The sequence below is a fragment of the Tasmannia lanceolata genome, unplaced genomic scaffold (assembly GCF_043159265.1).
Source record: "Tasmannia lanceolata isolate RefF3 unplaced genomic scaffold, GAP_Taslan_0.1 ptg000012l, whole genome shotgun sequence".
Lineage (NCBI taxonomy): Eukaryota > Viridiplantae > Streptophyta > Magnoliopsida > Canellales > Winteraceae > Tasmannia > Tasmannia lanceolata.
In genome coordinates, this window is record NW_027518689.1 from 12,895,596 (window position 1) to 13,039,774 (window position 144,179).

At 39.5% G+C, this 144,179-nt stretch overlaps 2 protein-coding genes and 1 long non-coding RNA gene across 4 annotated transcripts; all 3 read right to left on the reverse strand.

Moving 5' to 3' along the window:
- Positions 1–35,624: 35,624 nt before the first annotated feature.
- LOC143887631 (RNA-directed DNA methylation 4-like) lies at positions 35,625–98,052 on the reverse strand. 2 transcript variants are annotated; one of them, XM_077391743.1, is made up of 11 exons: positions 97,953–98,052; positions 97,326–97,448; positions 97,128–97,208; positions 94,632–94,720; positions 92,441–92,512; positions 64,904–64,945; positions 62,017–62,174; positions 61,656–61,774; positions 36,440–36,518; positions 36,263–36,333; positions 35,625–36,150 (listed from the first exon to the last, which is right to left on the reverse strand). In XM_077391743.1, the coding sequence occupies exons 2-11, from the start codon at positions 97,429–97,431 to the stop codon at positions 36,005–36,007; spliced, it is 963 nt and encodes a 320-aa protein (XP_077247858.1). In that variant the 5' UTR covers positions 97,432–97,448; positions 97,953–98,052; the 3' UTR covers positions 35,625–36,004. The 2 variants fall into 2 exon arrangements, with proteins under 2 accessions (XP_077247858.1, XP_077247857.1); XM_077391742.1 differs by having other exon boundaries at positions 92,441–92,515.
- On the reverse strand, positions 71,799–73,835 carry LOC143887633 (uncharacterized). The gene is made up of 3 exons (XR_013254313.1): positions 73,755–73,835; positions 72,593–72,647; positions 71,799–72,058 (listed from the first exon to the last, which is right to left on the reverse strand). It is a non-coding gene; the product is annotated as an uncharacterized LOC143887633 (long non-coding RNA).
- A 34,340-nt stretch (positions 98,053–132,392) lies between the features above and the next one.
- Positions 132,393–132,827, reverse strand: LOC143888559 (uncharacterized). The gene has a single exon (XM_077393007.1). The coding sequence runs from the start codon at positions 132,825–132,827 to the stop codon at positions 132,393–132,395; it is 435 nt and encodes a 144-aa protein (XP_077249122.1).
- Between the last annotated feature and the right edge of the window lie 11,352 nt (positions 132,828–144,179).

Genomic DNA, 144,179 nt, shown 5'->3' on the forward strand with positions numbered 1-144,179 from the left:
TTGAAACATTGCCTAACTCTATAAGAATGCGGTTTTACTAACTTTGGAGAAATTTGGATTAAAATCATTTTAAATGGGAATTCTATCGTTAGAATCCAGGGGCACCAGATAGGTGCATAATTAAAACAAGGGATGCACACACTGAACATCATATGTTATCATATTGTTTATTCTTTACTTTTTTTATTATTTTTCATTATTCTTGGCTCTACGAAAATAGATACAGTGCGTACCAGACTGGGAGTTCATTACCCTGACGGGACTGTTGTATCTATTTTCAAGCTATGCGCCGGTGCTGCAGCCGTAGACATTGGGCGTACTTTTGTCTACAGCAGCCGATGAGCAATGAAGCATACTATGTATAACATGGGGCGTACTTGTGTTATACATGTTAAGTATGTTTCATACGCATAGTACCCGATAGATTGAGTCCGGAGCCCTACTTTGTTTTATATATTATGTATATACTTACTGACCTAGTGAAATCCAACTAAGAAGTACCCGTGTTTATATAAGTATATTGCATTCGTATAGGATCGAACATGTGTTGCTCACACATGTAGAGCCTAGAGTTGGGAGCTTTGTCGCATTTGTAGACTAGGGTAGCTCATTTTATATGGCTACAACACAGTCCTAGCACACTCATCAGTCTGTCTTGAGTCGAGATTTTCTTGACTCGGCTAGATTAGAATTAGGGCTGGTGCCCCTGGTTAGGATTTGTGTGTATGTGTATATACCTGTATATACTGATTATGCATATTAGGGTTCTCCTCTTAGTTAGAGTTCCTTATTCATTTCAATTGGTTATATCCATTCTTTATTTAGATCTTGATCTAGTCAGTGGCTTTTGATTGCCATTACCTTGGCCATGTTTAGTCCTTGATCTGTTGATTATAGGATTTGACCCATTGTTGTATGATCTCACCCTTGGTCAGTCCTTCAGTTGATCCCCTTTCTCTGGTAACCGTTATTCATATACCTTTGGTTGAGTTGTGGGAATCATTTATAGCGTCGTCAGGCTGCCGGATTTTGTCCAAAATATTTTGAGCATGACCGCTATCTTTTAGAGTTAGTTGAACCATGAGTTTACCTTACCTTGACTTTCTTGTCTAGTGGTTATGCTGCCGAATTTTTCAGAATATTTTGAGCATAACCGCTATCCTTTAGAGTTAGTTAAACCATGAGTTTGCCTTACCTTGACTTTCTTGTTTAGTCGTTATGCTGCCGAATTTTTCGCAACATATTTTGAGCATAACGGCTACTCTTTAGAGTCGGTTCACTTAGTCTGGGCCTTGACCTCCTCGTATAGCCGTTATGCTACTGGATTTTATCCAAAAATATGTTAAGCATGATTGCTATCCTTTGAAGTCAGTCTACCTTGTCTTGGTTCCCATGTATAGTTTGGATTAGCTTGAAGCCCACTTTTAGTGGAAACTTCTGATTTGATCAGTTATATTTAGGCCCTTTCAGTTTCACTTGGTTAGTGGCCTGTACATATTGTTCTCGTGGTCACAATTCATTTGTTACCCTTTGATTATATATCTATTCTTTTGTTGTGTCATAGATTCAAATTATGTATCTTTTCTTCATTAGGGAATGTGTTTATCTGTCTACCTGTTATGTCTTAGATCTGGTTGATGGCTTGTCCGTTGTCCCTATGACCATGATCTATCATTTTGATCCTCTTGATCGCACAGTTGATGATATTCATCGCCAGATTTGGATCCGGTTTGCGACCTACTTTTGTCATTTTATGGCCGTGGTTTATTGTCTGATCTCTTGATTATCTCTCATCTTTGATGAAAAATTCAATGTCCCAGATTGTATCCTTCTAATATATTTGATTGTCAAGTTTATTCTTATTGTTTACATAAAGGTTATCTTCCTTCCCTTATCATCTTGTTCTATCTGAGTGTCAGGTCTGATCATGGCGAACAATTTGTTAGACAAGTGGATAGCCGAGACTATTAAATCTTTTCCGCTAAGGTGTGAAGAAAGGAGTATCACTGAGCGTTTCATCGTTTCATTTACTCATCTGAATAGTCGCGGTATAAATTGGAAGTTTCTTCAAGCAGCTGCTGGATGTTGGGATCCTATTTTCCATGTCTTTCGATTTGGGTCTTTTCAACTATGTCCTATATTTGAAGATTGGTGTGCCTTGTTAGAGCTCCCTTCTGAGGGACATTGGATCCGACCTTCAAGCGTAACTCCCCTCATGATCTTTTTTGCAAACTTTTTGAAAATAAGATCGTGAAAACTCTGCCATGCTTAACTGAGAAAAATGTGCAATTTCAAACCCTCATTAAAATTTTTTCTAAAAACGTCGATCCTACTGACTCCCACTTTCAAGAGTGTCGACGTAATGCCTTAGTATTTGCTGTCTTTGCACGTCATGTCCTTCGCAGAGACTCTAGTGCTGCCCCTTTCACTTTGTTGACAATAATAGATCAGATAAATGAGGGGAGAAATCATGTCCCTACGATGCTAGCTGAAACCTTTTATGGGTTAGACTTTACCGCTAGTAAAAAGGTGCAGGATAACTTTTTCGGATGTGCCAAGCTGTTATATGTGTGGCTATGTGAGAAACTCACTATCCTTCAGCCACAAAACCGCATTGAGTACACCCTTAAGAGTTTTCATTCCTGGAAGGTAAAGATTAAGCAACCTCAGCTTAATGAATGGCACCATTGGTTGCATACCATAGGGGAAAACCAAATTCGTTGGGTGAGTCAATCATGTCTACAAATTATCACCAGTACTTGCCCATACTCATTTGTTTATCTTATGGGCTTAGAAAAATCATCTTTCTATGCACCTTTGTGTTTCCATTCTCAGATTATTGGAATCTTGTGTCCTCCTAAGGTTATCACACGACCTTGTTGTAAAGACCTTACTCCTGATCTCATTGCATCCATAGTAGCTGCTTGGAGAGACAAAATCACAGAGAGGAGATCTGCTTTCATGTCTAAGCTTCGGAAGGGAGGAGTATTTGGAGAGCATGCAAACTGAAGAGCTCGAATTGGTGAACCATGAAGATCTTTGGCTCAAGATTGTCATTTCTTTTATTGTTTTCATTTGTTTTACTTGAATATAATCAGAGTAAAAAATTGTAAATCTGATTTCATTATAGATGAAAATTTAAAGAAAAATTTTTACTTGATACATGTTATAGACAGTCAGTAATTCAGGGTTCATCATTTTTCATGCAACCAATTGCTGGCTTTGTAACCTGTCAATATGATCAATACAAAGGATGTTTGTTTTTCTTTTCTCTCTATTGGTGCAAACTATCTTATTTCATTTGTCAAATCATTTAATCTAGTTTGTTAACTTCCAATCAGGATTCTGAAAGATAGCAACCATCGCTCCCAAAAAGGACTCCCAAGCTAAACCTATCTGGTCTAGACCTACCTCAGTGTCTAGACTTGTTCGTCATTTTGATTCTCCTGTGTCATCTACTATACATTTACCTTCTTCACTGGAGTCTTCAAATTCCTTTGAAGTAAATCAAATGGCCGATCCAACTGACCTTCTGTTGAGCATGCAAGAGATGATGAAGAATCTCACTCGGAACATGGCTGTGATGAAAGAAGAAATGGCATGTATGAAGACCCAGATAAGTGATAAGACTTCCACCTCTAGACCTGTACTTCAGCCTACTCGTGCTACATCTCCGGAAGCGCGTAGACCTGCTATCTCGCCCTTTGAGGTCGATCTAGATGATGACCAATATGCTGCAGAATATTGTGATCCAAGGGTTGATAGAGAAAAAGAGAAGTTTGAAAAATTTGAAAAAGAAATGTCTGAGAAGTTTAGCAAGATGGCCCAAGAGATGGAGCAAATGAAGGTACAGGGGCCAAAGAAATTTGATGTCTCTGAATAATACTGTCTTCGACAGTATCTTTGCCACCTAACTTCAAAGCTCCTGATTATGATAAATATGACGGAACCGGGTGTCCGCGTAACCACATGAAGTGGTTTATCATTCTCTCGCAGCAGTACGGTCTGAGCCGTGAACAGATGGCCCAGTTATTTCCAATCTCTCTGACTGGAATCGCCAAGAAGTGGTTCTTGAGGCTAAAGCCCGAGGAAGTGAGAACCTTGGAAGACATTTCTGAGAAACTGATAGAGCAGTTCTTGATGGAAGAAGGCATTGAGGTCACGAAGAGAGACCTTAAACAGCTGAAGCAAGGTCCTCAGGAGACCTTTACTTTCTTTATCAAGCGTTGGAGACGCAAATCTGCTCAGCTGAACCAGAGAATGTCTGAAGCAGAACAGATAAAGCTGGTTCTGAAAAGTTTGTCTCCTCAGTACTTTCATTTTCTTGCTCCTCAGCATTATCCGAGTTTTGACCACTTGATCAAGACTGGTACTCAGACAGAAGATGCTATAGCAAAAGGCTTGAGAGCCAAGGTTTCTTCTGAAATCCGAGAGGGTAAAAGACCTATGGTCCAGCCCAAAGAAATTCATGCTGTCAGTTACACCAGGCCTATGGCCAGAGTTGTTACAGAAGCTGCCAAGGCACCAAGGAGAGGTACCGTTGACAGAAAATTTGATCCTCTTCCATATCCTATAATAATGATATTCAAGAGGCTTATAAAAGATAGGAAGATCCGGCTCCCGGATATCAAACCTCCACCCAATCCTTTACCCGCCTTCTGGAAGATGGACCAATACTGTGAATATCACAGAGGTCATGGGCACCTGACTGAAAATTATTTGGCCTTGACGCATGCCATTCAAAATATGATTGACAAAGACGAGTTGGCAGTGGAGAGACCAAACGTCACTCAGGACCCACTTCCCAACCATCATGCCATGCCTCCTCCTACTACCAATGCAATTTTTGCTAGTGAGCCTCTGCTTGATCCATCAACCCTTATTTGTGCCATTACCACAGAAAAAACCTATGTCATGAAATTTGATGATAGGGAGCTGGAAAAGGCAGAAAGGAAAGAGTGTTACGTGATTTCCTTCAATGATGATGAATTTGCTGAGTCATCTTCTTCTCAGTCTTGTGTATTTCAGACTGGCAGTGCCAGAGATACAAGGAAAACTCTGTACGTCCTAAGGGCTGAGGATTTTGAAGAAAAAGATGGTAAAGAGCCATATGTTGTCCGGATAGAGGAGGACGAACTGTTGTTACTAGATGACCATTGTGATGAGATGCGTCATATGACCCGAGGCAGGCGTGTCTTCAAACCTCAGGAATTATGTGTAGAAAATCCTGCAGAGGTTGCAAGGAATGCAGAGAATCCGAGGCAGAACAAGGTCAGCGTAGATGAAGAAGAAGAGAGCTTGTTGAGACAGCTGAAGAAGACTCAGGCCAATATCTCAGTATGGGGCTTACTCATGGCCTCATCCAAGCACAGAAAGTTAGTTCTTCGAGAGCTTAACTCTGCACAAGTCTCTGTAGACACTACTCCTGATGAGTTGGTGAGTTTGGTCGCTATGACCAAAGTGTCTAAGACTTTATCTTTCACTGATGATGATTTGCCTTCTGAGGGCCGAGACCACACGAAATCTCTGAAGATCACAGTTGTTTGTAACAAGAAGAGAGTACCAGAGGTGTTGGTTGACAACGGCTCTGCTCTGAATGTTTGCCCGTTGAGTACTGCGACAACCCTTGGATTTGGTCCTGCGGACTTCATCCCATCTGAACAGGGTATTCTGGCGTACGATGGCACTCGCCGAGATGTGATCGGAACTCTGGTCACTGAAATACAGATCGGAGGAGAAGACTTTGAAATAGAGTTCCAGGTTCTGGACATTAAAGCTTCGTTTCTGCTATTGCTTGGCCGCCCTTGGTTGCACAAGTTTGGGATTGTTCCATCCTCTCTTCATCAAAAGTTGAAGTTTCTTCACAAAAACGGAGTGATAATTGTAAAAGGGGACCCAGACCTTGTAATAGGGCTGATTACTCAGGATCTGAATGTGGAGAAGACTGAGGATATTAGTTTGACTGGATTTTCATTAGAGGTGACTGCCATCACCTTTAAGGAAGCTATGAATGAGGAAATTTGTTTCCTGACCGGTACAAACTCAAATGTCGTCAGGATGATTCGCCGACAGGGATATATGCCAGGTGCAGGGCTGGGTAAATACCATCAGGGTTTGACCGAGTTCCCTGAGTTCGAATCCTTCAACGGTCTATTTGGGCTGGGGTACAAGCCCTCAAAGAAAGAGGTTAAAGAGATGAAACAGTTGATGCGGAAATGGGCTGAATGTCGCCGCAGGGGGTTGGAATTACCAATGGCGCCGATTAATTTGACAATGAACGGCCGATTCCGACAAGAGGGCGCAGATGTCCCTTTCTGTGGCTTTGCCGAAACTTGGTTGGACTGGAGTTCAGGACAGAGGTTGCCAGGTTTCAAAATTTTCTTCGATCTTGAATTAGAAAAAAAGCAGACGGGTGTGCAGATCGCAGAAGTTGAGTCAGAAGCTGATTGGACAGAACATATAGAGCCAAGCCTGCTGAATTCAATGTTTCTTGAAGATTTGCAGACTATTGCTGTGATTAATCAGAGGGCCTCGATTTTGAACCCTACTCACTTAATCACCCCGGCAGAAGAACCATTGACTAACTAGACCTTTCAGGTCATACCTCAGGTTACTTTCCTATATAGTCATGTCCCTTCAAAAGAGTCGGTTGTCCGTAAGTATGCGTCAGTCTCTGAGTCTGATTCGGAGTCTGTTTATTCTAACAATTCTTTTGATGCAGGTACTATAAAGGTTGAGTCTCCTAAAGTCGATGGTGATTCCCCTTCTTCCAGCGGGATTCATTCGGATGCTGAATCAGATATTCCTTCAATGCATAGTTCAAAGTCAATTGACACAGATGTCCATATATCTGTTGAGTCTGTAAATTTGTTTCAAGAGTCTCTTGTAAAGCCCGATATGGGTAATTCATCATTTGATGTACTTGATTCAACATTCAATGAAATAAAAGATTCTTCTGTGTACATTCATGTCTCTACTTTTATTTCTAATGTTTCTACTTCAGAATCTGATAATCTTAATAATAATAATCAAGACTCCCCCTCTGATGAGGATGCCGACGACACTCCCCCTGAAATCAAATACATGATTCAACAGGATGAGAGTCGCCGAGCAAAACCACTCGAAGAGGAAATTGAAACTGTGAATATAGGTGACGAAACCTTGATTCGGGAGATTCAAATTGGCAAAATTTTATCTCCTGAAGAACGCGAGGAATTAATCGCCTTACTTAAAGAATTCAAGGAAGTTTTTGCTTGGTCATATGATGACATGCCAGGATTAAGCGAAGTTTTTTGTTCAGCATCGCTTACCCTTAATCCCTAGTATTAAGCCAAACAAGCAAAAGCTCTGAAAACTCAAAACTGAATGGGAGTTGAAAGTTTACGAAGAAGTAAAGAAGCTGTTAGAAGTAAAATTCATTCAAGTGGTTGAATACCCAGAATGGCTTGCGAACATTGTACCGGTGCCCAAAAAGGACGGAAAAGTTCGAATGTGTGTCGATTTTCGAGACCTAAACAAGGCAAGTCCTAAGGATGACTTTCCTCTTCCGAACATTGATCTCTTGGTAGATAATACAGCTGGTCATGTTCTTCTATCTTTTATGGATGGATTCTCAGGCTACAATCAGATTAAGATGGCGCCAGATGACATGATGAAGACAACGTTCATTACTCAGTGGGGTACTTACTGCTACAGGGTGATGCCGTTTGGTCTGAAAAATGCTGGTGCTACGTATCAGAGGACTGCTACAACTCTTTTACATGATATGATCCATAAAGAGGTCGAAGTATATGTCGATGACATGATTGTAAAAGGCAAGACTCGGCCTGAGCACATTGTCTCCCTGAGAAAGTTCTTTGAGCGAATTAGGAAATATCAGCTTCGCCTAAACCCGAGTAAGTGCGTCTTTGGTGTTACATCAGGAAAGCTCTTAGGGTTTATGGTCAGCGAAAGAGGGATCGAAGTGGACCCTCAAAAGATCAAGGCGATTCAAGAAATGCAGCCGCCGAAGACAGAAAGGCAGATCCGAGGTTTCCTTGGCAAAGTTCAGTATCTGAGACGGTTCATATCACATCTGATGATAACATGTGAACCCATTTTCAAGCTTCTGAAGAAGAATTCCTCGAAGAAATGGAATGAAGAGTGTCAGGAGGCTTTTGAAAAGGTTAAGCAGTGTCTATCCTTGCCCCCTGTTCTATCGCCTGTCATTCCAGGCCAGCCGTTGTTGTTGTACTTGTCTATCACAGATACAGCGATGGGTTGCATGCTTGCTCAGCAAGATTCAGAGTCTAAAAGGGAGAAGCCCATTTACTACATCAGTAAGAAGATGCTAGAGTACGAGTTAAAGTACACCGTTTTGGAGAAAACATGTTTAGCATTAGTTTGGGCTACCCAGAGGCTTAGACATTATTTGCTTTCAAGCAAGATCCTTTTGCTTTCACGGATGGATCCGCTAAAATACTTGTTTGAGAAACCCGCTCTTACAGGAAGAACTGCAAGGTGGTTGTTATTATTGTCTGAGTTTGACATCACCTATGTCACTCAGAAATCAATTAAAGGGCGTGTCGTTGCTGAACAGTTGGCTGATTCACCCGTTGAAGAGAATGCTTTTCTGAAGGCAGAATTTCCTGACGAAGAGATCATGGATATTGAAGAAGAAGCTTCGAGTACTAAGTGACTTATGTACTTTGATGGAGTTGTAAACAGTCGAGGACAAGGAGTAGGAGCTGTGCTTATATCCCCTCGGAAGGAGTATATTCCTGTCTCTATCAAGTTGCAGTTTGAGTGCACCAACAATATGGCTGAGTATGAAGCTTGCATCGCCGGGTTAGAGGCAGCCTTAGCTTTGGAGATTTAAGATATTGATGTGTTTGGGGATTCTATCTTGATCATTTGCCAGATTAATGGGCAATGGAAAACTCGAGAAGATAAATTAATCCCTTATAACACTTATTTGGAATCTCTGGTCAGAAAATTTAAGAACATCACATTCACTCACTTGTCAAGGACCAGAAATCATTTTGCTGACGCTTTGGCTACTTTGACCTCGATGTTAGATATTTCTGTATCAATGGAGGTTCAGCCGCTAGTTGTTAGACTTCAGTGTGCCCCTTCGCATGTGAATGCAATAGAGATTTTAGCCAGGTGTCCAGATGGGAAGCCTTGGTACACAGATATCAGAAATCTTATTGCTGGTAAAGGGCATTCTCCAGAAGCTTCAAGCAAAGAGAGGAAGACTCTTCAGAAGTTGGCTGCCAACTTTATTATTTGTGGAGAAGAGCTGTACAGAAGGTCATTTAATGGCATACAGCTTATTTGTGTTGATGAAGACAAAGCCGCAGAGCTTATTGAGCAGACTCATGAGGGAGTTTGTGGACCTCATATGAATGGTAAGATGTTGTCAAGAAAGATTTTGAGACTTGGATTCTATTGGCCCACATGGAAGCAGACTGCTTCGCATTTGTGAAGAAATGCCATAAATGTCAAGTCTATGCAAATCTTATTCACGTTCCTCCTTCGGAGTTGCACTCTATGACTTCTCCATTGCCGTTTTCAGTATGGGAATTGATATAATTGGGAAGGTTTATCCGAGGTCTTCAAGCGGGCATGAGTACATTCTGGTCGCAATTGACTATTTTACGAAATGGATTAAAGCCGCTTCGTATGCTTCCATTACTTCGAACACAGTTGCGAAGTTCATCAGTGCCAATATTATTTGCAGATATGAAGTGCCTCATGAGCTGATTTCAGATAATGGGTCGCATTTCAAGAAAGAGGTGTTACGCCTGTGTGAAGAATTTAAAATAAGACATCACAAGTCATCTCCTTACAGACCTCAAACAAACGGGGCTGTAGAGGCGGCAAACAAAAATATCAAAGTCATTATTAGTAAGATGACTGAGACTTATAAGGATTGGTCGAATAAGCTTCCATATGCCTTATGGGCTTATAGGACATCAATCAGACCTTCAACAGGTGTAACTCCGTATTCTACGGAATGGAAGCAGTTCTCCCTGTTGAGCTAAGAATCCCCTCTTTGAGAGTGATGATGGAAGCTGATCTACCAGAGTCTGCTTGGGCTAGATCAAGGTACGATGAGCTGCAGATGATAGATGAGAAGAGGTTGAGAGCCTTGTACCATATTCAGGGATATCAGAGGCGAATTGAGAGAGCTTTCAACAAGAAAGTTCGAGTCCGAGATTTGAAGCTTGGAGAACTTGTTTTGAAGTCCTACAGGGCGCCGGTGTTTGATCCGAGAGGTAAATTCAGGCCGAACTGGTCTCGTCCTTACATCGTTGATGAAGTCCTGCCTGGAAAAGCCGTAAGACTCCTCAATGAAAATGGAGAAAAATTAAATGAACCTACAAACCTGGATCAGTTAAAAAAGTATTATGCTTAAGTATACCAGGAGGCCGTCTTTGATCGACCTGAGCTTTGAGCCAACAACCTAAATGTGTTAATCCGTTTTGCGAACCCTTTGGGCCTATAAAACAATTTGTTTCTTTGATTAACCCAAACTAGGGGCATTTTTTTTATATATATAAAAAAAAGAAAAGTAGTTTGAACTACATTATGACCTGATCTCTTTTTAAGGGTACGTAGGTAGCCTGTTCAATTCAGGTTCGGTCATGTCTTTTGCAAGTCCAAATGAGGCGAACTACGCAAACCTGATTCCCATTTTCTTCAGGGATACGTAGGTAGTCTGGAGGGTCCAGATTCGGTCCAATTACATGCAAACACATTAGGGTTTAGCCTTTTTCGAACCTAAGCCTACCTGAAAGTCCTTCTGGTGTATTTAGGCCCAAGTTTGTAGAGAAACAGAAAAATAAAGAAAATGATGGAGTCTTAGACCCGCTAAGCTGAAAACCCGAAAGGGCAGTTTAGGCAAAAATCAGGGCATTGAGCCTGCTGGATGGAAAATATGCAAGGGCAGACAGTCCAGGCAAAAATTAAGGCATGTGGTCCGCTAAATCGAAAACCCAAAAGGCGATTTGGTCATGGCATGACTTGATGAAGGACAATGCTTTTTGAAAGCCGGTTGAACTTTCATTTTCTCTTTGGCTCCTCTTTAATGTCTGAGTAAGTGCCATCAGAGCTTCTTTCGTTACTCTTTGAGTTAGGTAGATTGAAAGTAAGCAATCTGAAGGGATAATAACCATAACATAGATCTTGAAAAGAGGTTGAAACATCTTTAAACATGGTATTTAAAAGACTCTAAGAGTGGTAGAGCTTTAACCATTTTAAAATATTTATCAGTTTAAGAAGCAGATTCAGTCTCTTTCAGAGTCTTGTTTAAAAACTCGTCAAAGTCTTTGGTCATTGTCCATCAAAGTCGGTCTGTTGTCGAGTCAAAGTCAATTTTCAGAGTCCTGTTTAGTCAGTATTCCTCCCAAAGCCGGGGTGATAAAGACTCAGAGATTCAGAGAAGCGGCGAATTTGTGGTTCCTGTGGATAATGTAAAGCAGAGAAGTGTTCAGATGTCGACAAGCTTTCAGCTCAGCTCCGGTATCAACAAATGGCAGAGATGAGAAAATTTTGAGTAGAACAAGTTTCTTGTACCTGTGAAAAGCCTTGTAAACCCAAGTGTTTATCAGAAAAATTTGTTGTAATCTCAAATGTTCAGTAATAAAAGCCTTTGGCCCATTCCCTTTTTGTTGCTCTCTAATGAATTTTGTCATGGAAGTAATCATACTAGGGGCATCTTTATAAAATATCTTTATAAAATAGAGACTAGAGAAGTTCGAACACTCTTTGTATTGAGCTTTTTAGTCAGGTTGTTCTCCTTTGGAGTTGAATTTCTTTGAAAAATCTTTATCTCAGCGGAGTTTAAAATTCACTCCAGAGATTTTCAAATTTTAGTCGAATGCTTTGCATCTTTTTTTTTTAAAGGGGTTGGCACTCTAAAATTCATTCAAGTTACTTGAGTCCGGTCTTTGACCAAAGTCATGCTTTTCAATCACTCTTTGTGAAGAAATGACTGGTACTTTAATGAAATCATTAAGAGTTGATCTCTTCTTTCAGTCATTATGAGTTTCTTAGTTTCCTGTTGTTTTGAAAGTTTTTAATAAAGATAGAAATGGGCAGATTCCGTATTCCATGGTCTAGACTTTTCTTTCTCTGTTTTGAAGGTTTTAATAGGATAAGAAATTGCCGGATTTAGTGTTGCACTATCTGGTTATTTTTTGATCTTCGCTTTGAAAGGGGTTTTTAATAAAGAGAATTCATCAAACCTGTGTTACACGGTTTGATCTTTTTCTTCGTTCATTTTAAAAGGTTTTTTTAATGGAAGTTACTGAACCTGTGTTACACGGTTTGGTCTTTTTGAAAGGTTTTTAAGAAAAATGAAAGTTACCGAACCTGTGTTACACGGTTTGGTCTTTTCGAAAGGTTTTTAACAAAAATGGAAATTACCAAACCTGTGTTACACGGTTTGGTCTTCTTAAAAGATTTTAATAATGGAAGTTACCGAACCTGTGTTACACGGTTTGGGCTTTTTGAACGGTTTTTAACAAAAATGGAAATTACCGAACCTGTGTTACACGGTTTAGTCTTCTTTTTGGAAGATTTTAACAGAGATGGAAATCACCGAACCTGTGTTACACGGTTTGGTCCCTTTGAAAGATTTTAACAGAGTTGGAAATTATCAAACCTGCGTTACGCGGTTTGTTCTTTTTGAAAGGTTTTTAACAGAAATGTAAATTACCAAACCTGCGTTACACGGTTTGGTCTTTTTGAAAGATTTTTGACAGAAATGGAAATTACCAAACCTGTGTTACACGGTTTGGTCTTTTTGAAAGGTTTTTAACAGAAATATAAATTACCGAACCTGTGTTACACGGTTTGGTCTCTTTTTGAAAGATTTTAATAGAGTTGGAAATTATCAAACTTGCGCTACGCGGTTTGATCTCTTTTTGAAAGATTTTAGCAGAATGGGAAATTATCAAACCTGTGTTACACGGTTTGGTCCTTTTGAAAGATTTTCAATGGAGGAACTCGCTGAACCTGTGTTACACGGTTCGAAATTTTCTTCGATCATTTTGAGGGTTGCAGTAAGGAAAATATTTATGATCCAGCGTTACGCAGATTGGTCTTTCCTTCCTTCGCCCGGGTATTTAGTACCCTGATGATTAGTAGCGCAATGTCACGTAGCGACTTGCCTAATCATCGTTCCGCAATGTGCAGCTTCCTAACGAGTTAGGAGTTATGTGTATCTGCGAAGATGTTTGTATGAGATTGTTTAGCAGGACATACGAATTTGGGTTTATGTGGAACTGTTTAACAGAACCGTGTGACCCGGAGTGATTCGCTACCTTGAAAAAGATGAGTAAGAGTTACTCGGATAGTTAAATAGATTTATTTTCAGCAATGATCTGTATATCTATCGTTAGGCTTGAGACTTAGTTTCGCCTCGGTATTAGATGTTTGAGTTTGGCTCAAATATTCGAGTACCCTAATAATTGGTCAAGTTTTAGACTGATCCACATGATATATATAAAAAAAAACTCTTTGAGTGTTTGGTTTTGAATTTGTTTTAGACGAGTTTCAATACAATGGTCTTTGGCCTATTTTGCAAGTTTCTAAAAAGGAAAAACTCTTTGAGTGTTTAGATTGATGCTTGTCTTGGACAAGTCACAATGTGGTTTCTAAAAAAATTTTAAAAAAATGAAAACTCTTTGAGTGATTGGAATGATTTGTTTGTTTGGTTGGTTGGTGCTCTTTGAGCAATTGTTATGTTTACTTTGGCTTAGCCTGATAAAAAAAAAATGTGTTGTGTGTTTGTGTTTTTATAATCGTTCGTTCATCTTTGTTAACTAGTTTAGATAGTTGAGTCGTGAGCGTTAGAGAGAGGCTATCTCTTTGAGATGTCTTAGTTGCCGAGTTAAGAGTCGGTGAGAGGCTATCTCCCTATTGTTAGTAGAGTTTTACCCTTATGAATGCCGTTCTTAGAACCAAAAATTCAAAAAAAAATTGGCTTTGCTTTCGGGTCAGTCAAAATGTGTCGTCTGTTCAGCTTTGCCATTTGTGTGACAAGTACGCTCTGCCAAAGAGGGGCATCTGTAGACATCCCATTTTGACCAGACCCAGGTACGCTATGTTTGTACGAAGCCTCGTCAAATCAGTGAGCTGAGGTCCCCAAATTGAACCCTAGGGTAGCATGAGGTCTCCCATAGGTCTCCGTAAAATTTCATCGAGATCCGAGCGCATCTGCTCGGTGAACGAACCAGGGCAGTGTGCGTAGTATGAATCCAAGAGGGGGATGATTTATCCTGCAGCGGGCCAACCCAAACAATAACAAGACAAATTGACGGGCGCGCCAATCAGATTTTATGTGCCCACCAGTATGGTAGTGCCGATATCGCAGCTAATTTTAAAGTATAAAATCACGAAGAACAGAGGAGGTTTTTGGAGGATTTTCGCTAGAAATTTTTGAGAGGGAGGGAGAGAGAACCCAGATTCCAAACCCTAACCTTAGCTTTTCATTTTTTTCTCCGATTACCTCTCTTTTCCGACCGTTTCTCCGGCTATATCTCCGGCAAACCTCCGGCCGAGCTCCGATTTCCTTCTTCTTCTTCTTCTTCCAACTTCCTCCACCTTCACCATTATCTCTCCCACCTTCGAATCCGTCTGTGAAAAAAGAGATCTCAGATCTAAGATCTCAGATCTGAGAAGAGAGAGAGATTTTCATTTTCTCAACAGAGAGAGAGAGCGAGAGAAACCGTATTCCGGTAATCTTTTCCGGCTAGACACCACCTCCGGCGAACCTCCAATTCTCACAGAGAGAGGGAGAAATAGATCTGAGAAGGGAAAAACCTACATTTCTTCTAACCCTAACCTTAGATCTCATCGATCTACACTTTCTTTGATCGGTATTTTCTTCATCTTCGACCTTGAAACCCTAGAATCTTCATTTTCCAGATTTGAAACCCTAGCTCAAACTCCAAAACTTTAGATCCAGAGAGATAGAGTCTTGATTCATCATTTTACAATGTTAAATCCATAGATCTGGGCATTTACCTTGCAGATTTGCCAAACCTCTATAAGATTCAACCTTCCTCATCACAGATCTATGCATTTTCATTAGAGATCAAAATTCTTTTAGTCAAATTGTTTATTTTCAAAGAAGAAAGAAGCGAAAGAATTAGATCTGAAGGAACTCAGCTCAATCCTTTGCCATTTCAAAGATTCTCAGAAAATCAGAGTCATCTGATCTAATCATTCGTCATTTTCGATCGGAGATCGCCATATTCAGTATAAAATTCTAACGGATTTGAGGTATTTTCGTCATTTAATCTGTCAGAATTCATGAAATTTTTTGTATATTGTATTGATTTGATTCTTTTTGATTTGTGGATGTCTAGAACTTCCATTCTCTTTGAGATTGTTTTTTATTTTTATTTTTTATGATTCCTAAATTTTGATATGAATCAGAGTTTATATTTTAGTCTTCGCATGTAAATTAGAGTACACAATATTAGTTAATTCATTTTGATAATAGCAGCCCTCATATATTTTAGGAATTTTATCACTGGTCTCTTGGCTAAGGATTGCATATAAAAGTAGCTAGGAATCAACCACTCCACATTTATTCTCTTCGTTTCTTTCAGCATATGCATTTGTTGATTAAAATTGTGTACAAGCTAATTGCCAAAGAAAATGTCATTCTCTGAATGTTTTTAAGCTCAGAAATTTGAAAGTTTTGTGTCATTTGGAAGTGCTCTTCATCAGTCATTATATATGCGTTGATTCATACTGAAACTCAAGCCAAGTTGGAAGCTGTCATAGCAGCATTACCTCCATTACGAAAGGGGAATTTCTGTCACAAACAAGAGAAAATTCTAGATTCTAATGGGATATTAAGATTAAGGATAGGTTTTTGAAAAGGTTCTTTGATATAGCATAATGTTTTCCAAAAGGGCTGCAACCTCTGTAATGCTCTAACCTGACAGCAGCCACTGATTGGCCTTAATGGATTTGATTCTTCTCTCTGGTTTGTACTGCCACCTTGAGCCAAGAGTGTTTGGAGCTACCACACACAGTTCTGCTGCCTTTAGAAAATATGAGCTCTTAAAGTTTCTCCATGGGATAATAATGCTATTCAATGCTTCCTTCCATTTTTCTTGTTGGGAATTAACATCAACGAAACCATTTAATATACAATCTGAGATCAATAGTCACAACTTGAAATAAAAACCAATGGTTTATTTTTTTATTGCGCCATGCTGAAGTTATGGTAGTTCATCTTCATTATGATGTCATAGTTTATTTCCATTGTACCTGAAATGAAAGCTAATGTAATTTAGTGTCATTGTGCTGAATTGAAAGCTCTTACAGGTCATGTTCATTGTGAGCTCTTGTACGTCATTTACATTGTGCTAATTTGAGAGCTTTTGTGGCTCATTTTTGTGTGTTGAACTGTTAGTTGGAAATGGTTATGTTACTTCACAATCTGTATGTTCTACTAGTATTTCTTTTCTAGAATCATTTAGAAGTTGATGGCATTACCAGTTTATTTGTCTTAGATTTATTTAAAATGACATAATTGTGTAAAATCTTCTGGTGTACGAAAGAGTAGTAGCTTGCAATGTGGAAAATTTGTACAAGATCAGTCATCTCATAGTCATACACAGAATTTAGATGCCTGTTTCCTTTACCCTGAATCTGGATAGATTTTTTTATTATATACTTGGTTGGTATTTGGAAATAACTGTGTTAATGGCATACAAATAAATAGTTTTCCAGCTTGTGATCATGACGTAGTTTTTCAATTCTCATTTTATTTCTCAAAGAATCAATGCAGTCACTGATGTATATCATCAGTCATATTAACCTAGCATGTTCACTTTAATTTGAGATTTCTCATTTCAAAATTCTGAACACTTGATGAGTCGGCTCATTTTTTTATATATATAGTCATAGCAATTATCAGGGAGCTATGAAAGTATTGATGATTACATTATTCATAACAGGAAATAACTTGAGATAGTACTGTTGATAGATCACCATGTTATTCATATTCATCAAGAATTATTCATATACAGGAACTATGGATATATTTCAGTTATGTGCATGCCTTGTTATTTCAGCTAAGGAAGCATTTTTTGTTCAAAGAAGATTATTATAGTATTGTAGAGTAATGTGGGAAACTTGAAATTTGTGTTCAATTATGCTTGTTTGATAAGTAAAGAGCTTCTAAGTATCTTTTGGTCTAGAACAGGGTAAACATTAAAATAATTCCTTGACATCCTTGTGTTCATACATATTGTGAAGCATTTAGCTGGAATTAGGGCTGCTCGAAGGATGATTGTTTAATCCTTTAGATGATTAATTGAATGCTATGCATATTTGACTTGCTAGATCAAATCTGTCCCATTTGAGCGCTGGTTTAAGCACAAATTCTGTCCCTGTTTTAAGCACAAACCTGCCCCATTTATGCACTCAAATCTGCCCCGTGTGGTCCCAAGTTTTTGTCCATGAAATCTGCCCCTGTTTTGGCACAAATTGTGCACACAAATCTGCCCCATTTGAGCACTGGTTTAAGCACAATTCTGTCCCTGTTTTAAGCACAAACCTGCCCCATTTATGCACTCAAATCTGTCCCGTTTGGTCCCAAGTTTTTGTCCATGAAACCTGCGCCATTTAAGCACAAATCTGTCCCATTTGAGCACAGGTTCATGCGCACAAACCTGTCCCTGTTTGGCACAGGTTTTAACTTGTTTTCTGTACAAATTTCTGCTCATGATTTTGTCCCTGTTTTGCACATGTTCCGACCATAATTCAACCCTGTTTTCTATATTAACAAGTCTACCTACTTACTTGTAGTTTAATCTATAAGGTTTAAGTGATTAGAAAATCAAAGTGTTGAATACATCAGATATGTATGGCTGTGATAACTGTTACTTTGATGATCACTTGACTAGTGTGGTGTTATGTTTTGGTTGAGATCTTTCATTTGTTATTGTTAGGATTCTTTATTAAGACTGGGTTGAGGCAATACATGTTAATGAGCTTTGTTCATGAAGAATAGAAGCAAGAGATAGCTGAGTGATCAAATCCTTTTGCATTTAGTCTTTTGGTTTATTCCTCATTTCAGTTTTCATACCATTGATATTAGAGATAATAGGATTATTGTCATTCATGTCATTAACATTTCTACTATCATCCTTAAGATTGTATGGGTAGGCTCTTTTTGTCCTAATGGCAGTACACATACACACTGTGCTGCCCAATTGATAGGTGTCATATTTACTGTCCATCAATGCATAACTGTTGTCCCACTGGTTATGTATTCACATTTGTGATTTTTACTAGATTCGAAAGCACATCACTGCTATCCTATAAGTTTGTCAGCTCTATTGTTGTCTTTTTAGTTGGATTAAAAAGTACACAGCCACTGTTCTGCAATGCATAGCTGCTGTCCTATAGGTTGTCAGCTCTATTGTTGTCATTTTAGTTGGATTAAAAAGTACATGACTGTTGTCCTGCACTGCATAGCTGTTGTCTTATATGATCATTTGCTTTACCGTTATGGCATAATTGCTGTTCATCATTGTATAATTGTTGTCCTACAGGTTATTGCTTTATAAATATGATTTTGGGTGAATAAAGATGCATAACTACTGTCTATTATTGCATAGCATCTGTCCTGCAGATTTCTACACTCAATAGCGGATTAATATGTATATTATTCTGGCTTATTTGTCAAAGTGTTACCATTAGTATTCCAGAGTATAGTAATCTGATATGATAGAATGAATATGATTTTCTCTACCTCTTTATGTACCCCATTAAGTTTCTGATTAGGTGAAGAGGAATGTTGTGGTTTGCAAATTTCATCTTTACAGTTTTGATGTAATGAGTAGAAGAATAAATAAAGTCTAGTTTAAAAATTCAGTCTTGCAGTTAAATATTCTCCCATCCTATCGAGCGGGCAATGATGACGATAGTCGGAGCCTCCCCTTTAGAGAGACAATTTGTGTCTCTATAGAGCAAGCCCGGCCTCAGGGAACTTGTTTAGTCCAAGTAGTGTCCCCCTCCCTTTTTAGTAGACTTCTCTAGTTTTTTAGAAACCATTAGATGATGGTTTCTCTTCCTCATTTAGGAGACTATTGTGGTCTTATTAGCGAGTTCCATCATAGGAGACACGCTTTGTCTCGTTAGGCAGTTTTCCTCTGGGAGCAAGTCTCATTGCTTAGAGCCCACATTTTCCCATTGGAGGCATACAATGCCTCATTTATAGAACCTCCCCGGTTTGTTTCTCTTTTGAGCTAAAAGACATGCTATGTCTTATTTGTCCCCCATTATAGAGTGTTAGAGAGTCTTTGACTCATTTATCCATTTTAGTGGTAGTATTAGAGAGTCTTTGACTCATTCCTCCTTTAAGTTCTAGTATTAGAGAGTCGTTGACTCACTCGTCCTTTGGATGGCATTGTTAGAGAGTCTTTGATTCACACGTCCTTTAATAGCAGTATTAGAGAGTCTTTGACTCATGTTCTTTAGTTATTTTTAGGAGCTTCTCCTTGGTGTTGCCATCACTCTTATTTTGTTAGGGACTAGCACAGTCTTATTAGAGCTTTACCTTTTGGGAGTTTAGATCCTTGTCTTTATCCTTGATCATTAGTTTACCTTGTTTAGGGGTTTCCCCTATTTGCCCTAAGGTTTGGCCCTAGGGTTTTGCTTTGTATGTTCCCTCCGGTCTTTGACCAAAAGGGTGAAATCAGAAATTTAAAATCCAAAAACATGTTAAAACATATAAAACTCAAAAACATTAGAAATTTAAAACATCAAAAACATTTGAGAAACATTAAAACCGTTAAATCATTTGAAGTGTTAGGTTTTAGTTAGGAGAGTTCGTTTCGAACTACGTTGGCTTGATCCTCTTCCGAGGTACGTAGCGCAGCTTGGGATTTATATCCCAAGTCCAGCCAAACTTTTGTAAATAACATTTTAAATCTTTTTGAATAAGCAACCTTTAAAACCTTGTTTTCAAAAGATCTTCCCCTTGAGTTAGGAGTCTGTCCTAGCCGTTTGGTTTGTTTTAGAGTTAGGAGTCTGTTCTGATTTGTTTGATATGGTGTGTCCTGTCGTGTGAGTGTCCCTAGAGTTAGGAGGCCTCGAGTCGATCGGTTAGACATTTAGTCGAACCGATGGCTAGACTAGGAAGCATATAGTCAGCCCACAGTTTTCATTAGGTTGCACAGCCTAGATACACATAGGTTATAGGACCCACCTGCATTAGCTTAAGGCTAATCAACTTGCATTAGTTAGGACTTATAGAGAGTCCTAAAAATTACAATTCACATGAATTTAAGCAGTTATACAAAAACCTTTAAAAATCAGTCGAGTCTAGTGGATCGAGTCTAGGTTAGTGGTTCTAGATGGTTAGGCATCGTAGTTAGAATAGGTCATCGAACTACGTTGACTCCGATTCTTCCCGAGGCCGGGATACGTAGAGCAGCTGGAATGGACGACCATCTTGGTCCGAGTCAGGTCGCATTAGAGTTAGGATTTGTTCTGTCCTGTCATATATATATGATTGATTTTTATTTTATGTTTTGATGTGTTTTCTTACTTTCTTGTACTGATACTATACCTTTAGCTGTAGCTTGTATGTGTATGTCCACCAAAACTTAGACACCCATTAGGCTTGTCACTTATAACCTAGCTATGTTTAGGTGACACATCTTTCATTTTATTTTTATGTCTGCTTATTATCTTTATCCGCAGGAAATGCATGCTTAGGTAGACGACTCCTGAGGATTGTTCACATTTCACATGATTTTTACCCAAACTTCTTTGGAGTTAATAAAAATGGCATAAGAGACCAAGTGCTTGCACTCGGACGAATTGGGGGTGCTCTCAGACCTTCCCCATTCGTAACCAGGCACGAACCCATATATATTTTTGGTTATCCATTGCACAGAGGATTTGATTTTTGGGTTTCATGGCATATCCATGGATGGCGACTCTGAGTTTATTTTAGGTATGTCTCGGTTTCGAACCTTGGTTCCGGATCAAGACATATCTCTTTCTTTTCATATCGCCACTCGTGCTATGCTATGAGGGTGGCATCCGTTTTGAGAGTTCCTTGGTAGAGCTCTCCATTCACGTGGATGATCCAGAGGGTGTTAGGGACTCATTCCCTCACTCGCCTATCTCGGATCGGGGTCCACACTCATGCAGGTCAAAATACGGTCAAAGCAACTTAGTTGACTCAACACAACACTGTTGAGTACTCGGTTGACGTGGTTGAGTGCTCAATTGAAGGGATCATAACTCAAGAGAGTCAAAGAACTCGTACACCTCAATCTAGATACTCCAGAAAAAAGAACGTAAATTTTAGTGGGCAGAGTCGTCTTGGCGGGTCTCAAATTGCCTAACAAGCTTCACCTACCCAAAACCCTCTAGAATTCAGAAATATACAGGAAACAATATCCACACTTATTTTAAGGGGGTTTGCTAGGGTCCATCGCAAAAGGCATTCCATGGCTGGTCTGTCGCATTTCAGACCAGCCACCATGTGAGTGGAGACAAAAGCTACTGTCTTCATTCACGGGGTGGCTGGTCTGACATGCGACAGACCAGCAGCGAAATGCCTTTTGCGATGGACCCTAGCAATTCCCTATTTTAGTAGTGGCACTTCTTCTTTGCACTTTTCTAATAAAGTTTTTAGAGACTAATATGTAATAGATTGTTGTATTGTAATATTTGCCCTCTTCAAAGGGCATTACTGTCTTCTAAATTATCAATTTAATATAAATAGCAATTAGTGGCAGTTATGACTCTGAGTTGCAGATTTTATTAGATCTCAAATCTCTTCATGATATCAGATACCGGGTGATCTTTACACGCCTAAAATTCCTATTCTCGCCTAGAATTTCTACGCACTCCAAAAATCTCTTCTACGCCTAATATTTCTCTTCTTTCCACGCTTATTATTTCTAGGATCATTTACCAAAGGGGGACAGAAATAAGGCAGAAATATCAACTGGACCCAGGCTTTTCAGAAATTACGAATGGGGGACAAAATATGTATGGATGGAAAATTGTAGTCCAAAATGCCCTTTTCTTAATGACGACTTTCCTTTTTACTTTTTTACTCTTCCCTCTTCTCTCTTCCCTCTTCTTTACTGTTTTCATTTTCTACTTTGGGAGTTTTAACCTACCGGTCATCTCCTTCACCTTGCAACCACCATTGGAGGTGGAAAAAGTCGACGAACACGTGAGTATTTTTATTTATTTTTTCCATTTTCTCTATCTAGGTTTTGTTTTTCATTTTTTTTAGGGTTTTGCAATGCTTTTGTTTTCTCAATATCTGTTTTATCTTGTTTAGGGTTTTGTATTTTGTTCCTCTCTAATGATTTCTAGTGGATTACCCTATTTTGAGAGTTGAAAACCCGATTTTAGGCAGATACCCTATTTTGAGGTTTTGTTTTGAGAGTTGGAAACCCTCTTTAGATATTTGTAAGCCCCATTTAGATACTCGAAAACCCCTCTTTTATAGACCTTAAAACCTTTGACAACCCCCTTCTAGAGATTTGAAAACCCCTCTCTTATAGACTTTAGAAGCTTTGAAAACCCCCTCCTAGATAGTTGAAAACTCGATTTCAGGTGGAAAACCCTATTTTGAGGTTTTGTTTTGAGACTTGAAAACCCCTCTTTAAATATTTGGTAAGCCCCATTTAGAGACTTGAAAACCCCTCTTTTATAGACCTTAAAACCTTTGACAAGCCCCTTCTAGATATTTGAAAACCTCTCTCTTATAGACTTTAGAAGCTTTGAAAACCCCCTCCTAGAGAGTTGAAAACCCGATTTCAGGTGGAAAACCCTATTTTGAGGTTTTGTTTTGAGACTTGAAAACCCCTCTTTAAATATTTGGTACGCCCCATTTAGAGACTTGAAAACCCCTCTTTAGATATTTGGTAAGCCCCATTTAGAGACTTGGAAACCCTGTTTAGAGACTTGAAAACCCTGAGTTAGAAACCCTATTTCAGGTGGATAACTATATTTTGAGGTTTTGTTTTGAGACTTGAAAACCCCTCTTTAGTCAGCTAGTAAATAGAGCCTTTATATGGATTCAGGTTGGTTCTAAGGTGTAGAACTGATAGGTTGGAGCTGTAACGAACATACTCGAACATATAAATAAGAGACTAGTAAAAAAATATGTGAAAACTGATATAAAAAAAAGGTGCGTGTGTGCCTTTCCCTACTATGATTTGAATGTATTTAAAATTCAGGTGTGAAATGAAAATATATATAGAGACTAAAGCTAGATTACGATGGATGTTAAAAAAAAAAAAAGAAATTTCAGTTTGTATTAGAAGGGGTTTGAAACAGGACACTAGCTTCCAGAAGCAATTTTGGAAAATGATGACTATGAAAGTGATTAAATGATCTTTGATGTGAAAATTGATTTTTATATTTTGTGAGAGTGCTTTTGATCCTAAATTGTAATGTTTATTTTTGGATCTTTTATTTCAGTTATTTGAATGATCTACCTGTTCTATTTTGCTTATTTGTATGAAGATTTCCACTCAAGGTTGGTTAGTGTTAAATACTTTAGTTGTCTCCTCATGATGTTTGGTGTTAGGATTGTCTAACTTATAGAGGAATATGTGAGTTGCTGTCAGTTTTTTTAAAAAAGAAAAAAAAGGTTCAAAGAACTTCCTGTATACTTTTTCTATTGTGTATATCTCAGCTAGCTTTCTTATTCTTTCTAGCATCCTTTTTCTAAGTCTCTTAAACTTGACATTATTCCTAATTGTGCTTTGCCAATTATATAATTCTTGTTCTACTTTGGGAAATGATTCCATCACTTAAATCTTGTTATATGTATATTTTTTTTGTAGTTATTTGGTTAATAGGAAATGGCATCAGCCCAATCTTTGTTCTATCTCTTGTGAATAATGGTATTATCACACTCGTGTTTTAGTATTTGCACTGTTAAGGCTTGCCTTTTTCTTATAATTTAGTTGTGAACTATGGTGGCATTTTATAGAGTATTTTAGCCACTAGGAAATGATGCTTTCTAATCAGGTTATGACTGAGGTTTTTGTCCTCAAACCAATTCCTTCTTCTCTTTCTTGTGTTCCCAACTAGAGGTTTCACCAATAGATTGCATGAAGCTAGTTCTGAGATGGTCAAACAAAGACAACAGGCAAAGGAGAAGACCAAAAAACTCAATCCCAACCCTCGCTACTCCATCTCTAGCCAACCAGTCTGGCTCTCTAGATATTGGAGAACACTATTTTGGAAATCACGTATGACATGAGACAGATGTATCCTTGGTGCACATTTGAATAAGCGCAAATGAAGTGGCACACCTTAATGCAATGGAGGTTTTATATGTGGGTCAAGACACTCCACTATAGAACTGTTTTGTGATTTTCAAGGGTGCTAAAAATTTATTTCTCTTGTCCTGACCATCTCGGTCTTTTTCTGTGAATAAAATTAGCAGCCATTCAAATATTTCTCTTGTACTGCCTTGGCTAGTTGAATCCATATCGTCCCTGATGTTGTATACTTCATTACCACGAAATTACTATATCTTGCTCACATACCTTGAAAAAAAAAAGAGTAAGAATAAGAAAGGAAAGAAAGTTATATTGAGGCAGTGGTCATAAATGGCTTCAATCTGCCATTTCGTTTTAAATGAAGAAGAGCCAACCTCTCCAACACTTGCAAGCATAGAAGAGAAAGAATAGTGAATACATGTCATATCAAAAGCAATAGCCCCCGATACAACTTAATCATGATATGATTATTTTTGAAATGCAAACCTCTTAAAAAATAGGTTTTTTTAAAATTCAAAATTTCTAATTGTGTTCATTCTTGTCATCACAAGGTAGTTGATAACCTTGTCTTCTTTCTTCTCTTGCCTTTGATTTAAAATAATATGAGTTTTGATAACCTTATTATGTACTTGATAACCTTGTTTGTTTTTTTCACAGATCTATATATTGTGTCTGTTTTGATAAATGGCAAAGGTGACAGAAAAGGGGGGAGCAAGGCTAAGATTCAAAGGGTGAAGATTCTTAAGAGGAGGGGGAAAATGCAAAAGGGGAAGGGGAAGGGAAAATTGAAGGGAGGAAGCAACATGTAAGTGTATTTCATGTTTATGTTTTCAATATCATTCAGTTTTCATATGCCATTTAATGTTTTGATGATATTAATTGATTTGCAGGCTCCTTATGTCCCTGCAAGATGTTCGCCTTCGTGTTTCAAGAGTGCATTGGGTAAGATGGGGTTGTAGCAACACCATTATGAGGTACTAGAGAACACCCCGTTCAAACATTTGATCCACCTTGAAGAAATTGTGATGCACAAGCCCCTTATCAGAGCACTACATGATAAGTGGGATCCTGCCACTAAATCATTTAGATTAGGCTGTATTTCAGTTCCTTTTAAGGCCAACGATGTAGCGTTGGCGTTAGGCCTACCAGTCAGAGGGGAGGCAATAATGTGAATAGGGTTATATCAACTGACAAGAGAAACCCTCCTCCTCTTGTTGATGGCTGGCCATTTCGTAAAGCAAATGTTGTAGCATTTGTTATTCTACAGGAAATCAAGGCAATAGTTGGGAGAATCGAGGAAGAGTACATAAACAAAACCGTGACATATGTACTTTTACACCTATTTGCCCCGTCCTATTTACTCAAAGTGCCCATCGAGTCGATCAGTTGTTCTGGCCCTTTGTGGATGATTTAAAAAATATTGGTAACTACAACTGGAGCCAAGCTGTTTATGATTGGTTGATAGGATATCTTAACAAAGTCAGCTTGCATGGTGGCACATATCTTGGAGGGTGCTCGTTGGCAATGCATGTATGATGGATTCAACCCGTTAAAGTTTAAACTTTGTAATTTTTGCGATGATTAAGAAGGTGTCTCTTGTCTATGCAGGTGTGGTTATATGAGCATACGAACTTATGGGTTCTGAAGGATCCAAATGCCCGTCCTCGTATGCTAAAATGGGATTGGAAAGCAAAGGAGTCGAGTAAGTATGCTCTTGTCGAGAGTAAAAAAATAGAGGAATCTCAGGCGAGACATAAAACTAGATACCCTATCATATCAATTGTAATTTCTTATTAAGGAATTAACTTATTCAATCATCAGGTGGTGGTCGCACTGACGCTAGGAGGAGGAGAATAAACAAGAGAAGAAAGAGGAGGAAAAAGAAGAGAAAGAAGAGGAGGAGAATGGGAAGGATAAGAGGACTGAATTGATTAAAAAACTGTTAAAGAATGAGACAAGGCAAGTAGATGTTTAATGTATAACCTTGTTTTGCTTATAGTTGTGTCATTTTCTAACAATTATATCATTTTGTAGTCATTGTATCATGAAGGAAGAAGGTATAGCGATATTTGTTGACGACTTGGTATGCATGTGGAGGCACAGAAGATACATCAGTAATAATGTAAGTGACTTTTGTTTAAGGGTGATTAAGAAAATATATGCAAGTCAATAACGATATGAATAATCTTCTCTTGAACATTTTTTATTGAAAGTATTGGATGTATACGGAAAGTTTCTTCAGAACTCCTAGAAGGACAGATCAACAAGTCCTCATAGCAAAATTATATTTGTTCCTTCATTGGTACATGTGAGTAAATTTTTCTACGTTAAGAATGCTAGTTTTCCTTCATTGGTGGTTCAAGCATTTTTTTACAATCAAGGACTTTCCTTGAACAGGAAAATCTTATTTCTAGACTTCGTACCATGGATGAGACCACGGATGAGAAAACAAAGCTCAAATACTATGAACTTGCGAAAGGGATATTGAATGCTAGACTTATAGATATCCCGTGTGAAGAGATTAATATGGTCTTGATCCCATTATGTCAAAACAACCACTGGGTTCTGCTTGTGCTTGACATGGTTAAAAAATCCTTCTTCGAGTGCAACTCCTCAAAAGAGCTTAAATTCGACGAACTAGCAAGCCATATGGTAATTACATTAACATTTTCAGTGATGGTCTAAGATTCTTAAATATGTCAAACAGTTATATTTCATTTCTGATTTTATCTCCAGGTAGCCTTGATAAAAGAATATTTCAAGTCCCATGGTTGTGACATAGACCACTTTCCATATGCCCAAGTGGCAGACTTCTCACAACAAGATAATGGGTAAGGCAGCATATAAACCTTTTAAATTTGAATGCTTTTATGTCATTCAGAGTTTAATCCTATTCCATTTACACTGCCTATTGTTTTGCATATTTGACTGTGGACTATTTGTGATCAAAGGGATCGAGCATATGTATAGTGGGGTCGCTTTCAATTTTGGTCCGGATGACATTCCTCTAATGCGACTGGAACAATGTTAACGATTTATACGAGGAGAGTTTGGGAAATGTGAACTTCAATAGGAGAAATGTTGTGGACGGATGTGATTGTTGTGTTTGAGTTGTTTCATTGTTCAAAACTTAAAATGATGTGTATGTGTTGTTCAGAACTTCAATAGGAGAAATGATCTGATTGTTTAAACAGGTTGTTGTTCAAAACAGGTTAATGCATCAACCCATTCTATCGATCAGAACATATGGTGAATACGTTCGTCTCTGCTGACATTACGTTTTCTCTCACCAACCTAAGAAACCACCTCCAACTATCTTCGTTCTCGGTCTCGACAACTGCAAACGCTAATGGAAATAATCCGTTGTTACCGTCAACCCCGACTGCAATCAATAAGATTCCTAGATACTTCCCTCGTAGATGTGTACCATCGACCAAAACTATAGGTCTGGGTGTTCGATTAAAGGAACGTATGCTGGGACCAAATGTCCAAAATAAGCGAACAAACCTATCATCTCCCCTTTGATGTAAATCTCTTCCACGGAAAACTCGCATATAGGTGTCATGATTTCTTCTCATCATCTCAACTGAAAGTGCAGGCAATATGCGGTAAGAGTCCTCAACATTCCCACACTTAATTTCAATGATGATGTTCATCGCAATGTACGCTTTTCGATAGCTTATAGTTATACCCCAATGCATCTTGATATATTCTCTTATGATCCTTGTCCCGATCTCTTCTGGGCGACCGAATAAGCGTAAGCATGTCTTAGCAACCAAGCTGATGTTAGAAGAGGGTGATCATTGCCCCTTAGTTGAGTTGTGCACGTATGGTCGGGAACAAACGTCTTCACTAACACATAAGCCATATGATTAATGCCAGATATACGCCATTTGCAACCTTCTTCCTTACATCGAACGGCATATTTTTTTTGGTGTTGACTTTGATTTCACAAACTTAAATCTTTGCCGAATTGCATACTCTCGAACTACCTGCTTGAATTGTTTCATATCTGCAAACATTGCCCCACACGTTAACTTCTCAAGCTCAACATTATCAGCATCTACCTCATGAGCCCCAACAAACATATCATCTACTTCCATTTGCAGCCTACTGTCATGAGGGACACCAAGATTTCCATCATCAACATCATGATCATCATCAATGTCATCATGATGATCCTCGTCATCGTCACTATGATCATCATCATTACCATCATCATCATCATTCCTATCTTCTTCAAAATAACCACTCATGACACAAAAATCATCTTGAAATTCATTATTGAAGTGCATTTCCAAATCTCCATCACTTTGTCTGTCATGGATATCTTCAGTGGCATGGTCCGTCATATCATGTGTAAATTCTTCATTTAGGACAATACGAGACCTGCATAGTTCAACAATATATAATCAGGCTAGTAGATTGATTAATTTTGAATTTCAAATATTGAATGGGGAAAACCATTGGTAAAGAAGTACAATACCTTAGAGTCGGTTGTGTTGAATCACCTCCTATATTGGTACCATCAAGTTCATCATCGTAGTCTCTTTGCAAATCTACTTCAAAACGCGGGGGACGATTGACATTTTCTGCTTCTCAAGGAAGATTTTGGGGTGGATTCGAAGTAGACGGAATGGCTACATTATTAGAGGGTCCCGTAATACAAACATTGTTTGGAGGCAGCATTGACGAATACAATGAATTTCTACCATTGTCACTAAAGCTTTTGAATATGTATATCATCATAGAATTAAACACATCTTTGTCAAACATCCTGATGATGGTTTGGAAGGCATCATCATTATCGACATCCATTAAAGTGGATATATATGGATCAACAACATATCGACACTTTATGGATTCAATCACCTGCCCTTCTATAGTTCCAATTCTTTTCTGGATTAGAACTTTAAATTGTTGGAAATTGATTCGTCGTAGAATCGATAAGAATGTCTTCCTCCCACCGATATATTCCCACGAAACTTCATCCTTCAATTTTCCATCATAGTGTAAAGAAGAGAAACCATTATTTCGACCATTTTTTTAAACACCTACAAAGACACACAAGATGTCAGAAGAACATTGTTGAAATAAGGGGAGTTTTCAAATCTCTACACAGGGTTGTCAACACTCTAAATGGGGGTTTTAAAATCTCAAGAAGGAGGGTTATGAAGTTAATAAACATGGTTGGCTAGGGGGCTCAAGTCCAAAATAGGGCTGATCAAGTAACTAAATGGGGGTTTTCAAGTGTCTATAGAGGGCTTCTCAGGTCCCAAAGGGATTATCAAGTACCTAAATTGGGGTTAACAAATATCTAAGGGAGGGTTTTCAAGGACAAAAAGGCTTATCATGTGATTAATTGGGGTATCAAGTATCTAGATGGGTTTCAAGACTATAGAAGGGGGAAATCTATGAAGGGAGTTATCCATTATCTAAATTGGATTATGTATAAGCAGGGGTTTTCAACTCTCTAAGAGGGGGTTTTCAAAGCTTCTAAAGTCTATAAGAGAGGGGTTTTTAACTCTCCAAAAGGGGGTTGTTAAAGGTTTTAAGGTTTATAAAAGAGGGGTTTTCAAGTATCTAAATGAGGCTTACTAAATATCTAAAGAGGGTTTCCAACTCTCAAAACAAAACCTCAAAATAGGGTATCCACCTGAAATCAGGTTTTCAACTCTCAAAATAGGGTTATCCACCAGAAATCATTAGAGACGAACAAAATACAAAACCCTAAACAAGATAAACAGATATTGAGAAAACAAAAACATTGCAAAACCCTAAAAAAATGAAAAAACAAAACCTAGATAGAGAAAATGAAAATAAAAATAAAACTACTCACGTGTTTGTCGAGTTTTCCCACGTCCAATGCTAGGTTAAAAAACCCCCAAAGTAGAAAATGAAACAGTAAAGAAGAGGGAAAAGGGAAAAGTAGAAAAGTAAAAAGGAACGTGGTATTTAAGAAAAGAAAAGGGCATTTTGGACCACATTTTTCCATCCGTACATATTTTGTCCCCCATTCGTAATTTCTGAAAAGCCTGGGTCCAGTTGATAATTCTGCCTAATTTTTGTCCCCCTTTGGTAATTGATCCAAATTTCTATTCTCGCCTACAATTTCTACGCACTCCAAAAATCTCTCTTCTACACCTATTATTTCTCTTTCCGCCTACAATTTCTACGCCTAAAATTTCTACTTCTCCCCATGCAATTTCTTATTTGATTTTTTTTCTTTAATTTCGTTTCCCTTTATGGCTTCTCCAACAGAATCAAGTCCTCAGACCCTCGATCCAACTCCTCCAATACTCGATCCAATTCCTCCAACCCGACCATCTTCTGTTTCTTCTTCTCAACTACCTTCTCATCCAGTTTTTGAGATCAGTAACATCAAATCTCTCGTAAATACTAACCTTGATCAAGAAAACTTCATTCTCTGGCAAACAATTTTCATTCCTATTCTAAGCAACCATGATGCATTGTTGACGGCACTACTTTGCCTCCTCCTTCTTCAATTCTAACCGAAACAGATCAAACAATTGTCAATCCGGACTTTCTTCTTTGGAAAAGAATTGATGATCGTATTGTGTCTTGGCTAAATGCAACTCTCTCCACGGATGTCCTTTAAGCACATCTTGATTCCGTATCAATCACTGATGTCCTTTAAGCACATCTTGGATTGTCATTGAAAAACTTTTTCATGATCAAGTGAGCGCTCACTATCTCCAATTAAAAATGGAGTTTAATGACCTTAAGAAAGAAAACAAATTCATGGATGTCTTTGTTCAACAAATCAAAAACATTTATGATCTTGTTATGCAAGCCTTAAGTGGTTTATCCTCTTAATATGATAGTTTTGTTTATGCAGTAACTGCTCATCCTCCTTCACCAAAATTTGACCAAATCCGTCCCGTTCTACTTGCCCAAGAGCTTCGTAAAACCCAACATCATCAATCCTCACCACCACCTAACAAAGCCTTCTTTGCTAATTGTGGTTGCGGAATCAGTCGAGGACATGGTAACCGTGGTCGTGGTGGCAGATCAAATTACACGAATAATCAATTTTATGGTCGAGGAAGAGGTAATCCAAATTCTACTTTCATTTACCAAGAATTCAACCATACAAGAAATTTCAATCCTACAACTTCCTTACCTCCAACTGACAGTATATTGGGCCGCCCTCCGCTTCCTTTTCCTAAACAACGAGAAATTTGTCAAATCTATCATAAGCCAAACCATGTTGCACTTGAGTGCAAAAATCGATTTAATCAGGCTTATACAACAGATAATCTCCCTTAGTCTTTTGCGGCTATGAATTTCAATGACAATGCTAATCAACCATGGTATCCTGACATTGGAGCTACATCACATATGACTCCTTCAGAAGGTATCGTTTCTACTAAAATTCCATATACTGCTATGATCGAATTTATGTTGGCAATGGTCATCTTCTTCCCATTTCTCATATAGGAAATTCTATTTTAAAAATTCAAAACTGCAGTTTTAAAATGAATGATGTATTAGTTGTTCCAAATCTTTAAAAAAATCTTCTTTCAATCCAAAAATTTTCATTTGATAATAACGTTTCTTTTGAATTCCATCCTTCTGGTTTTTGTGTTAAGGATTTGGTGACTAAGAAACCCCTCCTTCACTGCAGTAACCGTGGTTCTTTATATTCTCTTTCATCCTCGCTCGCTCATGTCAAACCCGCACGGGAAGAGACTCTCTCCGTAACTCATGTTTCACAGACCATTTGGCATATTAGATTATGTCATCCAATCCAACCTTCACTACAACATATGTTTAATTCAGTTCTTAAGAATGAATGTACAAAATGTTTGCCCAATGTATGTAATTCTTGTGAACTTGGAAAAAGTACAAGATTTCCTTTTTCAATTTCTCCTTCCCATTCTTCTTCTCCTTTAGAATTAATTCACTCAGATGTTTGGATGTCTCCTATTTCTTCTTTCTCATGCTTTAAATATTATGTCTTGTTTTTAGATGATTACTCAAGGTTCTCATGGGTTTTTCCTTTGAAACAAAAATTAGAGGTATTTTATGTTACTTTTGTTTGGGGGTTTGTTTCCACCCTTTTGCCTTCATGTTACTTTTGTTTTGTGTGGGAGCATGTTCCCAGATTGTTGGCTTTTCAGCCCCCGTAGCTTGTAATTGTCTTTCTTTAATGATATCTGGTGGGGGTCTTGCCTAACCCCAGCTTACTCATCAAAAAAAAAAAAAAAATTAGAGGTATTTTATGAATTTCAACTTTTCAAAACTAAAATTGAAAACCCTTTCCCCTATAAAATCAAATATTTTTAGTGCGACGGGAGAGGTGAATATTTAAACTCTAATTTTCAAGATGTTTTAGATTCTCATGGAGTCCAACCCCGCATCTCTTCTCCGTACACTCCGCAGCAAAATGGGGCTGCTGAACGAAAACAACGTACTCTTCTTAATATGGTTCAATCAATGCTATTTCACACATCTTTACCATCAGTTTTTTGGGCCGAAGCACTCCTAAGAGCTGTACATGTTTCAAACATGTTAACCTCGAAAACTTTAAACTTTAAAATTCCATTTTTTTATTTTTTAAAAAAATAGCAAATTATCATGTTCTTAAAGTTTTTGGTTGTTTGTGTTATCCGAATCAAAGTTCCTTGGCCCCAAATAAATTCTCTCCTCGTTCGTCGAAATGTATTTTTATTGGCTATGCTCAGAACTATCAAGCTTATCGTTGTCTTGATCTTATATCCAAAAAAACAATTATTTCACGACACATTAGATTCCATGAAAATGAGTTTCCTTATTTCTTAACTACACAATTCCATAATCCACATATTCAAATTTCAAAGTTCACAAATCTGGCAACAGTTTTATTGCCTAACTTCACATGTTCCTTTTCAAACCATACATCCACTACACACAGGGGCGGAGAGACATATAGCATGAGGGGGCCATGGCCTCCCAATGAAAGAGGAGTGCTAACTCAGGATGCCTAGGTGACCATGGGGCCGTGCGAGTGACAGCCCCGGGTATTCTGTCCATTTGGGTCAATTTGGATGGACCAAAAAAATGGGAACATCAAAGTAAGAGTACACTTTCCATTTCCTAGCATTGTTTGGTTGTCATTTACCATTCACGCATGACAGTCCTTATGATGTCCTTGTTGGCTGTAAATTTTTCAAAAGCAAGCCTTTTTACTGATACTTTCCTGTCAAATCAAGAGGAAAAGAAAAATGAGAATATATTTCACTTTTCTTCCACTTTTATGTCACATACCATCCGAACGACTCTTGAGAAGAAAGCAAAACAGTACAAAACGGAAAATTCACAGCCGACAGGCTGTCGTGAATAGTAAATGACAATCAAACAACGCTAGGAAAAGAAAAATATGTCCTACTTTGATTTGATTTTCCGAACATTTTATGCAACCAAACTGACCTAAAGAAATGGGAATCTATATTCCTTTCCTTCTGGTTGTATATTACGTGCATCCTAACGGACCCTTAGGCCCTGTTTGGATTGCTGGAATTTTGTGGATTTTTCCCCATGAAAACAAAATAACGAACCAGCGTTGATTATTTAGAGAGACCTTTGATTTGTGATGATATTCCTCTAAATTAACCATCATCATATTATTTCCCTCTAAATTGAGAAAAGGAAATTTTTTACAGAGGATAAATCTTCCATCAGAAAAATCCAAACAAGGCCTTAAGGAATTCTTTAGTTGGAAGTGACAATTCAGTAGCGGCCAAATCCTAAGTATGTGAACTAGTGGGGCTTGCAACAAATGGGTAAATTTCTTGTGAACATGTCTAGTTGTGGAGAATTGAAAACCCAACAAACTTGCTTGTGGTAGGTTCCGACCCTAACTGGAACAATTTATATCTGCAATTTTCTGTCTTTATCTTTTGTATAAGAGACGATGGCAACTAACAAGGAAAGAATCGAGAAACTAGAAAGTGATGGCCATTAAAAAAAAAACTAGAAAGTGATGTTCATGAAATCAATGATGGCCTTGGCCGATTGGATGCTTCAGCAAGGGTTAAAACTCAGGTTACTTCCGAGCGATTGCAACGTATTGATGACTCTGAAGGAAATAGTTGGAAAGCTCTCTGACCTACGCATTTAGCCTGAAGGATCACTATCCAGTGCATCTCACGCAGCATCCTCTACTCGACCCACAGTTGATTCGAAAGGGAGTAACGGCCACCATGTTGCTCCTCGCTATATCAAGATGGATTTTCCACGTTACTCTGGCACGGATCCAACAGAGTGGCTCAATAGGGTCTCACAATTCCTCAAGTATCAGGGTACATCAGAAGATCAATGGGTAACATTGGCTTCTTTTTTCTTTTTCTTTTTTTTTTGATGGGCAAAAATTGGCTTCTTTTCATCTTGAAGGTGAAGCTCAATAGGGACTCACAATTCCTCAAGTATCAGGGTACATCAGAAGATCAATGGGTAACATTGGCTTCTTTTCATCTTGAAAGTGAAGCTACTCAATGATTACAATGGCTACAACATTCTTATCAAGATGAAGGGGCAGATATCACATGGGGGATATTTGAAAAGGAATTACTAACTCGATTTGGGCCTACTGACTATGAGGATTTTGACGAAGCATTGTCAAAAATTAAGCAAACTGGCACCCTCAGAGAGAGTACCGACAAGAGTTTGAACGATTAGCAAATCGTGTGGTGTGCTGGCCTCAAAAAGCTTTAATTGGTACATTCCTCGGTGGACTTAAGGAATTAATTACAGATATAATTGTTCCAGTTAGGGTCAGAACCTATGTCTTGGCCATTCTTTTGATTTTGAAGGGACTGGTGTACTGTTTTCTAATGCAGAAGATACAAAAAGGCTCTGGGACGAGTTTTTATATGATGAAAGGCCTTGTAGTCCATTATTCGGTACGGCCCACACCATAGGATGATCCAAACTCTCCATAAGATGGGACACAACCTTAGGGCTGTGCCCCAAAATCATTTCCATAAGTTGATCCTAACCCTCCGATCTATAGAGGGTTAGGATCAACCCTCCGATCTATAGAGGGTTAGGGTCAACCCTCTAATATGCAGTCCCCCTCCAATCTATAAAGGGTTAGGATCAACCTTCTAATGTCCAGTCCCTCAATAGATAGGAGGGCTAGGATCAACCTATGCAAATGATTTTTGGGGCACAACCTATTTAGGTTGTGTCCCATCTTATGGACGGTTTGGATCATCCTATGGTGTGGGCCATACAGTACTTTTTGAAAAATAATGGACTATAAGTCTATACGGCCTTTCATCATATAAAAACTCAGCCAGATGTACTAATTGATAATTGGGCAAAAGAAAGAATTTGAATTGATTTAAATTTAAAATATTGAGAAATAATATTCACAGAGAAGGGTCCAAAACTTGATAGATCATAAATTCTTCTGAAACAAGAACACAGTTCTCTTCGGCATGCTTTGCTAAGATAAAATACAAAAACAGTTCTCTTCGGCATGCTTTGCTAAGATAAAATACAAAAACAAAGTGACAGCTAAAACTCATCAACCTCTGGTAGATTGAACCCCGAAAGCCAAGAGAACGAGCTAGAATTAACAACTGATAACTTGAGAAGAGGAGAAAGCAATCGGCGACATACGGATCAAAAGTGGCTTCGGCCGTTGGATCGATTCTCTATCCAAAGCGATGGAGATTCCATTTAAAGTCATCAACGATGTTCCCATTTCAGGAATCTTCATCATCTTCATCAACAACCTCTTCTTCATATTCAGATTCTGCATCATCTGATTGGTCATAGGAGCTTCTACTCCCACGTTCCTCATCATCAGATGACTCTTCATCAGGATAATCATTCATTGGATTATCTTCAGCTGTATCCCAAACAGTACCAAGATTAGATAACGTCATTTTCAATTTATCTTCTTTTTTTTTCAAATCTATTGTCAATTTATCTTGAAACAATATAGAAGAAAGAAGAGATACCATTCGAATCATCGGATTCATACTCAGATTGAGTTGGGCCATCATAATAATCATCATCATCTACTTGCACCCTAACACAATTTGAATATCATTATCATCTCCAATTGTGATCCATTTCAAGATCCAATAAGACAAAAAGACCAAGGACGCTGGAGACAGGTAATCTAAAATGCTTACAGTGGATACATGGTTAAATCTTCTTCTTCTGTTCTACTCAAATCATCCCCAATAGCGTACAAGTCATAAACATAGTTATCTGTCAAACGCTCAGACACAAACCATTAAGCACCATTTGTAGAGAAGAGAGTGAAAGGATAAGTTATTCAAGAAACATGCGAACAGAACAAAAAAAAAAAACACGTAAAATATGTATCCAAGTAAGACACCGAAAATGCTACTATATCATTACATCATAGTTGCTTTTCTATATGCAGAGTCAAATTGTGCATATTTATCTGATGAAGATCAAGTAGTAGAAATGAAATATAGGATGCTAAAGGAATGATTTTCTTCCAAGTTTGACATTATTCAGTAATTCAAATACAATTGGCCTCCATAATACAAATATGAGAATGTTGAGTTGTCAATATTCAAAGGGTCAAGCACAGGTACTATGGATATGGCAAATCAAAGTTCATTGGACGATGGCCCAAACTTGTAACAATATTCACATGCAGATTGTGACAGCTCTCAGAGGAAATATATATACACTTTTTTTTTTTTGAAAGTTGACTAATTGTATTTAGATTTCAAGCATATATACAGCGAAATGGGACCAGGAGTCCCAGAAAAAACAAACAAAGATAACCTAGGAAGTGACACCAGGTTCCTAAAAAAATTCCTTTGTTGCATACCCATCCCCATTCCGACCATACTACCTCTAACGCCATTTGTAAAGAGACCACCAAAAAGCTCCTATATTCTAGAATATCCGGAAAGTTATGAAGACCATCCTCCTTCCACAAAAATTCCAGGGAGCACCTAAGAAAGGAATTGCTCACTTAGGAAGAGCACTTCTCCAACTCACCCAGAAGGTGCTGGATTTGATAGTCCGGCATGTCTGTGAAAAGATCCTCCGGATTCATTTCCAAAAATCCAGGATTCTTTCTCCTGGCAATCCTTTCTTCCACCAGCCGGATACCGACAGGCTTGTTAGCTTCCCATTGTCGTTTCCTCGAAGTCCTTTCATCGGTCAGGATTAATTTGAAGAAAGGGTGTTTTTGCATAGGCGAGTGGGTATCCTTAACCGTAGCTGTCCCACAGAGCCTATGGAATGTCCAAGGACAATCTTGAGCCTCCTTAAATAATTTCCATTGCTTTCTAAAAGAGGTCTCCCGAGACCTCTTTATGTGCGGGTCGTTTATGGAGGCCCTCTCTTCATCATAAATCATCGATTTCATCCTATAGAGAATCTTTTCCAAGACCAAAATCTCCATGAACACCTTCCTTTTCCAACCCCCGGAACATGAGGGAAGTGAAGGTGAGTCATGCTGCGTATTACTTTGTTTTTCCATTCCTGCTTGTCTGAAGATGAGAGCAAATCATCCAAATCTCCAGAGGGATTCCAATGGTCTCCCCTTGCCCCTTTATATGAGGGTCACCACCTAAATGTGGTGGATGACCAATGACCGCCCCCCTTATCCACTATCACGTATGAAGACTTCCCTTCAAAATACGGGACTTGTATAGCCACCAAATTCATATCCTCTAACCCAATACCATAACCTTTACAACTTCCCTCTCCTTGGTGATAAAGTATTATACTCAACACGCGAAGGCAAATTGAATAGTGATAACCTAGTCTTGACAGGCAGGATGCTACTTTTCACACCAAAAGCGAATGTTAGATAATTAATGATTACAACCCTCTCCCCAAAACCCAAAAAGTAATGATACTAAGGAAACTTCTACGGTACGCTTAAAACATCTTTAATCCAGATTCCAGTTATAATACTATCAACTGGGGGGGCCCGCTCCCCCAGGCCCACTAGCTTCATCTGGGACAGAAGCAGGGGGAAGGCCATTAATTACTTATTCATAGGCAGTACATACCCTGGGCAGATGGGAAAATGGTTTGTGAAATTTTGAAATCTGGCCAGAAGATTTCTCCTTTATCCCTACTGGAATAGATTCTGAGGGTTTCTCGGTTTCTCCAGTTTCCTTTAAAAAAACTTTCCTTTAGATCTAGCCTTCCGGGCTTTGATTTTTAATCCAAAGGGGCTCAAACCAGAAGCCCTAGGTTTAAGAGATTCCAGAATATTCCTAGATTATGGAATTTGACCAACCAAGGTCCTCTTCTTGGTGGGAGGATCCATCCGTCCAGGTTTTCTTTTAAGGGCAGAAAGGTCATTTGTCTTAGAGCCGGACCCAGCATGTAACGGGCAAGTTTGACCAAAATTTTTGTTCACATATCCCAACGCACCTCTCACAAGCCTATTCTTGAGCAGTGCACCTTTAGAATTTGATTGGTCAGAATTAAAATTTGAATTCAAAAGAGTGGGCCCCAAGGGTTCACAGAGTCAGCCCTGCAAGTCCAGGAGACCTTCAAAAAGTGGGCAATGCCAAACTGCCCAAACCAGCGAGATCCAGAGTAGCTTCGACCAATGAAAGCAGCTGCCCCTTCGAACTTAGGGTAGTGGAGGGCTCGTAATTAGTTGAGCACTCCCCAATTTTCTCTTGAATTTCAATTCCGATGGCATAATAATGGTCTGAGATCCGGATTTTAACAAAAGTACCAGATAACTTCCATCGGGGGGCTAGGATTTTGGCCGATACAAAAATCATACAATGTTGGTGGTTGCCTTCCATCTTCGTCTCCAGGACCTTACCAAAAAGGCTCCCTAGAGCTTCCACGGTTGAAATGGCCCATGCATGTAATGGAATGGCATAGAAGTTAACCAAGAGAGCTTCCGCACCTTGAATAAAATCCCTATTCCAAGGTGAGAGAGAGAGAGCAATTGATTTCCCCACGTCTCAGGTCCCTTGGTGAGGATCTTTAAGGCTTGCTTCTCTGATTCAAACATAAAAAGGAACTTGTTCTTCGCTATGATTCAGGGGCAATGGAGGGATGGGATATCCCAAAACTTTTGTGCCCAAAGCCAAAGGTCCTCTAGGGTCCCATTGTTATCTCTCTTTCTCCCTATCAAACAAGCCTTTAGGGTATCCATAGCACTTCCACTTCCTTACCCGAGATGGATAATGTTGAAAGCCCTCCCTCCGCATGTGAAGAGATTTTACCACTGTCAGACCATTGCTCGCCCTCACTATTATCAACCTCCAGTGAGGTTGTTGGGCTAACACAGGTTACCAAATTTGGAGAGCTTCTATCCTGCCGGCACCAATGGCATTTATCCTGCCACTTGAAGTTGAAGTAATCACAGGAGGGGGAAAACCAGTCCCCAAGTCGCCTTCCTGTTCTTAACTCCCCATTTAAGATCTCCCCTCCCTCCTCAATATTATCAACCTCCAGTGAGGTTGTTGGGCTAACATGGGTTACCAAATTTGGAGAGCTTCTATCCTACCGGTACCAACAGCATTTATCCCAGCACTTGAAGTTGAAGTAATCACAGGAGGGGCAAAACCAGTCCCCAAGTCGCCTTCCTGTTCTTAACTCCCCATTTAAGATCTGCCCACCCCCCACCCCCCCTACATATGATTCTGAATGGCTTCTCTCATGTAAGGAAACAGTTGGAGGAAGCGGTTTCATTTTCTTTTGCTGGCACCGTTTGCAATTATTCCGCCAATTGAAGTTACAGTAGCTGCAGAAGAGGCAAGACCAGTCCCCCGACCATCTTCTCAATTTATCCCTAGCCCCCTCTTCTGCATACTTTTTCTTCAGCAGCTCAACTGATTTCTTTTGAGCTAAATCCCTCATTTGACACATTTATTCTTCTCTCACCCTCATTTGACACATTCTTCTTAATGTGGTGGAATCATCAATATATATACCACTTCAAACTGGTTAGTTTTAGTTGATGAAACTATTAGAAAATCGGGTTACTTATAACAGTATATTCTCCTCAGTGAAACTGACAACAGCCCCTCCACTCATTTACTCATGCGGCTTCTCTATTTGACCAAAACCTGCTTTGGCAACTCGCTTATTCCCTTTCTGAGTTATGCTGTTCCCATGATCGAGATGTGTTTTGGACCTCTTCTAAAGCTTAATTAGCCATGCCTCGCCAACTGTAGCTTTTGGCATGGGATTATAAATTTAAAAGGTTAGTGATATATCCGCCCCTTTTGATTACTAGGGACACCCAGCAGCAGTGCATCAGTGACTGCAGAGGGGCTGATGTACTTCATGTCAGAAGGATTCAATGGGGCTGATTGCCACTTACACTGCTGCTGCGTGTCCCTAGCAATCAAAAGGGGCGGATATATCACTTCCCTTTTAGTAAAATATGCATCTTTGAAAGCATGTTCCAGAAGTCAATACTTAAAGCCTAACCTATCTTGTGTTCACCGGGAGGCACTAAGGGGACCTGGCATGTCACAAAATTTACTGATGATGAATTTCAACACAGTCATCATTATGTAGGCCCAGAAAGAGAAATAAAAGAAAGAGGAGAAAGAGAAGCGAAGAATAACACAAGAAGAAGATCGGAGGAGAAAGAGGGGAAGGAGGAGGATGCGGAAGAATAGAAGAAGAGAATAGGAGAAAGAAGAGAGAAGACAAGAAATTAGAGGGGGAAATCTGTAATGACTACAATTCATTAAAAAAAAACTAATAACACCTAATACGTGAGGCCTGTATATAGGCAAGAAAATTCTATGGAAAATAAATAAATTTCCTAACTCTAAATCACATGGAAAATAAAAGCCCTAAAACTAAATATCAAGGAAATAAAAATCTTAGAAACTAAATAACATGGAAATAAATCCCTAAAAGTTACACGTGGTGAGTGGGTTGTTGCGTGTATCCGTAGGGACTAGTCCTACTCCCGAAGGGGGTGGGGACATCCTACGTCATCAAAAAAAAAAATTCCCTAAAAGTCCTAATGTGGAAAATATGCCTCTTACTGTCCTACAATCTGTATCATTCTCCCATAGAAAACAACTCGCCCTGGAGTTCTAGTCCGTCTAGATCAAATATTTTTTTTTGAAAGATGACATATTTTCATTGATACTAAGGTAATTACATTGGGGACCAGGAGTCCCTCCTGGCATTACGTAATATCAAAGAAGGGTGACTAGGGCATACCCTGAACCAGATGGCTGGACGACAACAACAACAGCAAAATGTGGGCCCTTTCTTCCTACACCGTTCAATAGTCATGCCTTATACCACAAATAATACAAGAGAAGCTTTACCCGACCATGCCCTGCCAGATTCCAGAACTACAATCATTCCACCTATATCCAAGTTACCGTGGGCCCTTTCTTCCTACACCTCCAAAAAGACTGCAGTACTTCTTTATCAGCAACACCACCACATTACTTTACGAGCACTGAAATCTGACCTTATATGGGACAGATACCACTACTATCTTTCCAAGTTACCGTTCTAAGATATCACCTTAACACTGACCAACAGAACTACAACCACCAATCGTCATGGATTCCACAATACCCGACTTCCCTCTGAACATCCCTTTTTCCTTCCTCACTCTACTTAATAATTAAAACAACAAACAAAGCCATATCTACTCAGAACTTCATTGGATTGGAGCTCTCATTACCCCACCAAAAAGTGAAGGGACTTACTTTTTTAATATGAACATTTTTCTAACTCCAAGAGAAGCTACTCAGTCTCAAAAGACTCCTCATACGGAGTTTTTTCCCCTAGGTTCTTTTTCCGTCTAAGAAGATCTTCCACCCTCTTAACCCCTGATGCCTTATCTTCTTCCCATCGAAGAAGTCTTTATTTCTTCTCATCTTCCAAGAACTTAGTGAAAAAGGGTTCTTGTGCATCGGCGAATGGGTTTCGTTTACATTGTAAGTACCTGTAAGGTTATAGAATGTCTCTGGTCGATTGTTGGCTGCCTCCTTAAAAAATTTCCATTGACTTTTCAAAAAGGTTTTAATCTTTTCTCTTGAAGTTGGAAGTACCTTGGAGGCCAGTTCTTCATTGTATACTAAGGCCCGCAATCTACTTGAAGTTTCTTCCATTTCTACAACGTCAAAAGGGCGCTTCCTAGATTGAACCTGGGATGATTCACTCAGATTTTCCATTTCTGAATGTTCTAGCTTCTCTTTTTACACTTTTTTTTCCTCTTTGATAAGAATGCCAAAAGGCAGACGGAAGTATTTCCTTTCATCTATTCGCTTCATGACTGCTTCCCGATGACCCTAGCAAAAATCTAGAGGCCAGGTGTCCCTCCACACCCCCATTAGCTTATTCTAGGTGCACCTGATATAATTAAACTTTAGAGTGGTCGTCACTCACCCTATCCAATTACCCAAAAAAACATTTATGTAGCCAAAATAATCATTCACACCGTCCCATCTCAAAAAAGCTTCTTCATTTTTCGGAAGAGATTTGAGTTATAATTCCAATACAAGAGCCTTTATAGTACTAAGATCCTCAGCTGACAGATATTTCCAATTTTTCTTCCTCTTCTGTAAAAAGCCAAAACCACACGCCATCTAGCTCAACCATGTCAGAAGCTAGAGGAAGTCCAAGATCTTCACCCAAAGACGGTACAGGCCTTAGGTGTCAAGCCTCGATAACAAGGTAGGCCAAAAATACCTTTTTGATATCTAAGGTTTCTCCCTGCCAGCCCCAATCGGTCAAAGGTGAACAGGAAGGCACATTTTTGGAAGGAGTACCCTGCACTTTTCCCGCCCATGCTCCAGATGATTTGAATTTTGAAAACAGGGGCCAGACTCCGACGAGTCGAAGGTTCTCCTGAACTGGATTTTCCTAATGGGTTCCGGGCAGTTCGTAGCCTGGACCACTGTCGGGCCGCCCGAGATCTCCAGCTCAAGCTTCAGCGCAGGCTTTGCCGGAGGTAGGAAGGGTCCCGGAGCAGGGGAAGATTCACAAGGCTCACAAGGATCGGCCTCAGAAATCAAATGAGGTCTCTTTGACTCATGAATTAGGATACCCACAGTGTAACATTGACCAGAAACCCATAGATTGACGAAGGGATAGCTCAACTTCCATCTAGGTGTAAAGATTTTGACCGATACAAAACTCATACATTGTTTGTGGTTACCTTCCATTTTCACCTCCAAGAGCGGTCCAAAAAGGTTTCCCAAGCCTTCAACTGTTGAGGTAGCCCAAACTTGCAGAGGGATGCCATATATATTGACCCACAGCACCTCGGATCCCTGGACATAGTCTTGATTACATGTGGAGAGGGAAAGTAGGATGCATTCGTAAGCCTCTTGCTTAGCCAGAACTCCGAATGCCATCTCCACCGAGTCAAACATAAATAAAACTTCATCCTTTGATAGAAGAGAAGGACAAGGGAGGGTAGGGATGTCCCAATAGATTTTCACCCACAGCCTGATATCCTGAATGGATCCAGATAAAATTTTTCTTTTTCCTACCAAACATGCACTTAGGATATTAAATCTCGTTTCCACCTCCGGGCCCGAGATGGACAAGGATGGTATCCCTCCTTCAACAAAAGAGGTAATCAGTCCGGAATCAGGCCAACATTCTCCCTCCTGGGCCACGGTACCTGAATCCGCTGGGTTTGAGGACTCTCCAGGAGGTTGAGAACTTCGCTCTTTATCCAGGTGACACTAACGACATCTACCCCGCCATTTAAAATTTAAGTAATTGTAGGATGAGCAGTACCAGTCCTCTTGTAGCCACCACGATTTCACTTTGATTCTTTCTACTTTCTCTTTCTTTCTTTTCCTCCTCCCTTCTCCTCGCATCATCGGCATTTACTTCTCAATTTAAAATTACAGTAACCACAAGATGAGCAAGACCAATCCCCCAGTCGTCTCATGTTATCCCCCCAATTTTGCCTAGATCAAATATTTAGACTATCAACTCGAGTAATAGCAGTTGTAACCCATCAAAATCGCTCATGTATAACCCATGAGAGTAGTCTGAAATTATGGCGGAGCTATAGGGAAGAAATCGCCCATATAGAATCATATGAACACAAATCGTGCCACAGAAGTAAACTAGTTTGGAAAATAGCAACGTACTACTCTCGGATCGGTGTAATAGCTATGGGTAGTGTAACGGCGTTCTCTAGCAAACCTTGGCAAAACTTCTCAATATTATTCTTCGTTGTAATCTCAACTAGACAAACTGAATCAATCTTTGGAAATGCTAACACCTCTTGATCAATTTTTGTAACAAGCTCCTCGGTGTCAGCACAAAGCTCGACAATATGCTCTATCGGCTCAAAGATAGGGCAATCCTCCATAATATGCTCTCGATCATCCCTCTCATGTAATGGCTGAGCTCAGTCGACTATGTCAATGGATCGGCCTCGCATGGCTCTGCCACAATATCTGCCTCGACTGTGGAAGTGTCAAACTCGCTCTCTACATGCTCGACAATTGGCCTCTCTAAATCATCATCCTCATCGACGTCAGCCTCATCAACTACCATCTGTCGGACCACTAACAGTATACGTGTCTAGCTCTGTGTCTAACTGATCAAGGTCTGACATAGGCTCGGGCTCAACGTCGATAACGGTCTCATAAACAATGGAATCAATATCATCATTCGACTCCTCAATAGTGTTAGCAACTTCCTTCGTACTTAGCTTCATCTCGTTCAAGTCAAGCATTAGGTTTTCCAATATTGCTTGAACTTCGGCTACTTGTTCACGTCAAGCGGCTTCTTCTCGCATCAATCTTTGTTTATATGCTGCTCAGTCACGTTTCAATCTCTATTCATACTGATATGCATAAATCCTCATAACGAACCTCTTCCCATAGACAGGATGGTGGCTTGCCCAAGTCAGCGCGCTCTAGCACGAAGAATCCCCATCTCAACCTGGCATCGCTATATATTGTATCCTTGACTCGACAATGGTTAGCTGAGGATCATATTGATAGTAGTTATGCATCATGTGTTTTGATCCGTTGTAGATAAGCATCCTTAGAATCTCTATAGGGATAGTAGCAATTATCATAACCATAAAATTATGGAACACGTGGTGCAGTAAAATATTGATCGTCATGCCCATCAAAATATGGAACACCTGGTGGAGCCATTGGAATCGGTGTCGAAAAATAAAATCAACCGTCTGTCATGTAGAATGGAACGCAATGCCTTTCTCGGATCTTGAATTTGGACTTCTTGATGGCCTGGATCGACGGTCAGATCAAAACGGACAGATGGTGGAAGTTGCTTGAAGTAGTGCTTGCGCTCGCTGCTGGCTGCAGAGAATGGGTTGGATAGACTCTTTAAGTCGTATTGATCAAGTCTCGTGTTAACGGCGATGCCAAATTCCAAGCAGCAGTGACCCAGGTGAAGAGAGAGAAATCTTTTATTCTCGACAGCTGATAGGAAAGTTGATGTTGACCAAGTGTAATTACCATGTACGATATGGTAACCTACCTTGGGGCAACTTGGTTTTTTTTATTTGCTTTTCCCTTTTCCAGCAGGGTACAGGGTACAGATAAGTCTTTCACTCTCCTTTTATTAGTTTGAATGCAAGTGCACAGTCACTACCTACAAAATAGGTACGAATACGTAAGATAATCCTTACCTTTCTATATACTTCTCGGTTGCTTCTTTGAGATGGACTCTTTCCCTTTTTCTCGTTTCACACGACAATAGCAACTATGATAGTCTGTAGTTTCCTTTCTTGAGAAATTTCAAGAAGGAAATGAGCGTGAGTGTCCTTCCTTACGACAGGTGCTAGCCGGAGAGAGGAGAGTGCGGTCAACTGGATTTTTGGTCCAATAGTAGGGCAGCGAGGTGTGGGAAGAGAATATGGATAGAAGGTGGCTGTTGGGACTAATTCCTAGGCTTCTTGGTGAGCTTTCTTGAGTGCCACCGGAGAGAAATCTGGTGTTGGACTAACCCTCCAATGGTGTTTGATGGTGGTGATGAGCTTAGGGTTTGGGTCTATCGATGTGTGGGCAGATGGGAGGTTGAACACTGCTGTGGATTCTTCACTCTGATACCAATTTGATACAGGATTGCATGGGGAAAAGCTCTGATGCCAAACTGATGTAGGCCCAAAAAGAGAAATAGAAGAAAGAGAAGAAAAGAATAAGAGAAGAGGAAGAATAGAGGAGGAAGAGGGGAAGGAGGAGGAAGAAGAATAGAAGAAGAGAATAGGAGAAAGATGAGGTAAGACAAGAAATAAGAGGAGAAAATCTGTAATTACTTCAATTCATTAAAAACAACTAATAATCCCTAATACATGAGGTCTGTATACAGGAAATAAAATTCCATGGAAAAAAAATAAATTCCCTAACTCTAAATAACATGAAAAATAAAAGCCCTAAAACTAAATATCATGGAAATAAAAATCCTAGAAACTGAAAAATATGTACTATTCTAGGATTTTTTTAATTGTATTCTATAATTTTTATTTCCATGTTTTTAGTTTTTAGGGATTTTATTTTTCATGTTATTTAGAGTTAGGGAATTTATGTTTTCCATGGAATTTTATTTCAATTGCCTATGCATAAGCCTCATATATTAGAGATTATTAGTTTTTGATGAATAAAGATTGGTTAAGATTTCTCTCCTAATACGCGTGCAGATGGTGCAGGAGACTAACTATATTATTAGCAATTTTCAAAAAAAAAAAAAGATTTCTCCCCTAATTTCTCCCAGATTTCTTCTTCTTCCTCATTCCCCTCTTTCTCCTATGTTCTTCTTCTCTTCCTCTTCCTCTTTCTTCTATTTCTCTTTCTTGGCCTAAATCAGTTTGGTATCACATCACTTCTTTTGTTTTGCAATAATAAATAAAAGAACAAGTTGGTGAAAGGAAAAAAATTACAGGAGGATAGAAACGGACCCAAAAAGTTCTGTTTACACCCTACATAACCAAAGCATCAACACCTGGTTAGTTTCTGTTCCAAATGCAAAGATGAACGAACCATTCCTTTTACAAAGGCTACGAACCATATTCACAGTATGGGAGTTTTCACAGGGTCATGATACAACAAATTTTCCCAAGATATCATATAAGAAGGATCTCCCTCTACCCATAACCGCCCTCCAAGCTCCTTGGTGGCGATACAAAGGCCAAGAGCACTTGGTTTGGCTTCAATAGAACTCATTCCTAGATAACCAAGTAGCTTTTCAAAATTTCCCCTTATTAATCATAAGCACATCTCCCACCCAAATAAATAAGACTTCACCAATTGAGATGGAAAGAATTTGAAGGTGAAGAAGGATGTAAAAGGAGAAGGGATAGAGCAGGAGAGGTGAAACACATCATGTGGTTTGACTTGTATTCCATTTGTAGTGATGTACAAAATTACAAAAATGTACATATTGACATTCAAATTACAATTATGCCCTTAGTGACATAGTGTCTTCTCCAAAAATCTCCCTCGAGATGATATGTTCCTATGAATTTTCATCTTGTCACCATTATGGTCATATTTGGATTTGTGGAATCCTCTACATGTTAAGCTGCAGGTGGTCTCAAAATCACAACTGGTTCATCGCCATGTTAGTTATAACCATAATTTTAAATTTCGGCTGAAATACTCGAAATTTTGATGGATTTCGGTTGAGGCCGAAATTTGAAACCGAAACCGAAATTTAAAAATTTCAGCAGAAATAATAAGATTTTCACCGAAGTTTCCACCAAAATCGAAATTGCCACCAAAATTTCATTTTCGGTTGAGGGTGAAACCGAAACCGAAATTTCAATTCTTTGTTATAACCGTGGTTTTAAATTTCGTCCAAAATCCGAAACCGAAACCGAAATTTGGCCGAAATTCAAAACTTCACGAATTACCAAAGAATCATTGATTCAAATCTTCATGTGGAGCCCATGGTCTTTCCACATATTGAATTTTTTCTTTGGCTTTTTTCAAATCTACTCGGTGGCTGATCTTTTTGAGTCCATTAAGAATTTTGGCATTAGTGGGGCTCATAGTTTTATTTCAACCAATACTGACAGAAAACAGCTGAAATGTTTCCAGTACCATCCTCACCGAAATGCATACCGAAATTGACTAAAACCATATTGTGTATTAGTGGTATACTATATTAATATGTGTTACATAATTATATTTATATGAATTGCATGAGAAATGCAGTGTATGTATTATGAATATATATTTATATAAGTTACATGTAATTTTCGGACACATGCACAACAACGCATATCATTCGGTGTTCGATGCTGTTAAATCGTTATGGGTGATTTTTGGCTTATGTGATGGTTTTTTAGTGCGTATTGTGTGTTTATTCTAGCACTTCCTAGAGCTTCATCTTAAATGTCCAACTTTTTCATATGTTTCCAAATGTTGCCATAATTTTACATGAATTCCACCAAAATTTCCATCCATAACTGACATGTTTCCATTTCCACAATGACTGAAATGCATACCGAAACATAAAACTGAAACCTTGGTGGGGGCTCCCATGTTGTTAATAAGAGACTCCAATTATTATAAAAATTCTCTTCCCATCATGCAAATGCCTAATGTAGAAGGAAAGAAACAAGCACATCTTTAGTGAAATTTCTAAAAAAACTTGGATAGTGATCTAAGGTCTCGAAATGTGCACCTAACACTAGTACTTTCCGGATATTAACCTTCAAGATATATTTACCAATTGGATAATTGTTTGTCCCCCCACCCCACTTTTTCCTGACCTCCCAATTTTTGGACCGCCCTCCCAAGGGATGGCTCAAGCCTATCTTTGATGGTAGTAAACTGAATATTGTCAATGCTATTGAAGTTAGGAGAACGGGTTGCCTTCACATATGCTAATGGTAATATCATTTTGGCCTTAGCAAGTCTCTGTGGCGAGACTCATGCTATAGAAGCAGAGATGTCATGGCTGCCTAGATTAGATAAAACTAATTAAGCAAGGCAATGCTCAAAAGCTATGAATCAAAGGCCACACACCTAATGTTATTCAGTTGTATGATAGGCTGCCCATCTGCCATGAAAATTCAGGACTTTTTAGAAATGCATGATATTACTTTTAGAATGACTAGTGCCTATGTTCTCACATATATTGCGAAGGGAATAATTTAGCCGATAAGTTAACAAAATTTTCTTTTTTTTGTGAGGGGGTACCTATTTAAACATTTGGAATGACATGACTTCATTGGATAAATTTTTTTTTTTTTTTTGAAAAGCGCATATATATTCATAGGGGTGCAAGTTTGGCCCTGTCTGCCCTGACCCTCCCTGAGCCCGAACAGGGTCAGGACTGGATTTTCCAACCCTGAGGGCGGGTCAGGGTTCATTTTTTTAGACGACTCAGGTCGGGTCGGGTTCTGGGTTAATGCCTTGAGTACCTGACCCAGCCCGACCCTAAGTTTTATATTATAGAATTGAACCATCTATGCATGTTTCTTTTGCTAATGTTTTCTATTATCTTGGATTGATGTTTCTTTAGATTATTATTATTAATTGTCTCTGTCGCCCGTCATGTTGTTGAATTCATATTGTCTTATTGTGTTCCCTTTCTCTGTTTATTGATCATTTTGTTCTACATGATAAGTGGTTGCTTTATTTTTGGCACTCTTAACAGGTATTTGCACTAGGGTCAATTAGGGCCGGCCCGGCCCTGCCAAATCAGGGCCAATCAGGGCGAGCCAGGGCCAGCACTGAGCCTTGTAGGGCGGGCAATGGGTTGAGGTTTTTCGGCCCTGACTCAGGGTCAGGGCAGGTCAGGGCCGAGATAATGGGTTCCAGGGTTGGGCTTGGGTTTTGAAAAACCCGACCCAACCCGACCCTGTTGCAGCCCTATATATTCATACTATGAAGAATACAGTGGGGACAAGAAGTCCTTAGACACATTACATAGTATCTGTATAGGTAATTCAAGACAGACCCAAAATTGCCAAGAAACTAGGGGCCAGCGATACTACACATTTGAGACAACCCAAAAAACAATCATGTATCTCCTCTACTCCTTGAACATCCTCCAGGGCATCCCAGCCTGCCTACCTTTCTCCCTAAAATGTATCATTCAGAAGGTTACTTAAGAAAAGTATATATTTTTACCTATTACTTTTTCCTCCTCCATTCTTATATTCGGTTCCAAAACACAGAGAACCTCTATCAAGATACCAAAATTGGCCAACTGGTCCTTAACTCAAGGCTGTTGTGCGCAGTCAGTTAGGTCCACCATTAAATCCCAATATCCAATTCCAATTATATGTCTTCTGGCCAGAACTCCGAGGCAAACTGTGGGGAAGGAACCTCTTCCACCGGGTTCTTCCTGATAGCTATGAGCTCTGCTATCTTCTCAAAATAAAGGGTTCGTTTTGTCTCCCATTCAATCCTCCTAAGGTTATCATTGTACTCCAACCATTGACGAAAAAAGGGAAGTTTGTACAACAGTGTACAAATCTCCTTGATATTGAGAGTACCTGTTAGGGGAAAGAATTCTTCCGCAACAAACTTAAAATCCTCCTGAAAGTACATCCATTGACGCTTAATAATCCATTTGACTTGCTCCGGGATAGTCAGAGCTTTCACCGAAGCTATTGCAAAGTTATATCGCAGGCCACGAACCGAATGGCGATGTTGGAACCATTTCGTATACCCTGAAGACTCCCTCCGAATTCTCTTATAGGTATGGGGGCCAGAGGAAGAAGAGGAGGGGTCAGCCATGCACGTTGGGTAGACTTTACTCTTGCGGAAGAACAAACAGAAAGTGACCTATTCTTCCACTCTAACTATACTAAGCCCCGTATCTGCACATCCAAGGGCCCACGTCTTCTCCTCGATAGGATTAGATATTATAAGTTATGTTCCTTCCCTAGCAAGGCAAATCCTTTCAGTATCAAAAGCGGCCACCGCCAAAAAAGACCTTACCATTTAAACCAAAAACCATTGGACCCAAACCTTTCCATTTGTCAGTATAAAGCCACAAGCCTACTTTTTAAAATTATGACTAAAAAAACCTCTTCTATCAATAATCAGACCTGTCAACCAAGGAAGGGATCCTAATCCACAAGAGACAAGGGCACGTCGAAGTACAGCTGGCTTCCCAATTGAATCCATGGGGGCCCCGCCTACTTTTTCTTTTATCTTGGGCAACGTTCCCCCACAGTCTGCACCAGGCCGATTTGTCTGGGAGATCTTCACGCATTGTCTATCAAATCCTAAATATTTCCTGAAACCTGCAAAACGCCCTTTCTTTGACCAATTACAAAAGGGGCTTGCATTCCTGGAATGGTTCTTAACCAGCGGTTTCACTAGTTTTAACCCATTTCCCATACTGGGTCGATAATGTGTACCATCGGAAGGAATCCATGCTAACGTTGCAGAGGATTTGAAATTCAAATTCAAGAGGTGAGAATCCAGTGGTCCAGAAGTTTCCCGGCCAGTATTTTCCGGTGGAAGAGTGGATGGACATTCCGTAGCCGACACATATTTTCCAGGTTCTGAATTCAAAGACAGTGATAATGAGCCCCTACTACTCAAGGATTCAACCCCAATTCAAGGTGGCAAACGGGCCCGGTGAGGCACGGCACGGATAGCTACAGTGATGCGTGCCGTGCCGGCACGGCACGAAGTCGCGGGCCGTGCCGGGCATGGTTGGGCGACACGGCCCGATAAGGCACGGCCCGCGAGCCCGGATGCCCCCTTTAAACAATGTGTTTTTTTTTTTAATGTGTTTTTTTTTTAAAAAAACCCAAGAATACCCCCCAAAGGGTGTTTCAAACGGCTAGTTTGGGGGGTATTCTCGTCCAAAACTTATACATTTTCATAAAATCTCTACCCCCTCCAACAAACTTATATATTCCATAAAATCTCTAAAATACCCCCTCCAACAATTTTATTACAAGGTTATTTTAGTACTTATGTTTCTCATCCCTTTTACACATGGCACAAGTTTATTGCATAGTTTTTTTTATCCAAAAGTGATTAGTATTTTCCTATAGCAACCCTATTAAAAAACATTTATAAAGATGGGCGGTCTCAAAGAAAAATTTATTCAAAATTAAGGTATTCATTCTAAGTTGGTTGCCCCACGGCACGTTTGCCACGTTGAAATTGTGGGCCTACGAATAGATTGAATTGAAGAGAATGATAATGTGAAATTACCATGTGAACCCATCGTGATTATAATATTGGTTCATTGGTGTCTACACCTACCTTAGTTAAGATATGGATGGGTTAGTGTAAACCTGTCACATTAGATTAAAATAATTATTAGATAATCACTTTCCCATTAGATAATTACTAAAAAAGGGACAGATATATATATATATATATATATATATATATATATATATATATATATATATATATATATACACACTTGTAAAAAACCCCGTGCGATGCACGGGCCGACAAAGAACTGTACGGACCATGTCATAGGTTGATCCAAACCGTCCATGTGATGGAACACAACATCAATACATGGTGCTCGTAAAATCATTTCCATAGGCTGATCCTAGCCCTCCAATCTATAGATTCCTCTTAAATCGGATGGTTAAGATCACCCTATAAATTTTTTTATTAAAAACCCATAAAGGAGGGGGGTAAGATTGAAATTATGTGGCTTTAATGGGTGCCTTTGTTAAAAAGAATAAAGGAGGGGTTAGGATTGAAAATATGTGAGTTGAATGGGTGCATTTGTTAAAAAAAGTCAAAAAAAGTGATGTGTAATTCTCATAGAATTTTGAAAAAATTCAAAAAATTCTCTTCTTTTCTCTTCTGCTATATATATATATATATATATATATATATATATATATATATATCACTTTCCCATATAAAACTCATAAGTTTACACGATATACATGTAATATATATATATATATATCACTTTCCCATATAAAACTCATAAGTTTACACGATATACATGTAATATGGTGTAAGCCCATAAAGTAAAGTATTTTTCAAAAAGTATAAGGCTTACCCCATAGGATGATCCAAGCAAGGTTTTAAATTTCGGTTTCGGTACCGATTTCGGACCCCACCGAAATCCGAAATTTCGGCAAAATCCGAAATTTCGGTCCGAAATTTGGTAAAATTTAGGAAAAATCATTTAAATGAGGCTGAAATTTTGAACCGAAATTCCAAAATTTCGGACCGAAATTTGGTAAAATATAGGAAAAATTCCGAAAAATTCCCTTTTAAAAAAAAAAAAATGAAAAAAATTACATTCAGGACCGGTTAAATGAGAGTATGCCACAGTGCGGGTTGGCTACTAGCATTCTAAAACAGTAGCCATTAATGCAGTAGTGGGGCTACTAGCATTTTACTTGGGACAACCCTTGCTAGTGTAAAACAGTAGCCACTAATGCACTAGTGGGGGCTGTCCCAAGTAAAAAAGGGGAGACAATATCACTTCACTTTCTTTGCACCCTCTCTTTAATTACACAAATTCAGCTTGTCCTTTCTTTTATAATTAGTATATGATATGCTTTTTGGGTACCCTAATAACCCTTGACAGCTGCTTAAATTATAAAGGACAAGATAAGTTATTGCATTTATAAATAAATGCACTGCTAATGTCACCAACTTACTTTTTGTTGTGTTTACGAGAAAAAGCCAACAGTGAAATACATCATTGCTGTGACATGTGGCAGGATGAAGATTTCCTATGATTCTTATAGAGTGTCACTTTCACCTTTTGCTCTCTACTTGCAAAAAATAAAGACAACCCTCGAAACTATCACTGCCACATGTATAAAGCTACACCAAAGATGGTTTCCCAATTAATTATCTGTCAGTCACTTCCAAAAAAACAAGGTAAGTGATATATGCAGCCCTTGTTTTACTTGGAATAGCCCCCTCTAGTGTATTTATGGCTACTCGTATACACTATATGGAGCTGTCCCAGGTAAAAACAGGGGCACATATATTCCAATTTTCAGGGCAATTTCGTGCTATCACTCATGTCTTGAATCATAAAGTGAATTCTAAACATAAAGTAAAGAAATACAATGTAACAGAGCATAATGTAAACACAGTAGAATCGGCAACCACCCATCTAAGGAGTCCAACTCGATGTCAATACCACATTGAGTTACGAGGCGGTTCGAATCCATCATCCCTTTCTCGAACTTGGTCATGATAGGCACGATGCATCTGCTGGCGAATCTGGTTTTCAATAATAAGTAGTACTCTTGCCAGGACATGTGAAGGACGTATGACTGTTGGTATTGCTGGACATAATACTGATAGACATATGGCTCAACTTGCATCAACAATCCCACACGTGGGTACGCCATAGTAGGGACAAGCACTATCGGTGCTGCTTCGAACGAAGATGATGCCTCGCCATGTGCATGTGCATGTGAATCATATGACATCCCATACCCATACTCATGGCCATAGCCATACCCATAAGAAGCAGTCGAACCCCATCCACTCTCGAAAGATGCATCGATCGGTCCATAACCATAACTCTGTGGAATCCCACCTTCAACGCTCAAACTCTCGAATGTGTCTGTCAAACTATCAACTCCATAACGAGAATGCGCATGTAAGGAGTCATCTTCTTCATCAGTGGGATGATACTTCCGTCGTCGTTGGAATACTTGTCTTTGCCTTGGTTGGGGTCGTGCACCGTGATCCTCATCTTGTGTAACGTGGTCAAACCTCAGCTCCGCTGTGAATGGGCTAAGTGGCCTATAAGGCTCATCACCTCCCACACTACCCCCACCACCAGAAGTTCTAGCACCTCCCACACTGCCCCCACCACCAGCGGCATTCCCACCTGTATCATCATCCGATGGAGAGTCTATGGACAAATCATCGTCACTAGTACCCTGTATTGGAACGGCAATGGGTTGAGCGAGGCCCTCTGTATCCGGCGGCAATGTATCATCATCGTCTTGCATCTGTTCAGCGATTATAGGATTCGGTCTACCACCCGGTGCATCCAGCACTGGCTCTCCAACCTCCTTCACCCACTCATAGAGAGGGTCATCCTCATCATTTTCACAGAAGATGTCTGTGAGATCAATTGGATTGGTGTAGTCCTCCAGGTTTTCTTCTATAGAGGTGTGTTTCATCCTCAATCGTGTGTTATAGTGGACATATACGAGCTTCTGCAAGTTTTCATGTCCAAGCCTGTTCCTCCTTTTAGAGTGGATGAGGTTGAAAGTGCTCCAATTTCTCTCACAACCTGAAGAAGACGCTGTCTGAGATAACACTTTTATGCCTATCTTTCTCAGGTTCGGAGCATCTCCCCCATATAACACCCATCACTCAGCTGCAAAATAACAACAGATTAACTAATTGGTCGCTCAATCAACAACTAATAACTTAACTAGCTTTAGCTTATACCTGGTAGTGTCTTATGTCGTCCAGCTATGCCAGCTGGACGTCCAAAGGATCCAAGTGCATCCCTAAACATCTTGATCTACAATAGAATTAACAATAATAGCTATTAGTTAAAAATTACAATATATACTCATCTATTTATAGTGAAATAATGCAATGTTTACCTCTCCTAAAGCAGTGGCTTCTGCACTCGCATCCGGTTCCAACTTGGCGACTACAATCTGTAAATCTTCAATGAGATCGGCGCGAGTAGCAAGTTGCTGGGTGTATTGGTACTTTGGATTGAGATAATATGCTAATAAGAAATAATTCATTACTATATCATAAATCACGACATAAGAGATAATAAGACTATGTTGGTGTTGTCTGTTTTGATCATACCAGCCGAATGAAGTGGATGGAGGAGCATATTTGTCCATCTATTATCGATGATGGTATGATAGCCTTGATAGGATCGAGGAGCAACTGCTTTTATTGCCTCCTTCATCAATCTAATGGCGTGATACAAAGAACCCATAGTAGTTTTTTGTCCCCATCAACCATCCTCAATACCTTTACAATGGGCTCCAATATGCCAACTACAGTTCTGCACTGATCCCAAAAGCTTGGTTTACCGACGATCTCCTCAGCTCTCTTTCCAGCTACACTCCTGCTCTCCTTGTACTCATTCCACTCATTGGATGAGAATAACTGCTTTAACCCAACCTTCTTGTCTAGCATACTCTAGAGAGCAATGTAGTTTGTGGCAAACCTAGTAAGCCCAGGGCGTACCAAATCTCCTCCACACATGTTCCTCATGATGGACAATATATACCCGTGGTTGTATAAGAAATTAGTCACTGATCTAGCCTCATCAACTACCTTCTTCACCGTCTTCTTTTTTCCAATGTCTTTCAACATAAGGTCTATACAGTGCGCTGCACACGGAGTCCAGAATATTTTATACTTCGACATAATCTTCTGTCCAGCTTTCTTGTAGTTGCTCCCATTGTCAGTGACAATTTGAACAACATTCTCCTTCCCAACCACTTTTATTACATCGGCCATATGCTTGTAGATGAACTTATAATCTTTCACAACGTCAGATGCCTCAATACTCTTTAGGAAGACGGTCTTACCGTCACAGTATACCATAAAATTGATGATCGACTGTCTCGTGGGACTAGTCCAACCATCAGACATTATTGTTACTCCATATTCGGGCCACTGGTTCTTCAACCCATTGATGTACTCCTTCAGTTCTTTAACCTTCATGGGCAAATATTTGTTCATAATTTCATATGAGGTGGGGGCTTTCACACCTGTCCCATACTGACCAGCTACGTCTACAAAGTGCTGCAAATATGGGCTATTTGCAGAATTTGCTGGGATGGCGTTGTGGAAGGCGAATTTTGCATATGCCCGCCCTACAACTTCCTTTGCATTCCCCCACATGTTTTTAATACTTCTCTGTTTTCCTTTTCTATATAGAGCCGGGTCCATGCTTGCTAGATCCCTTAAGCTAACCCCACGTGTCAAGGTCGTCTGCTTCGGCCTTTCTCCCTTTGAACTACCGCCACCCCCCTCATGTATGGATGGGCCAAATTTCGGCCTGGTAGAGGCAAGATGGCTCATCTGCCTCCTCTCGTCCTCATCATTCCTGGACTCTCTCAATGCACGCTTATACTGCATCTTTTGTATGTCTGTCTCTATATCAGATGGGTATGCAATATCGTCGTCGTCGCTGTCATTTCCACCGTAGTCTCCCGCCACAGCATCAATGAACTCTGCTCTTCTCTTCTCTCTGTTTTGTTTATCCATTTTGGACTCCTGTACGGACTTTGAAATGATCTCCTTGGCCTCTCTAGGGCAAGATAGGCATGCTGTCACATCTCCCCCTTAACCTATCAAGTGATGTTTCAATCTTGTGATACCTCCACCGCCTATTTTCTTCCCACAAAAATTGCATATAACCTTTTGTGTGCTGCCGCCATCAGGCCGCCCATATTGCCAACCAATGTCTGCAACTTCATCCTCATCTCGACCATGACGTGGCATGGTGAATTAGTTACAGGCTTACAGCTTGAAAAAATCTGCCAAAGAGTATGTTGTTTAGAATGTTCCTACTTTTTTACACATGAAAGATGCTAACTTAATATTATCGTTTTAAATTTAAAAAAAAAACTAACTTTGACAGCACTTTACATACTAAAATACAAGATGGGTTAGTGAAATTATCAACATATGGTTGTGGGATATGTTAACAGCATAACCATGCTTTGATATTTGCACAAACTCATCTGTCCTTTTATCATTAATTGGACAACATTTTGGCTGTGACCCATGTAATGAACGGTTTGGATCACCATACCGTACTTTTAAGTTTTAATTAAGTGAGGAGTCCCCTCATCAAAATACAGTAGTGCTGATAACATTTCCCAAACAAAAATGGGTTTTCATTTCCTGGTCCTCTTTTTTACTTGGCACAGCCTCCTCTAGTGTAAAAGATAAGTGAAAAATACACGCCAACAGTGGTGCTAATGTGTACCGCAGGGGGGGTGAACATATCATTTCCTGCAAAATATTTATTTTGACTTTTTTTCCCGTAATTGTCATATGTTAGAACAGCCTTTAGGTATTTTTTTCATAATTTTCCTACTTTCCTTCCTTTTTTTCGTAATTTTCCATTTAAAACTTACTACTTCTGTCAAATCTTTGCAAAAATCGGTAATGATTACTATTTCTTTTCATATTATTTTTTTGCTAGCCACCTTTGCACAAATCTACTTCTGCCAAATCTTTGCACAAAAGGATGTGCTACAAGCGGAAAAGTGGCCTAGAGAAGGTGGCTAGCAAATTCCTAAACAAAAACAAAATCTTAAAAAAATAAGGGGTTACAGAAAGCCTCCGATCTACAGGGGTTAGGGAAACCCTCTAACATTCAGATCGGAGGGTCAGGATCAACCAATGGAAATGATTTTTGGGACGCAACCTATTTTAGCTGTGACCCATGTAATGAACGGTTTGGATCACCATACCGTACTTTTAAGTTTTAATTAAGTGAGGAGTCCCCTCATCAAAATACAGTAGTGCTGATAACATTTCCCAAACAAAAATGGGTTTTCATTTCCTGGTCCTCTTTTTTACTTGGCACAGCCCCCTCTAGTGTAAAAGATAAGTGAAAAATACACGTTAGGGTCCTCTTTTTTACTTGGCACAGCCCCCTCTAGTGTAAAATATAAGTGATAAATACAGGTTAGGGGACTGTCCCATGTAAAAATGAGGCCACTTTATAAATTTTAACTTCTCATCAAAAGTCAATACAGAGAATCTGTCTTCCTTTTTTTTAACTTGCAATGGTTTGAAACCAGAGAGAAGAAAAAAAACCCTAACAACTTACCTTTCTTGAAAGTTGAAATCGGAAGAGGAGAGGAAGCAAGCGGCTACAAATTGAAGAAATTTTGCATGATGGAAAAGAAGATGACAACCTTGTTTCTTATAGGGAAGATTATTCCTGTAAGATTCCATTCAATCTCATTTTTTGAGCTTTTTTTGGCTTTGCACATGGCTTTGCACATGGGCTTCAGACCCCTTTTTCTGCCTTTCTCAGAGAAACCATGTGGGTGCACTGCACGGAATTTGCAGGAAATTTCCCCAAATTTCGATGCAATTCCAATTTCCCACCAAAATTTCGGAAATTTCGGCAATTTCGGAAATTTCGGCCGAAATTTCGGCGACATAAAGTATTTTTCCGATTCAATGTTCTTTCGGTTTCGGTGTCCACCGAAATCGAAACATTTCGGCCGAAATTTCGGATTTCGGCCGAAATTTAAAACCATGGATCCAAGCCATCCATTTGATGGGCCACATATTTACCCCAAAAATCATTTTCATTGGATGACCCGAACCCTCAGATCTATAGAGGTTTCCATAGTATGCAGTTCCACTATAGATTATAGGGCTAGGATCCAAGAATTTTTCTTTTTTGGATATTTAAGTCCTTTGGTTGAAATATGTGATTGAACGGCCTGGCCTGGCCAGCACGGCACGGCGGGCTGCGGGCCGTGGGCCGTGCTCGCCTTGGAGAAAATCGGCCCGGCACGGCACGGCCTGTGAACCCTTCCGTGCCGTGCCTGGCCCGCAGGCCCTTCCCGGCCTGATTTTTCCGTGTCGTGCCGGCCCGGCACGGCCCGTTTGCCACCTTGAACCCCAATCGTATAGATTTGTGCATAAACTTGAATTTGAATGGAGGGTGGTAAAAAATTCCACCACGGAGCCAGGATCTTGGTAGAAACAAATGTCATACACTTCCATTTTAACTTCTAAGACCTGACCAAAAAGATTATCTAAGGCTTGAGCAGTTGAGACGGCCCATACATGAAGGGGGATGCCATAATATCTAACCCAGATTTCCTCCAATCCCGGGGAGAAATCTTTAGTCCAAGAGAGAAGGGAATGAAATTTGTCTACGCACAATTCATTGCCTTTGTCCATGATCGCTATGGCTTCTTGTTCCAACTCAAAAATAAATAAAACTTAGTCCATTGATAATAGGCATGGGCATGAGAGGGAGGGGAGGTTCCAGACTTTTTTTGCCCATCGCCAAAGATCATAAAGATTATCAATAGCCGAAGTGGCTAAGGATCCCCACTCTTTAACTTTTCCGACCAGACAGCATCTAAGGGACAATAGTCTTGATTCCACCTCTCTTCCGGAAATGGAGAGGATCGAAGAGCCAGCCTTAGAGATAGTAGAGATTGTCCCTGAGTCAAGCCAGGGATCATCTCTAGCAGGGCCCGGTTCAGAGTTCAAATCATGGCAACTATTTCCAGAAGGCCCATCCTTTGGATCCAAAAAACATCTCTGACACCTGGTTCTACAAGAGGGGCACCACCAATCATCAAAGATCCTCTTCGACTCGCTCCTTTTTCTTTTTTCCTTCCACTGCCAAGCACCTGTGGGGAAACCTTTTCCTACATATTTCTGTTTATGTTGTTTTTCCCAGCAGTAGCAACGCCTCCATTGAAAATTCCGATAAGAGCACTCGTTACAATACCAATCTCCCTTTTCCACCCCTCCATCTTCTTCCTTCTCAATAAGGAGCCTTTTCAAATTTCTATATTCATTGGATAATTGCTTGTCCCCCCAACCCACTTTTTCCTGACCTCCCAATTTTTGGACCGCCCTCCCATGGGATGAGTCAAGCCTACCTTTGATGGTAGTAAACTGAATATTGTCAATGCTATTGAAGTTAGGAGAATGGGTTGCCTTCACATATGCTAATGGTAATATCATTTTGGCCTTAGCAAGTCTCTGTGGCGAGACTCATCCTATAGAAGCAGATGTCATGGCTGCCTAGATTAGATAAAAACTAATTAAGCAAGGCAATGCTCAAAAGCTATGAATCAAAGGCCACACACCTAATGTTATTCACTGGTATGATAAGCTGACCCATCGGCCATGAACATTCAGGACTTTTTAGAAATGCATGATATTACTTTTAGAATGACTAGTGCCTATGTTCTCACATATATTGGGAAGGGAATAATTTAGCCGATAAGTTAACAAAATTTTCTTCTTTTTGTGAGGAGGGGGTAACCATTTAAATATTTGGAATGACATGACTTCTTTGTAAATGACATTGGATTTTGAGATTTTATCTCTGTTCTCCTGTTGTATTGTCTTTTTGCCTTTCCTTTTGCTTCTACATAATATATCCCGGTTCAAAAAACATATAAGAAAAACCTAGTCCACGAATTCTTTACCTTCGTTTCTGTTCTCTATAGTTCTTAGTATTCCAAATAAATCTACAATATGAAATTAAGGAAAATGAAAAACATTAGGACTGTCAATTGAGAGGGGACCTGAACAACCTAGAAATCTCACTATCATTGCTAAAGCATGCAAAATATGCAACAATTCACAAGGCTAATTCATACACAGAGCACTATAATGGTCAAGCCTTGAAACAAGTAAGTTGCACCAAATTCTAGAGTCTGATTAATGATTGTGAAAGGGGTGATAGGACAAACGTAAATAAGGATACAAACATAAGCATCAATAAAGAAAATGACAGGATGGTAACCTTGTTTGAATGAGTAAGTATTCATATCAGATTCAATCTCTGCAGCAGCAGTTGGAAGGAACTCTCTTATCAAAGGAAGATAGTTACACAAAATTGCATTATCCTCCAATGAAGCACTTCTGCATCAGAGTCAGACAAACCAAACCAATTACAACAGAGGCAAGGCTGACACACACACACAGACACACACACACACACACAGACAAAATTTTTAAAAAAAAAAAAAACACACACACACACAGAGACAGAGAGAGAGAGAGAGAGAGAGAGAGAGAGAGAGAGAATAAAAAAACAAAACACACACACAATTGATTGAAAAAAAATATATATATATATATATATATAAAGTAGCATGACTTACTCCTGCTCTTGCATCTTGCTGGATGTTTCTTCCTCGGCATCAACACGGACAACGTCGTAGAGATGACAAAATTCATTTATTGAATCATCATAAGCCGCCTCTGTGTTTCCTTTACGGCTCTTCCATATTTGCTCAAAACGAGCACTCTTCGCCAGATCCTGAAAAGTGTTAAAAAAAAGAGTGATGTAGGAAAGAAAAGAGATGGGGGTATCTACAGGTCTTGGGTTCAGATTTAGGTCAATCAGGCTACCGGAATAGGTATGGGTTAAGGGAGCAGGTTTAGAAAAACTAAGGAATAAGAAAACAGGGACTGTAATAACAGATTTAATATAGGTGGCTGATCTGGTCAGATCTGAGAAAATTTTGAAAAAAGATGGAAGATCTAAGTTAAAAGGTAAAAATATGGATATTGTAGTTGACTAGGAAGTTCAGGGAACAGGAAACTAATTCAGATTACAGGCAGTTGTGATGGAAGATCCGAGTTAAACGTAAAAAATATAGAAGTTGGGTAGTGACTAAAATGTTTAGGGAACAGGAAAGTAATTCAGACTACAGGCAGTTGGTAGGGAAACTAGTAACTGTCACAGGTTTTAGACTCGACTGTTACAAGCTAAAGTGGACAGTTATGGGTTTAAAAATGGAACTGGGAGGGAAGTAAGCATTACCGTTGGTAGGCTAAACCACTAAAGGTTAAGGGCCGATTTAGGTTACAGGTTATGCAAAACTAATAAGTGGACTTTTTTATCCTAATATTCAAATGTAAATAAAAGAAGTGGACTGTTAACTGCACAGTTATGCTGCAGGCTTAATGGCAGTTGCTGGGTTTATTTAGGTCGATGAAAAGAAAGTGTTTAGGTGGGGTTTTAGGTCCGTAATAGGTCAGGGTAAGGACTGATCTGTAGAGATTTCACTGTAGGATTCTATTAGTCATATAGCAGGTAGGTTAATAGGGTTTAAGAAATGTTGGGAACGTTAACATGTTCAGAAATTAAGTTTGAGAGGACTTTTTTTTCCTAATATTCAAATGAAAATAAAAGTTGACTTTTCACTGGGTTTACTTAGGTCGATGAAAAGAAAGTGTTTGGGTGGGGTTTTAGGTCTGTAATAGGTCAGGTTAAGGACTTATCTGTAGAGATTTCACCGCAGGTTTCTAATAGTCATATAGAATGTAGGTTAATTGGGTTTAATAACTGTTGGGAACCATAACATGTTCAGAAATTAAGTTTAAGGTGGTTAAGGACAGTTCGGGTAAGTTCTTGGGGTAATATTTAGCTGGTTAGGAATTTAGGGTACGATAATGGTTTATAGTATCAACAAGAATCTATGAGAAAGGTTATATGTAGGCTTTGGGATTATTGGTAGCAACAGCCACGGGATAGGAAATCGGTGGAGTGATAGCGGCTTTGGGGGGAGGGTGTGTTCATGAACAGTTTGAAAGTGGAGGATTAGGTTTAGAGTTGATCGATTAAGAGGAAAAGTGAATTGGCTGCTAGGGTTTAAGGTTTAAGGGCTCTGGTAGAAGATAAGGGCTTAGAAAGTAGGTCAATGGATGAGTAGCTCTGTGGTAATGGTGAAGTTTAAAGTTGGTCGATGGGTTTAGGGTTGGAGGTATGGAGGTTTAGAGAGAGACATATATATATATATATATATATATATATATATATATATATATATATATATATATAGAGAGAGAGAGAGAGAGAGAAGGTCCAAGCTCTTATGAATGGGATTCGTCTGATGCATCCTCCCCCGTAGTTTTCCATGTGGTCGAGGGGGTTCCATCAACGTAATCCATTGGGCGGAGAATGGCAAAGGATTTCAATGGCATTTTCCAGATGCTTCTGATGAGATATTGGATACAGTAGGCATGTAGGGGCATTCACCCGGCTTTCAGCACGTTCATTGTTCAAACTTCAAACGATGAGGACTTGTTGACACAGGATGGGTGGAAAGAGATTTGTTGATGGTGTTTGATCTAAAGTTACAAGAAACCAAGGTTGTAAATTTCGGTTTCAGTGTCGATTTTGACCACAATCGAGTTTGGTTTCGGTGGAAATTTCGGCCTATATCATGTAAAATCAGGCTTAAAATTTTGATATTTTTAAAATTTCCATAGAAATTTAGGCAATTTCAGTGGAAATTTTGAAAGAAATAGTGATATCAGCAATTTCGCTGAAATTTAGACGAAATACTGTAAAAATCATGTTTGTGGTGTATTTAGTTTCGGGCTTCGCAGAAACCGAAATTTCAGATTTGGCAGAAATTTAAAACTATGCCAAAAAATTCCCCTGAAAGGTGGAAAGCACACTTCCGGGGAAGCACATCTCGGAAGCAGAAAATGAGGCCGCTTCCCAATTTTTTGGGAAGGGCGTTTCCGAAAAGCATCCCCAATTTGGGAAGCGTGTTTCCCCAATTAGCCATGGTGTATCTTTTGCTCTTTTTTATAATAAAGATTCACTAGTCAAAAGAAAATTAGTATGCGTATGTCTATTACTTGACATTAAAGAACGTCATCATATTTAGTTATCAGTGGCGAACCTTAAGAGTGCAGTTACGAACATGTATCAACATACGCATAGTGAGCACCTATCTAAACCAACTTACGAATAATAACCAATACAGGCATTAAAGAACGTCATCATATTTAGTTATCAGTGGCGAACCTTAAGAGTGCAGTTACGAACATGTATCAACATACGCATAGTGAGCACCTATCTAAACCAACTTACGAATAATAACCAATACAGGCATTACAAAAGGGAAAAGAAAGTATGGACATGTATATTTGTAAATGAGAGGAGCCAATTCCACAGCTGTAGGTACATTCTAAAATCAATAAAGCCTAAATCTTAACTACTATATACTAGAAAAAAGAGCATGAAAGTACCTCACGCTTTCGTCTGGCCACTGACTTTAGATGATCTTGCTTCTGGAGGTGTCAAGATGGAAGTTTCCATGGTATTAGTTCAAAATAACTGTCCAATAATTTTAATCATGATTGGAGGTGATGGGAAGGAAAGATAATTTAGCAGTATTGTGACAATTAAAATAAAAGGAATAAAAAATTCAGTACAGATATGTGGGTTTCAATGACATGATTTCAAAGCTAATAAATGACAAACTATTAAGGGAAAAAATGAACACATAAATGAATATAATAAATATGGAACTACAAACAATTTTTTAATAAACATGGCTCTTAGTACATCAATTAAGAGAGTAATAGGATAACTAACCATTAACAAACTTTCACATACCTTGATAAATCTAATTCACACACTCAATATAACAACTTGTAATCGATCAAGATAGTGAAGAAAGCTTTCTTCAGTTCTTGAAATTTGTAGAAGACATGATAGAAAGGGTAAATGATTTATGCTATTCTATTGTGTTAAGTGAAAGAAGAGAATGAAGAGAAGAGGAAGAAGTGAGTTCACTCCCCCTTACTTTGGTCTTTATATAAAGAGAACATACAAATGACTACTATGCCCTTAGGCTATGTAATACACCTTCTAACACTCCCCCTCAAGCTGGAATGTATATATCGTACATTCCAAGCTTGTTACATATGTCACTCAATTTCGTATAGCTTAAAGGCTTTGTGAACACATCTGCTAACTGATCAGCAGATCTCGTGAAAGAAACATGTACTTTTCCACGACACTAGATTGCCGCCAAGAAAGGTGCAATATCCAGTGGTGGATCTCCTATTTGCTGGAGATCCTACCCAGTCTGCATCATAGAAGCCTTCTACCGTGATATGACCATGCTTCTTGAATAGGAGGCCTTTCCCTGGTGCTCATTTCAAGTAGCGAAGAATCTGAATCACTGCTGCACAGTGAGAAGTACGGGGTGAGCTCATATGTTGGCTGACTGCGCCAACAGCAAATGATATATCTGGACGAGTGACTGTAAGATATATGAGCTTACCCACCAGCCTCCTGTATCTGCTAGGGTCATCTAATAAATCTCCTTCTGGAAGGAGTTCCCATTTGGGTCCATGGGAGCAGATGCAGGTTTCACTCCAAGATGACATGTCTCCTCAAGAAGATCTAGTACATATTTCCTCTGTGAGAGGGAGAGACCTCTAGTAGAATATGCAACCTTAATGCCAAGAAAGTATCTGAGGCGACCCAAATCTTTGGTTGAAAACTCTTTATGCAAGAAAGTTTTCAGCCTGCGTATCCCCTCTGAATCACTGCCTGTAATGATGATGTCATCGACATATACTATCAATAGCACACAACCAGCAGTAGAACGAGAACTGAAGACGGAGTGATCAACTGCACATTGCTTCATGCCATATCGCATGATAGCATCACTGAATCATCCAAACCAGGATCTAGAGGACTGCTAGAGGCCGTATATAGACCTCCGCAACCGACATACTGACGAGGACATCTCCCCTTAGCAACATACCCAAGAGGTTGCTCCATATACACCTCCTCAGTAAGCTCACCATGTAAAAAGGCATTTTTGACATCTAACTGATGCAAAGGCCAGTCATGTGTAACTGCAAGAGATAGAAGTACGCAAACAGACGGAATCTTAGCAACCGGCAAAAAAGTCTCTAAATAATCAACACCAAAGGTCTAAGTATATCCTTTGGCCACCAACCGCGCCTTAAGGCGCTCAATAGTACCGTCAGGGAAGAGTTTGACGGCATAAACCCAGCGGCAACCAACTGGTCGAGCTCCACGAGGAAGAGGAACTAACTCCCATGTTTGATTGGCCTATAGGGCCTCCATCTCAAGATCCATGGTCGCATGCCATCCCGGATGATCAAGTGCAGCTGGTAAAGACTGTGGCAAAGAAACAGAGGACAAAGAGGAAACAAAACTCTGAAACATCGAGATGAGAGAATCATATGAAACAACAAAGGAAATAAGGTGAGCAGTACTGTGAGAACAAGTACGAGAAGCAATGGGAGAATCTGAAATAGGCCTAGGGGGGATAGTTACCTGAGATGTGGGGGGTGTGATCTGCTGCAAGGAAGATGGCGCGGGCGAAGGAGGATGAACTGCAGACCTCGGGCGGCGATGATATGTCTGTGTAGGAGCAGGAGGAGCCTCGGTAGCCTCAGGAGCCTGTAGTGAAGAGGAGGGATCACAGACAGAAGTAATCTCAAGAACCGGTACAGGAGGAGAGAGGGGAGGAGACGGAAGGGCTGGAAGAGGAAGAGAAACGTCTGATTCATGAATAGGGGAAGAGGTCTCATGAGAAGAGACAAAGTAGGACTCGGACGCAAGCGAGGACTGTAACAACAATAACCTTTCTGGGTACGGGAGTACCCAAGAAAGATGCACCGTTCAGCCCAAGCGTCCAGCTTATCAAAGCCAAGACCAAGGTGGTGAACAAAGCACACACATCCAAAGACCCGAGGGGTGATAGGAAAGGGATCACGATCAGGTTATAACACAGTAAAGGGGGAAGAGCCACCAAAAACCGAGGATGGAAGCCGGTTGGCAAGGTGGCATGCATTAAGAACTGCATCACCCCAATAGCTCTTGGGAACACGCATCTGAATGAGAAGAGAGCGAGCCCCATCGAATAGTGATCGCATCTTCCTTTCAGCCACACCATTTTGCTGAGAGGTGTGAGCACAGAAAGATTGGTGGAGAATACCTCAACTGGAAAGAAAATCCTGAAACCCATGAGTGATGGAGAAATACTCTCTAGCATTATCTGTGCGCAAGCATTTCAGGGTACAATCAAACTGGTTGGTAACCTCAGAATCAAAAGTAAAAAAAGCAGAGAAAACCTCAGATCGATCTTTAAGTAAAAACAGTCAAGTCATGAGAGAATAGTCATCAATTAAAACAACAAAATATCTATATCCAAAAATAGGAGTTCTCATGGGACCCCATACATCATAGTGCACTAAAGCAAAAGGGTGCGAAGCCCGACTAACAAGCTTAAAAGGAAAGGACACCCGACGGTGTTTTCCAAGTTCACAGGCCTCACACTAAAAAGACGGAATAGGAACAGAAACTATAGAGGTGCGCCGTAAGCTCTCAATGCATGGATAACCAAGGCGGCAATGCCACTGGTAGGCAGTGGCAGAGCTGTGTAAAATGTTACCCAACGGGGGGCCTCCATCCAGACGATACAGCCCATCTACCTCACGTCCTCTACCAATCGTCCTCCCAGTCATAAGATCTTGAAATAAGCAGTAAGATGGATAAAATGAGACATAGCAGTTAAGATATTTAGTGAGTTGACTGACTGAAAGTAAGTTAAAGGGAGACTGGGGAACACAAAGCACAGAGGAGAGGGTAAGACCAGGATAGGGAGAGGTACTCCCAGTACCAGAAATGGGAGTAGTACGGCCAAGGGTCATAGACTGAGATGAAAGAGGGTGAAAAGAAGTGAGTGATGATAAAGTACGTGTCACATGATTCGAGGCTCCCGAATCAATGATCCAGGAGCTCGAGCTACTGAGAAGAGAGGTAAGAGTGCTACCTGGCTGTGCAAAGCCAGCACGGGAGGGTGGGCGGCCAAGCGCAGGCGCTGGAGCTCATCATAGTTGGCCTAAGTGAAAGATGGTACAGCCGAGCTGGATTCGGAGGAAGATGCTCGAGGGGCAGTGTCGTCCAGAGTAGAAAGGTACACTGATCGCCCAAAATGAGATGACTGCGGGGGACGACGCTCAGGATGTAGCACATAACAGGTCTCATCACGGTGGCCCTCGCGCCAGCAATGTGTACAATATGGACGAGGCCGGCCACTACATCCCCTGCCACCAGAGAAATCCGTACCCATGGTACGTCCACCACGGCTTAAGTCACGGGCTCGGCCAAACTTCCCACCACCACCACGGGCAGACCGATCTCCTAAGGCATACGCTGCAGTAGCAGGACCATAAAAACAACAGGACGAAGAGAGGCTCCACCTAGACACTGCTGAGCCCGCTGATAGACCTCGTCGAGGGAAGGCATAGTGCCAGAGCCATAAATCTGCTGGCGAAAAGACATAAACTCGGGGCCCAAGGTCTCTAGAAATTGAACAACTAGGAGCTATCCCGCTGTCGAGCGGCGACAGCCAAGTCTGTCGTCAAGGCATGAAAATGTCGAGCTGCTGACAATGAGAGACGAACTGGCCATAGTATGTAGAAAGAGGGGTGTCACCACGCCGAAGATGCATCCACTCAGAATATGTGGCACAAATACGGGAGAGGTTACCCACGCCTGAAAACATAACCGCAGTATGATCCCAAATCCTCTTTGCAGTCGGAAGCTGCATCATAGTCCTTGAAATCTGTGGGATCATACTCTGCCAGAGTAAACTACGGATATGAGCATCAACTGTTTCCCACTGCTCATAGGTGGGATCCAAAGCTGCAGGAGGGTCATGACGTATGGTGTACACCTTCCTTTTGGCAATGAGAAAAACTTCCACCGCGACTTTCCAATTCATGTAATTTGAACCATCAAGCCTGACCGTGGTCATCGGGAGGAAGGAGGCATCACCCGATGAAGAGGAAATGGGGGTAGAAGAAGAGGCTGTGTGTGAGGGGGACGTCCGTCGAAGGGGGTTGCCCGAGAGAGGGATTTTCCCAAGGAGACATCACCCGATGAAGAGGAAATAGGGGTAGAAGAAGAGGTCGTGTGTGAGAGGGACGCCCGTCGAAGGGGGTTGCCCGAGAGAGGGATTTTCTATAGTAGGAAGCTCCATAGAAGGAACGAAGGTGAAAGAGACACAACACACGACGTCAAAGCAAGAGAGAAGAGAAAGGAGAATGCTTCTAGGGCATAAAGAGACCACTCTGTGTGGCGAGAGAATGTGGTGCGACTCCGACGAACGAAAGGAGGAAAAGAAGACATAATAGAACCGCTAGGGCATAAACGGAGAAAATGAAAGGTCGGAGCCACATACGAAGAAGAAAAAGAGATGAGAAGAAATTTAGACCATAGATAGAAAGAGAGGTAGAAACTTAGGGTGGGGAGGCTAGATGGGTAGTGAAGGGAGGGGAAACTTAGGGTGGGAGGCTAGAGGGTAAAGGAATGGAGGGGAAAGGGTGAGGGACGGTGGCGGGAGGGTGAGGGACGGTGGCGGGAGGGTGAGGGAGGGTGTCACGGGGGGTGTGGGGAGAGGGTGAGAGAGGGGCGGGAGGGGCGGGGAGAAAGAGGGGGTTGGGGGCGGGGAGAAAGAGAGAGCAGGCAGGGTGGCGGGAGCGTGGAGAGAAGAAGAAGGAGAAGGGAGAAGAGAGCTTCTCCAATGGTCCCTAAGGCACAAAACCCCTAGGGCTCTGATACCATGTTAGAGTGAAAGAAGAGAATGAAGAGAAGAGGAAGAAGTGAGTTCACTCCCCGTTTTTGGTATTTATATAAACAGAACATACAAATGACTACTATGCCCTTAGGCTATGTAATACACCTTCTAACATATTGAATAAAAGAATGAAGGGTCAAGTTTATGCAGGGAAAATGTAGTGGAAACTAACTTTGGTGTCGCTGGACTGGTTTTAAAATTCAATTCAACTAATAGGTAGATCTAGGGTAGACGTTTCAGGTTCTAAAAGCATTGCAATCATATAATGCTCAATTGTCAACTTTTCATGGGTAAATTCAAGATTCTGAAGTAGGGTAAAGAAGTTCCTTTGCAACAAAGCCTAGAATTCTTAACACCAAGCAAACAAAGATGTTCCAATTATAAGGTTTCCGTAATTGATTCTTTCAACATTTCAATTATGCAAATTCAGTTCTTTTAGGGGCTGTTTGGATACGCGGACTTTAGAATCCAGGTTTTAGTTTGAAAACAGTGTAAAAGAGGGTTCATGATCAGGATGTTGCATGCTGCCCTAACAGCATTTCTTGGATTTTAAATAAGAAATCCAGGTTTTAGAAATCTCTCCCCCATGCTGAGATTTCTAAAACCTGGAAACATGGGACGATCGCCCGCTATCTTGCTGTCGGAAAGAAGGGCAAGAAATCAAAAAACGACGGCTGGTTTTCTCGTCTTCTGGCCTCCCCCAACCACAGCCAATAAGTTCAAACTTCAAACTTCAGGTAGTAGACTAGAAGGGATGCAAATAAGAAAAGGGAGATGATTTTTTCACCCCCTTGTAGGATTATGCGCCCCCCTTCTAAAGTTAATTGTGGCTGACTTCAACGCTTTTTGATGTCAAATCATGTTAAAAGGGGGCACATAATCCTACAGGAAAAAATCATCTCCCTAAGAAAAAAGGGGGAAATGATATATCAGAACATCCGTATTTTCATAATTCCACTAGCTCATATATTTGCTAGGGTCCATCCCAAAAGCATTTCTCGGAAGGTATTTTGCATCAGAGAGCTGCCACCTCATTAATAATGACAAAATCTGTTGGAAAGTGAGGCTTTTCTTTCAAAATGACATTTGTATTCATACCATGGCATATACTTGGGGACCAGTAGTCCCGCTATAGATTACATAGTATGAAAGTCCAGGAGCGTACTCTGGGAACCAAAAGAAGAAACAAAAAGGATAACAAGATTACTTCCTGCAAATGGTAGTACATAAGCTTCCTCCAAAAAACATTAAACTGTTTATGAACTACCTCCAACCAAGCCACAGACTGCTTTAAAACTGAAACTCCTTGCATCTCAAAACTTCCTGCATCCTTCTCTGTGCCTTCAAAGACATCCCTCCACTAAATCACCAATTTGACCACGCAAAACAACAATTTACAGGAGAGTTGTAACGACCCGAGATTTTTACCATTTCTCCAAGTCATCACCAAACGAAAGTAGGAAAAACACACTCATTTTTTTTTTCTTAAACACTGCACAAGCGACAAGACATTACATAACTAAACTATTTATTCCATTCTCAAATAAGAGTTTAAATCAATAACCACCATCATCAAATTGTTTAAAACCTTAAATTCCAACCACAGTCTTAATCATTTGAACCCAACAAAATAGAAATAAAGTCCTAAGAACTTAAAACATCTACGGATATGACTATATCGTCGATCCGTTCTTTCAAGCGCATCTGTCCCCAGCCCGTGTATCCTATATGTCCTCATGAGCAAACGCTCCCTCCTCCTCTCCTACGAATTCTGTAGTGAAAAATAGGTCAGCAAGCTTTAACAGTTCTTTAGGGTAAAGGAAACAACAAACAACAGCACCGTATAGTTTTAACTATATATGTCATGAGCAGAGAATTTGACCCCTTTAAATTCATGCAATACTTTGGTTTAAAACATCAAAATACAGTAACATAATACAATGCATGAATTCTACCAGGCAAATATAACACTCGCACCCTAGTGATCATACGGCAAATCCCCATTTTCTTTCTTTCTCATTTTATGGTGGCCTTTGGCCTATCGGGGGCTTTTTAGCCTCGCAGTGGCTTTTTAGCCTGGAGATGGCCTTCTGGCCTGGCCGTTGATAACTGATCGTCAAGGATTTTTCCCCCCACCCCCACTACCATCCTAAATTATGACATGATATGTACGTATCTTAAACATACGACAAGTTACTAATTTCATCATTTATAGTAGTAGCAAATTTATCATTTCAATCGGCATAGTAGTTAGAAATTTATAACACTATTATTACCACTACCAAACAAAACTATTATCACTTGCCTTGTTTTCTTTGGTGTTGGTAAGAAAGGTCCCTCTAAATTGCGGAGGCGCCAGTCTGTACAAAAGAAATCATCATACAATAAGTGTTATCGCCGCGTTCCAACCACCCTATTTATCCTGTTAAGTTTAATTGGGTTAGTTTTGTTTTAATCGCAGTGTTGGAAATTTCGAGTTTATCTTAGTTACTCGTCTCTTAGTGATCAAGGGATTCATCCTTTTTGTTTAAAAAAGACCATTGGATTTTTGTGCAAATATCAAACATATTAGTAAACATTAGTAGCCTTTAGTGGTTAATATTTCAGCCTCTCATTATTATCCGAGCCACCCCCTGTAGTGTAATTGAATAGTCATATATGACTACAGGGGCTGTCCCGTTCAATTCAATTTATTGAGCCCTGTACAGGGGCTGCCCGAAATCCAGTACATCTTCTTTTATATACACACACCCACACACCCATATATATATATATATATATATATATATATAACTACAGGTACTCCCACTACCATGTTTTAAATGGAATAACTAACAAAACATGGCTTTGTAATTATTAAAACATGTCTGTGCTATATCAAACGTCTTAAAGAACAAGGTGGTGCGAATATCAATATATGGTTGTGTAGCGATTAAACATGGTTGTACTATATTAATTCTTTTGAAGAAACCAAGTGGCACAAATATCAATACCTGGCTATGTAGTAATTAAATAGCGTTCGGTTGTATCAATTTCCCTAAGAAATCACGGTGGTGCAACTATAAAAAATATGGCTGTGTAGTTTATTTATCAATCCCCTCCCTTAATACATTCTTGTTCTTAATTTCCAATAATAATACTATATTAAATAACCCTATGTTGACAGACTTATTGCAACTGGTTGGATTTTTATATGGTGAAAACCTTATAGTTTAGTATATGGTCAAGAAAGGTTGCACGACCCACCTATATGATGATCCCACCGTTAAATTGATGGGCTCATTCCTTTCACATAAATTCCATCCCTTTAGATGTATATTCACACTCTTTCCTCCGTGGACCTCCCCCTTGTAATGTTAAAAGTAGTACTAAAGATGCTAATGAGGGTGGTCCAAGTTAGAAAGAGAGTAGATTTATTCACTTCTTTTTTTTTTGTTAACTTTATTCTTTCTCTTCTTATCACTTACGTTTGGGTTTTCTTTTCTTCTTGCAGGTTCTCGGTTCTATGAAGATGGACAAGTGAAGATGATGGCACGGACATGGAATTGAAGGCATTAGTGGAGTTCACAGAGTAGAGGCCATGGATTTGAGTTGTAAACCCTCATCGGAGATTTTGAGAAATCAGAAGTTAAGGAGTATTATTGTCTGTGTTATTTAGGTTTTTAAATGGGCTGTAATTAGAGTTACAAGGGTTTTCAATTCTTGAAGTAAAACAAAGAAAAGAGGATTTGAGATATGGCCTACTTACTTGGTATAAATTTCAAAGGTAGAACCCTTAATTTCCCCTTGTTCTTCTTCATCTTTTTCTCTCCATTCTATTTCTTTTCGTGTTGTGGGCATCAATATGGGCAAAAAACCCATACGTTGGGTTCTTTTAAAACCCACAATAGAAATTTCTAAATCTTGTTTCCTTCTTCCCATGTTTTCTTCTTTATTTGGTGTGACTCTAATAAGAAGAGTTTACGTTAAAATAAATATTCTTAGAAGTAAGTCCTTCAGTTACATTAGATTCTCTCATTAATCCTAGCTTACTTAAATTAAGTTTCTTAGTGAGCAAGTAATGCCTTAATGCTATACTTAAATAGCTAAAATTATGGATTCACAGGGATCTACCTAATAATATAATTAGGCTACTAAATCTGATCTTGGAGATTTTAAATTGGAGTGTACAAATCAAGGGCATACGAATTTAAATGGAGGGTTGTAAATATCAAACAAGTAAACCTTAAAATTTTGGGGGTGAAATCAACAATAAGTAGGTGTATATAAATAGGGGTGTTCATATCAATCGAACACACGAATTCAAACAGGGGTGTAAGTATCAATAAGTACACAATTTTGATAAGGATTGTTTATCTATGTATTTATTTATTAATTTATTTTAGACAAAATGACAATGTTGTGGCATCAGATGCGGTGGATGAAGGTCAGAGTTTTAATTAATATTTTCCATGTAATTTTTATTCTTGTTGTAGATATTGGCTATGTTTAGCGTTGGTGGCAATAGGTCATGTTCTATGAGGGGGATCATAATAGTAGGATATTTTGCCTAGGATGGAAACCCATAGAGGTGTGCATCCGTAATTACGGCATATAAAATGGGTTAAAGGAAAGAGATCTGTGGAGCTTAGGAGATTAAAAATATATTTTGTTGATAGGAAGGGTTAAACCTTTTGCGCCTTATGATCACTTAATAAAGGAATTTCGAGGATAGTCTGGTGGAGCTTGGAGATTTAAGTAGATTTAATAGGTGTTCGATGGCAAGACGGTGGATTTTAAATTTAAACTGACTGTAAATATTGATCTCGCTGTACTAAAGAGTGCAGTAAAAAAATTAAATAATAAATTGTGATGATTGATTAATTAAGTGATTTGTTTGATTTGGATGGAAAGTATATGAGCATTGATGATGATACAAATAGAAATGCAATCAGGCCTATTTAGTGATAAAATCTTTACTTGTGAAGAATTCCTTATCATATGGTTGGACTTTATAGATATTCTGAGTTACTCACATCCTTTGGATCATTTTGGATATTAGGATGGTTCGCATTTTGACCACTACCAGGAAAAGCATGGCGAAGCCAAATCTCATGAACATGACAGTAGAAGTTATTGACGTGGTACAAAGGGAAGTAGCAAAAAGAGAGATTATTGAAATCAGTGACTCGGAATCCACCGAAACTGAATCCGATCCCGAGGAAGATCCTGAGGAAAAACCAGAAGGGGATCCAGAAGAAGATCCAGAGGAAGAACCTGTACATCCAGAACAAGAAATCATCAGTATATCCTCTGATTCGATTGGCGATCAAACGCCACTATACTCAGAAGAGGAGGTTACAAGTAAGCGTTGAAGGTTATCTGTGTTTGGGAACGTACTGGACAAGTACGAGGAAGACGATTATGACAACGGCAGCTACTCAAGGGTAGGTATACGTTGTTGTTTTAAGGTCATTATGGATGTTAGTTTACTACGTTATCTAGGGTATGAGAATAAGAATTTCGGGGACGAAATTCATTTAAGGGGGGTAGAATGTAACGACCGAGTTATTTTGTCTAAAATAAATAAATACATAGATGAACAATTCTTATCAAAATTGTGTACTTATTGATACTTACACCCCTGTTTGAATTCGTGTGTTCGATTGATATGAACACCCCTATTTAAATACACCTACTTATTGTTGATTTCACCCACAAAATTTTAAGGTGCACTTGTTTGATATTTACAACCCTCCATTTAAATTTGTATGCCCTTGATATGTACACTCGAATTTAAAATCTCCAAGATCAGATTTAGTAGCCTAATTATATTATTAGGTAGATCCCTGTAAATCCATAATTTTAGCTATTTAAGTATAGCATTAAGGCATTACTTGCTCACTAAGAAACTTAATTTAAGTAAGCTAGGATTAATGAGAGAATCTAATGTAACTGAAGGACTTACTTCTAAGAATATTTATTTTAACTTAAACTCTTCTTATTAGAGTCACACCAAATAAAGAAGAGAACATGGGAAGAAGGAGACAAGATTTAGAAATTTCTATTGTGGGTTTTAAAAGAACCCAACGTATGGGTTTTTTGCCCATATTGATGCCCACAACACGAAGAGAAATAGAATGGAGAGAAAAAGATGAAGAAGAACAAGGGGAAATTAAGGGTTCTACCTTTGAAATTTATACCAAGTAAGTAGGCCATATCTCAAATCCTCTTTTCTTTGTTTTACTTCAAGAATTGAAAACCCTTGCAGCTCTAATTACAGCCCATTTAAAAACCTAAATAACACAGACAATAATACTCCTTAACTTCTGATTTCTCAAAATCTCCGATGAGGGTTTACAACTCAAATCCATGGCCTCTACTCTGTGAACTCCACTAATGCCTTCAATTCCATGTTCGAGCCATCATCTTCACCTGTCCATCTTCATAGAACCAAGAACCTGCAAAAAGAAAAGAAAACCCAAACGTAAGTGATAAGAAGAGAAAGAGTGAAGTTAACAAAAAAACAAAGAAGTGAATAAATCCACTCTCTTTCTAACTTGGACCACCCTCATTAGCATCTTTAGTACTACTTTTAACATTACAAGGGGGAGGTCCAGGGAAGAAAGAGTGTGAATATACATCTAAAGGGATGGAGTTTATGTGAAAGGAATGAGCCCATCAATTTAACGGTGGGATCATCATATAGGTGGGACGTGCAACCTTTCTTGACCATATACTAAACTACAAGGTTTTCACCATATAAAAATCTAACCAGTTGCAATAAGTCTGTCAACATAGGGTTATTTAATATAGTATTATAATTGGAAAGTAAGAACGGGAATGTATTAAGGGAGGGGATTGATGAATAAACTACAAAGCCATATTTTTTATAGTTGCACCACCTTGATTTCTTAGGGAAATTGATACAACCGAACCGTGTTTAATAACTACACAGCCAGGTATTGATATTTGTGCCACCTGGTTTCTTCAAAAGAATTAATATAGTACAGCCATGTCTAATCACTACACAGCCATGTATTGATATTCGCACCACTGTTCTTTAAGAGGTTTGATATAGCGCAAACATGTTTTAATAACTACAAAACCATGTTTTGTTAGTTATTCCATTTAAAACATGATAGTGGGAGTACCTGTAGTTTTATATATATATATATATATATATATATATATATAAGTGTGTGTGTGTGTGTGTGTCTGTGTGGGTGGGAGGGGGGTGTATATATACAAGAAGATGTACTGGATTTCGGGCAGCCCCTGTACAGGGCTCAATAAATTGAATTGAACAGGACAGCCCTTGTAGTCATATATGACTATTCAATTACACTACAGGGGGTGACTCGGATAATAATGAGAGGCTGAAATATTAACCACTAAAGGCTACTAATGATTACTGATATGTTTGATATTTGCACAAAAATCCAGTTGTCTTTTAAAAAACAAAAATGATGAATCCCTTGATCACTAAAAGATGAGTAACTAAGATAAACTTGAAATTTCCAACACCGCGATTAAAACTGAAATAACCCAATTAAACTTAACAAGATAAATAGGGTGGTTGGAACGGGGCTGATAACACTTATTGTATGATGATTTGTTTTTGTCCAGACTGCCGCCTCCGTAATTTATAGGGACCTTTCTTACCAACACCAAAGAAAACAAGGCAAGTGATAATAGTTCTGTTTGGTAGTGGTAATAATAGTGTTGTAAATTTCTAACTACTATGCCGATTGAAATGATAAATTTGCTACTACTATAAATGATGAAATTAGTAACTTGTCGTATGTTTAAGATACGTACATATCATGTCATAATTTAGGATGGTAGTGGGGGTGGGGGGAAAAATCCTTGACGATCAGTGATCAACGGCCATGCCAAAAGGCCACCGCCAGGCTAAAAAGCCACCTATAGGCCAAAGGCCGCCGTAAAATGAGAAAGAAAGAAAATGGGGATTTGCCGTATGATCACTGGGGAGCGAGTGTTATAATTGCCTGGTAGAATTCATGCATTGTATTATGTTACTGTATTTTGATGTTTTAAACCAAAGTATTGCATGAATTTAAAGGGGTCAAATTCTATGCCCATGACGTATATAGTTAAAACTATACAGTGCTGTTGTTTGTTGTTTCCTTTACCCTGTAGAACTGTTAAAGATTGCTGACCTATTTTTCACTACAGGATCCGTAGGAGAGGAGGGAGCATTTGCTCATGAGAACATATAGGATACACGGGCTGGGGGCAGATGTGCTAGAAAGAACGGATCGACGATATAGTTATATCCGTAGATGTTTTAAGTTCTTAGAACTTTATTTCTATTTTGTTGGGTTCAAATGATTAAGACTGTGGTTGGAATTTAAGGTATTTACCAATTTGATGATGGTGGTTATTGATTTAAACTATTATTTGAGAATGGAATAAATAGTTAAGTTATGTAATGTCTGGTCGCTTGTGCAGTGTTTAAGAAAAAAAAATGACAGTGTTTTTCCTACTTTCATTTGGTGATGACTTGGAGATATGGTAAAAATCTCGGGTCGTTACAAGAGTCAAAGGATTATAAATGTCTTGAAGTAAATCAAGAACCTAAAGCATGGATTCAACCACTCACTTCAACTCCCCTACTTCGCTACTCTTCACTTGCCAAAAATCTAAACACCAAACAAGACACTCCTCCATCAAAATAACTAAAACTCCACACAACCAGCCGGTTGTGCGGAGTGAGCCTACAGAAATGCCTTTTGGAAAATGAGCCTATAGAAATGCCTTTTGCAATGGACCCTAGCAAACCCCAATCTTTTATTATGTAAAGAGCTGTCAAAGGTTATTACAGTTCCGAAAAAGCTCTCACAAACCAATTTAAAACTAAATGACAAATTGAGTTGGTGCAATTATTAAAATATGGTAGTGCCAATATCAGTAGCCAAAAAAAGTAGAAGCAGACCAAAACCTCACATTGAGCTGACTGGTGATGGAATCTTGCTGGTTAGTGGGAGAAATGGGAAAGCTTCCCAAAGCTTATTTTTTTCTTGTCTCCCATTCATGATTTTAATGAAATCCTAGATTCTAAAATCCGCATATCCAAACGGCCCCTTAGAGTGTTAGAAAACTAAGAAATCCATGGCAGTCAAATGCATCACAATCACAACAATTCAAAATGCCCAGAAAAATCGTCTGAAGCTCAGATCCACAAGCCATCACTAAGTTTCAATTGTTTCCAACTACACACGATTTCAAGGGATGCTTAAATGCAAGGTAGCAAGGATTAAAATATGCTCCAAATGTGAAGGCTCAGCTGAACTAGAAAAGAAATCCATGAAAATTCCCTAACACGGTCCAAGAATTGAGGAATTAGTTGAAGTAAATCTAGTGGAACTTCATGAAAGTTGCAAGAACAGTGACAGTAATGTAATTGTGATTGAAAATTCAATGAAGCTGAAACAGAGCTCTCACGAATGACACTCAAAATCTCAGTTCAGTTTTAGCAATGAAAAAGATCAAATCCTATGGACCGTTATATCTGAAATTTAGCCTAGGTCAGTTCCAATCATGGTTTAAAATTTCGGCAAAAACTCAAAATTTCGGGAAGAGGACCAACACTGAAAGTACATGACTGCAGTGTCAGCCCAAATTTCGGCCAAAATTTTGGCCAATTCCATTTTATTTTATTTTTTTTTCTGAAAATTTTTGGATGTTACAAAATTTCGGCTGAAATTTTATAACATGACCGATTTTTTTTATTACCAAATTTCAGCCGAAATTTCGGTTTCCACCAATGCCAAACCCGACACTGAAACCGAAATTTTAATCATTGGTTCCAATCCAATCAGTCATCTGACTTCCAAAACATGCAGACAAAGTTTATGAGTTTTAAGTTTTAACTACAATTTCAACATAGGCACATCTGAAGGAAGGTTATCCCCTTCCGGCAAGATCACTATGCGCAGCGGAAACAAAAAGGCATAGAACTTTAAATTTTTCTTTTTGATCTTGCAATTTCCCAAGATCCTAGAGTCTAGATTAGTTATTATGATTAATCTAAGATCAGTAAATACCTCTTTGAAGAAAATATCAAGAAACCACGCTGCTTGATTTATTCCTCGAACGGTTGCGATCGTTCTAAGCACCCCGAACCCCGCAAGTTAAACCGATGGATTCTTTTCTTTGCACCGTTGATTGTGGATGTGAATAACTCTTATTCACTACTTTAGGATCTGATCTAATCAGTACCTATATTGTAGAGATTAGAAAACTATATTGAAAGCCTTTCTCTTTTGAGCTATAGGGTGTCACTTTGAACAATTGGAGAAGAGAGAGAGAATGTGAAAACAAAATTTCCAAAGGGGGGAGAAGGGTCTGACAAATTTCCAAGGTGACATTCACTAAAATTCGTCCAGTCCTTTACCCTCTTTTAATAGCAAAGAGTTTAGTTTGATTGCTCCTTGTTTTTCTCCACCAATTCCTATCCAAATTGGAAACCAAGTTGCATTGGAAACTCCCCAACCGATTGGGACCCGTCCCAAACGACCAAGGCTGAGTGGGACGCCTCATATTCCTTGGGAGGCGTGTATTTTTGTTCACTCTCCAGCCCATTGTGGCCTTATCTAATAAGAGTCCATGTTGGAAACAACTTGCTTTGATTCAAAAAGCTAGATTTGAAGATTTCCTTCTCCGCGAGGAGTTCTAATGCAACTCAAAGTCCTTGGACAATTGGGAAACGTTTTCCCAAGTCTCCCAACTGATTTGGGCGTGTGGTTGGCCCCACAAACTATGTCCAAAGTGTAGAACAATTCCAATTCCCTATTCTGTTCCAATTTCGCACCTCTTGCAAAACCGGTTTGGGAATAACTATCCTCATTTGGATTTCACATAATTATTCTAATTATTAATCATATTAATAATACATAATAATGTATGATAAATGAATAATTAATTATCCACTTAATAAATTAATAACTCTCATCAAATGAGAGTTATACGGCTCCAATTTTGTTCTCAAAAAATTCTCTTATTGTCTCTTGTTACTTAACTAACAAAGACATACATATATATACATACATCAACATATATATATATATATATATATATATATATATATATATATATCCGTCCGTGCAGTTACATAAAATGTGAAACCCTAACTCGTTTGGATGTTATTGGGTCATTCGAGTTACGAGTGGGATCGTCGCAGGGATCAAACGATCGATCCTGCAGAACCCTTTAGTGGGTCCCACTGCGATCTCGCTCCGTAGTCTAAACTACACTCGCATTGGGTCAGTCCCTCCATCGAGATGTAACCCTGAAGATGACTGTCAAATCATATTACCCCTAATCACATCTTGTATGTGCAAGTCCTTTCATCTCTACTACATCTACTGAGTTGAGTCATACGGGAGGTGGACACCTCTTACCCCTTTGGCCCACTCTCGGTATACCATTTTGGTCAAGCGGTGTTCGGCCTCCAATTGCATTTGTAAAATCCTTTGAAAGATATTCGATGTTTCATAAAACATTCCGATAAACCTTTTATCAAATCCGCCTAGCCAGGCTATTAAACAAGCTTACTGCTTTGATAAAATTGCAGATGTCATTCCCTAAATTTTAGAGCGAAGAATCCCATGTTGTGTATCACTAATGGTCTCGAGATTTTGCTTTAGGATATAGCTCTATCCGAATGTGACTCTAAACTAGAATTACTATGAGATAGACTGAGACCATAGAACGGGCCCACAGACCAATAAGATCCCTCAGGTCTAAGGGCATGTGAAGGGTCTTGTCTGGAAGAATAACTTTTCATTTCTCTAGTTCATAAGTTGTTCTTTTATTTGATCTGCTTCGGTTGCGCGATCCAACCGTCACACCCACTCTTCTTGCTTAGGGTCCACTACGTAGATGACCGAGATAAGTCACCTCACGACATGTGCATGTATGCAAGACTGATGCTAGTTGTATACAGAAAGAGATGTACAGTCTCTTTCCCAACTAGGAACTATTAAAGCTTGCATAGAACCGAGATACCATATCTCCTTGCTCCCTTGGATCTGTGAATACTTTGAGCATGACATTTCTACTATACTACCTAAGTACGAACATGTGTCACAAAACAAGCACATCACACATATTCATTAATATAATTACCCATTTATGTCATGAAATAAATCTTTATTGATTAACAAGTGTCATTCTACTAGCTTTTCAGGGCATATACTCTAACAACATCTATGTTCTGGCACAATAACAACGGTTTCTGCACTCATTGCTTACTTGATTTCCAATTCACGAGATTTCCCTTGCAGATTTAGAGCTTGTAAAGGAAGATTCCTCGGGGATGAATGAGCAACTAAATTTAGAATCCCATTTCAAAAGAAAAGAGTCTCAAGATTGCTGAAGTCGACTCCTAGATTGGCCATGAATAGATCTCCATGTGCATCACTCAAAGATTCCAGAGACTTGTCCATGCAATTGATTCCCTCAAAGATCGTAAAAAACAAAGGATGTAAGGTCAGGGTTCAACTCACAACTGTATAACATGGCCTCCAATTGTACGCAAAAGGCATTTACCAAACATTTTAGATAATTCGAAGGCTGGCTGGTCAAGACCTAGAATGGTAGTGAATTACTGTCGTTCTTGCTTCTTTTGATCAGATCCAAAAAACCTAGGATGGTAGTGAATTACTCACAACTGTATAACATCAGTAACCGAAATCCACATGGCAACAGTAAGTTCAATTAACCACGGGAATTCAAAACTCATGAATTTTGAAACTTTGGGACAGATCTCGGGGATTTTTATATGAGCTGAATCACAATCAAAAGCTGAAGGCATTCACTTATTGAGGTTGATGGAAGAACATTCAGAAAAGAGGATTTGCACCAAATGTAGCTAATTCCAGCAGCTTGTACACGACTTTATTGAAATGTATATTTCTGCTTCAAAAGCTTTGAGAATTTATCAAATAATTTGAAATAAAAGTGTGACAACCCAAGAGAGGGGGTGAATTGGTCAATTAGAAATTTTATGCTTAATTAAATGGATTATTAAAATTAATTTACTAATTAATAACTTATTAATCTAACCCTTGCTCAAATAGATATATCAATGAAAGCTAAGGTTTAGACATTTTAATCATGCACATTTGCTAATCGTTGTTTAAATATACATTATAATGCAATTAGGGTTAAACATTCTAATCAAGTGAATTTACTATCCCTTGTTTAATTAAAAGCACAAATACAAGTTAGGGTTAGAGTTTACCAATCACCACACGTGCAAGAGAAGGCGAGGAAGAGAGAACGAGACAATGAACACAAGATTTATAGGGGTTCGGTCTATCACAAGACCTACTCCACTCTTCACATCTGCGCGCAAGTTCCACTATCTCGATCATCCTTCAAGGCCGGATCAATGAGCCATTTACAATGACCAAGCTTTTCCTTTCTCAAGGGCAAAAGCGTAAGCCCATCTGCACGAAACCTTCGGTGAGGGAACACACCCTCATATGCCGGATTCATTATTCTTAACGGGCCGAATCGGAGACCCTCATCTTCACAATTATTAATGAGCCGAAGAGAAGACCCTCAATGAAGAACAAAGAAATTGAAAAACACTCAATACCTCTTAATAGGCGGATTATAACATTATAAGCTCACAATCACTCCAAGAAAATACAAATGTAAAGCCCTATGGAGTGCCTCTTGATAAGATGTAGAAATGCATGCTCAAAGAGGTTTTGCTTTTGATTTGAAAAGATGAAGCTCAAAGAGAAATGGGATTTGATCTTTCTCAAAAGTTCAAAAGCTTGTTTAGATAGGTTTTAATGATGTATATATAATTCATTTGAAAATGTGACCTTTTAGGGGTAAAACTGTAAAAATCTGGGTTGAAAAAGTCAACCTGCGAAAGCTCCAGCGGCTAGTTTGCCCAACCGTCGCGGTCGACCGATCCACTGCAGTCACTCGCCCTTATCGGGCGCCCTTTTTTATTTTCAAATTAATTAGCGTCGCGGTCAACCGGCCCCAAGGCGGTCACCCGGCGAGGGCTACCTGTTCGTTCAAATTTTTTGCTCATAAACCTATCTGCGGACCGACCCACGGCGGTCGCCCACCCAAACCCATGACAGAATAGTTCTGTTGAAACAGAACCCATTCCGCGGTCGCCCGGCCCGCTATTTTTCCGCAAGTGCTGGAATTCCAGTAAGCTTGCCACGGTCGCCCAGTATACCCCGGTCGACCGGCCCTGTGTAAAATTCCATTTTAACTTTAAAAATCAGGGGCTTTTGGGCCATGGTCTTTGGGCTTAAGTTCTAGGTTTTCAAACACATTTTTCGGTATGTTAATGATTTTCAAAGATGTAAAATGTTAAGTATAAAAACCATTTGAAAATCTTTTGACAGTGCATTTAAACATAAAATCAAGAGGACTCCAAATACAATCTAAAAGATGTAAACCTTGAGTCTTCTTTGAATGTATTCGCTCCTTTGCACTTCCTTGGACTTCTTTAGCTTGGGTGAACATCTTGACCTTGTCTTGGATCTTGTGACTTGTCCTCCAATCTTCAATGCATGTTAAGGTACATGAGGTGTCACTATGGCATGTTCAACCCCAAGCTCCTTCTTCACATTTGCTAGGAACTTGTGGAATCTTCATGTTGAGCTTCTTGACTTGAACATCTTCAAATGATGATGTCTCTAATGTAGGTGCAAGCTCTTGGTTCCTTTGATCCTTGATCCACAAGTCATGTGTTAAGAAGAGTTGTGTAATGGCGATTATGACATGAAATTCCTGTATACAACACAACACCTCAAAGCAACACATTAGTCAATAAATGCTAATCAATTTGGTTTGCTAGCATCAAAACAAGAAGGTAAAGTGAATGATTAAACCCATGGAAACCACCCTTGGGCTTATATAATTCGTAGAGCTTTGGAAGGGGTTGCAGAACTTCAATTACTTTGATGAAAACCTTGATTTTCAAGGCAAGAATAGCAAAAGAAAGGAATTAAACTTGAACTTGAAGTTCTAATCTTCTTTTCTTACATGAGATTCAATAACTAGAAAGTTTTTCCTATGAGAGAAAAGACTCTCTAGTCCTAACTGTTTCCGATCCAAGGTTTTCCAAGATGAAACAATCGAAAAGATGAAAACTATGGCTACAATGGAAAACTAAAGGCTTTATATATAACCCCTTACAAAATGAAAAGACCTACGCTTCCCTAGTGGAAATGACAAAAAATGGAGATGAAAAGGGCTAAAAATGGCTAAACTACCATTAAGCAATGAAGCAAAAGAGAAAACTCCCAACAATAATGAGTTTTCTAGGACAATGTAGCCTTTTGCCACGGAGATGTTCCTGCATCACAAGTGCCCCGCATATATGAATAAAATACCATTAAATGTAAAACAAACTATATGTACCATTCTCCCTCAAGCTAATAAGTTTGCTCAAAATATCGATAGCTTGCCCATTAAATGTAAAAAGAAATATGTGTACCATTCTCCCTCGAGCTAATATGTTTCCTCAAAATATCGATAGCTTGTTCATCATTGAGTTGCGATGATCAATAAGAAGCCATTTTGTCAAAGAAACTAACCCTGAGTAGTAATCAACTCTCAAATTGGTTCAATGTGCTCTACCATTCGTCACACAAGATAGTAATCAATTTCCATGTGCATATTTTTGGCATGAAAGATCGGATTCTAACAAAGTTATATTGCACTCTGATTATCATTTTTTTGGAATGGTTGCACTCTGATTATCATAACAGATATTACTTAGTGTTTAATGTTTAATTCTTTTATCAAGTGTGTAGACTATGACAATGCAGCAGTTGAAGAAGCAACAACCTTGTACTCTACTTCTGCAATTGGTTTGCCTCCATCCTTTGTTTCCTGCTGCACTAAGTGACTAAATAACTAAACCAATCTCTATAAAGGGAACAACTAGAGTCTAGCTCTCTTGCCCAATCAACATCAATATGTTCTTGAACAGTAAAGCCACATATTCTCAGTTCGATAAAACTGTGCACAATGTATATTCACATTTAAAAATGGGTAATGATATCAGCACTACCATGTTTTCATATTTCCGCTAAAGCATCTTCTCTTTTAGTATTTAAAGAGCTGTCAAAAGGTTATTACAGTTCCCAAAAAGCTCTCACAAGCCAAGTAAAAAAAAAAGACAAGTTGGGACCACACGACTATTAAAGCATGGTTTTTGTGATATCATTTCCCTTAAAAATATTCATGAACCTCTTAGCAGCCTACATGTATGCTTCACGGGGGTCATGGAGAAACTGAGCATCATTTTAGTATTAAATTTATTCTTTTTCATTTTTCATGTTAATCATTTATTTTACCTAATTAAACTTGGTAATACAGAAATTAATCTGATCTAATGCCAATTTGGTACATCTATAGAATTCCATCAAAATAGTCAATTGAAACCTATACCAAAACCCACAATATCTTCCAAACAAATTATCACCAGAAATAAAGTTCAATAAAACTCTCCCAATCAATAGATTAAATTGAAAACAATAAACTCTCTCAAATGGTCTCACTCTAATGCTTTCTTCCAAACTGATATTACAAAATAAAGAAACCCATAAATAGACTAAGTAAAGGATGGCATCACACTCTCTGGTTCAATAATATCGAACAAACAAATTAAAGAAACCTATGAATAGATTAAGTAAAGGATGGCATCACACTCTCTAGTTCCATAATATTAGACCATATAGAACATGTAGAATCAGTCTGCAAGGGCTTCTACAGCATCGCACTAAAAGAAAAAGGTAAATTTTCGTATTCATTCATGAAAACTAAGACAATTAAAGCAAAACGTAGTTATAAAATCTCAAATTGTTCTCAATTGAAGAAAGTAGAAAAGAAGAGAGAAAAGTGGAAGAATTCCTAAGGCAAGCCACATGAATTCTTTGTGGAAGGAGTTCAAGTTAGGTCTCACAAGTGTTTCAAAATTTAGACTCGAACAAGAACTCGACCAAGGTAAAAAGAGTTGAATCAGCAAGTAAATGATTGATGTGGCCAATTTTGCATTAACTTCAATGACTTAAAAGGATTTTTATTGACTTTGTAAGAAAAAACTCAGACTCGGAAAAGAAACAACCGAAATGATAGTGGGGCTCACACTTACATAGTTTTAAATTTCCATCAAGACCGACATGAAACAACCGAAATGTTTCTGTTTCCATCCCCACCGAAACTGATACCGAAATTCAAATGCATGCCGAAATCAAAATCTTAGGCATGGTTTTAGATTTTCACGAAACCACCGAAATTTTTCCATTTTCATCCCCACCGAAATGATACCGAAATTGAAGTGCGTGTCGAAAGTAAAATCATAAATGTATTAGTGGTATAATATATCAGTATGTTTTAAATAATTACATTTACTTGAATTGCATGTGAAATGTTAAATATTTATCATGTATAACTATTTATATGGATTTCATATGAAATATGGTGTGGACTGAATTATTAGACATGTGTAACAGCACATGTCAGTAAGTGTTTGATGTTATTAAACCATTATGTCTTAAGTGTGTATATGTGCTTATTCTGGTATTTCCTGAAGTTTAATCTTAATATCCTATCATTTTCATATGCTTCATATATTTTTGTGGTTTTACATGATTCCACCGAAATTTCCAATTGAAATCGAAATGTTTTCGTTTCCATCGTGATTGAAATCGAAACAAAAACTGAAATTTAAAACCTTGATCGTAGGTGTATTAGTTATATACTAAAGCAGTATGTATTACATAATTATATTTATATGAATTGCTAGTGAACTGTGGTGCGAGTATTATATATAAATATTTATATGAATTATATGTAAAATGTGGTATGTATTACATAATTATAATATATATTATATGAATTATACATATAATTCATATGTATGAGTTGTATACTAAACCAGTATGTATTGCATAATTATATTTATATGGAGGGAAAACTGTTTAGGCGCTCGAGGGCAGATAAGCTTATCCGTGCTCGAGTGCAGAAACAAGGTGGGCCAACATTGTTGGGGTGATCCAAAGCATTCATTTGGAATACCCTATCATAAATAGGGTGTCAACAAAAAATTAGATCCATTGGATCATCTTAACCCTTCTATTTGTGGAGGGGGGAAATGGGCAGATTTGTGGACAAACAGTATCTATCCATTTTTCCCTCCACTTTTGGATGGGTTAGGATGATCCTATGGATCTGACTTTTGGTACACACACTATATATGGAAGGGCCTTCCAAATGAATGCTTTGGATCACCCCAAAAAATGTGGGCCCACATGATTTTTCTGCGCTCAACCGCAGATAAGCTATCGGCACTCGAGGGCAGAAACAGTTTTCCTTGATATGAATTGCTTGTGAAATGTGGTGTAAGTATTATATATAAATATTCATATGAATTATGTGTAAAATGTGGTATGTACTAAATTATATGAATTTACGGGAATTACACCGAAATTTCCAACCGAAACTGACAGTTTCTAAGTCCATCATGACCGAAACGCATACTGAAATTGAAACTTGAAACCTAGCACACTTGTATCCTCTCCTTTTTATAACTTTTAGCTGTTTACATAATTGCTCATTGACTATACATAAGACAGTATGGGCATAACCATAATCTAATTAATGTATCTCACACACGTGTATATATAAGTTAAATATAGAGATTAGAATCCCTCTCAAACCTCATAGTTTATACAGCATATTATGGTATATATAAGTCGTATATGCACTAGTCCCTATACGTCCTGCGCCTAGCCAGAGCGTCCCCCGCCTAGCCAGAGGGGCGGCAAGATGCGACGGTGCCAATCTCCCCAACATTAGGTCCACAACCACCATGTGTTGGCCTCCTTCCTTCCTGTAAAGCCTTTGTAATCAATCCCATGTGGATCTCTTGGGTGTTGTCCTGGAGCCTCATCAGCCCCATGCACCGCTGTGTTTTTTGTATACTCTTTAACGCATATGTATACATACTTGCGGTCCGCCCCGGGGCCGTTAACTTTCCAGGTTAAAAAAAATGCACTAGTCCCTATACTTCCTCGCAAATCAATGAGCTCTGTCAAGCATAAATTTGAAAATCAGAAAATCATGCCGAGCTCAAGTCATTGCTTTGGTAAAGATGTGTACTAAGTCATGTGTGTAGTGAACATATGGAAGTGAAATCAGTTCTCCAAAGTAACATTGGCCACTATAGATACAATCCACCTCGATATGATTCATCCTCATATGAAAAACTAAATTAGTGGTGAAAGCAATATGTCTCAATAGATGTCCTCCTGTAGTCTAGCAAGCAATATGTCTCAATGGATGTCTTCTAGTAATCAAAATGGCTACAAATGTATATCCTTGTATAGGAAGCAATATGTCTCAATGAATGTAACCTTTCATGGATGAGTTTATTTATTCACAAGATGATCATTTGATCCACTTTTGTCATCCTCCTCAAGGGAAAAGATTTAGTTGACAATGATTTCATTGTAAGGATGGTGTTAATGTCTATTCCTCCACCTTGACCCAAAAAATAGTTAGGGAGAATAAACAACAACTGCACATCTATTTACAAACATGTGATAGGCATTGGATCCACAATATTGCCCAGACATTTTGTGTGGGATTCTAATGCAATTCAATATCTTCAGGTTTCCCATGATTCTATCTTATATTTCAGTTATCATTCCTCACGCTGACTATGAAAGGTTTAATCTAGATGTTCCTATTGCTCTAGGAAAGAAATTCAACTCATGTACTCTGCATCCAATAAGGAATTTGTATCTCATCAGAACTTGAGTGTTTGTTGCTGCAGTTACTTTGTCCAAGATCCCAAAAGTGTTGCTGAAGGTCTTTCCCTTCCTAGGTGCATGAAGGCAAGGTGAAACAGAATGAAAGCTCATGAGAAAATGATCGATGAGACACAATCTCATCACCAGAGGGCATAGTGACTCGACTGGTGACTCGATTTCTTAATTTTATGACTTGTGACTCGACTCGACTCGTGACTCGTAAGAGTTTTTTACAACATAAATTTAGTTGAGAAAAAACTATAATTATATATCAAAAGATGAAGCATGTAAAAAATGTAACCCAATAGCACATAGATAAAGCACTAAGCCAAAATAATAAATAACTATATGCTTGTAACTTGCAAGCACAAAAATAATTAAGTTATTAAGTTCCAACTTACAAGTTTTCAACCATCAAAACAAGAAAGCCCAGCCCAGCGACTTAACTCAACTCGTAAGAGTCTTATTTTTTCAAGTCGACTTCCAGCGACTCGTTCGAGAGTTTACTTGACTCGTAAGAGTCTTCAACAGTCACCCATGCGACTCGCCTCGAAAGCCCAGCGACTCGACTCAGGAGTTGACTCGTACGAGTCATAAGAGTTTGACATCTATGCCATAGGGAATAGTGTAGATGATATTCAGAGATATCCATTTGAAAAAAAAAAAAAAAAATGCAGAGATATCGAATGGTGAAAGATACATGATCCTCCAAAGGATCTGGCATAACACTACAAGTAAAAAGGAAACATAACCATCCCATGGCCCCCTGCCCTGTGCTGGCAAGACGCTCCAGGTGTAAAAGGCTCGGCCAAAAGCTGACACCAAAATGTTTCCATAGATCATTCAACCCTATCCAGTTATGGAGTCGTCCAGCAACACTTGAAATGATTGTTTCTGTTTTTTGATAAGTGACAATTTCACTAATAAAGTGACAAACAAGATCACAGTAATCGTAGAGATTGCCTGATAAATAAGCCTTGTTTATAACACCTAGTTTGGCTAGAGAATCTTCCAGCCCAGAGCCTAACAAAGGCATAATGAAAAGACAATCAAAAATATTTTCAATGTCAATATTTTCACAATATGTAAACAAACTTGAGTTCCTCTCTTTTTTTGGCCAATATGCGAACTAACTTCCTCAGACCCGAGATCCACTTTGTTGCCCATGAAAGTGCAACCTACTTGACACTGTCACTAACATTGGAATATCAGTCAGTTAGACTTAAAGCTACTTCTGAAAGCAATCCACTCAAGAAAAACTTTAGCCAAAGTCCTTGAATGATCCACAAGATTTGATCACAATCCATATCTTTGAATCTGCAACCTAGGGTTCACTATCTAGTTTCCATTTAACAAAATTACATATGAAATAGAGGAAAAAGATGAAAATGAGTAAGGCACCAAAGGCGGGAAAGTGCTTCCTACAGAATAAATGTTCTTGAAAGACCAGAAAACTTGAAAGTCAATATAATGAAGAAATAAAGACTCGTAAAAGTTAGCTAATCATTGCAAATTCCTTCAAATTCAAAGCTTATTTATTGTTGGCAGCACCAGAATCGCACAAGTTTCAGATTGTTAAGGTTAGAGGGTGGAAAAGATCATTGAGGAAACCTGTGCGGGAAGTATATGTTTTGTTTTTGTATTTTATTTTCAATCACTACTTGTAAGTAATAGTTGTATTGCAAGCTTATTAAACTGTACCGGACATTAATGGATTCTTCAAAGATCAAACATTACATGCATGCCTATTATTCCAATAAGAATCATCCTTTTTTCTTCCCCATGTTTTGACAACAGTAACCAAAGTACCAAACCAATATTGTGAATATGGATGACATTAGTGGCCAAGTTTAGAATAAGTCACATCCATCTTAGTTGGACGGGACATAATTTTAAAACTCCCCCACGTCATCTTGGACTCCACTGAGTCAACTCCCTTTTCCCTTGGCCGCGTTCTGCATTTTGTCCCACAGAGTCAATATAAACTCCATTGACTCTCCCGAATTATGGCCACGGCAACCGAGTACTCAGCCGCATCGTGCCAATTCGAATAGTATTTTCTTCGGACGCGATCCACGCCGCATCCGTGTTTTTAAACACTAGAACAGGATGCATTAACGAGCCTAACTAGTGTACTGGAATGTGAAGTATCTAACTCAATTTGAATTGCATTCACTAAATTAAAGAAGTAAAGTGTAAAATGTTCTGTCATAAGCCATCTTCCAAACAACAAAAACTTGTAACAATTCAGGGCATGCGACTCTTCTTAAACAGCACGGAGCACTATAGGGGGTTTTCCTCAAACAGACGTTAAATATATGATTCCAGAAAAATATTGCCCTTACATTCTCATGTTTGAACATGTTTCTTCGCTCCTCAATCTTCCTACTGAATTCCTTTTTATCACCTGAATTTGGCTGCTTCAGAAAAAAGACAATTATTAGATTGTATACAGCAAGTTTTCTGAATTTTTTATCAAATGAATAATACACTTCATAGAGAAGGAATGTGCAAATATACAGGCATATGAGAATCATCCCATAATAAAAAATATTTTAAGTACCTTGGCTCGTCAATGATGGATACCCATAAGCAGTGAAACATAAATCTTTGTATCGAATAATATAGAATATAAGAGAATGAGGGTTTCAATGATTTTCACATCAGAGAATTTATATGGTGGACGGCCGTCCACCATATAATTTCTCTTCATACCATACAAACTCACAGCCTTTTTAAGAAGAACATGGACAATGACATGGAATAAAGGGAAAAGGCCAACAAAAGGAAGTTTGAATAATATGCTTCCATTACCTTTTTCATACAGATGAAAGTCATAAAACCACATAAGAGTGCTGATATAATAAATGAGTTAAAAATTGCACGCAATGCTGGTTTATCAATGAATTGTGACTTTGCGAGAAAAACAAACCAGTGAACCAGCAAAATACAAGGGGAAAAGAGAAGGCTAACTATGCCCTAAGTCATTCAATCAGATCTTCCAACTCAACTCAATCTGCATTGGAAACATCTTGCTCTAAAGAATATTCTGCAGAAGCATGTGTTTCACCCTAACCATGCCTAAGAAGCAACTAAAGATTTTCTGCATATAATTCTTGCAATGAAGCAGCTTCATTGTAAGGTTCATCAGTGATATCTGATACTTCCAAAGGCAAGTTTCAGCCTCTGTCAAGCTCATTCACATCTGCGCTTCTGAAATACTACAATCCGGATGCATAATAATTCCCTTTTTATGGATTGATTCCCTCTTTTATCCTACTAGTAACTTTTAGAATCTCTTTGATACATACTGTCATAATGCAGCTGAACGAAAACACAATGCATATCCAGGAATGACATATTGAGATCTACATTCATGACCGGTTGATCTTGGGCCCCTTTTTTATAGTAAAAGTAACTTTTTAGAATCTTTTTTGTTGAGAAAAACCACTGAGCAAATCTGATCCGACTGTGCACAAGTAAACGAAAAAGGTAAAAACAAGAAAACAAGCCATGAGATGCAAACCTAGATTTTACGTGGTTCGGCGAAGATGCCAACGTCCATGAGTGAGAACACGATCTTACACTATGAGAAAAACAATACATGATGTTCAAACCTAGATTTTACGTGGTTTGACCAAGATGCCAACGTCCACGAGTGAGAACACGATCTTACACTATGAGAAAAACAATACACGATCTTTCACAATGGATTAAACCAGAAAATCCACAGACCTGCAACCCTTTCCTTGCCCTCTCACCCAAGATCGTACAAGAGAGTAACCCGAGAAAAACCCAAGAGAAGACCCTCCCTGCGCCCCCCCCACACCCCCAAACTTTCCAACAGAAAAGCCCTCTTCTGCAGCCGACACTCTTGCCTCCCACACCCTTCACATTTGAGAATGAGGGCTTTATACCTAGGTTTCCATAAAATCAAACCTACAAAATCTTTCTATTTTGGGTTTCACACTAGAACCGTAGGAAACAAGGCAGCCTTCCCAACATGTTTGATACATACTGTCACGATGTAGTTGAATGAAAACCACAATGCATAACAAAGGATAAAATATTGAGATCCACATTCGTGACCGGTTGATCTAGGGCTATAAAATTGATTTCTTCATTAAGAACTATAGGGAACGAGTGTCTGTATGACCTGTTGCAATATCAGATATATTGTTCTCTAATGATCTAAGGAAAGAAGCAACTAGCAAGAAAACAACAACAAATTAGGGCCGCTTAGAAATCCAATCATGAACTCATATAAATGAAATTTGTGGTTTCTCAGTACATCTTGTTCAAATATCAAACCACAGGTATAGACATTGAAACAGATCCATGAATCAACACATTAACATCTCACCAGATAAAATGTATCCCGTGCCATTATTTAGTAGTTTCTGAACCCTTTCCAGGATGTGTACTATGTGATAGGTCTAGTTCGATAAAAAATTTTAAAAAAAAGTACAAAATAATTGGAATGAGCTTTTGGCGAATAACAGATGACAAAATGGAAAGATAGATTGACAAACTGACCATAAATGATTGCAAAATCTCTTTTGTAGCCTCAGAACTGCTTACTGTCTCTACGTGATGTACTAACAGCTTTTTGGTCTTCAACTCCTCTAAGAAAGCGCGAACATAATAACTGAGTCAAGAAGAGTTGTAAAAGACAACTAAAAGATTATATGCATATAAGACAGAGAGAAAGCATCCAATTAAAGCAAACCCACAGTGTATATAGAAAAAATAAACAGAAGATAACCTAAGACATATAATCAGTGTTTCAAAATGCAGATGTGGGTCATAACGCGGCCAAAGCAAATCCTAGTCGACTCAGCACAACGCGAGCGAGTAATCGATTGACGCAGTTGAGTACTCAGTTAACGCGGTCATAACTCGGGAGAGTCAAAGGAGTTTCCATTGGCTTTGTAGGAAAAAATGCGTACTCAGACAAGTACACGGCCAAGGTTAAAGGGAGTTGACTCAGGGAAGTCATGATGACGCAGTGGCATTTTGAAACTATACACATACTTTTTTCGTTTCTTTTGTTTTCGAAAGATAACATAAGTTATTTAACAGAAAACAAAGAAACAGAAAACAAAGAAACAGAAAAACAAATAGTAATGCCCAACAATGCAAGGAAAAGTGGTCGCATGGATCCTAGAGTTAAGGCTTCCCGAACCATACAACCCACCATGTCGTTTGCACTTTGCACACCACGGGGATATGCGTAGAGAACGTAGATCCTACTCCAGTCCATAGTTTGAGAAATATGATTAGCAAGTCCCCACGACCCAACTCTCTTCTTGGACGCCCAATAATGACATTAGCGGAATCACCTTTAAATCAAAGATAACCAATAGGATACTCCTTAAACACCCAAAGCCTCTCAAGAAACACACAAGCTCCCACTTCATTAGGATCTACGATCCCAATAGATCCTCCTTAAACACATGCAGCCCCTCACATGTAATAGCCCAAACACATTCTGACAACCACATATTTCTGCATGATATCCCCCATTAAAAATCCTGGAACTCTTATTTTGTAACAGCCTAGTTGATTATGGAGAACTTGATTCTTCTAAACATCACCTTCTTAGCTGGAGATTCATTACCTTTTCTGCTATTCTTTCATTCCTCAACCCCCACATAATTGTCAAAGGTGTGATCCTCCAAGAATTCTTCCTTTTACTCCTAAAAGCACAAAAAACCCAGCCCCGCCCAATAGGTCCCCAATTTCGGCATAGAATTCGAGACAAATCAGATAATGGAGAATAGTGGCTATGTTCTAAAGAATTAGTGTTTTTAGGAACTGAAATCTAACCATTTTAAGTGTAAGAGGCAATATTTTAAAATTAAAACAAGAAATTACTTTCCATGGGGAGTTGCTACTTTAATATTTTTCAAGAAGCCAGTTTTTTTTTAGCCCGGAATATGCCTCTCTAACAGCACAAACATACACTACGTCACCTCATCCTGGATACCCTCCGTAGCTCATCCATAACTAGCTTAAAAAGATAAGGGCAGATCGATATAAGATACTAAAAAGAGAAAAAAAATGATAGAAAATTTGAATAGAGAGGCATATGTTTGAATCAAGCCAGCTGGCCAACAGAAATATCAATGAAGACATGAAGTACCCGTTAAGTATTCAGGTATCATGTCATGTCAGACCTGGTAAGTTAGGCATGCAAAAGCATCTGAGTATCATAGAGTATATGGCGTTGTCTCAAAAAGAAAATAGTAAAACTCCCAGCATAAAAGAAAATAGTAAAACTCCTAGCATAAACTTCAACTTTCGCAATAGTTACAAAACCAATCCAAAGACCCCTTGTGTAGATCATACATTTGACTTGACTCCAAAAAAATTCCCAAATTAAAGACTCTTAATCCTAGACACTTTCTAACTCTAAAACACATTTAAAGAGCATAGATTTGTCCGGTCTCTTGACTTTCCTCGATTAGTTGACAAATAGTTAAGAAACTATATGCATATGTCCTCTTAGGTTTAGGACGAACAATAACTTTCAATGGATTCGGGGTGAAAATTTCCCCATCTATTCTTACAAGAATAAGTATTAGATTCTATGGTGGATGATTTTCCGATCAAAAATCAATGTTCTACCCAAGGATATATAACATGCTTCCATGGGCACAATATTGCACCAAAAATATATCCTTGGATAGCTTTTTTTGAGCTATGTGGTGCAATATGCATACCCAAGGATATATATGAGTGAAAACCTGCAATCTATTTTCTATGTGAATTGCATTATCAGGTGCAATGTGTGTAAACTTTAACAAAAAATAGATTGCAAGTTTACACCCCAATTGCACCTAAAATGAAATAGGGTTGCACACCCAAACAGACCATTATTTACTGATCGTCCTTCCACATAAGATTACTATTTCATGTTTGAATTTAGTGCTCCAACGAAGACATTAAAAACAAAAAGTCATCTATTCAGATCATAAATTGAGATAAAAAAAAATCCAAATTTTATAAGAGATGATAAGTGTCTTTCACCTTTTCCGCTAGAATCAGAGATGGAAAGGTTCCCAAAATCCAAGAACGGACGCTTGAGAGGTCTTTCATTAATTTCCAACCCTATAAAGAAGAAAACCTCCGAAATCAAATATCCACTCTCCCTTAATTGCTCCAATCATCATCAAATAAGGCCCAAAAAAAAGAAAAAAAATAGTCAAATAAAAGCCTCAAACTCACAAAAAGCATCAAGCCGAGCTTGGAAAGCTTTCCTTTTAACTCTAACAACCACAGGCTTCCCATTTGCAGAACTCAGAGAAGAAGTGCACTCAGATAACTTTGCCATGGTGAATAACAGTAACTCTGGAAACAAATCAAAAGATGAAACTATTTTTAGGGTTTAGAAATTCATGAAAATCAGGGAAAAGAGAGAAGACTATATAATTACTAGGAAAAACAGGAGCAATGGAAGAAGATGAACTTGTGGACAAGGAGGATTACAGAGGACTGATATCCACACTGCCATGTTTTGATAATCGCACTACTTTCTTCGTTTTACATTTTTAAGTAACTGTACAAAGACTATTACAATCACAAAAAAGCTCTCAGAGGCTAATCAGAAAAGTTTAAAACAAAGTGAGCAGTGCCATTATAAAAACATGATACTGAATTGCCATTATCAAATCTGCACTCATAGCAGATCAATACATATGTTAGACATTGGATTTCATTTATATTGGAAAATGATCTATGTTTGCCCTTGATCTTGGTCTATTTTTTGTTTTCCTTTCATTTGCTAGTAGACTAGATACTTCTTATCTGGAAATAGAAAAAAAAAATACTGAAATAAACACATAGCCAGATTACCGGAGGATTCCCTTTCTTCTTCTTCGGCCTCGTATGGAGACTAGAGAGAGAGAGAGAGTAGAGGGAACGCGGAAAGGAAAAGCAGGGTTTTATGTAGATTTTATTGAGTTTATGTTTATATATGGTGTAAGCCCTTATAGTCCCGTATTTTTCAAAAAGTACTATACGGACCACATCACACGATGATCCAGACGGTCCATGTGATTGAACACAACGTAAATAGTAGACCTGCCAACCGGATGGGCAGGGCTGCATTTCACCCTACCCGTATGGGTCCAGGTCATACGACCGGGTCAAAATGACTAGGAATTTTACGGGTCACTACTCGGTGGACCCAGACCCCACCTACACGGGACAGGTTGACCCGCAGGTCACCCCTTTTTAAAAAAAAAAAAAAAAAAACCTCTTTGCACGTATTTTCGTCCCACGCACCAAACGTCATCCTCTCGAAGAAGTCTCTTGCACGTTTTTTTTTTTTTTTTTTAAAGAGTCTTTAATAGCTTTCACTCTATAACCTATTATTTCTTGTTTTGTGTATTCTCGATACCCACGCGCATGGTTAAGTGGCAGATTTAGACGACAGGAAGAAAAAGCAGCATTTTCATCACATCCTCTTCCCCAAAAAGTATTCCACTTTTTAACGGGCACCCGCAGGTCCACCCCGCCCGACGGGCCGGGTGGACCCGCGGGTCATATTAAAACGGGTCACTACTTTGGGACCCAGACCCAGAAATTACGGGTGGGCCGGGTCGACCCGTGGGTCTGTGTCACTTCTTGCCCAGTCTAGTAAATAGGTTGTCCCTCAAAAATCATTTCCAGAGGATGATCCTAGCCCTCTGATCTATAGAGGCTTAGTTCCTCTAAGATTGGAGGGTTGGGATCGTCCTCAAGAAATGTTTTTTTGGGCAAACCTATTTACGTTGTGTCCCATCATACGAATGGTTTGTATCATCCTATAGTGTGGTCTGCACAGTATTTTTTGAAAAATACGGGACTATAGGGCTTACACCATATAAAATCTCGATTTTATTTGGTTTAAGACAGTTAGTCCTCTATTTTTCACAAAGTGATGTGCTTACCATAGGATGATCAAAGTCGTCCATTTGATGGCCCACAATGTAAATAGGTTGTGTCCCAAAAATCATTGCCATCGGATGATCCTAACCCTCCAATCCAAAGAGCTTTCCATAACATGCAGTTCCTCGGGAGATGGGAGGGCTAGGATCATCTTATGGAAATGATTTTTCAGGCACAATTGCGGCCCATCAAATGGACGGTTTGGATCATCCTATGGTGTGGGCCGTGCAGTACTTTTTGAAAATTACTTGACCATAGAGCTTATACATATGAGAAATTATATGGTGTGTAGTGCCACAAAAAATAACAGTGGGGCCCACTTTATTTGGGTGATCCAAACCATTCATTTTTTGGGCCCTGATGTAGATAGGGTGTACCCAGAAAATCTTCACCATTTGGATCTTAACCTTCCCATTTGTGGAGGTTTAAAGTGGATGCAAAACCTCACAGATTAGAAGGTTAAGATCATCCTAAGGAAAATATTTTCTGGGCACACCCGATCTACATCTGGGCCCAACAAATGAATGGTTTGGATTACCCAAATAAGGTGGGCTCCATTGTTTTTTGGGACTGCACTTGCATGCGCGGCGGTCCACCATATAAAGTGTATGTATGGGGTCTGCTCGTAGGTATGGTGTGGCCCATAAATTCCAAACCCTTTATTTGTTGGCCCCCTCTTCCCCTGGCCACCCCTTCTTGCGTATTTTTGAATTTTGACTAAGCATTTTTTTTTCATACAAGGGGATTGTCCGGAGAAGAAGAGCGGACGAATATTTCATGGGAAGTAATATATTCGTGTCCCTTTCTTCCCTAGGCCAGCCCCGTACAGTGTATTTATAACGACTTTTTTACACTACAAGGGGGTGATCCAAGTATGAATAAGGGGCGAATGCATCCGTTTTTTCTCTCACTCTCTATATGAGAATGCTTTGCTTTATAACATAAACCCTAACCATGGTTTTAAATTTCGACCGAAATCCAAAATTTCGGTGGGGACTGAAACCGAAATTTTTCGAAATTTCATTTTTCGCCATTTTTGGATTTCTGTCCGAAATTTCGACTAAATGCCATTATTTATTTATTTTTAAAAGTGTTACAAAATTTCGGCTGAAATTTCGGAATTTCGGTTTGGAATTTCTAACCAAATTACCAAATTTCGGATTTCGCCGAAATTTCGGTTTTCGGTGGGGTCCGAAACGGTTACCGAAACTGAAATTTTAAACCATGACCCTAACACACCCCATTGTCAAAGCAGTGAAACAAAAAAAACAAAAAGGTAAAAGGTTTTTTTGCATTTATTTATGGAGAATCTCTTTTGTTAGTCTCTTTTACTATGTTGTATATTAATCTCTGTTTTTTTAAATGGCTGTTATTCCTTTTTTTCTTTAATGGATTAATCTCCGTTATTCCTTTTCTAATCTCTGTTATTCCTAATTTATATTAATCTCTGTTATTCCGTTTTTTTTCTTTAATGGATTCAAATATTTCTTACATGAATGAATTATTATGGGCAGAAGACACTACTCTCTGATAATGCTTTAACCCAATTGTATTTTACCATCTTTGTTTTCTCTTGAGAGGACATTTTTCCCATAAATTTGGTTGTGCCTATTCTTTAATATTTTTATGACAAAGAAATACAGGAAAAAATGCATTGTCTTTTTTAATGTTTCGGTGTTTACTTTGGTGTTTTCATGTGTTTCTTTTATTTCACCTAGTTGTTATTGTGCACAATATTTGGCTAATTTCACTAGCTTTAGTTCACTATGTGGATGGTGATGATGCCAAAATCCGCTCAACACAATCTAGCAGTGATAGAGTTATTCCTGTAAGCAACTAGCACTCACAGAAAGATATTAGTAGTATCGAATTATGATACTACAATTGTTTAGGCTAAAAATCGGAATCACAGGTAAGTTGAAGGGAAGGAGATGAGATTCAGAAGTGTTACCAACACAGGTGGATAGAGATGAATTATGACTGAACCTGGTCTTCCCAAGCTGCCTACGTACCCCTTTTTTGAGGATCAAGTCTAACGTAGTTCCATTATGAAGGTGAGTGTCTCCTTTTATAGATAACAGAGTCAGTGATAATTAGAATCTTACTGTTTTAGGAGTCTTTCCTTATTGGTTGACTTCCTCGGGAGATAAGTTTATATCTATTTTTTATGGATATCCCTTCTCCTTATACAAGTAAGTTGCTATCAATAGGACTCCTATGTTTGGAAAATTACCGCCTTAGAGTATATTGCCTCCTAGAAGGTCAGTTTCCCAATTATAGACGTTGCTATTTATGAGGAGAGGATAAGGTCTCATTCCCTTACGCCATAGGTCGGCTTCTAATTACTCGGAAGTACCACGTGTCGTTCATCGACGGTAGGTGATGTGGACCTCGATCCTGAGAGAGGTGGGGGACGAGCCCCCACATCCTCTAGATCATCCACATGAAAGAGAGCTCTACCAAGGAACTCTCAAAACAGGTGCCACCCTCATAGCATAGCACGAGTGGCGATACAAATGAGATACCTCTCGATTCAGGAACAAGTCCAGATTCGAGACGTATCTAAACAAACTCAGAGTCGTCATCCATGGTATACGGCCATGGAACAAAAAAAAAATCTTCTGTGCAATAGATAACCAAAAATATATATGGGTCCGTGCCTGATTACGAATGGAGAAGGTCTGAAGAGCACCCCCCATTCGCCCGAGTGCAAGCACTTGGTCTCTTATGCCATTTATTATTAACTTTGAAGAGTTTTGGATGAAAATCATATGAAATGGGAACAAATATCCCCGAGAAAATGTCTACCTAATCATGCATGACCCGGGGATAATAAGAACATACAAAATAAATAAAAGAAGTGTCACCTAAGCATAGCTAAGTTACAAGTGACATGCCTAATGGATGTCTAGGTTCTGGTGGACAAACACATGCATGCTACTGTAGAGACGCCATTTTGACAAGGCCCTAAACCCGCGTATTCGAATGAAATCCCGAGGTTGAACAAGGTCCGCAAGTGCGAAATAAACCCTAAAATTTTGAGAAATATTGTTGTTGCCTAGCCCACTGAACATGTTTCACAACCCAGGAAAACCCAAAATCGCATTTGTACACTGGAATCGCCGACCCTGGTCCTCATACCTGTGTTCCTAAAATTTGCAAAAAATTGTGAAATGCCTGTGAGTTTTGATATTATCACTCCTCTATGCGTACCCCTAAGCTCCCGAATGGCATGTTAGATAGCTTATCTTCTTTAGGTGTTTAAGGGGTCCTCAGTGATCATTGTCATTTTATAAAATACCCTGCAAAAATCATAAGGGAAGAAGAAGAGACAAGTTGAGTTGTGCAAATATCAAAATCTGGTGTGTTGATATCATTTTCCTTTTTCAGGGTGAAAAGGGGGTTTGCTATCTTTACAGGGGTAATTTTGTAAGTCTAGTATTACTTTGGTTGTAAGCAACCCTTAGCAGCCATTGGATCGAATTAGAGGGTTAGGATCATTTGAAGAGAAGAGAATTTTTAACCCTATTTTCTACCTGGACTCCCCCTTTTAGATAGAAAAAGAGGAGTCATAAACCACTATCGGGGTGTCCAAGGAGTAAAAGGGGGGGGGGATTTCATTTCCTTTTTAATAAGAGGATCGGCTAGGGTTTTCTCAAAGAGGAGGCCTGGTTTTTGCAAGAAAAAAAATCAAGAAAATAGAGAGGGAGAGAGTAGCCGCCATCACCACCTCTCTCATCGTCGCCTCCAACCTCCGGCAAGCCACCATCATCTTGGCCCTCCATCTCCACCTCGCCACCATCTTCCCCTTTCACCCACAACCTCTGCAACTACTCCTGCCGAACCTCCACTATTGCTGGCCGCACCCATCTTCCACCGCCATCTCAGCCAACCTCCACCATTAAACCCAAATCCTCCACCACCACCTCTCCCAACTCCGGCCGAACCTCCACCATTGCTGACCGCACCCATCTTCCACTGCCATCTCAGCCACCTCTACCACCATTTCTCCACCCCCATCAAACCCATCTCATTTCCCTCATTTTTTTTATTACAGATTCAATCCCCAACCTCTGCAACTTCCGACCTCAACCCTTTCTTCTCCGATGATTCCTAACCTAACTACCAAATCCACTCTCAAAAACCCATTTCTCCACCTCCATTAAACCCATTTCCATCAAAACCCTATTCATCTCTTTATGAAACCCTAGAATCTGACCCCCATTTCCATTTTCTCCGGCGGATTTCGCCGGAATCCGGTAAGCCCATCCCATTCCACGGCCACCAATTCCATCCATTAATGCCACTGTCATCATCTCTTCCCATGTCCTCCATTTTGACCACCCCGCCCTGATTCTAAATTGAAACCACCATCTCCCACACCACCAAAACCAATTCCTCTTCTCTGTAAACCCATCCGATCCCCATTTTCTGCCACATATTGCTTAGACTCTGAAGAAAGAAGGAGATAATGGAAGATTAGAAGAAGAAAAATGGAGTTCTTCAAGTGCTTCAAGAGAATTTGAGTTCAAAAGTTTTTGCAGGAGAATGATAGAAGGGGGTTTTGAAGTTATGAGGAGGAAGAGAAACCCTCTCTGTTTGGTAAGAAAAGAGGGCGTGATTTCTTTTCAATAGTTTAGGCCCTAGAATTTTGGGTGTAGATAAGAAGAAGAAAAAGAGGGATTCGAGCACTCACTTCGCCACTATTGCTACATAGAGAAGAAGAGTCTCTTGAGGGTGATCTTTGTTTGAAAATTGAGGGTACCGTTGTTGATAGAAAACAGAAACTTGTTGCTTCAAGGCGTGATATCACTTTCCTTAAGACAAGATTCGCCCCCACTAGTAGTGTGCAAAGGGGATCCGCGAATTGCCTCCAAGATACAATGAAGCCTAGTAGGGAAGCCCTACTAATGTTTGATGACGTGTAGCACTAGCGGAATCAAACCCGAAATGCCCTTCCGAGAGAAATTTCTAGATAATGTTTCTGCAGAAAAACAGTATCTAGAACAGTAAACAAAAGAAAAATAGTATGTAGAAATACTTGGGGATTTTGTAGGAGTGTAGAAGAGAGTGTAAAGTCTATCAGAATTTCCAATTCGTTTTTCTATATGAAATGACCGAATTCTGCACATTTTGTAGACCACCTGGTGTCTTTTGAGTGTGAAAAACACCTCTACAGGGCACCTTTCCAGAATGTTTGAAATCTGACCGTTAGATCGCACCCATTGATATTGAACGGTCCTGATCGATCCTAGATGTGACTGTTGGTTTGAGTAAAACCTCTCTTCAACCCAGTCATCGTTAGATCAACCATCTATGGTGTGGATCGCACCCGCTTGGCACTTGACCGTTGGGGGAAGGGACACAACCATTTGATCACACCCTTTGACCGTTGGAGTTATGGGCCCGTTGGGCCAACCGTTAGGCCCGAACCGAAGCCCAACCCAACCGGTCGGCTTGATTGGCCTACGAACCATTTGGCCCACACCCATCCAACCGGTCCACCTTCATCTTGATCCAACGGTGCAGATCAAATCTGGAAAAATTAAAGGCTCCAATCGCTCCTCACGACGTTGCGTACGTGCGAAGTGCAAAGTGCGCCTAAAAAAGCGCCACTATGCGCCCTATAGCCATTGCCCACGCCGCGCGCGCGCGTGCGGGTGCGCGTGTGCGAACGGTGCGTTGCACCATCCCCCGGGTCCTACCATGGGTTCAACCCAATGTGCAATCAAACAAGTAATAGAAAAGTGTAGTGCTTTATAAGCCCTTCTCTTTCTTTTCTCTCATCCGGTACGGGACTATCTTTTCAACTACACTACTACATCATTTTGTAAAAGCAAATCTTTCCAAGAAAATATTTTCTTTTTCCCAAACGCTTTTGATAAAACATTTTCCAAAACACTAAAACATGCAAAACATATGATTTTGAAAATCCAAAATCACTAACAATCCCCCACCATTTTCAAAATCAAAGAAAATTTTCTCATCAGGCTTGGAAATCTTATGCATAGATGAAGGTATCTCTCGATTTGAACCTTCACTTAGTGAGGACACATCCAAGTTAACCAGAATTGCATAGTAGACGTATCTTTGAACTAGCTATTCTTTTTGGTTAACCGGATACGTCTCACACACAAGATTTCACTTCTTTGGGCAATTTCTAAAACCGACACATGTACTGGCCTTGTGTCTATATCTTGGTTTCATGAGCGCTCTAGAGACTAGCCAGGTCTCATAGGAAGCGGCACCACTCCCACACTCACATAGGTAGGCTTATCAAGAGTGCCCCTGTAACTAAAACACTCTAACACTATGTTATAAGCCTATTAAGAGTTTAAATACTCAGCCTTCTCCTTTTAAACATTACAGGTACCAAGCACTTTACCTTGGGATGGCAAATAATACAGATTATAGTGCTTGCAATCACTCCATATGATGTATTTGGACTCATTGAACTCAAGACTTGATGTTTATTCAAGTGTTGAGTTGAGGTTCCATCATTGGTGACCATTGGTTAATGGCTTTAACCCCATCCCTAATGATGTTTTACACACCAGATCTCTTGCAAGAGCTTTAGTGAATGGATCAGCCAAGTTTTGGCTCGATCTCACAAAATCAATAGTTACTACTCCATTAGTAAGTAGCTCTCTTATAGTAATATGTCTAAGTCCTATATGTCTGGACTTACCATTATAAACATGATTATATACCCTTGATAGTGTGGCCTGACTATCACAATGGACATAAATCGATGGCATTGGTTTAGACCATAACGGAATTTCCAATAACAAATTCCGAAGCCATTCCGCCTCTTTACAGCATGCTGCCAGAGCTATAAACTCTGCTTCCATAGTTGAAGTTGTTATGCATGTCTGTTTCTTAGAGGCCCAGGAGACTGCTCCCCCACCAAGGGTGAAAATCCACCCACTGGTTGATAAATGGTCTATACGCTCAGTTATCCAACTAGCATCAGTGTATCCTTCTATTACAGTTGGATACCCACTATAACATAAACCATAGTCTATTGTTTTCTTTAAATATTTTAAAACTCTATAGACTGCATTCCAATGAGATAAACTAGGATTACTGGTAAACCTACTAAGTTTACATACAGCAAATCCTATGTCTGGCCTAGTACAAGTCATAGCATACATAAGACTACCAATTACACTAGCATACCCTAGTTGAGAAATAGTCCTGCCAGTATTAAGATACAACTTTATATTTGGGTCAAAAGATGTTGAAATGGGTGAGCATTCAAAATGGTTAAACTTTTTGAGAACTTTCTCAATATAATGTGATTGTGTTAGAATAAGACCATTATCCTGTCTTATGATTCTAATACTCAAAATCACATCAGCTTCACCCATATCTTTCATATCAAAGTTTTGAGAAAGAAATAATTTAGTACTTTGAATGCTTTCAATATCAGTACTAAAAATTAACATGTCATCAACATATAAACAAATAACAACACCTTTGCCACCCTTAAATTTACTGTATATACATTATCTGACTGATGTATCTTATAACCATTTGACACTAAGACTTTATCAAATCTTTCATGCCATTGTTTAGGGGCTTGCTTAAGCCCATACAAATATTTGATAAGCTTACATACTTTATGCTCTTGGCCTGACAGAATAAATCCCTCAGGTTGTTCCATATACACTTCTTCATCAACTTCACCATTTAAGAATGCGGTTTTAACATCCATCTGGTGAATGTGAAGTTTGTATATGGAAGCAAGGGCAATCAACACTCTAATGGTAGAAATCCTAGCAACAGGTGCATAAGTGTCAAAGTAATCAATACCGGGTTTTTGAGTAAACCCTTTGGCAACTAACCTTGCCTTAAACTTTTCTATGGTCCCATCTACTTTGATCTTCTTCTTGAAGATCCATTTACATCCTATAGGTTTAGACCCAAGTGGTAGATCAACCAAAATTCAAGTTTTATTACCCATGATATAATCCATTTCGTCATTAATTGCTTCTTTCCAAAAGGCAGTATCTTGTGACTTTATGGCTTCTCCATAGGTTTGAGGGTCACTTTCTATGCTTAAGTTTAACAAGACAGAACCTTGGAGTTTTTCTCTTGTCCCTTCTACCAGGTAGGTTACAAAGTCAGGGCCAAAACTCCTATCCCTTCTATCTCTTGAACTTCTTCTTATTTTACTAGGTTGTACACTAGGTTCACCAACTTCTGTTTGTGATTCTAAAGGATGATCTACAGAAGTTGTAGGTTCAATTTCTTTAGGAATTGAAGTGAACCTATTTTCATAGAAAAGGCATCTCTAGACTCAATTATGGTATTGACATCTATGAAATCATTTGGTTCTATAACTAAGAACCTATAGGCCTTACTGTGACTAGTATATCCCAAAAAGATACACTCAATACCCTTTTCACCTAATTTCCTTAACTTAGGTTTAGGGACTTTAACTATAGATCTACAACCCAAAACTTTAAGGTAACTTAAGTTTGGTTTTCTTTTCTTTCACAATTCATAAGGGGTTATATTAGATTTCTTACTAGGTACCCTATTCAAAATGTGACAAGCCGTAAGTAAGGCTTCATCCCAAAAACTCTTATTTAAACCAGAATTAACAAGCATAGCATTAATCATTTCAGTAAGTGTCCTATTCTTCCTTTCTGCTACACCATTTTGTTGTGGTGTATAAGGGGCAGAAGTTTCATGGACTATGCCTACTGATTCACAGAAATGAGGAAAGTGATATTCACCACCTCTATCTGATCTGAGACATTTAATGCTTGTTATACATTGGTTTTCGACTTCAGTTTTATAAATCTTAAATTTTTCTAAAACCTCATCTTTATGACTAAGTAGATAAACATAACAGTACTTAGAATAATCATCAATAAATGTAACAAAGTACTTTTTACCTCCCTTTGTGGGAACACTATGTATGTCACATACATCACTATGAATTAAATCTAACAAGTTAGAAGTTCTATCTACTTTAGGAAATGACTTAGTGATTATCTTGGTTTGCATGCATGTTTTACATCTATCTACTACGTCATTTTCATATTTAGGAATTAAGGTTAACTTAACCATATAATTCATTTTCCTAGTATTTACATGTCCTAAACGATTATGCCATAAAGATAAAGAAGAATCCAAAACATAAGCAAAGACATTCACTTTATTGATATTAAGTTTGAACATCCCTTCATACATATATCCCTTCCCAACAAAATTACCCCCCTTAGAAAGAATGAACTTGTCAGATTCAAATACAAGTTTGAAGCCATTCTTGTTGAGAATGCTTCCAGACACTAAGTTCTTTCTAACTTCTGGTACATGGTAGACATCGGTTAGAGTGAGTCGCTTGCCGGATGTGAACTCAAGTTCCACCTTGCCCTTCCCTTTGACTTCTGCTGTCGACGAATTTCCCATGTATAACACGCTTCCATCTTTAACTGTTTCATAAGTTGAAAACAGGTTCCTGTCTTTACAGACATGCATCGTCGCACCAGAGTCAATCCACCAATCATTGCCATCTTCAAGCATATTTGTCTCTGAAATCATGGCGACAAACTTTTCTTTGTCTGTTGGTGCACCCGACTTCTTATCCTTAAGAAGTCGGCACTCACTCTTGTAATGGCCTGGTTTGCCACAGTTGAAACAAGCACCCTTTCTTTTCTTATTCTTATTAGTCTTCTTTTCAGGGTGTTTGTTTCTCTTCCAATTGCCTTTTCCTTGTTGGTTCGAATTCTTGACATTTTCCACTAAATGGATCTTAGAGGATACAGTTTCATTTTCTTTCTTGTCTCTGATTCTTGACTCTTCCTCAATCCTGAGGCATTGAGCCAAGTCTTCAATAGACATTTCCTCTTTCTTGTGTTTTAGACTTTTTCTAAAGTCTTTCCAAGTTGGTGGAAGTTTGTCAATAATTGAAGGGACAATGAAGGAATCATCAAGAAGGATGCCTTGCAAATGAATTTGACTAATTACATGTTGTATTTCATGTAATTGATCAATAACAGACTTATCATCTATCATTTAAAAATTTAAAAATTGACTCACAGTGAATTTCTTGCTACTGGCATCTTCCGCCAAGTATTTAGCTTCAAGTGCATTCCAGATTTCACTTGCTGATCCCATGCCTTGATATATGTCAAATATTGTATCTGACATAGCATTTAGGATGTGCCCTTTGCAAATGTAGTCATCCTGTTCCCATTTCATCCTTGCACGAGCCTCCGCCAAAGTTTCATTTTCATTTGCTGACGGCTTTAGAGTAGTGAGAATCTGGACCACTTTGAGTGATGTCAAAATGAAGTGCAACTTCTTCTGCCAGCGCTTGAAATTTCCTTTGTCGAAACGTTCGAGTTTGACAAAGTCTTGGGTCATTTGACGAACCGAATAAAGTGCCATTGAAACAACAGTAGAAAATATTGTCTTAAGATTGTTTGAAAATTGAGGGTACTGTTGTTGATAGAAAACAGAAACTTGTTGCTTCAAGGCGTGATATCACTTTCCTTAAGACAAGATTCGCCCCCACTAGTAGTGTGCAAAGGGGATCCGCAAATTGCCTCCAAGATACAATGAAGCCTAGTAGGGAAGCCCTACTAATGTTTGATGACGCGTAGCACTAGCGGAATCAAACCCGAAATGCCCTTCCGAAATTTCAAGCCTTAAAGAAATTTCTAGATAATGTTTCTGCAGAAAAACAGTATCTAGAACAGTAAACAAAAGAAAAACAGTATGTAGAAATACTTGGGGATTTTGTAGGAGTGTAAAAGAGAGTGTAAAGTCTATCAGAATTTCTAATTCGTTTTTCTATATGAAATGACCGAATTCTGCACATTTTGTAGACCACCTGGTGTCTTTTGAGTGTGAAAAACACCTCTACAGGGCACCTTTCCAGAATGTTTGAAATCTGACCGTTAGATCGCACCCATTGATATTGAACGGTCCTGATCGATCCCATGACTGTTGGTTTGAGTAAAACCTCTCTCCAACCCAGTCATCGTTAGATCAACCATCTATGGTGTGGATCACACCCCCTTGGCACTTGACCGTTGGGGGAAGGGACACAACCCATTCGATCACACCCTTTGACCGTTGGAGTTATGGGCCCATTGGGCCAACCTTAGGCCCGAACCGAAGCCCGAAGTGCAAAGTGCGCCTAAAAAAGCGCCAATAAAGCGCCACTATGCGCCCTATAGCCCATTGCCCACGCCGCACGCGCGCGTGTGCTTGCGCGTGTGCGAACGGTGCGTTGCACCGTCCCGCGGGTCCTACCATGGGTTCAACCCAATGTGCAATCAAACATGTAATAGAAAAGTGTAGTGCTTTATAAGCCCTTCTCTTTCTTTTCTCTCATCCGGTACGGGACTATCTTTTCAACTACACTTCTACATCCTTTTGTAAAAGCAAATCTTTCCAAGAAAATATTTTATTTTTCCCAAACGCTTTTGATAAAATATTTTCCCAAACACTAAAACATGCAAAACATATGATTTTGAAAATCCAAAATCACTAACAATCTTATGGCCAAAAGGTCCACCTCAAATCTCTCTCTAGAGGGTTTCAGCTCATGTTAAGAAGAGATTGGAGAACCCAGGTAATACTCTTAACCCTTTTGATATTATTGAAATGTTTGTTTCATGTCAATGTGATTCATGAATACAGTTTGGGGTTTAATTTCTGTGGTGAATGGATTTTGAAGCCACTTGTATTAACTGGAATGTCGAAATCAGATGCTATTTCACTACATCTCATGGACATGGATATGAGGATCATCTGATTTCGGTAATTTACCCCATGTTGAAGTTGCTCTTGTTTTGAAATGACCTTTTTGAAGCGATAAGTCCAGTTGATTTCTGCACTTATGTTGTGAAGCTTTTGGTTTGTCTTGCACTTGAAATTTACATTGCTTTGATTTTAGTCACGTCAGGCTTTCTAGTTTTTGTTTTATAAGTTTCAAAGGATATGACAGAGAAGGTGTTGTATCAATGGATGGTACTGTAACTTGTGAATAAATGAGTTTTATTGATCATGACCTTCATATGTCATTTGAAACTTATCAAAGTGGGTCTTTTCTTAAAAATCCAATTTGGAATCATGGATGGATTCGGGGATTAGCTGATATTTTATTGGTGGGAAGATACCTTGCTGATTTGTTTACATAGCCAAATCATTTTATTTTGATACTATTGCACATACAAGACTAGTTATTTTAACATCCTATATAAAAACATCGAATTGAGAAGAGTGAAAGCTCTAACTATTCTTTAGACAAAGGTAATGTCATGATGGAAATATAGTGCTGCTGGTGAAATTGTTTCAGAGCTTGGTTTGGGTTTCTTAATGCGAGGGTGTTGTTTTAAGTGATAGATTTTGTCATAGTTGTTGAATGTGTTTCACAAATTGGATAATCTCTATTCTATCAGGTTTGCAACTGTGGTAAAGAATTAGTTTATGCATAAACATGTTTTGAATTGTCGAAATTTGTGTATGTCTTCCCATCCATTGAATTGAACAGGATCTTGGGGTAAAAGAACCATCATTACATGCTTTATAATAGCTTCAGTTTATTTTCCTCCGCAGCCGTCTTGGTGTCATTTTCTAAGATTGTACCCATATCTTTCACACGTTATGTTGATCTCTTTGCCTTCTAGATGAAAAACTGGGTCAATGATTTCTTTGAGGACCATGAATATGCTCCATGTGTTCAATGATATATTTGAATTGGAATGAATAGTCAGTTTGGGATCATTGCTTTGCACTTAGTCTAATATAATGCTTCCTTTTAAAGTTAACATCATTGAAGCTTTGAAATGTTTTTTGAATCAGTTGGTCATCTGTTCTCCTCCGAAGATGCTATATTTACAAGAAATGAGATAGATTTAATATATAGTAATGCGTGTATAAGGTTTCCTTTTCCCATATTGTGGATATGGGCGTTACTACATTTCATTGAAATTGATGATGATGACTGGATGATTGTGGACCCCGATCCTGAGAGGCTGATGAGGAAACGAGTCCCTACATCCTCTAAGATCTCCACAACGTGAAGGAGAGCTCTACCAAGGAACTCTCGAAACGGTGCCACTCTCACAGCATAGCATGAGTGGCGATATAAAATGAAAGAGATACATCTTGATCATGGATGAATACCCAAACCAAGATGTACCTAAAAATAACTCAGAGTCGCCATCCATGGATACGCCATGGAACCAAAAACAAATGCTCTGCTTCCAACAGATAACCAGAGATACAGAAGGTCCGTGCCTGATGACGAATGGAGAAGGTCCAAAGAGCACCCCCAATTCGCCCGAGTGCGAACACTTGGTCTCTTATGCCATTTATTATTAACCTTGAAGAGTTTCAAACGAAAATCATATGAAATGGGAACACGTATCTCCGAGAAAACGTCTATCTAATCATGCATGTGATGGCGTCTGAATCCTGGTCTGCGATCGCAAGGTCGGTAGAGGGCCTTCGCGGGGTCTGCAATCACAAACAAAGGGGGTCAGGGGGTCCGGGGTGGGTCCCGGACGACCACTTCGACACCCAAGTCAGATCCTTCGACCAAACAATATAAAGGACAACAAGAAGGAGAGAGGGTTTTGGCCGGGTTTACCAGGACCAAGGCGCAGATTCTTTTCTGGGCGCGTGGGTGGATGGGTCGGAGGGGACTAACCGGGAGAGTGGGATTAAGTTCCCAGCCTCCTCTATCGTAGTCCTGCCTCTTTTTCCGGTTGTTTCTATGAGGAGTAAGAAAGAAAAGATCCACCCTTCTTCTTTCCCTTGCCTCCTTTTTAAAGGGTGGCGTGTGGGCCTCTTCATCATTATGGAGAGAAAATCTTCCTTAGGAGGATTGGGCCGTCCTTCTGTCCGGACGGCGCGCGTGGCTTTGGTAGGATAATCCCTTCCACAATTTGTGATGATGAGTTTTGGAAGACGAGAAGGTGACACGTGTCGTGGTTGAGCTGCCTTGCCGTTTCCCTACGCCTTTCTTCATGATGGCGGGGCTCTGGTAGTGCATGGGTGACACGTGTCGAGAAAAGGGGGCGGTGCCGTATTTATGTCTCATCAGCATGTCTCGGAGATGAAAATAAGCACATACAAAAGAACCGAAATAAATGTCACCTAATGATAACTAGGTTATGAGTGACATGCTAATAGGTGTCTAAGTTCTTTTGGACAAACACATGCATGCTACAGCTAAAGGTATAAAGTCTGCACAGGATAAAAAATCTAGAACTAGCAGTTAATCATGAAATGAATTAAGATACAATAAACGAAGTAAAGAATAAACAGAAACGCAGGCAGATAAAAGAAGCATGTGAACGAAGTAAAGAATAAGCAGCAATGGAGGCAGATAAAAGAATAAGCATGTGAGAAAGCCAGGAAATGCACACACACTATCATGATCCTATGCGAAAATCATCAACAAAATGCAAACACAAGCCCTAAAGTACTATCATCAAAACCTAAGACTCTAATGCTTCAGCCTGAGTCTTTAGATGATCTGATATTCATCCAAAGAAGCCTACGTATCCCCGCCTCCATAAGAATCAAGGTAACGTAGTTCTTCGCGCCTATTCTAAGTTATGATGTCTAAGACACCTAGACCTCTATCCTAGACTCGATCTAAAAGACCGGACCAGTTATTAAAGTTTCTTGTATGATTATTCAGTGAATTGTGGATTTTAGGACACCCTATATGCCCTAATTAAATGCATATTAGCCCTAAGCTAATGCAGGTGGTTCCTACAACCTATGTGTAACTAGGCTGTGTTTCCTAAGGAAAACAATGGGATCACTAACGCATCTTTAGACCTAGTCATCAGTCGACGATGTGAATCGCCAACTGACCGGACGGAGGCGCTCCTATAACTCTGGGACGAACCCCTAACTCTAAAATAAACACACAACAAGCACACAACAAATTAAAGACAAACTCCTAACTCTAAAACTCTCTATCTAGAACAAACTCCTAATTCTAGAGAAAGAGCTTTTGAAAATAAGGTTTTAAAGTTGTTTATTCAAAAAGGTTTAAAATGCTATTTACAAAAGTTTGGCTAGACTTGGGATACAGATCCCAAGCTGCACTACGTACCTCGTGAAAGAGGATCAAGCCAACGTAGTTCGAAACGAACTTTCCTAAACTACGCTTCTAAAAGAAACACTCAACACTTTAGATGATTTTGGATTTTTCTGGTTTTCAAATGTTTTTGAGTTTCAAATTTCTAATGTTTTTGGATTTTAAAGCTTTTCCAATGCTCTGGACCTTTAAATGTTTTCACTCTTAAAGGGAACACACAAGTACAACCACAAACTAGGGCAAAGCCCTAAATCCAAAGGAAAAACCCGAACAAGCAACTAACGCCTCAAAGAGACGAACCACAACAAGAAAGTTAGTGTCCCAAGAACAGAGAAAATAATCCAAGATCCCAAGCAGGGAAGGCTCTATATAACTGAGTTAGTCTCTAATGGAAAAACTCCTAACTAATAACACTAGGGAGGGAGTACAAATGAGTCAGAGACTCTCTAATAACACTACCAAGTCAAAGACTCGCTCTAAAAGAGGAGGTCACTCTAACATGAGGCTAGGTAAGCCTCATAAAGGGAAAACTCTCTATATGAGACAAGGCTTGTCTCTGAGACACAAATGACGTAAACAAGGGTTCTGATGAGACTGGGCAAGTCTCCTATATACAAAGGAGGGGAGCGCTACTTGGACTGAGCAAGTCCCCTAAGGATGGGCTTGGGCTAGCGCCTTCATCGCCCTAACAATGAATAGCAAGAACCATCATCTAATGGTATCTAAAAGACTTGAGAAGTCTCTAAATAAAAGAGGGGAAGCTCTACTAGGACTGAGCAAGTCCCCTAAGAACAGGCTTGCTCTATAGAGACACAAATTGTCTCTCTAAAGGGGAGGCTCCGACTATCGCCATCATTGCCCCCGCAATAAGTCACACTATAACAATGAGAATCTGCAAGAGTATTCATGAATTCCAAACAATTTCTTGATAGTTAGGGATCGACACAACAAGCATAATCCAAACTTTTAACCATATCAAATCACTTGTGTAGACGAATCCACCAAAACTCAAAAGGATTTCAAAATTTTCAGCTATCTCTACCAAAATAAGGCTATCCTAGGACAAATGAAGAAAATGGACTCAAGACAGCTCAAGAATCTGGTAATGAAACTACCCATTCCATTATGCATTACCCTGAATGATAGTGCCGACATCAATGACCAAGGTATTGATGTGAGCACCATGCTAACCCAGCTTTTCTCACTTCCGATAACTACCATTAACCTTGCAAACACAAGCCCCTGTTAAAGCTTGAACCATACCTTCATTTTAACACATCTCTTACAACTAATATGTTAAATTAGCATATTTATACACCTAAGTATATTTTGGCCTCACCACATCAGCAGAAATGTAAGAAAATATAATTGACATGCGTTAGAAATCAGGGAACATAGCTTTAAACCTTTGTATCTTGAGACATTCAGCAATTAAAACATAGTGGGGCTGGTATTGTGCAGTTAGTAAAAATATAAATGGCAATGCTCTGTTTTAGCAGCATCGCAACCACCATCAAAAGCAATGACCAAATCAAGCACTTCATCGGAATAAAGGTTGATATCAAAGATAAAAATTCAATCCATTACTCAAATGTGGAGAACACTATTTGTGTGATCACAATATGAATTCTCACTACGAATCAAAAAGCAGAAAATGGAAAGAAAAAAATACTTGACTAAGCTTAGAACTAGAATTGCAAGAATTTTCTAATCTTTGTATATTCCTCAAGAACCAGTTGTACGAGACAGACTCCCCCCCTTTTCTTTTATAGCTGAAATTGAGAGAGAAATGATGAGATTAGAGAGGGATGGAGGTAGAATCATTGATTGTATTGGCTGGAAGGAGAATGAAGAGGGTTTGATGGTGAAGGTAATGGTAGATCTCAGAGATGACAGATCTAGAGGGAATTAAGATGGATCTTGGGGTTTGAAAAATTGGGGACGATGAAAGAGATAGAGAAGAGGGTTTTGGAGTTGAGGTGGTGGTGGTCGGAGAGATGAGGGAGATGGAGGTGGCCGGTGGTGGAAGAAGGATGGTCGGATTCTATGGCCGTTGCCGGAATTAATGGGGGATGGTTTAGGTGCGAAAATGAGGTGGCTGCTATGGGGAGGAGAATGGGGTTAAATTTAAAGGGGTTGGTCGGTTTTCCGGTGGGAAATGAGGCCGGAGAAAATGGTTTTTCTCCTTCTTCTCCTTCCTCTCTCTCATCTGTGTGAATGAAGAAAAATGAGGAGCCTCTAGCCTGTTGCTGATGTTGATTTCTCTGCAACCTTCATATTTTCTTTTCCTTGGAAGTGAATTAGAATGGGTTTGAATGGAGGCTAATGGAGAGGGTTTCAATGAGGGTTAAATAACAAAGGTTTGGGGGTAGGGGTAATGGTATAAGGAGAAGGAGGATGATGGTAAATGGGGGTGTTGGTAGGGTCGCCGGATTGGGTGGAGATGGCGGGTTATAGAGGCCGTTCCAGATTTTTCTCTTCCTCTGTTTTTGGGGTTTGCTGATTAGTGTGGGTTTTAGAGAGGGTGAAGGTAATGGATGAGGTAGTGGTGGTGGAAAGGATATTGTGAGGAGAGGCTATGGTGGTTTGGGTAGATCCGACTGGCGTGGGGAGTCCGCTCGGAGAAGAATATGAATAAGAAGAAGAAGACGATGGTGGTGGTGATGGAGGTTGTCGGATTCTGGTGAGGATCACCGGAGGAGATGAAGATGGAGTGGTTGATGGGGTGGAGAAGAAGAAGGTAAAAAAATCTAGGGTTCGGCTCCCCTCTTTTCTCAAAAATGAGAAAACATCTCCCTCTATGAATCGACCATCCCTGCCTTTTATAGCTAGGGCATTCCCCCAAAAGAATCTCAGCCCTTCATCTAAGGAGACTATTGAGGAGTTGAGAAAAAAAATGATTAATCTCCATCACATATTGTAGGTTCCATATCAGCCCATATAGATGAATTGGGGCATGGCCCTCTTGATTTTCAACCCAACTACAAATGCATGGTTTAGATCACTCTGTGATGTGAATTGGCTGTAATTGCTAACATGGACATGTGGCATTATATCAAGCTTAGGATTAGATGATAAATTCATACCCTCTTTTCTACTGGACAGCCCTACTTGGTGAAAATTATGACCACTCCTTTATCCCACAGAAGGATGCCTTGGGTAAAACAAGGGGATAGGGCTCGGTCAAAATGGGGTGTCTACAGATAATAATGCTTAACTGTCTTTAGATCTCATGGTGGTTAAATGTTCTGTTTTGGATATTATTTTCATGATCATTGGTGCGACAAAATTGATGATATCTTCTATAGAGTGTAGAGGGTTATTATACTGGGAGTTGGTATGGACCTTACTATATAACAGATATCATAAGTGAGACTCGTGTCCTTTTTCATATTCTTTTGATGATTTGTTATTCTCTCATTACTCACCCTTTCTTTCGAATTCCACTTCGGTCCTAGAGTTATGCTTAGATGAGAATGGCATCGAGTTATGCTTAGATGAGAAAGACATCGGGGTTCATCTTATCCGCTGCTTTCCTCGAGGCTATGACGGAATGCTTCTTGAGCTAACCCCTTCCCTTCCTGCCTTAGAGTCTTCGCAGGTTAAGGGATTTCTTCCTCTTTAGAGACAGTCATAGAGAGTTTAGGAGTCTGTTCTACCCTTGTAGAGTTCAGGAATTTGTCTTTTAAAGTTAGGAGTCAGTCCCACCTGTATAAAGTTTAGGAGTCTGTCCTATCCCTTTTAAAAAAGTTTAGGAGTCCGTCCTCCCCTTTTAAAGTTTTGGAGTCTGTCCTACCCCTATAGAGTTTAGGAGTCTGTCCTATCCTTAAAAAGTCTAAAAGTCTGTCCTACTCTCTATAGAGTATAGGAGTCCGTCCAACTTCTATAGAGTATAGGAGTCTGTCCAACCTTTATAGAGTTTAGGATTCCGTCCTTCCATCTTTCTGAGTCAGTCTTTACGTGTTCCTAGGTTTCGTAGTTTAGAAAAATCCGAACTACGGATGGTTTGATCCCTAGCTAAGGGGTACGTAGGCAGCTCAGGCTTGCAACTGGCATCCGAGTTCAGTCATAACTTCAAAAACTTTCATAAGCTTCAAAACCTTTCAAATCTTCCCAAAATACAAAAAATCTTCAAAAATAACCTTACAAACCATTTTAAAAAAGATCTTCCTACAGAGTTAGGAGTCTGTCCTAGACGTTTGGGGTATCTTAGAGTTAGGAGTCTGTCCTGCATAGGTTGTTGCTTTGTGTGTCTGGTCGTGTGAGAGCCCCTAGAGTTAGGAGGCCTCAAGTCGTGATCGGTTAGACACTTAGTCGAGCCGATGGCTAGACTAGAACGCACTTAGATAGCCCATGGTTTTCCTTAGGACGCACAACCTAGTCACACATAGGGTGTAGGGTCCACTTGCATTAGTTAGGGCATATAGGGACTCCTAAAAATTACCATTCACTTGAACTTAAGTAATGGCGCAAGAAGCTTTAAAAAACTAGTCAGGTCTAGTTGATTGAGTCTAGGATAGCGGTCATAGAGGGTTAAGCATTGTAGTTTAGAATAGGCCGCCGAACTACGTTGACTCTGATTCTTCCCGAGGCCGGGATACGTAGAGCAGCCAGGATGGATGGCCGTTTTGGTCCGAGTCAAGTCTCACATTAGAGTCTAGGGTTTGTCATGTTGTGTGTTTTGCTGTGTTTTCTTACTTTCATGTACAGACTTTATACCTTTAGCTGTAACATGCATGTGTTTGCCCATCAGAACTTAGACACCAATTAGGCATGACACTCATAACCTAGCTATTCTTAGGTGGCATGCCCTTCATTTCCTTTGTGTGTGTTTATTATTCCTCTCCGAGACATGCATGATTAGCTAGACGTTATCTCAGGGATATTCGCTCCCATTTCACATGATTTTCGCCCAAAACTCTTCAAGGTTAATAATAAATGGCATAAGAGACCACGTGCTTGCACTTGGGCGAATTGGGGGCGCCTAACCCCTTCCCCATTCGTCATCAGGCACGGACCTTTTGTATCTCTGGTTATCTGTTGCGACAGAGCACATCATGGGATCCAGGGCCTACTTCTTTGGATGACGACTCTTTCTTTGTTTAAGGTACGTCTCGAATCTAACCCCAGCTTACCCATCAAAAAAAAAATAAGGTACGTCTCGAATACAGGCTAGGCCCCGAATCGAGAGGTATCTCACTTTACATCGCCACTCATGCTGTGAGGGGCACTCTTTCGAGAGTTCCTTGGTGGAGCTCTCCTTCACGTGGATGATCTAGAGACTTTCTGGGGGGCTCGTCTCCCCGCCTCTCCAGATCGGGGTCCACAGCTACAGCTAAAGGTATAAGGTCTGTACAGGAAATAACAGATACGATAATCAGATAATCATGAAAGTAGTAAAGAAGAGCTATGCAAATCAGGAAGAAATAATAAATAAAAATCAGTAAAGAGTTATAGCTAAGCATATAATCAAGAAGTAATAGACTGGTAAGCAGTAAAGAGCTATAGCAAAGCATGTGAGTGATCAAATAAGGAAATAATCTCAATCTAAAAGAAAACACAAGAAAAATGATAACCACAAACACAAACTCTAAAAAAAAACACTAACAACAAACCCAAAGACTCTAATGTTGTCCTCGACTCTTGGATAGTCTGATATTCATCCAAGCCGCCCACGTATCCCCGCCTCCACAAGAATCAGATGGACGTAGTTCTTCGCACCTATTCTAAACTATGATGCCTAAGACATCTAGACTTCTATCCTAGACTCGACTTAAAAGACTGGACTAGTTATTAAAGCTTCTTGCACGATTATTTGTATTCCAATAGATTGTGGATTTTAGGACACCCTATATGCTCTAACTAAATGCAGGTTAGGCCTAAGCTAATGCAGGTGGTTCCTACAACCTATGTGTAACTAGGCTGCGTATCATAAGAAAAATAATGGGCAAACTAACGCATCATATTCTAGTAATCAGTCGGCAATGTGAATCGCTGACTGACCGGACGGAGGCGTTCCTAGCTAGGACAAACTCCTAACTCTAACACAAACACACAGCAACCAAAACACTCTATATAAGACAAACTCCTAACTCTAGAAGAAGATCTTTTCGAAAATAATTTATGAAAGATTTTTGTGCTTTTAAAAGGGTTAAAAGATTTATTTACAAAATTTGGTTGGACTTGGGATAAAGATCTCGAGCTGCACTACGTATCTCGTGAAAGATGATCAAGCCAACGTAGTTCGAAAACAAACTTTTCTAACTACCACTCCTAAAGCTCATCACTTTAGATTTTTTTTAATTTTCAAATGTTTTTTATTTTCAAATGTTTCTAATGTTTTTGGAGTTTAAAGTTTTCCAAAGTTTTTGGATTTTAAAAATCTTCAATGTTTTTGGACCTTACAATACTTACAATGTTTTTAGATCTTAAAATATTTTCACTATTAAAGGGAACATGCAAGCACAACCACAAACTAGGGCAAAGCCCTAAATCTAAAGGGAAAACCCCAAACAAGCAACTAGCGTCTCAAAGAGACGATCCACAACAAGTAAACTAGTGTCCCAAGAATAGTAAAAAATGATCTAAGATCCCAAGCAAGCAATGCTTCAATAAGACTACGTGAGTCTCAAACAAAGAAGAATGACAATGACTCTAAATGACCAACTCCTAAGCTATAGGACAAACTATTAGTCTATGAGATAGACTCCTAAGCAAAATAACATTAAAGAAAGGGTGCAAATAAGTCAACGACTCTTCAATAACGCTACCAAAATGTGAGGACAAATTAGTCAGAGACTGCTAATAACGCTACCAAGAATGGGTAAAAATGAGTCAAAGACTCGATAGAAGAAGGGGTTGTTCTAATATGAAGCTAGGTAAGCCTCCTAAAGGAAAAGTTCTCTAAATGAGACAAGGCTTGTCTCCAAATAGGGGCTCTACAAATGAGGCAAGGCATGCCTCCTAGAGTAAACTCTCTGCAAAACCGAGATAACCTTCCTAAGGGTAGGCTCTAATCAACAAGGCATGGCTTCAAAGAAGGACTACCTTAATGAGACAGAGTGTGTCTCCGAGTGTAACACATTAATGAGACCACAATGGTTTCCTAAATGAGGGCTTTAGATAACTCTTTCATTGCCCTTGCAATGAGAAATGGTTAAAATATCTAAAGGTATCTAAAAGACTAGATTAGTCTACTAAATGAAAGGGAGAAATGCTACTAGGACTTGGTAAGTCCCCTAAAATGATGGGGCTTGGGAGTCACCTTCATCGCCCTTGTAATGAGGGAAGGATTTAATGTATTTCAAAATATGATATTACCAAGACCAAAACGAATTTTACAAATTGGGCCACACAGGTAAAATGATGTAGACCTATTAAACCTACCAAGGCCAAGGATTAAACTCATTATTGTTTTATAAACATTATTCAGAGGTATATATGGTAACCTGAAACTGAGACAAGGTTATAATCATAAAAAAAACAAAGTATTATGCATATTTCTCTTGCCTGTAGATTCTGAGTCCAAATTAAAGAGAAAAGCGAATTACATGGGATACAACAACTCCCTTCTCTTACAATTCCAAATGGAAGTACAATTTGAGGAATAAATCCTTCATTCTTACCTTCCCAATTTTTCAAACAAATGGGGCCTATTCGATGGTACTAGCTTTAAACCCCAAATGAGATATATAACCATCTTATTTCTATAACAACATTAACCCCACTTGTCTTTCTGTCTATCTAAAAATGAAAAGATATGCAAACAAATTGAAAGAAAAACAAGAACAAATTTAACAGGCTAAAGTAGGCACAAACAAAATTAATGAATATATTCACTGAACTATAAAATGAATGTTTAATCTTATGACCATCACCGCAAAAAGAGGCATGAGTAACAAGTACCCTAAAGAAAAGTATAAAGGTAAACATTTACATTATTTTAATTTTGGCATAAACTAAATTATCTTTATTACCTAAAAGAAAATCAAACAACTCTATCCTATTTTTAAAAATTTCTCACAAGTTGATGACATGAAGACACCCAAGCTAAAGACATTATTTAGAAAATGAAGACATGCAGGTGTTCACAAAAGAAACCATAGCTGTGACCATGTTTTGGTATCCCTTTTTATGTATTAAGGCTACCAACCTTATTCACAACCAGTTAGAGGAAAGTTTTAACAATTACATCTGAGCCAATAAAAATTACAATCAAAGAGTACAAAACTATTCAAGTATCGAACCACACAAGTACTGAGCTGAACTCATGAATGAATACAAGAGTGCAAATGAACTGAAACATGTACTGAACTGAACTCATAAATGAATACAAGAGTGCATATGAGCTGAAACATGTACTGTTTTGAATTTCAAATGGACTACAAAGAACTTGAACTAAACTACAAATGGGCTACACAGTATTGCTCCAAAAGTGATGAGCCAAGTAAACTCAAAGACAAACAAATTTTGCATCACAAATAACACTATCTTGTTTCCTTGATACTAGTCAAGTTAACTTTATAATCTACTTTCCCTTCCAAATGAAAGATACTCACTATGGTCTTCTTCTTAAAATGACAAAAATGAATTCCTAGACCAATAACATTAACATTACTAGGTTCTGATAATTACACAGACTTCCTTAAAAGACCAGGTAATCCAGCACAATAAAAAAAAAGGTCATAAACTGGTAAAGCCCATATCAAAAATTTTCAAGGAATACAATCATAGACAAAAAGAGTTTGCATTGTTCATGAAGATACTCTAAATAACTTGGGTTTACCTATACCATGACATAGGGGATCTCACAACCATTCAGGCGTACACAATTTTATTGGGTTACAAAAGTATATAGCATATGATTAGCTCATACTTTGGGGCTGAAATGCATAACCTGATGCAAAAAATTGCTATGTAATTCTACTCATGATCACCAAGTTTCTTCTATATTAAAAATAAAGATATCAATTGATCATATCCTTATCACATCCCTAATTGTGCATAATAAAAAAAAAATACTTCAAACTCTTTCGAAACTCATGCTAACGCCAATCACTGAAAAGAACATCAAAATGTAAAAAACAATGGCCATGCCACAAATTACAAGATTTTTTTTAGTCACCCAAATCTCCTCATTAACCAGTTGATATACATCTTTACAGAACTATTACCTAATCCAAACAGAAGATTCAAAATGGCTAATATAAGAATAAATGTCATCATAACTAAAAGATTTGATAAGAACCATCCTCTACAAAAATGAAGAGATGTTTAAGAGAAATCCTACAATCAAGCTAAAATTTATTTTTTTATTTCCAATCAAACTCTAAAAGGCAATAGTCTCTAAACAAAATGTTCTGAATCAGCTACTTATATTCATTTCAGAAGAAATTAATAAATACAAGCACAGATCAGTGGTGATACACAAGTCACATGATAAAGCAACTCCAAAATTAGCTTATAAAGCCTAGATCCCAAGATCCATAGGAATGAATAGACCGAAAAAGTAAGGAAACCTTGAAATAAGTGATGAAATGCACATATGTATATAAATTCATACAACAAATAACAAAATTTAGCCCTGAAAACATAGATATGAAGATAAGGAAATTTCAGAACGAGATTTTACCACTTGAAATCAAATCAGTAGAATCACGACTATAAAAAACATAATTCAACCACTAGATCAGTGCTATGTTTCAAAGGATATGCAAAAACCTGAGGAATACAAACATTATACATACATTTTCTCCTTTGAGCAAGATTATCGAGATAAGAAGAAAGCTTCTCCAAGATTAGTAAGATAATGGACACCGAGATCCAATCCGCAAAGATATCTATCAATTGTTCCTCTTTTCTTCCACTCTAGGTCAGATTAAGGTATTTTTAGCTAAACAATTGTCAATAAAATTGATCAGATAGAAGGAGAGGATTAGATCTAGTCGAAGATTATATGACCATTGCCCCAGTGAACGAGATTTAAGCCGATGCGATGAGATGAACCGGCCGTAAAATCAACCCGAGTTAGGCCGGAATCTTGCTGGAGAAAATAAGAGAACGAGAGATTTTTGCCAGAAAAAGGAGTTTAGGGTTAGAACCGGTTTTCTTTCTCTCTCTCTCTCTCTCTCATTTGGGGAAAAACCCTGATTAATGAAAAATGAGGCTTAATTTGCTATTTATAGGCAATCCAAGCTATTGATATCAGCACAACAAATTTTGATGGGCGCGCGGTTGCGCAAAATTTTGATAAGCGCACCACAAATCGTGTCTTTTCTGCTCCTAGATTTGCACTGTTCCGGATAACTCACCCCCTTATGCATTTGCACTATGCTTCTTTTCGAGGTTCGTTCGCTGGGCTAATCAACTCGGAATTCGACGAAAGTTTGCAGGGACCTTGGTGGGACCCTAACCTAGCTTCGGGTGAAAGTTGGGACCTTAATGGACACATTTGGTGAGGTTTTGATTAACACTAACAGGTTTAGGGTTCGGTCAAAATGGGGTGTCTACAGGTGCCAATTTACCCCTAACATATTGCCCCCCACTTCCTTGAGTCATGGTTGGGTCGAGAAAGTAGTTTAGGGATTTTCCGTTATGAAGGGAGTTTGTTCGGTACCGACGAGCTCATGAGCTTACTTTTGTAGCGACCAATGCAACTTATAGTACTCGGTCAGTTTTTCCTAAAACAAAACTGATTCTCATATACGCAATTACCTCTGATTTCTTCATTCCTCGTGGTCTATTATGGGGAACCATCAAATTACTCTTAATATTTGTAACGACGGCTCGTCTCATAATGAGAAAGGGTCCCTTCATAATGGGCGTCGCTTTTTGGGACAAAGGGCAGCGTGCCACGTGGACAGGAGGTGGGAAGATCCCAAGGGACGCTTGATAGAATTTAATTCTTTTCTTTTTCCCGCCTTTCCACTTCTATTTATAGGGGTTTTCCTTTAGACTTTATTCATGAAACCTTCTCGACAGAGCCATGTCTTGTCCCTTTTTTACGAAGATGTCAAAATCCTATGGTAGCTCTTCTTCAAGGACCAAGGGAAAAGGGAAGGAGGCGTTTTCTCCCAAGGTTGGGGTTTCCTCCCGCGACTCCAATCCTCATAAGAGGGTCGTGGAGGACCTTCCTCCTCCACTGGGCTTTCCCCCTCATCACCCCCTCCGCACTCAAGCGAAGAAGAATCCTTGGAGGAGTATGTTGCTCGGGAGCATTCCCGGTTTTCCTCCACGCATCATAAGGGGATGGAGATGTGTGAGAAGATTCTGGCTAAGTATAGGGAGATCACGTACCTGCGCATTGCCAACATGAGTCCGAAGGAGCAACTAGATAGACTCAACAAGCAACTGGCCGAGTACGAAACTGACTCCCTGAAGACTTCTTCGGAGATAAGGCCTAACAGTGAGGACTATCTGAGCGAGGAGAACTCCTCGTGACTGGTCTGATTAGGCTGGGGAGTAGTGACCGTTCCTTCAGATGACTTCCAGAACTTTCTTTCTTTTTACTTTTCTCATTTTTGTTTTACATGTTGTTGGCCACGAAGCCCCCCCCCCCACATGTAAACAATTTTGATGTTTTTAATGAAAAAGTTTACTCCTTTACTTGTAACTGTTGTTTACAATAATTTCATCTTGCTTTTACCACTCGCCTGCTTTGATCCGAGTTACATGTTTATCGAGTCATGAACTTAATACCGTGTTGCGGTACATTACTTACCGCCTAAAAGAATAGCCAAATATATCGGCCAATATCCATCTCACGGTACCAATGATGGTATACACTTACCATAATGATGACCGATCGATTTTGATATACGATCGGCAAAGCAAAACCGAGTCTCTTATATATGAGCTACCATCTTTTTCCCAATTTTTTTTATTTTTTGCATATCATTAGGAGCTGTCAAATCATTTTTGATGAGATGACGGTCCTTATTATAATGATACGATGGGTTCATTATGGTCGCCGTTTCTTGGGGAAAATGGCAGCGTGCCACGTGGTCAGGAGAGAGGGAAAATTCAAAGGGTGGCTTTTCAGCGCCTTTGGAATTCTATTTATAGAAATGTTTTTCTGAGTTTTTCATTCTCAAGATCTTTTTTACAGTGCCTCATATCTTTTTCTTCTTCCCCTTCTTCCTTTCCTTGTTTCTTCTACTGCCATGGCTGAAAATCAGGACGTAGATCTCTCCACCCCTGACCTTTTTAGAGCCCAGATTGTCGACGTCGATGCCATACCGGAGATCGAAGTTGTGATAATGCCCCCACCGGAGTCACTAATAGAACCGGTAGAAAAGAGGACCAGGAGGGCTTCTGGAGAAAGAGAGATAACGAAGAATGAGACAGCTGCACCTCCATCTCCTCCACCGCCGGCAACCAAGAGGACACTTGAGAGGGTTGAACCTTCTTCTCTCGCCCAGTCAGACGCTCAATGCGAGATGTCTGATCTGAAAGGGATGAGATTGTTTGCACGTAACTACCGGTACTCGGCAAGGCGTACCAAGGACCGGAGCAGAGCGGTTGCCGGCCGGTTCGTAGAACTGGCGCAGGAGGTGTGCGACTTAGAGATGAAGGCAGCCCTCCTAGAGGAAGAGAACGTGGTGCTGCGTGCTCGCCTCGAAGCTCTATCGGGAAATGCTGGTCCCTCGGGAGCCTCTTCCTCGACAGAGCCTACCTAGTGATGTAGCTCGGTGTCCCTGGACTCTGGTCTTATTATTGAGGGGGCGAGAACATTGTTCTTTGAACTTTTCTCAGAATCTGAGGAGGGCTCCTTTTTGTTGATGCCACGGGCACGGATGGTCTTCACCCTCACTTTGCTGACTACAGTGGTTTCTTTTGTTTTTTTTGTTTACTTGCTGATCTTGAAGTCCCCCAAATGTAATCAGTTGAACAGATTAATAGGAGTCCTACTTTACTTATGTATGTCATTCGTGTAGTTTCGGTTTCCCTTTAAAACTAGTTTGCACCAACTCGCATTCACTGAGTCGTGAATTCATCCGGATTATCTCATCTTCACTTCGGAAATCCGGCAATAGGTATATGCGCGTGTTGGTATTCATTTGAAGGTGGTCCACTACCATTTGTTTGAAGATAATCATTTTTGCCACATTTCTCTTGATAGGTACTGAATAAAAAGGACCATGTCTTTTAACTTTTGACGGTTAATGCCTTGGGAATTGACGCTTTTGATTATAATGGCAAGCGCCATTATTTTCTGCGCAATGATGGGAGATGTGAGGCGTCAATGCCTAGGGACATGACACGTGTTTCTTTTTAGAAGGTACCCTGGTTTTTTCCCGCCTAAGGGTTTTACCCCATTTATAAGGCTTTTTCATCCTTTCATTTTTCACCAAAAGCTTTTTTACCCGTCGAATTTGCTTCAAGGGCGGTGGCAAAGAATAGCGGGACCTTTCTCGCCTTGGAAGGTTCATCTGGTACCTTCATCCCTACAAAAACCCATAAGTTCTTCTCCTCTTCTTTTTGGTATTTCTGCCCTTTAAACATGTCTGATGCTTCAGACTCACAAAACCCTTCCGGGAGCGTTGGGCACATGGAGAACTCAGAGTCTCCTCATAAAGTAGATTCAGATGAAGGGCTTGGGGACGAGGCCAGAGCTAGTGAGCCACCGGCTCCGGCGAAGTCTTATAAGAAGAGAAATCCTACTAGGAAGGAGAGGGCCTCGAAATTGTCTAAAAGGACCAAAACCGATTCGGGGGCTACCAGTGAGATTTATAAACCTGATGACATTCCCTTGGGTTTGAAAATGAAAACATCGTTAGGGGAGCAACACATTTCCTTAATTAAAGAGTCGGCCGATTTTTTCGAGGCTATGGGAGATGTTGGGGGACCCCATAGACCGGAGATAGTCGCCGCTCATGTTTGCACCTTGATAGGGAAGAACGTAGATGATATCCACGGGGAATACATTCCTGACGACTATTTTATTTGGATACCCAGCTCCGCCGAGCGAGCTTGCGAAAGTTCGGTCACGGGTGAAACAACCTTTTATCTAGAGGCCTTTCGCGGGGGTCTACGATTCCCTGTAGCGGAAGTAATTTCTCAAATCTTCAAGTTTTATGGGATAGCTCCCTCTCAAGTCTTTCCAAACAGTTGGAGAAATTTATTGGCCTACTTGGCCAAAAGCAAACTTTTGAATGCTGATGTGTCGGTTGATATCTTCCGTCGGTGTTATAAACTGGTGGATGATGGGGAATGGTTAACCATCACGCATCGCCGAAACATAATGATTGGGGCAAAAACCCCTTCCTCAATCAAAGGGTGGAAGAATGAGTTTGTTTTCATTCAGCCTCCAATGGGCGCTGGATGGGATTTTCCCTTTGATTGGAGAAAACCTTCGGCCGATAGATTAAGCATTTTGCCGAAGCTAGGTGTATATTAGAATTATATTCACAAAATTGAATCTAGACCGTTAGATCACACAATATAACAAATTTAATCTACCCATAAGGCTTCATCTAAACCCTAAGATTAAAAATTTAGCTACTCATTATTTATTCAAAACACAAATAATAAAAGATTACCATGATCAATAATCTAAACTAAAAGAAATAAAAATAAACAATAATTCAAAAGAATAAGAATGCTTCCCCTTTAATTGAATTGTCCAAGTACAAGCATATTCCAAAAGAAAGAAAAGAAAATTTTGACCCTCCTCTTCAAAGCTCCTCTCCAATTCTTCTTGGATGGTTCATGATGATTGAGCCTTCTTGTGAATTTGAGTTCTTGGAATTGGTTGATGGTAGCCAAGGGAGAGAAAAAAATTTTGAATTTCTTTAGTTAACTATCCAGAGGAGAGGAGAGAGAGAGCCCCCATAAATAAAAAAACGTCCACCTCCTCTTGGTAATTGCCAACTTTCTTAATGCAAGTAGGAATCATCCACTTCCTTCTTATTTTGGCTCCTTTTGCTTTTGGAAACTCTCCACCAATAGGAAATAAGTGGATTGCTAAGGAGTAGGGGTGGATATTACTAAAAATTAGATTCCACATGTTTTTCCTAACCATAATAGTGTGGAAATAACGTCCAAAGAGGGGAGAAAACGTGTATAATTTGGGCTCAAATTTGGTTTGGTTGGAAGTTACCAATTTTGATCCCTTTTTCTTCTCGGTTACAAAATATAATAAAAGTTGGGTGTACATATTACCAAATTTGATCCCCTTTTGCTTTCAACTCTAATGTTATACGGTGATTGATGAGTTGTAAGGGGGTGAATTCATCCATTCCACTCAACTTTTTCTGGTGCTTGTGAAACTACCATATTGTCCCTACTCTTCAAAATAATTACACCCATCGCCATAATTATTTGCAAATGGCAAGACTACCCCTCCTTTATATGGTACACAAACACTTGATATTTCTCCTCTCCTCTTCATCTCCAATAAACGATCCAAACCATTCAATTAACGGTCAACTTGTAAATTACTTGCACCACTAAACCGTCCAATTGATATGATCTGAACCGTTAAATTTGCAGGCCTCGATATGAATTTTGATCTTACCAATGAGCGCACCTCTTGAATCTTTTTTGTGGGCTGATCTGGACCATTCAAACGACGGTCAATAAATGTGAATTAATTTTCCCTCCAAGCCCATTTTTCATGGATTTTCTGAAAATAACCTGAAACATAAAAACAAGGGAAAATACCATCATAGCACCGCTTTAATTAAATAATATGCATCCCTAAGAACCTAAAATTCACACATTAATGCGTTCATCACTAGGAAATATGGGAAATAAGATTTTCAGATCCATCTCGTTGGGCTTTAAACTCAGGAATTCAAAGACCAAGAAAATCTTGTAGAATATGGTTTGTGCCGCGAGGTAGTTCGTCCCATAGTTTCCATCAAGGGGGTCAGATCCTCCAAGAGCGGTAATTCTCATTTCAGCTTCTTTTTCATTCGATTGCACCCTTGTTGAAGGTCATAATAATTATGCTCCTTTATATAGGGATGGCATCTCAACAAACGGGTGTTCCCGAGAGGAGAGAAGTCCCGAAAAAAGTCCGGGTTCCTGAAAAGAGCAGAGAGTTCGAGAAGGATAAAATTCCTGAGAAAGGTGGGGCTCCTTCGCGACCCACTCCGACGATATCTATGGCGGCTCTGGAGAGGGCTCGAAGAGCCAGATATGGAGGGCAACAATCCGGTACCGCCCCTCCTCTGACGACTCTTTTTGGAAAGTCGAAAGAACCATCTGGAGGAGAGCGGCCTGACCCGGGAAAGAAACTCAAGGAGAGTACTTCCGTGGTTCCGACTGATGGAGGTCCCAGCAATCTTCCTCCTTCCTTTACCATTGACGGGAGTAGGCGAACACAACTTCTCTTTCATGTCGATCTTCTGGAAGGGGACGCCCAGGTTCGAGGAGACCCCTTTATTCCCTCTTGGAAAGTTGGGGACAAATACTCGGCTATCCATAACCCGCAGGTCGGGGTAGAAATGTGTCAGAATAGCGTGCTCCCGAATGATAAGGAAGAGTTACAGAAATTGAGTGCCGGGGCTTTAAGCAGCTTCTTCCTTCACCAACAGAAGATAGTAAGTATAACTGAACCTTTCTTTTTTCCTTTTTCTCTTCATACTCGCTCGGACTTATTCCCAGCTATCCCTTGCTAGATGAACGATCTCAGTGCCGTAGCTTCCAACCGTATTATGGACACATTAGCGGACAATCTACAGCTTCGGAATGTGGTTAGCGGCCTAGAGGAAAAAAATGGTTCTTTACAAGACAGAGTTGCAGAACTGGAGAAAAAGGAGAAAACCGATAAAGAGGTCATTGCCGCGCTCTGAAAGGACTTGGAGGACACGCAGAGGAAACTTAAAGGATCTGAGGAGGCCGTTAGCGAGCTAGTTCGAGTTCAGTCGGTAGTCGAGGTGGAGGCAATATCCAAGTTTAAGGAGAGTGAGGATTTTGATGTTGAAGTGACGTTCCACGCTCTCGACTTTGAAGGAGGGGGTTCGAAGAATGCAAGAGGCAAGTCCTGCAAATTATGCCCGATTTTCTGGTAGAGCGTTTCATCGCCCCTAAGACCGATACCGTGGCCACTGACTCTCCGATCATTGCCGAATTGAACCCTCCTTCTGCTAATGTGTAAAGTTCTTTTTTAGATGCGCTTGGTTAAACTTTATTTGGTTTGTAATATTTGCCTCATGATGGGGCATATACTTTATGGTGGTGTGCTTTTGTTAGCACTTTTTGGTACTTACAAGTACTTTATATTTATATTTATACAATGCATGGGTTCTATTCCTCACCTTTATGGGGGAATAAGACTTGTATTTTTCAATTTTATGAACCTCCTACCTTTCCTCTGTGAGGGGCGGGGTTTTCTTTTATTACTCTGGTTACTTCCTCTCCCATTCTTATTTAAAAATAAAAAGGGGGAATCCAGGTAAAGAAGAGGCCGGATCTTTGGGCCGTGTTTTTCTTACGAGAAGTGGGCCGGACCTTCGGTCCTGTTCCCATTTTATTTAGGGATAAGCTCTCTTGTTCCTTTATAAATGTAACAATTTTCGGGTATTCCCTTTGTGCTTTGCACGTCGGTCGTCTTTCTTCGATTGATCAATTCAGAGTCGACTAACCCGCCCTCCTTTATGAGGAGAGAACTCATATCCAGTGATATTCTTAGTGGTATCCGGGATGATCAACCTCGGTCGCACTCTACATATCATCTGGTTTGATCTAAGGATCAGGGCATCGGGTCCTCCTGTCTGATGGGTCGGACAAGTGCCTCACCCTACTCGACCGGCTTATTTGCTCGATCGGTGGGCATTAACCTTAAGAGGTTAATTGATGTAATGGCATCGAGTCCTCCTGTCAAATGGGTCGGACAAGTGCCTAACCCTACTCGACCAATTTATATACTCGGTCGGTGGGCATTAATCTTATGAGGTTAATTAATGTAATCATATTTATATGCATATAAATATTTTTGTTTGTTCATTATTTAACATACTTATTTAACATAGGTGTGTATAAGCTTATTTCTTCCTTTTCAAGGATAAGCATTTTTACCTTGTTTTAATCAGCCTACCTACACAACTGGTGAGGACTGTAATATTTCAAGAATTTTTCAAACACACATAGAAACATTAATCATTCATGGAAGTATAACAGGAACACTTTTTGAAACAGAACAAAACTTTATTTCCTCAGGTGAAATTCCTAATTACATCCTTTCTTGGAGATCTGTCTCTACTTATTCTTGCATTTGAAAAAATGAAAACAAAACACAATACCAAAAGTAAATGAAGGAAAATTAACTATACTTACTGATATAATTTCCTTAAGTTCTGCATATGCCATGTCCTAGGGATCGGTGCGCCATCTAGATTTTCCAATTGGTATACTCCTGGGCATAGGATCCTTATAACTCTGTACGATCCTTCCCATGAGGGGGCGAGTTTTTCGGCATTCTTTGGGTCTGAAACCTCTGCCCGTCGGAGTACCAGATCTCCTTCCTTAAGAGCTCTTTCTTTCATCCGATGGTTGTAGTACCGAGCGACCCTCTGCTGGTATACAACGACTCTGATCTGAGCTTTTTTCCTGGTCTCCTCTACGAGTTCCAAACAGCTCCTCATGAGTTTGTCGTTCATTTGTTCATTGTAGCCTTCAACTCTTGGAGAGGGAATGGCTATCTCGACCGGAATGATTGCCTCAACACCGAATGATAGGTTGAATGGAGATTCATCATTGCGGTGCATGGGTAGTTCGGTAGGCCCACAGGACATTCGGTAACTCTGACGCCCAAGTGTTTTTAGCGTCTTCAACTCACTTTTTAAAACTTTGAAGGAGAATTGGGTTGGTTACCTCGACTTGTCCATTTGCTTGTGGATGTCCAACTGAAGTGAATCTTTTTTCGATCATCAGTCTTTCGCAAAAATTCCTGAATTGTTCACTAGCAAACTGGGGCCCATTGTCGGTAACCAATACTCTTGGTATCCCATATCGGCATACAATGTCATGGTAGAAAAAGGTTTTTGTCACCTTAGAGGTGGCCTTTTTTACTGCTTTGGCCTCTACCCATTTGGTGAAATAGTCTCTCTCGACATATAGCATCGTATGCCCACCGACTGATGGTGGAAAGGGACCTAATAGATCCATTCCCCACATCGCAAAGGGAATTGGGCTGTAGATAGGGGAGTATTGGGTTGCTAGCTGGTGAGGTACCAATGAATATCTTTGGCACTGCTCGCACTTCTTGACAAAGTTCTGAGCGTCTTCAAGTATAGTCGGCCAAAAGAATCCTTGACGAAGGATCTTATGAGCCAGTAGCTTGCCCCCCGAGTGATCTCCACATATGCCTTCGTGTACTTCCGCCATTGCTCGGTTGGCGTCTATGGGTCGGAGACATTTTAGTAGTGGCCAAGAGAATGATCATTTATAGAGCACTTCCCCTTTTAGGATGTAGAGGGCGGATTTGGCACTAATTCTCCTTGCTTCCTTTCGGTCATCCAGCAAGGTGCCATCTTTAAGATACTGTATTATGGGGTCCATCCAGTTGGGTTCACGATCAATGTGACTAACTTCGTCTCTCTCTCTCTCTATGTTGGGACGGGAGAGAACCTCAGTATACACGTTCCCCCAGCTAGTGGTCTCTGAGGAGGCCATTTTGGACAGGGCATCGGCTCTGGCATTAAGAGTTCGAGAAATTTGTACAATTTCAAATTCTTCGATCTTTCGCCTCATAGAGTCCATTAACATGTCCAACAACAAGTTGTGAATCACTATGGGCTTTTAGTCGGTCAGCTTCTACTTCAAGGGCTAATGCCAGTCCGGCCAAGAGTGCCTGATACTCGGCCTCGTTGTTGGAAGCATCGAAGTCGAGTTTCAGAGCATATTCCACTAGAAATTTATCGGGTTCGACCAAGACTACTCCGGCTCCTCTTCCGCCTTCATTGGCTGATCCGTCAACAAACAACATCCATGGATATTGTTTTTCTTGTTCATCTTTTACCTCTTCCTGCCCCTCCCCGAGTCTTCGGTCGGAGCCGTACATTCTACTACAAAGTCAGCAAGTACTTGCGACTTAATTGCAGGGCGAGGTCGCACTTGTATATCAAATTTGCCAAGCTCGATTGCCCAATTGATTAATCGTCCGAAGTGTCGGGTTTTTGAAGGATTTTGCACAACGGTTGGTCGGTGAGAACAACTACAGTGTGGGCTTGAAAGTATGGACGTAATTTTCTAGGGGCAACGACTACCGCAAATGCAAACTTTTTGATACCTTGTTTCGGCGTCGTGTAGGACTCGGCGGACGTAATATATAGGATGTTCTGTCCTTTGCTCTTGCCTGACAAGTACGACACTGACGGCCAAGGGGCTTACTGCTAGATAACGGTATAACTCTTCGTTCGATAGTGGCTTCATCAATACAGGAAGAGACTGAAGGTATTGTTTGAGTTTGTCGAATGCCTCCTTGCATTCGTCCGTCCATTGAAAATCTTTCATGTTTTTCAATATCTTGAAGAATGGAAGGCACTTCTCAGCAGATTTGGACATGAATCGACTCAAAGCCGCTATCCTTCCCGCAAGTCGCTGTACTTCGTTCACGGTTTTTGGTTGCGTCATATCAAGAATGACTTGAATTTTTTCGGGATTTGCCTCTATCCCTCGTTGGCTTACCATGAATCCGAGGAATTTTCCTGAGGTTACCCCAAAGGCACACTTCGAGGGGTTAAGTTTCATCTGATACATCCGTAACACCGTGAAAGCTTCCTGAAGGTTAGTAACATGGTCGGTGATTTTTAAGCTTTTAACAAGCATATCATCCACGTATATCTCCATATTCCGACCGATTTGTGAGGCAAAAATCTTATTCACCAGCCGCTGATATGTGGCTCCCACGTTCTTAATGCCAGAGGGCATGACCTTATAACAAAATAGTCCTTGTTCTGTAACGAAGGATGTTTTGGGAATATCGAGGGAGTACATGCATATCTGGTTATAACCGGAGAAAGCATCCATGAAGCTGAGCCTCTCATGACCAAATGTAGGGGGTAATGGTCCTTTGGACAAGCCTTATTTAGGTCAGTAAAGTCCACGCATATCCGCCACTTCCTGCTCGCTTTTTTACCATTACTACATTGGCGAGCCATTCTGGATAATGTATCTCTCGGATGAAATTGGCTTGTAGGAGTTTGTCGGCCTCCTCTTTTATAGCTTTCTGCTGGTCAGGAGGGAAGCTCTGTTTCTTTTATTTGACGGGTCTATAAGAGGGTTGACGATGAGTCGATGGACGGAAACATCCGTTGGGATACCCGACATGTCTAAAGCAGACCATGCGAAAACATCTGCTTTAGCTTTCAAAAAATTTACCAAATTGCTTCGGATTTTACCAGTGAGGAGCGAGCCGATTTGGGCTGTTCTTTCATCCTTTTCCCCGAACAACGGTACCTGAGTCAGCTTTTCAATTGGTTCCCTGTGCGTCTGGTAATTATCTGAACGTGGGTCGGTACCGGCTATTTGGAGAGATTCCTTTGCATTTTTCACTACTTTGGTGCAATCAGCATAACCATTTCTAACTCTTTCCTGATCTCCCCTCCCCTCACCAACTCCGGCTTTTGTTGGAAATTTGATTTTGAGATGAGGTGTTGAGACGACCCTTCAAGCTTGTTTAAAGCCGGACGTCCTATGATGACGTTATAGGTGGAGGGGACCTTCACAACCAGGAAAGTTTGCGGTTTTCTGGCGAGGCTTGGTACCGAACGTTACGAGTAGGTCTATTCTTCCTTCGACACTAATCGATCCACCAGAAAATCCATAGATAGACCATTCTACTGGTGTAAGCCTGTCCAATCCTAAGTGCATCTCTTTAAAAGCATTGTAATGTAAGATATTGACAGAGCTACCAGTGTATATCATCACTTTACTCACACTGAAATTGGCAATAATAAGGCGGACGACGATCGCATCATCGTGAGGGAGGTAAACATTGAAATCCAAGTAGTGACTTGGTTTGGTAACCTAGAGGGGGGGTGAATAGGATGTTTAAAAATCCTTTACCTTTTAAAAACTTTTTCTAAGATTTCACCCAAGACTTATCCCTTGTTTAGCTAAGTTTGAAATAGTTGAACTTAAACAATATTACAAATTAATATAAGTTCAAAACACTTGTTGATTAGAAAACTTAATTAGGTAATTTTACTAGCCTAGTTAGCAAAGTTAAGATATTTAGGTTGATTATCAATGCTAACTACTCACTCAATTCTATGCACAAATAATCAAATAAGAGAGTGAGAAGGAGTGAAAGAAATACAAATCACACAAGTGACACATAGATTTATAGTGGTTCGGCAAACGGCCTACTCCACTCTTCTCAAGGTCGCACTTGAGGATTTTCACTATTGAGACCTCCACGACGCCGGCTCCGAGGCTTTTACACTCCAAGCGAATTAAATAAGGATGCCCTTCCACCTTTACGATGACACTCCTTCTCCGCCGAGTTCTAAGCAGTTCACCCAAGGGAATTAAAAACAACGGATGCCCTTTGCCACCGATCAAATGAAGAAAAAGATAAAAGCTTTGCCTCTATGTAGGGTACAATGCAAGTTGAAGCTCCAAGGACGCTCTCAAGAATAAACAAGTTTTAGGCCTAAACCAATCTCAAATGATTTTCTCAAATCAAGGCACAAGGGATTGGTGAGAACAATTAACCCAAAAATGGTTGCAAATAAGTTTCTAGGGTTTGTTAAGGTTGGAACATGTTCATCAAGTCTCTTGAACCCATACAATGGGTATATATAAGTTCCCAACACAATATTACCGTTTTAGGGGCAAAACAGTAATTTTCAGGTCAAACAGTCAACTAGCCGTTGGGCCTCCAACGGCTATAAATATTTGAGTTCGTAGTGTTCTCGGAGTTCCGAGAAATATCCTCGGAGTTCCGAGAAAATGGACAGAGCATGATATTATGCTCCTGGACCATTTTAAGATTAAGTATTAAACCTAAATTAATTTTTCTTCTCTTGATTAGAATTTTGGTTAGTGCAAATAAGATTAAAAACAAAATGAAGTGCCAAACCAAATAAGAATGAAAGTGCAAGATAATGGAAGGAACACATCGATGTATAGTGGTTCGGGCAAAGCCCTACTCCACTCTTCTTAAGATCGTCCTTAAGGATTTCCACTATGCGAGACCTCCTCGATACCCGGCTCCGAGGCGATTACACTTCTAAGGGATATTAAATAAGGATGCCCTTACACCTTTACACCGACTCTCCTTCTTCGCCGAGTTCTAAGCGATTGCTCTCTAGGGTATTAAGACAAGATGCCCTAGCCACCTTTACAATAATAGAAGATGAATAGCTTGGCTTCTCTTGAAAGCTTGATGCTCTTTGTTGTCCCTTTGATTGCTCTCCAATAGTGGTTGCAAGTGAAAGCTCTAAATCCAAACTCAATAGATTTGCAAGTGCAAGGCAAGTTTGGGGAGAAAAATAAAATCTTAAGCTCAAATGGGTTGCAAGTTTACTTGAATGCTTAAGGAGGTTTTTCAAAAGTTCAAGAGAGGAAAATAATCCTCTTGAAGGTGTATATATAGCCTCTTGTAAAAATATGACCGTTTGGGGGTGTTAATATCAAAAACCAAGATTTAATTTAAATCCCAACGGCTCTTTTCTCAGCTGTCGCGACGTTCTCGGAGTTCCGAGAACCATTCTCGGAGTTCTGAGACAAATTCTCGGAGTTCCGAGAGAACGGCCAGAAGAGGAAAAATTCTACTGGACCATTTCTCGGAGTTCCGAGAAAATGACCAGAAGTAAAAAATACTACTGGACCATTTCTCGGAGTTCCGAGAAGCCTAAAATCAGCAGACTTTTTATACATTTTCTTGCTATTTGATTTTGGGCTTTTGGAACTCAATTTCTAAGATAATTTGGAATGTTATAAGGGTCTCAACATGTTGGTCCACCACATAACCATTCACTAAACCTTTTAAGTTCCTAAGTTGTTTTTGAAAAACTATTTTAAAACACTTTGCCTTGACTTAGAAATCTAAAGAGAAAGGATGTACAATGATATCTATGTAACCTTCAACTTCTCTTTAGTCTTAGTCTTCAATTGATCTTCCATCTTGTGTATGCTTGCTTGAGAGATGATGTGAGCTCCACTTAGCTCCTTTGACTCTTGTTTGATACATCTTCAAGCATGACCATGTAGTGTGTTGGTTTCTTCAATGATCAATCCTATCTTAAACACAACACTTCAAGGCAAATTGATTAGTATTCTATAACATAATCAATTATGTTTAGAATCATCAAAACAAGATAGGAGAGTAGACCCTTGGGCTTACAAACATCGTCGTAGTCTTTTTCGAAAAAGACTATTTGATCCTCGCTGTCAATAGAATCAGGTCGAAACTTTTTTGCTGGAGCTTCCACCGCATGAATTTGGGCGGCAAAGGCCTTATGTCCAGAAATTGTTGGTCCTCCTGATGCCAATCCCCTGACGATGATAACGATGTTCCCTGCAATTCTGAGTGGAGCATCGATCCTTATGTCCGAGAGTTGTTTAATCTAAAAAATCTGTCTGTTTTAGTCATTCCCGACGATCGATTGGGTCGGATTGGAAGGATCGAGCGTCTTTGGAACCTCGGGTTTATGGGAAGGTCCATTATGCTTCTCGTTCAACAAGTATTTATCGACACGCTCGAGCCCTACCATCCTTTCGATTTCATTCTTCAGATTATAACAATCATCTGTAGTGTGGCCATGGTCGCCATGAAAATGGCAATATTTGCTAGTATTACACTTTCGACAGTACCCTTCATCTTTGGTGGCCATTGAAGATCCTCCTTTCCGTGGATTTCGTAAAGGATATTTGCTACGGATGCATTTAAAGGAGTGTAGTTGTACCTTTCGAACTGTTGCGAGGGAGCTCGGTTACCAGATTGTGGCTGTCTATTATCGGATCGAGGAGGTTTACCTTGACCATTATTTGAACGGGCCTCCTCCTTCCTCTTTTCCGGAGCTTTGGCGAGTTCTAATTCTCTTTCCATGGCGAAAGATTCTGCATTGTTAACATATTTGTCTGCTACCGCCATTAGTTCCTGAAGATCTCGGGGAGGGTCAATATTCAGGGCTAACTTGAGATCCCTGTCGTGGACAGCCGATTTCATCTCAGCTCTAACCATCTCATGATTAGGGTCTTTGATTTGTGATAATTCATCCCTAAACCGACCTATAAAAGATCGTAAGGTTTCATCCTTTCCTTGACGGAGAGCGTCGACAGGTTTATTCTGTGGCCGACTATTGGCAAAGTATGTCACAAATTCCCTTCCTAATTCTCGAAACGAAGATACGGACTTAGGTTTAAGGCGGCCGTACCAATTATTCGCTCATTTTTTAAAAATACGACGAGAAAGCGCGACACATGATTGCGTCATTAACGCCTTTGAATTCCATCGCCCTCCGATAGGCTTATAAGTTTTCCAATGGATCTGACGTACCATCGTAGAGATCGAGTCTTGGTAAGTCAAAATTCGGCATCAATTGGGCCTGTGCTATAGCCTCTATGAATGGTGATTGTACTTCATTCTCCCATTCAGTCAGGGGATCCGGCTCATAAGGTTTCTTAATATGGCGCTGCATCTCCCTGACTTGTTGCTGGAGTTCGGCAAGGAGCCTCGAGTTAGGCTCATTAATTCCGTCTCTCAAATTGTGCGGGTGGTCTTATGTTTGGTTCGAGTTTCCTGCGCTATTGGCCCTTTGGGGGACGTTGTTGTTTTGGGTTGGAATAGGCCTAAAAGTTAATTCAGGAGCTCGTCGATCGTTCGCCTCCTCGTTTTCATGATTCGGCCTGGGACTAGTAATCGAAGCAGAAGGTCGGTGATTTACTAGCCTTCGACTGCGAGGATTTTTGCCCTCAGGTGATTCATCTTGCTCTTATTCTAAATGCGGATTCCGCACTTCCGCAATTAGTGGAGGAATATCGACGTTGCGAACTATCGGTGGGGGTAAACGTCTCAGTATTTCCTGCAGGGTGACCGAAACGTTCCCCACTTGCGATGCAAGTTGGTTGAACATGGTCATAGTGACTCGAGTAGTATCTTCGTTGTTAGGATTCTCGGGGATTATAGCCTGTGCTTGACTCCTAGTCATTACCGCTTCGCCTTGTGGGTTAGCTGCAATAGATTTCGAAGTTTTTGACCTCGAATTTGCCATGGTTATCCCACGGATGGCACCAATCTGATGATGCCGAAATCCGCTCAACACAATTTAGCAGTGAGAGTTATTCCTGTAAGCAACTTGCACTCACAGAAAGATATTAGTAGTATCGAAATTATGATACTTCAATGTTTAGGCTAGAAATCAGAATCACAGGTAAGTTGAAGGGAAGGAGATGAGATTCAGAAGTGTTACCAACACAGGTGGATAGAGATGAATTATGACTGAACCTGGTCTTCCCAAGCTGCCTACGTACCCCTTTTTTGAGGATCAAGTCTAACGTAGTTCCATTATGAAGGTGAGGGTCTCCTTTTATAGAGAACAGAGTCCGTGATAATTAGAATCTTACTGTTTTAGGAGTCTTTCCTTATTGGTCGACTTCCTCGGGAGATAAGTTTATATCTATTTTTGATAGATATCCCTTCTCTTTATACAAGTAAGTTGCTATCGATAGGACTCCTATGTTTGGAAAATCATTGCCTTAGAGTATATTGCCTCCTAGAATGTCGGTTTTCCAATTATAGACGTTGCTATTTATGAGGAGAGGATAAGTCTCATTCCCTTACCCCATAGGTCAGCTTCTAATTACTCGGAAGTACCATGTGTCGTTCATCGATGGTAGGTGCTGTGGACCCCGATCCGGAGAGAGGTGGGGGACGAGCCCCCACATCCTCTAGATCTTCCACATGAAAGAGAGCTCTACCGAGGAACTCTCAAAACAGGTGCCACCCTCATAGCATAGCACGAGTGGTGATATAAATGAGATACCTCTCGATTCGGGAACAAGTCCAGATTCGAGACGTATCTAAACAAACTCAGAGTCGCCATCCATGGTATACGGCCATGGAACAAAAAAAAAAGAAAATCCTCTGCGCAATGGATAACCAGAAATATATATGGGTTAGTGCCTGATTACGAATGGAGAAGGTCTGAAGAGCACCCCCGAATGCAAGCACTTGGTCTCTTATGCCATTTATTATTAACTTTGAAGAGTTTTCGATGAAAATCATATGAAATGGGAACAAATATCCCCGAGAAAACGTCTACCTAAACATGCATGACCCGGGGATAGTAAGAACATACAAAATAAATAAAAGAAGTGTCACCTAAGCATAGCTAAGTTATATAAGTGACATGCCTAATGGATGTCTAGGTTCTGGTGGACAAACACATGCATGCTACAGCTAAAGGTATAAGGTCTGTACATGAAATAACAGATACGATAATCAGATAATCATGAAAGTAGTAAAGAACTATAGCTATGCAAATCAGCAAGAAATAATAAACCAAAATCAGCAAAGAGTTATAGCTGAGCATATAATCAATAAGTAATAGACTGGTAAGCAGTAAAGAGCTATAGCTAAGCATGTGAGTGATCAAATAAGGAAATACAATCATAGAATACAATCATAGACAAAAAGAGTTTGCATTGTTCATGAAGATACTCTAAATAACTTGGGTTTACCTATACCATGACATAGGGGATCTCACAACCATTCAGGCATACACAATTTTATTGGGTTACAAAAGTATATAGCATATGATTAGCTCATACTTTGGGGCTGAAATGCATAACCTGATGCAAAAAATTGCTATGTAGTTCTACTCATGATCACCAAGTTTCTTCTATATTAAAAATAAAGATATCAATTGATCATATCCTTATCACATCCCTAATTGTGCATAAAAAAAATAATACTTCAAACTCTTTTGAAACTCATGCTAACGCCAATCACTGAAAAGAACATCAAAATGTAAAAAACAATGGCCATGGCACAAATTACAAGATTTTTTTTAGTCACCCAAATCTCCTCATTAACCAGTTGATATACATCTTTACAGAACTATTACCTAATCCAAACAGAAGATTCAAAATGGCTAATATAAGAATAAATGTCATCATAACTAAAAGATTTGATAAGAACCATCCTCTAAAAAAATGAAGAGATGTTTAAGAGAAATCCTACAATCAAGCTAAAATTTATTTTTTTATTTCCAATCAAACTCTAAAAGGCAATAGTCTCTAAACAAAATGTTCTGAATCAGCTACTTATATTCATTTAAGAAGAAATTAATAAATACAAGCATGGATCAGTGGTGATACACAAGTCAGATGATAAAGCAACTCCAAAATTAGCTTATAAAGCCTAGATCTATAGATCCATAGGAATGAATAAACCAAAAAAGTAAGGAAACCTTGAAATAAGTGATGAAATGCACATATGTATATAAATACATACAACAAATAACAAAATTTAGCCTTGGAAACATAGATCTGAAGATAAGGAAATTTCAGAACGAGATTTTACCACTTGAAATCAAATCAATAGAATCACAACTATAAAAAACATAATTCAATCACTAGATCAGTGCTATGTTTCAAAGGATATGCAAAAATCTGAGGAATACGAACATTATACATACCTTTTCTCCTTTGAGGAAGATTATCGAGATAAGAAGAAAGCTTCTCCACTAATCCTTGACATTAGTAAGATAATGGACACCGAGATCCAATCCAGAAAGATATCTATCAATTGTTCCTCTTTTCTTCCGCTCTATGTTAGATTAAGGTATTTCTAGCTAAACAATTGTCATTAAAATTGATCAGATAGAAGGAGATGATTAGATCTAGTCGAAGATTTTCGATTATATGGCCATTGCCCCAGTGAACGAGATTTAAGCCGATGCGAGGAGATGAACCGGCCGTAAAATCAACCCGAGTTACGCCGGAATCTTGCCGGAGAAAATATGAGAACGAGGGATTTTTGCCAGAAAAATGAGTTTAGGGTTAGAACTGGTTTTGTCTCTCTCTCTCTCTCTGATTTGGGGAAAAACCCTGATTAATGAAAAATGAGGTTTAATTCGCTATTTATAGGCAATCCAAGTTGTTGAAATCAGCACTACAAATTTTGATGGGCGCGCGGTTGCGCAAAATTTTGATAAGCGCACCACAAATCGTGTCTTTTCTGCTCCTAGATTTGCACTGTTCCGGATAACTCACCCCCTTCTACATTTGCATTACGCTTCTTTCCGAGGTTCGTTCACTGAGCAAATCAGCTCGGAATTCGACGAAAGTTTGCAGGGACCTTGGTGGGACGACCTAGCTTCGGGTGAAAGTTGGGACCCTAATGGATTGATTTGGTAAGGTTTTGATTAACACTAACAGGTTTAGGGTTCGGTCAAAATGGGGTGTCTACAGGTGCTGAATTTACCCCTAACATATTGCCCCCCCACTTCCTTGAGTCATGGTTGGGTCGAGGAAGTAGTTTAGGGATTTTCCGTTATGAAGGGAGTTTGTTCGGTACCGACGAGCTCATAGTACTCGGTCAATTTTTCCTAAAACAAAACCGTTATCATATACGCAATTACCTCTGATTCCTTCATTTCTTGTGGTCTATTATGGGGAACCGTCAAATTACTCTTTATATTTGTAACGACCGCTCGTCTCATAATGAGAAAGGGTCCCTTCGTAATGGGCGTTGATTTTTGGGACAAAGGGCACTGTGCCACATGGACAGGAGGTGGGAAGAACCCAAGGGACGGTTGATAGAATTTAATTCCTTTCTTTTTTCCGCCTTTCCACTTCTATTTATAGGGGTTTTCCTTCAGACTTTATTCATGAAACCTTCTCGACAGAGACTTGTCTTGTCCCTTTTTCACAAAGATGTCAATATCCTACGGTAGCTCTTCTTCAAGGACCAAGGGAAAAGGGAAGGAGGCGTTTCTCCCAAGGTTGGGGTTTCCTCTCGCGATTCCAATCCTCAGAAGAGGGTCGTGGAGGACCTTCCTCCTCCACCGGGCTTTCCCCCTCGTCACCCCCTCCGCACTCACGCGAAGAAGAATCCTTGGAGGAGTATGTTGCTCGGAAGCGTTCCCGATTTTCCTCCTCGCATC

What these genes read in the sequence shown, in the direction of transcription:
- LOC143887631 (XM_077391742.1), bottom strand. Translation starts at nt 97,431, where the DNA reads ATGGCAAAGTTATCTGAGTGCACTTCTTCTCTGAGTTCTGCAAATGGG. An exon ending in CTCTGATTCTAGCGGAAAAG is followed by an intron (nt 94,721 to 97,127) that starts GTGAAAGACACT and finishes GCGCTTTCTTAG; the next exon opens with AGGAGTTGAAGACCAAAAAG. An exon ending in AGCAAGATGCAAGAGCAGGA is followed by an intron (nt 61,775 to 62,016) that starts GTAAGTCATGCT and finishes ACTCTGATGCAG; the next exon opens with AAGTGCTTCATTGGAGGATA.
- LOC143888559 (XM_077393007.1), bottom strand. Translation starts at nt 132,827, where the DNA reads ATGCACCGCAATGATGAATCTCCATTCAACCTATCATTCGGTGTTGAG.